Raw genomic sequence first — 102,268 nt, forward strand, 5'->3', positions numbered from 1 at the left:
CCTGTCAGAAGTGTCACGGCCAAATAAACTTCATAACCATCACAATCACAATTTTTTACTCGTTAGTATGCGAAATTGGTTGACCACTACTGTTACAATGTTTTATGTCTCAACTTAAGTGAGACACCCTTTTGCGGCCTTATATCTTAAGATATCAGAATAATCGTCGGATTTGTAATTTTACTGATTATATTCTTTTCACTTATCGTGACACTTGTCCGAATCTGGCTGAACTGCGTATAGCGAGGGATGCATGACAAGCGAAATACGCTTTTCTTATCGACATTTTTTTTCCAATGCTACATGTTTGTATTGTTTCTGTCTATAGTTTTGTTATTTGTATGTTTTTCTTTAGTAACAATCCTATTGTTTGGATTTTAATATAATAAAATTCTTATTCTTATTCTTATTCGACACACCTCTCTCGAAGAATTTGTAATTTACTTTGTTTTTATATATTGCTTTCTATAGTGAAAATGAATCCGCGAGTTTTGAACACGTTGACACGTATATACTATGAATCCCAACACATCTCATATATGCAGCAAAATCTTACTCCCTCCAGAGTATTTAGTCGCCACGCTGTGTTCTCCGTATCCGTATAGAGTATCTAGTCGACACGCTGTGTTCTCCGTATAGTCCTCTCCTTCATATCGGCTATGAGATAGACATATACACTTAAAGTATCTAGTCGACACTCTGTGTTCTCCGTATCTAGTCGACACGCTGTATTCTCCGTATCTAGTCCATAGGCACTTGTCTCAGAAAAAAATTTCCTATATTTTTCTGAGACAAGTGCCTGTGATCTAGTCGCCACGCCGTGTTCTCCGTATAGTCCTCTCTTTCATATCGCCTATGAGATAGATATATATACTTCTCATTCAGAGATTCTCTCAATGTATTTTTTCTTAATGATGCATCTTTATCAGGACAAGCAAAAACAGTCTTTAAAAATTTTAATATCCTTTAATTTTCTTGTCTATTTGTATACATGTTACGTACCTTATAAATCAGAATAAAACATACAAAATAAACGGATAATATTCTTGCAGAGTATTTGAATTCTGAAAAATAAATAAACCAACATTATCCAAACGTTTTATCTACAATTTTGTTTTAAATGTTGTATTTTTTTTATCGCTATGTATAATAATATTTTTTTTATTAAAGATATCATTTTTATTTCACACAAAGTTGCAACAAAGTAGAAAGTTAAATGAGATGACTTTTGCAAAGATACAGATAGAAGAAAAAAAAAGAGTTTTAACATATTCTATACTCTATCTGTGATCTCAACTATCGCACCTTTTTTGTGACAATCTCTTCAGAACCAAGAGGTGATTGCAAAAATTAAATCATAAAAGCTTTATCTTTTATTCCACACAATATTTGAGAATAGAATGAAACTTACTAAATAATCTTTTAATTAGACAAATCTATTCTCTTATTGCAAATTTGAAGAGTACATAGTAGAACTGAGAATATTCAGTCATACTTTTTATTCTATGTTTATGAGATTCTTATCGTCAATTCTGAAATGTAGCATGTAATTGGTAATTAAAAAAAACAATGGTCCTCGATATTCTGACTCATATGTATTCTTTCCTTGAAACATGATTGATATATGTAAATTCAATAGACTTTCACTGATTGGATGTCATAATAAAACTCACATCTTCAAAATAACTTACCTGGATTATTTCTGTATATCCATGGCTTCAGGAGATCTTTACAGCAACTAATCAACTTACCTCTACAGCCTTCAATAACTCTAGAATAAAATTTTCTTTGTTAACTAATTATTAAATCATTTTTTTTTTCAAATTTTATTGTTTATTTTAATCAAGTTTTATTGGAATCCCTCCCTGACGTTAACTATATATCGACTTTTGTCATCAACGAGGAATTGTTTTTCTTTTAGAGTATTTCTTTGTATGTCATACTATTGATAGTCTCTGTTATATTAATTGTTCTAGACTTAGGACGATAAGAGGTTGACATTGTATATACACTTGTTGAAGATCGAACATGTATGCTGACTACTATGTACGTTTGTAGTCGTTGGATTGCTGCCTCATTGGCGTACAATCCCATGCCTTCTTTTATTAATGCCACACTTTCAGATAGTGCATATATTTTAATAGCATAACACATTTTCTATTTTATACCATATCGGTTACGATTCTTTACCCAACGTGACTAATTAATTGTACCATTCATAGTCGCATACGTCAGTTAGATGTCAATGTAAGAAAACTTGTTTCCAAAACTCACACCGACATGTGGAATACTAAAGACACATTAGAAAGTTTTTTTTAATTACTTAAAATTGTTCTAGTTTTCATTTCAAAGCAAAAAATAACTCACTTTTCTTCTTCGACAATTTCTACAGGTGGATCTAATATTTTACGAACATGTCTGCCTTGAAATGAACAACGAATTTTCTCCAATTCATCTTTCAGAGGTCCAACTGTATTTTCTCTTGGATTTATCATTGGTATGTGTGGGAACAATTTCAAAGAAATTAAAAATCGAACGGGCATTGCGATTGCTAGATATGATATTGCAAGAAGTTTAGGCCAGTCTCTTAACACAACCAAAAACTGGTCCAACTGAAAAAAGCAAATTTCTAATTAATTCTTAAAATTAGATGATTATGAGACCGATCACTGTTGTTTCTTGTCAATGTGTAATAAGTATTAGGCCGTATGTTTTTATGTTACCGCCAACGTAATAAGTATTAGGCCGTATGTTTTTATGTTACCGCCAACGTAATAAGTATTAATTTAGGCCGTATGTTTTTATGTTACCGCCAACGTAATAAGTATTAGGCCGTATGTTTTTATGTAACCGCCAACTTCGTCTCTTGTTAGTTGCTCGACTCTAGTACTAGATGTCATGCAACTATCTTATATCATCTTATGTCTAGTCAAAGACGCTCAAATTGTTAAGTTCCACTTGTCATTTAGTCAGTTTAGTGTTGTATATCTGTGATGTATGTTTACACAGTTTTGGCTGCTGGATCCCAATTATTGTTCATTAACCTATTATGGCTGTTTTGTTTGCTCACCCAATTTTGTCAATATAAGGGAATTATAAACTGTCATACAAGTGGGAGGTTTAGCTATCAAACCAGGTTTAACCCACCATTTCATTTTATCATTAAACATAACAATTACAATTCTTTTCGTTTGATTTGAACGATATCAATTCTTACTTACACTGTTAATTTCGGAAGCACAACCAAATGTATCATCATAAGCTTTATAAGTAAAGACCCAAACATGTAATGATCCTATGGCGTATCCAACGGGTGATTTCAAGGTCAAGGCGGCAAATATTGGGAAATAGATGAACCCATAGCACACTACTGAGAATAATATCACAAAAACTAAAAATACATAATAAAATTATATGTTATGCATTAATATACTTTATGAAATAATTGCTTGACAGTATTTATAAATATTAATACAAGAATGCTAAAAAAACATACAAAAAAAAATATATAAAATGCACATGCAGAGATTTAAGTTATACTATATGAGGAAGTTTCCAACGACAAACACGCACACATACTAAAACACACAAAATCTGGAGTTCCAAATGTCGACATGCGGTCTTCGATAACTGGCATGTTCAACGCATTTATACCACAGGATACAACCGATACAGTTAAGTCTGCCTCATATCGTAACTTGCATCTATACATTGACAAGAAGGGTCAGTTGAGAACCAAACAGAATTAAAGGCATACAAAACGCTCGTCAACAGTTACAGTAGTTACAAAGAATTATAGGCATGAAACATAACGCTCGTCAACAGTTACAGTAAAAAGAATTAAAGACATACATAGCGCTCGTCAACAGTTACAGTAGAATTAAAGGCATACATCTGTCTTCAACACCACATTCCCTTAAGGACAAAGACAGTATCAAAGATAACCACTTTCAATGTTTCTTATTTGGAACATGAACATGGAGCCTGATTGTAGGGCATTTTAAAGAAGCAGGTTGGATCATTTTACGGCACCACATAGGTTATGAATTTGCAAGGGCATATTCGACTGGAGAGGGGCAGTAATCGCTCCGTACACTACCTGTTTGATATTCTTATACCAGACGAGATTTTTTGAAAATAATTTAATCTCAAGGATTGAGATGGGTTCTTTATCTGTCATGAAAAGCTTTAGAAGTCTACAACACTTGTACATAACAATGATATACAATTTTTAATTTTACAATGTTTTAATATAAAGAGACACAAGGCATACGTCCATTGGACAGCAGGACAACAGCATACTAGAATCAGAAGTAACATCTACAGATGAATAAAATTCGACGGATTATTAGACAGCAACCCAAACGTCAAAAATCAGTTTTATTTCCGAAATGTACATGAACGTTGTGTATTTATTTTTTTTTACAAAATAACATTAGACAAGATAAGCATTGCTTGTTTAATAAAAAAAAAGAAAGATAATAACTATAATTATATGTCAGGAACCACATTACCGATTAAAGGGGAGTTAACAGGGGCGGATCCAGGATTTTGGAAAGGGGGGGGGGGGGCGTAGTATTAAAGTTCTCCGAGTTGAGCAAGGCGAACATTTTTTTGAACCATTTTTTGGCTAAAAACATAAAATAAGTGTAAAATGCATTTTATAGTTAAAGTGTAGGGGTTGGACAATTTTGGTGCCGTATTCTCTCCATCAATTGTCTATTATGAAATGATTGGATGGATCCAAAGCTATGTACTAATTAATATATTTGATGTGGGATTTGTCAGTAAAGAATGCACATGGAAAATTCTCTTTTGTTGTATGGTTAGTTAGCATAACCTCACAGATTTCTTGTTGTAAACAAGATATACGGCTATTCAATGAAATTTACAATACGACCGACACGAAGAAAGACAAACAAGCAATTTTCATCCAAATGTTTGGTTGAAATGTTTTACCCAACAAGGGAAGTGAGGGGTTCTAAATCAACCAAAGGCTACGAATTAGTCGGAAATGACAATGAAGTTGTGAATGACGGTCGACACATGGAGACATATAGGCCACACCCAGCAGGCAGGTTGCCGTCGGGCCTTGAAAAAAGTATTCAGTATATCAGTTCGGCGAAACAGACATTCCGGTCAGATATGGGATTCACATGCAACCCCCCAATTGACTGGGGATCACTATTCAGCAATGTTATTAATGGGCTGGGGCGTGTGGGGTTAAACATGTTTTCGTAGGTAAATAATATTGCTGTGGAACTTTTTTTTTCATGAGAGTGTAATAGAGTATTACTTTCTGTTGGGTGGAATTGTGAAATAGAAGTCAATACGTTCTTGCTCAATACTTTGTCGCTTTGAAGGCGTCATGCTTGTCATCCTCTAAGCAATGTGTTACTGTAATTTGAATTTCAAAATGACTGAGTGATGTTTTTTTCGACGAACTGGTCAACTCCACCGTAGAGAATCACATGACTTTGACATAATCAATAACATATTACAGTAAATACGAGCGAAAATATCTTTATAAGTAAAGAATTGTCGCATAAAAATTAAATACACGGGAAATGTCAAAGTTCACGAAGTCTAGTCTGATCAATCATTTTACAAAACAAACAAAAAAACAAGAAAAAGTGCAAGCAAAGGGGGGTCGTACGCCCTCTACGCCCCCCTTCTGGATCCGCCACTGGTTAAGGGGTCTTTAGGAAGATTGCATTTTAAGTGATAACGTCTTCGGATCATTGAATTCGATGGGTTTTTAAAATTAATTTCCAATAAACAAATAAACAATTTGTATTCTGTTGGAACCAATTAATCACCTTATTTCTTGACTTTGATTAGCACAAAAATGTATCATATGCCCTTAAAATACCAGTATAACACGGTAACAGTAAATACATTTTCAATAAGTTTGTTTTTAGTAAAATTATTATGGTAATATAAATGGTTCTTGTACTTAAGGGGATTTAGTGTTGATGGCAGACATTTTGATAGTATTTTTAAGTGAACAACATTTTTTGTTCAGAAATTATCTAATAAGAGCTGGACGTAATGTGTATGCATTTGCTTATAGTTAAAGACAGTATGTTGACCTCTTTTGAATGTTATGTAGTTCAGTTGCAGTCTCATTGCTGTGTACCCCATATCTCCTTTAATTTTATGTTTATCGTTATGATTTGGGTCTCAATAAAGTGATTATGTTATATACTGTTAGGTAACATATTCACCACCACGTTTGGCATATACATTTTTGATCTAGGTAGGAGAGAATCACTCTGGACAGATTTCGATATGAAAATTAAAAATGTTGGCAAAAAATGGGATCAATGAAAATGTGTAGTTTATAATTGTCGTAACTACTATCCCGTCCCCTTTTCCCCGAATATGACCTATCGGATTAGACTTATTACCGGGTTTGTACTTACATGAGATACACGACCGATGCCGCATGTGGAGCAAGATCTGCATACTCTTCTGGAGCACCTGAGATCATCCCCAGGGTTCGTGTTGTTCAGTCTTTAGTTTCTATGTTTTGTTTTGTGTACTGTTGTTGGCTGTAGGACTTTTTCTTTTTTGGCCATGGGAATGTCATATCGTTTTTTCGACTTAAGAGTTTGAATGCCCCTTTGGTATATTTTTAAATCATGCAGTGATAACCACAGTAGCTGTATGTGTTGTTTCATTCGGGATGTATACATACGCAGCCTCGTCTTTAATGATAAGCAGCATAGATTAATAAGACATTTTACATCATACTGATGAAGGATATCTGCTATCCGAAATACTTATTGAAAACAGATATTTGTATTTATTTACTCTTACCGTTTTTGTTTTATTTTTGTGTTGTAGTAAACATAAATGAACATACGTTGCTTTATGAAACTTACATCGGACACCCAAATGTCCAGTAAAAGGGAATATATATCTACTGTTCAATATAACTTCATAGAACAGAAAGGAAATAGCACCAAATGCAGCGATAAAAGATATTCTATTCTTCATTTCGTATATATCCATTGGGCTGAAATGGAAAGGAAATAAAAGTTCACAGAACATTAAATACAACAAGATGTGACAGGACAGATTATCGCAACATTTTACTGAAGAAAAAGCATGAAATGTTATAAATATTGAGTAAGATTTTCTTCTTCAAAATAATGCAAACTCATTTTGACCGCAAAAGCCATTTTAATTTATATTCCATTGGATTTGCAGTGCAATATTGTCATACATGTATGAACGTACTTCTAAGATTTTTGATTTTCTGAAGTTGTTATATAAAAAGATGTAGAAATTCATCTCCATATCATTTTTACTTAATTGAAAATTCTGTAATTTCTTTGTACCCCAGACTATCTTCCTGATTCTAAGCGAAAACAAAAAGACCATCTGAGTTTGGTGTATATAACCTGTAACGTGGATATATTAAATAAGTTTCCAAAAGAAATTCCTGGTTGTATTATGAATACTGCAACTTACTAGAGTATACCCTGATTTGACCAACATTTGTCTAACCATATAACTTACTAGAGTACCTTGACTAAATTCTTCCATAGATATAAAGATTTGGTTTGGAAGTTTGGCTGTACCTGTAGAAAAGCTATTTCAATCGGGGTAGCACATCCTAATTTTTACGGAGATGTTGTTTAGCGTTCCCGGAAATTTAGATACGATCCGGGTAAACTAATCGATCCTTTAAATAAACTTATTCTAAAAGGTTACCAATTCAACATTGTAATTAGATCTTACACATTATTTAGTTTTGGTATAGATATTGATTTTGTTATCAGGAAATTAAAACCAAACTAATATTATTGTAATTTCTTATAATTTAATTCTAAATTCCATTTTAAACCGGAGTAAACCATGAAAAAACGTTGAAGACGTCACGGTCACATGACAAAATTATGTCTATGAGCTGATAAACAAAACAACGTCAGCCAATTAGAAGACGCGTTACATCCAAAATTAAATTATATACATATACATATGCACATTCACTGTTCTACTATCTGTCGATACCTGTATTTTGGCATTGCACATGTTCATGTTTTTTTCTGACTGTTAATGACACCTTTACACTAAATCCATTGGATGTTGGATATGTGTTGATTGATACTTTAGTCTTAGTAACATGGTTTTTTATAAGTTGCTATTAACTTTGAACTAGCTGTCAGTAACCGAGTATTTTCAGATCCGTACTTAGTGTCTTTAGTTGTAGGGATGTATAAATACCCTGTCACGTCCTGTCTGTGTTTTTTGTGATCTAATGAGTTAAGCCCTTATCAACTGGTTTTTATAGTTTGTTCATATGTTGTACTGTTTTACCGCTGTCCCAGGTTACGGGGAGGGTTGGGCGCTCGCTAACATGTTTAACCCCGACACATTCTGTATGTGCCTGTCCCAAGTCAGAAGCCTGTAATTCAGTGATTGTCGTTTGTTGCTGTATATCATATTTCGTTCATTGTTTTTTACATAAGTCAGGCCGTTAGTTTTCTCGTTTGAATTGTGTTACATTTGTCTTTCGGGGCCTTTTGTAGCTGACTATGCGGTATGGGATTTTGCCCATTGTTGAAGGCAGTTCGGTGAACTATAATTGATAATTTCTATGTCATTTGTTTCGGAGAGTTGTCTCATTGGCAATAATACCACATCTTTTTATTTTTATATATACCATTGTCTAATCATATAACTAATTATAACTTACTATAGTATACCTGGTCTTGAACAACATTTATCTAACCATATAACTTACTAGAGTATACCTGGTCTTTACCAACATTTGTCTAACCATATACTTACTACAGTATACCTGGTCTCGACCAACATTTGTCTAACCATATACTTACTACAGTATACCTGGTCTGGACCAACATCTGTCTAACTATATACCTACTACAGTATACCTAGTCTTGACCAACATCTGTCTAACCATATACTTACTACAGTATATCTGGTCTTTACCAACATTTGTCTAACTATATACTTACTACAGTATACCTGGTCTTGACCAACATTTGTCTAACCATTTCGTTCGTCTTGTTATCAGGAAGGACAGGAGAATGAACTCTAGAACCTGAAGATATATATCAACATCAGTCATTTATAAAAATATGGGATGTCAAGTAAATGCAATGGAATCTATATGAAATAAAAATACGATGGACAAAAATTCTTATTATTCGAAGAATAGATAGCGACTACTGCTTCACACGATTAAAGTCAATGCAATGTCGTCAAAGATTTGAGTTAATAAAGGCCAAATCGCAGTCAAAGTTCAAAATGGAGCCTGCAATCAACAGGTACAGATTGTTTGATAAATGTCCCTGATGTCATTGTATTTGCAGTATATGATTCTATGGATTTGAGATTTTAAAAACTAAATACACATCATGCAACTGAATAATTTTTAGACTTATAGTGGCTAAGAATTGGAAACCTTGGACACGGGTGGTTTATGTTTAGCAGAAGATGTTGTCATTTTTGATTCATCTGGTTTTACTCCGTTCGGATTATCCTAGCCCCAATGTATGTCTGTTCATAGACGGACTTATTGTATGTCATTACATAAGTCGAGAATTCCGTGTTTTATTTAACATCTTTGCCTGTTGAATAATTCTCAGAAATGTTTTTAAAAAAAGTAGTTTTTCACACACATTAAGAACCTTTCATGTATAGGAGAACAATACCAAATCAACTCAAAAAGGTAGAAACGTACCGACGGTATTACCATTAACTGATAAAATAAATACTCAGTATCAGAACTGAGATCACCATAAGCTGCACTTACCGATGGTATTACCATTAACTGATAAAATAAATACTCAGTATCAGAACTGAGATCACCATAAGCTATACTTACCGATGGTATTACCATTAACTGATAAAATAAATACTTAGAATCAGAACTGAGATCATCATACGCTGTACTTACCGATGGTATTACCATTAACTGATAAAATAAATACTCAGAATCAGAACTGAGATCATCATAAGCTGCACAACCCACACTGTAAATGAAATAAAAATGTGTACAGATACTCAAGGTATAATCAGCGAATTGTCGTAATATGTTTATACGAGGTCAAAATATTCTCACCAATGGTTATATTATGTTTCGTCAACAATTAAATACAGATAGAGGTCAACATATACAGTCGTCAACAATAAAACACAGATAGAGGTCAACATATATAGTCGTCAACAATAAAACACAGATAGAGGTCAACATACGGTCGTCAACAATAAAATACAGATAGAGGTCAACATATACAGTCATCAACAATAAACCACAGATGGAGGTTAATATATACAGTCGTCAACAATAAAATACAGATAGAGGTCAACATATACAGTCGTGAACAATAAAATACAGATAGAGGTCAATATATCCAGTCGTCAACAATAAAATACAGATAGCGGTCAATATATACAGTCGTCAACAATGAAATACAGATAGAGGTCAACATATACAGTCGTCAACAATAAAATACAGATAGAGGTCAACATATACAGTCGTCAACAATAAAACACAGATAGAGGTCAATATATACAGTCGTCAACAATAAAACACAGATAGAGGTCAATATATACAGTCGTCAACAATAAAACACAGATAGAGGTCAACATATACAGTCGTCAACAATAAAACACAGATAGAGCTCAATATATACAGTCGTCAACAATAAAATACAGATAGAGGTCAATATATACAGTCGTCAACAATAAAACACAGATAGAGGTCAATATATACAGTCGTCAACAATAAAACACAGATAGAGGTCAATATATACAGTCGTCAACAATAAAATACAGATAGAGGTCAACATATACAGTCGTCAACAATAAAACACAGATAGAGGTCAACATATATAGTCGTCAACAATAAAATACAGATAGAGGTCAATATATACAGTCGTCAACAATAAAACACAGATAGAGGTCAATATATACAGTCGTGAACAATGAAATATAGATAGAAGTCTACATACTGTCTTCAACAATAAACCAGTACGATATGTCAAGCTCTAATTTTTCATAGACAAGTTGTTTACAAAAATAAAGGTTACCGAAGATCTGGCAACAACAGTAAAAATGTTTAATTGACAAAAACATTTATAAGATTTGATAACTAAGAACAAAAACTGTCAGGGACTTGACTTTTTTCAGGCATGTTTAATTGTTTAAAGTTTTTAGTAATCTATCACCAATTCGGTTTCTCGATCAATGTAATAGTAAAAATTTATAACACAATACTCCAAGGTAAATTCAAAAAGGGGGAAGTCCACGAAAATTGACAAAATCAAACGTTATCAACCAACAAAACAAGTGGAAAACAAATGTCATGTTCCTGACTTAGAACAAGCATTTTCCGAAGAAAATGATGGGTTAAACACGGTTTTATAGCTAGCTAGACCTCCCACTTCTATGACAGTTGTGTATAGTTCCGCTTGATTGACAAAATTGGGAGAACAAACTTAACATACATAGTCGGTTAATGTGACAATAATTGGGATCCAGCAGCCCAAAACTGTGTAAACATACATCACAACAACGCAATTGACATTTAATATGTATCTATTAGGTCTTGGTACTTTCCGATGAGCTTTTTGAAAAAAAAGGAAGATACGTTCTTTGACAAACCCTGGCTCATTAATTGTTTGCTCAGACACCAATGACGTTTTACAAAGCTGCAGTTAAGGCATTTAACTGTGACGTACGTTTTGTTTGAAGATTAGGGTGAGAAATTCTTTAATTAACAACAGGTACATTTTAAATTTGATTTATTTAGAAAGAGTTAAATGTGCTGCCCAAATTTATTTGGTATATTTAGATAAACATTAAATCATTCACGTGTAGTTTTAATTTCTATTCTAATATGAAAATAAGGAGATGTGGTATGATTGCCTATGAGAAAACCATCCACAAAAGTTCAAATGAAGCGGATGTAAGCAATTATAGGCAACCGTACGGCCTTCAACAATGAAAAAACCTATATTGTATAGTCGGCTATAAAAGGCCCCGACATTAAAAATGTGAAATGATTCAATTGAGAAAGCTAACGGCCTAATTTATAACAAAACAATTTACGAAAAACAAATATGACAGACATGAAACAACGACAACCATTGAACTGCAGGCTCCTGACTTGGGACAGGGACATATTAAAGGAATGTGGCTGGGTTAAACATGTTTGTGAGCGCTCAACCCTCCCCTAACCTGGGACAGTGGTGTTACAGCACAACATAGGAACAAACTATAAAAATCAGTTGAAAAGATCAGTTCGATACAAAGCAGAAAAAACATCTAACAAAAACACAGACCGGACGTGGCAGGGTATTAATACATCCCTATCAACAAAAAACGACACTAAGTACAGGTTTGAGAGTACTCGCAACTACTGACAGCTAGCTCAAAGCCAATAACAACTAATAAAAAATATAATGTATCTAAGATCAAATATCAATCAGTACACATCCAACAGCCAATGGATTTAGTGTAAAAACGTCATTAACAGTCAAAGAAAAACATGACCTTGTACAATGCCAAAATATAGGTATCAACAGATTGTATTACCGTGAAAACGCATAGGTGTATAACAATAGTATCTAGTATGGTTTTGATTTACTGATAACAAAATCAATATTTGTAGCAATTAAAACAATATTCAAAGATCTTATTACAGTTTTGAATTGGTAACCTTTTATAATAAGTTTATTTATAGGATTGATAAGTTTACCCGGATCGTATCTAAATTTCCTGGCTCGGTAAACAACATCAACGTAAAATTTAGGATGTGCTTTTCCGTTTGAAAGGTTCAGCCAAACTTGCAAACCAAATCTTCGTATCTATGGACGATTTTAGTAAAGGTTTTAAATAATTTGTATTAACGATATCCCTGACTTAATAATTTTCCAGTAATACATAGATCAAAACCATTGAAATCCAAAACGTCACTACAGACACAGGCATAGCGAACGAGTTGGGATATATAAACACCGTAAGACGGTGTCACAGGAACAGCCGTCATTAAAGGAAAATTAACAATAGGGAAAGAAAAATCATTCCTTTTGTCGTAAATTTTTGTGTAGAGTTTTCAGTGTAAAACTGAAATATCTGAATATAAGAAAGGACAGTTATTGGGGTTAATATTTGATTTATTTAAAGTAAGTTCCTTTGCGTAAATTTCGGCAGTATATTTAGAGAATTCTTGATTATTTACGAAAACATATCATCAAGATAACGGTAAGTGTTGTTGAATTTATCAATTAAATGGAATTAAGACGGGTCTTTACTGAGTTTGGCCATAAACTGTGATTCATAACAGTAAAGAAACAAGTCTGATATTAAAGGAGCACAATTGGTGCCCATAGGAATACCTACAACCTGTCGATAAACTATATTGCCAAAATGTACATAAAAGTTGTCAAGAAGACATAAGCATACGTTGTAACTAAACAGTTAAATATGTCTAAAAGAGTTATCAAACCTTTTGCAATCAGTACTACAGTTATATGTAACTCTATATATGTAAATATGAGTTTAACACTGCTTACATCGAGTCCGTATACGTAGCATCATAAGATGAGTTTTGAGCAGAATTTAGAAGGACCTCAATTATTGAAAGAGACATCTGAAACAGAGATAAAACAATTATATATAAGCAATAGAAATATTTTACATGTAAAATGATGATTTATTTTGGGCGAAATAAATGTGGGGAGGGGGACCTGAATGGTAATAAACTAGCAACACCAGTGTAGACATAATTTATGGAGTTTGAAGCAACACAAAAAAGTAAACTAAAAAAACTTAAAAAAAAAAGAACGTATTAATCTCTAGATCTTTGTGCATTCGTTGACTTCCATTTATTGTATTACAATAACAATATAATTATTAAATTAAGGTTTAGGCGGTTAAAATTTTCCTGCTGTGATCATTTCTAATTAGCAGGACTTCAAGAATTCAGAACGAAAATATGTTGTTTCGTTTTTCTAACCATGCTTTATGAGGTTCGAGATTTCATACGGGCATTTTAACGTTCTTATCGCAACCGTGAATTGATACTCTGATTTGTTATCTGATTTATAATTTCTTGATAATTGTTTATGTATTTACAGTTTAATATCTGCACAAGTGTTCTCTCTCATTGTATACATGTATATCTAGTGCCAGTGTTTTGGGTAATTCATCCGAAATCTCTACCGAAGTTCTATGATTTTAGGACACAGAAGTGTTGCTGTTAATGATAGTTACAGTAGTTTATCTGTCTAAGTTTGAGCAGGAGATATAAAGACAACAGAGGGAAGGTTTGGTTTGCTGTTAATGATAGTTACAGTAGTTTATCTGTCTAAGTTTGAGCAGGAGATATAAAGACAACAGAGGGAAGGTTTGGTTTGCTGTTAATGATAGTAACAGTAGTTTATCTATCTAAGTTTGAGCAGGAGATATAAAGACAACAGAGGATAGGTTTGGTTTGCTGTTAATGATAGTTACAGTAATTCATCTGTCTAAGTTTGATCAGGAGATATAAAGACAACAGAGGGAAGGTTTGGTTTGCTGTTAATGACAGTTACAGTAGTTTATCTATCTAAGTTTGAGCAGGAGATATAAAGACAACAGAGGGAAGGTTTGGTTGGCTGTTAATGATAGTTACAGTAATCCATCTGTCTAAGTTTGATCAGGAGATATGAAGACAACAGAGGGAAGGTTTGGTTTGCTGTCAATGATAGTTACAGGAGTTTATCTGTCTAAGTTTGATCAGGAGATATAAAGACAACAAAGGGAAGGTTTGGTTTGCTGTTAATGATAGTTACAGCAGTTTATATGTCTAAGTTTGAGCAGGAGATATAAAGACAACAGAAGGAAGGTTTGGTTTGCTATTAATGACAGTTACAGTAGTTTATCTGTCTAAGTAAGAGCAGGAGATATAAAGATAACAGAGGGAAGGTTTAGTTTGCTGTTAATGACAGTTACAGTAGTTCATCTGTCTAAGTTTGATCAGGAGATATAAAGACAACAGAGGGAAGGTTTGGTTTGCTGTCAATGATAGTTACAGGAGTTTATCTGTCTAAGTTTGATCAGGAGATATAAAGACAACAAAGGGAAGGTTTGGTTTGCTGTTAATGATAGTTACAGCAGTTTATATGTCTAAGTTTGAGCAGGAGATATAAAGACAACAGAAGGAAGGTTTGGTTTGCTATTAATGACAGTTACAGTAGTTTATCTGTCTAAGTAAGAGCAGGAGATATAAAGATAACAGAGGGAAGGTTTAGTTTGCTGTTAATGACAGTTACAGTAGTTCATCTGTCTAAGTTTGATCAGGAGATATAAAGACAACAGAGGGAAGGTTTGGTTTGCTGTTAATGATAGTTACAGTAGTTTATCTGTCTAAGTTTGAGCAGGAGATATAAAGACAACAGAGGATAGGTTTGGTTTGCTGTTTATGATAGTTACAGTAGTTTATCTGTCTAAGTTTGAGCAGGAGATATAAAGACAACTGAGGGAAGGGTTGGTATGCTGTTAATGGTAGTTACAGTAGTTCATCTGTCTAAGTTTGAGCAGGCGATATAAAGACAACAGAGGGAAGGTTTGGTTTGCTGTTAATTGCAATACGATCGAAATTCAGACATTGATGAAGTGTCTGTTCTGATTTACCCGCATTTGCACTGTAGGAGATTCAAAGTTTGTGTGGTTTTGCAGGTTAGTTTGCATAGCATGACGTATATTGTCCATCTGGAGTAACTTCTATAATGTCTTGGTCTACAGTATTGTTATCAGGTACATGTGAGACGTCGTTTTTGTCTTGCCTATGCGAGACATAGGTATTACTATCCGGCGGCGGCAGCGGCGTAAACTATTTGTATAAAGCTTTATATTTCAGAAGGTTGACCTGGATGCTTCATATCTTGTATGCAGATACCTTATGTTTCGAAGTTTCCGTCTGTCATATGTCCAATGTCCTTGGCCTCATTTTCATGGTTCAACAACTGCTTGAAAAATAATTTGAGTTTTTTTTGTCATGTGATTTTCTCACTTATTATGAGTAATAGGATAACCATATTTGGTATATGGGTTCCTTGCAACGCCTACATTTCCATCAGGCAGGGTTCACCTGACCTCGACCTCATTTCATGGACCAGTGATCAAGGTCAAAGTTACGCGATAAGGTCTGTTTCTCAAATACTATAAGCAGCAGGTCAACTATATGTGGTGTATGGAATGACTGTAATAGGCACATGTAAGTCTGGCAGGTTTCATTTGACCTTGACCTCATTTTCATGGTTCATTGGTCAATGTTAAGTTTTTGTGTTTTGGTCTGTTTATATTTATATAGCGATGGGTATCAAGGTTGAAATTTTTAAAGTCCCCAGAAATAATACAAAGCTGATTTTCAAAGAGATCTAAAATTTCTGTTAATTTGTCATAGAAGCAGGGAGTATCAACATTTGGCCCATAAACATTTATCAGAGTAAATCTCTTGTCTTCAATATTAAGATCCAATCCCACCAGATTGCAATCCCCATCTTTTTTTAACTTTATGTATTTTATAGTCAAAATTATTTTTAAACAGAATAGCAACTCCTCGTTTATTTGAAGCAAATTAATGAAAAACACAATGGCCTTTCCATTGTTTTTTTTATATCAAAACTCAATCTTGTTCTGCAAAGTGTGTATCCTGGAGACAATATATGTTTAAATCTTTCGAATGGAGATAATCAAAAATATCTCCCTGTTTTCCTTCATGTGAAGTCCTTGACAATTATAGGACATGTTTTTTCACTCCATCATGATATTTGTTCTTCAACTCTGAAGTATGATATTTGTAAAAACAAAGAAAAAAATAGTGCATGCGAGACATCAGGACTGCTTTCATAATATTTTACTTCCTAAAAAAATATATCATATATGTGCCAAATACCAGAAAACCATGTTTTATGATAAATATATACATAAAATATACAAAAACAAAAGAAAATGAAACACATTTAAAACATATAATATGAAACTAAGAAATGCAGATTTACATTTGTGTTCTAGGGGAGATAACTCTTCTTTTTAAGATAAAATTTAGGCCAGACTAAGTTTTGTACTGATCTGAATAATAATCTGTACTTCATCTCAATATTTAAACACCATTTCTTACAGACGTATAGTTAATGAATTAGATTTATACATAAAATAATGAAAACAATGATTTAGACAAAAGAGAAGAGATCACACAAGAAGCACCTTACCACAAAATGTCCATTGTTTTGTGATTCCTTATCTGATCTGGTCAAGTTTGTCTTATGTTTATATAACATCACTACAACATATGAGGTGTCACTTTGCATCTCTAGATTTAAGTAGGCATACGCAATTTGCTTATTAACTATAAATGAGATCAAAAACTAAATATTCATTGATAATTTTATAGTTTATCTATAGGACTCTGATTCAGAACATTTCCAAAATCGAACAATTTTTATTGCTTTAGCACAGTTTAACATTACAATTAAAATGGAAAACAGAAATAATCAAATGTATTGGATACAAGTCTACAACAATCACTTACACCCGACTCTTCGAATTAAAAAAAAAAAAAAAAAAAAACGAACGACACAACATCTACCAAGTATCAGGTTTTCTGAATATTGATTCTGTAAAATATTATTTGCAAGCCACAATTCAACAGTTTTTGAGGAATGGGCGCAATGAAAATGAGGCGAAATATACCAAAGAGATAGTCGAAAACAAACTGACAATGCAATGAAGAGTTTTTATAGGATGTCGAGTGGCAAACATTTTAATTTTCATATAATCTGAGAATCGATTTATCTGATTCTTTTTGTGTGTTTTTCGTGATACAATGAATAGCTTTTTATGTTTAACCAGCGAATCCGAAGAGAACCTGCTAACCTCGGATCAGATTTATCAACGTCGGGTCAACCTTTATGACGTCCCTTTTAAGCCATCTTAGTTCTGGTCACGCATATTTGATGTCACAAAGCCGTTATATGCAATAGTGAGAAGTGCTTAGTAGAACGATATAGGCACTGGAAGACCGATTAAAAAAGGCTCTTTATGCTTGGCATATTCGTAGTGGTACATACGTGTATATAAAAATCAGAAGATAGATGAGGTATGATTGTCAATGAGACAACTATCCCCCAAAGTTCAAATAAAGTGGATGTAAGCAATTATAGCCAACCGTACGTTGGGACAGGCACATAAAAAATGTGGCGGGGTTAAACTTGCATGTTTGTGAGCACTCAACCCTCCCCCTAACCTGGGACAGTGGTGTAACAGTACAACATAGTCTTATTTGTAGCAACTTTATATCCTTTCTTATCATATTATAAAACATAACGAAACGGTAGTAACATATCTCAACATCATAGTTAATTTGTTTCTATTCACAAACGGCAGTAAAATATTTCAACCTCATTGTTGATTTATTTCAATTCACACACGGCAGTAAAATATTTCAACCTCATAGTTGATTTGTTTCAATTCACAAACGGCAGTAAAAATATTTCAACATCATAGTTGAATTGTTTCAAAACGGCAGTCAAATATCTCAACAACATAGTTACTGATTTGTTTCAAAACGTCAATCACATATCTCAACATCGATTTGTTACAATTCACATTCAAGTAGTAAGAAATGATATTTTCTATTCTGGGGGATGATAGGGCCTCTCGGGTCCAGGCTCCATTTCAATTTTATTGTTAGTCTCCAGGCTGAAAAAGATGGGCTCCGGGCTCCAACGTAAGTGCTCATGGTTCAGGGATCATTATTGAGTAGGATACATACATAGGCACTGGGATCACAAGGAACTGTGCTATTATACCCTAGTACAATTTACTAGTTTTCCTTGTTGGTTGTGTGTAACGATGACAACGGTTCTCATATTGTCTATTTTTTGCTATGAAATGATCCATGTTATCTGCTGAGTTTTTGTGTCTCATAGAGGTATAATACTCCGAGTTGTTATCCCGTGATTTTTGTGTCTCATAGAGATACTCCGCTTATCTTTGTATTCTTATTCGAAAAGATTTTGGAATTGATAAGAACTAAAAGATAATAATTGTATATTCATATATATACCAAAGATATTTTAAAAGATCAAATGAGAAAAAAAGCCATTATATAGATATAAAAAGTTAAAACAAATAGCGACCTACCTTTTATCAAATGTTACTTACACTTTTATCTCAGGTATTTAAATTTTTAAATTTTTAATGTTTGTTAATCATACTAACCATGCAAACAAAACTTTATAATGATTATTTGCTATTTAAAGAGTTTAAACACATAGTTTTACAATGTACACAATAATGACAATGTCCATACAAGATAAAAATCAATAACAAAAAGCACAAATATTAATTTTATCAACCAACATATTTTCAGATGATAAGTGAACGATAAAATAAACAAAAATACACTCTCACATTTTAAAACATAATTACTAAATACTTATATGGCAACTGTTATATTTTTTGTACACAAGACTATTCAATATCAAGCACGAAGGTTGAAACTGGGGATGAATTCCTACTTTAGCTATTGACCCTTTTGAGTTAACATTTTAGCAACAATACTTCAAATGCATATATCTGAAACAGATTTCGTTTTTCCTTCTACATAAAAGATATATTAGGAGACATTGATGCAGCAAACAGCACTCACATTAAAGACCAAAGAAAATTATAATTATGTATTTTTTTGTTATTATCTTAAATGTGGAGGGTTAATTAGTCCTGAGCGCTCGCAAACGTGTTTAACACCAGTCTCAATCCAGGCGCCTGTTAACCAGGTATAGTTGTTTGTTGCTGTCTTATTTGTTTTGTGTTTATTGTTTTATTATAAAAAGTAAAATAACAAAAATACCGAACTTAGCTATATGGTATGGATTTTGCTCATTGTTGAAGCACTGTACGGTGACCTATAAATTCTCACTTTCACTTCTTTGTTCTCTGGTGGATAGTTGTCTCGTTGGTTATCAAACCACGTATCCTTATTTTTTATGTAATGCGTTTGACTTTATTTTCTTCTGATTGATGCGGGTAGCTTTGGAATATCATACTTGCTTAATTGCATAATTTTGTATTATAAAAGTAGCCAATACGAAAAGAAATTCGCACGATACAATAAAGTATTTAACATTTACTACAATATACTAGTTTCTGCATTATTATAATACAATATCTTTCAAATATATCTTTAATCGTTGGTCGATTGTATTAATCTGGCTTTTGAAGCTGGTCTAATTCTTTGCGGTGAAAAAAAGGGGGACGTTGCACTGTCTTCCATTATGATCAATGTATCTATATCTATCGCACCTCGGGTAAATAGTGACGTTGTGATTGGTTTAACGCCGTCACGTGGTGACCCCCTATGGATCCGTATGGGGTCAGTAAATTTCATATGGGGTTCATGACGTCACGTTTACTATTAATGGTGACGTCATCTATATATTAATGTTGTTGTGTTTCATTGTTTTTTTTTCTACAAAACTCGTCAGTAAAAGTCCTGTGTGCGATAAATTCACTACTGATTCCCTACGGATCCATAGAGGGTTAGTAAAATCCATAGAAGATTCGGCCTTCTGCCTCACCCCTATGGATTTTATTAACCCTCTGTGGATCAGTAGGGGATCAGTAGCAAACCATATAACTTGATATAATATCCGTTTCCAAAACCTTGAAATCACAAAATAATAGATAGTTTCTTCTTCAAACTATCTTTACCAAGGTGTCGCAATGTATTTAACAATTTAGTTTGTACTAACATGAGCAACCCGACGGGTGCCACATGTAGAGCAGGATCTGCTTACCCTTCCGGAGCACCTGAGATCACCCCCGGTTTTTGGTGGGGTTCGTGTTGCTTAGTCTTTGCTTTTCTATGTTGTGTTTTGTGTACTATTGTGTGTCTGTTTGTCTTTTTCTTTTTTAGCCATAATGATGGCGTTGTCAGTTTGTTTTAGATTTATGAGTTTGAATGTCCGTCTGGTATCTTTCGCCCCTCTTTTATAAGAATTTGAGGAGGAATTTGTTCTTAATTCTTCAATTACAGTCTTTGTGAGAAAACATACCTGTCCCCATGTTAGCATACAAATAAACGCAAGTTTCATGCCTTGCGAGTTCACGTCTACGAAGAGTATGTGCTTGTTCTTCCTAGCGACAGACCATCTACTTTCCAGCAGACCAAAATATCGTTAAAGTTAACAACTAACGTCACGGTTCCCAAATTGCACCGAGTACCCAAATTGCACCTATTCAACATAAACAGCCGAGAAATTCTTAAAAGTTTTCTTTGGGACTAAACAATTTGTATTTTAGTTATTTGACATTATAAACGTCTTACAAAATAGGTGACTATATTCAAGTATACACTAAACGTTCACAGTTTATATCAACAGATGAAGCTTTCACTATGTCATCTGCCAGGTAAAACATTTCGATGAAGACCGTAAGTTAAGCATACCAAATACCAAATATTTTTACTGACGTAGTCAGTAATAATTTTGGTTTGTGACCTATTTATAAAGGACGCTTCACTATGGTAACGGCATGATCTTAACTCTGAAATAACGCACGAAATGACGGAATTGAACAAACACCAACAAAAAAAAAAAGGTATATGCTACAATAAAAGGATAACATTACGAACATAAAATCAAACTTAAAAAATGAAATTATCCAGATAAATAAAAATTAATACACGAGTAAGTAAATATCACTACCAGGTCAATTAAGCTCGTGTGCTATAAATATATCTTATCGACTGAAACTTTCTACAGTTCAAGGCGCGATAATAATTTCAAAAAGACAAAATATTACACTTAGAATAAAGAATGTCAAAATACATATATCACAAATGTAATTACGTGTCAATAGCTGTATTATATAGAAAAAAGTTAAAATAACAAAAATACCGAACTCCAAGGAAAATTCGTCCTACCATCACCAATATACACACCGAAATATGTTGTATCTCTAATGGTTTCTTGACATATAGTTATAATTGACATTTCTTCATGGATCTAAACTGTTTCAAGTTTGTTATTCATTACAGATTGTAACCTACTAATATCTAATGACTATGTCTATTTCACAGCTATATGTACTTATATTTAATATTTAGAGAAAAGCGCATATACTCAACTTTTAGAATTGTTAGCCTTTTTGCCGTCAAAATGTGTGCAATTTGTTTTTTTTTTAACTATGATGAACAAACCTGATAAAGATTCATGGTTTGTTTTAAGTTCTATGCTCACATCTGTTGACTTTAAATCGTATGATTTTGTAAAGCTTCAATTTTTCAACAAACGGGATTTCTCGTTTTTCATATAGATTAGACCGTTGGTTTTCCTGTTTGAATGGTTTTACACTAGTCATTTTGGGGCCCTTTATAGCTTGCTGTTCGGTGTGAGCCAAGGCTCCGTGTTGAAGACCGTACTTTGGCCTGTAATGGTTTACTTTTACAAAGTGGGACTTGGATGGAGAGTTGTCTCATTGGCACTCATACCAAATCTTCTTATATCTATGAACGGTATAGAATCCATTTCCTTGTTTTGTAAACGAAGATATGTCTTTTTCAGCCAAAATTTTGTTCAAAACGATTTTGTTTTTACTATTACCAATAAGTCTAAATATATGAAACATACATGATGCTGTATGAAATGAGTATGTAATTTATAAAAAGTGAAATAACAAAAATACCGAACTCCAAGAAAAATTCAAAACAGATAGTCCTTTATCAAATGGCAAAACCAAAAGCTAAAACAAATGGAAAACAACTATCATATTCCTGACTTGGTGCAAACATTATGTTTGTGGACATGTTTGTGACTATAATGTACACTGTAAATGTCTTTAAAAAGTTTAATATATTGTACTGTAAACTATTTTATATTTAAGTAAAGCGATAATTTTCGAAAGTTTATAAATATTTAAAAAAAATCTAATTAAATGTTTCGTGGAAGGGCAGATTAAAAATTTTCAGATGTTGAGGACTATATGTAGCTACTTACCCTAGATAACACACACAAAAAATGAAGTTTTTTTGAAGTTATGCATTTTTAAGATCCACTTGTAAAGTCTGCCGTCAAATACTTTTAGTAAAAAATTGTTAATCGAACACACCTACTTTGTTGTTATGACTCATTAGAAAGGTATTTCATTTGACTCATATATTTCATTTTTTAGTACTGTAAATTTTTAGTGTTATCATATCAACCTATATCTTAAATATATAAAAATAATAGAGTATGAAGCGAGATGATGTATCAAATAATTTTCTTTATACGTTTTCAAGACAGAATAGTCAACTCAAATACGCCTGAACATGAAAGGTGTACTCGACTTTCCTTTTCCGATGAAATTATTACCCATTTTTGGGATTTTTTCCAAAAAACTCTCGCCGGGACAAGATGCAAATCGTGAATTTTCAGATTAAAGATAACGTTAGCCTCAGAAGTGGTCACAATTTTGCTGTTGTCTTAACTGTAAATTTGGTGTTTATTTCAGAAATTTTAAACATATTGATAAGTCGGAGAACAATATTTGATTCAGCATTTATGAAGCTTGTAGGAGATATCAAATTTAAAAAAAGAATAACGTTTTTATACGTTAAGATAGACGTTTTTATTAGTTAAGAAATTTTGTTTATTTATGACTCCATTTTGTTTCTATACAAGAAAAGCCTTGAATTTTGATTATACAAATTTACATAAAAATGAAGATTTTAATCGACTTGTCAGTATTTAAAACTTAAACGGGAAGTAAATGAGGGGTAAAACTAAATTAACCCCCTTTTTTTGACGATCAATGCATTTGAATGGGGACATATAGTTGGACCCCCCCCTCCTCCCCCCTTTATCCTCGGTTAGGAACCCCCTTTTATAAATGGCTGGATCCGCCCCTGAAATGTGTTCGTATAATCTTTTTGAAAATATATAAGTATCCTGTCAACGTTTCCTGGCGTTATTCGACGTTCGGAATGTGCCAATATTACCATGTCGTATAGGACGGAAATGTTTGTGTGCTAACTTACATAAATGTATTAATAACAGACAAATAGACAATAACTGATTGTAAAGTACCTTTTTAAAGTCGATCGAATGTTTAAGATGTGCATAGCTCAGATAATTAAGCATCATCATCATCATCATTATCGACATCTGTCATGTGTGTATTGATAGAATGACACTGGTCTGATGCTTGACATTGACAAAGTTCAGTACAAGTTATCTCCAAAACGTACAACCCTTACTGCACACTGATTTTCCTTTGCATATGCACATCAAACCTTGAAGGAAGTCAGATGATATTTGACCTTCAAAGAAGACCGGTTCAAGACCAAACTTTCCTTCTTTACAACCAAATTTAGTTTAATTGAGGTTTGGAGCTGGTATGTAAGTATCTGCTAGTAGTCCTTTGTTAATTTATGTTGATTATTGTCATTTTACTTAGTTTCTTCTGTTACCTTTCTAACATCGGACTTGGACTTCTTTTGAACTGAATTTTACTCTGCGTATTTATGTGTGTTTGTTTATTATACATTGGCTAGAGGTATAGGGGGAGGGATGAGATCTCACAAAACATGTTTATCCCCACCGCATTTTTGCGCCTGTCCCAAGTCAGGAGCCTCTGGCCTTTGTTAGTCTTGTATGTATTTTTAGTTCATTTATATGTTTTGTAGTTTAGTGTGACGTCCATTTTGCTGAACTAGTACATATTTTTGTTTAAGGGCCAGATGAAGCCCGCCTCGCGATGCAGGATTTTTCTCGCTGTGTTGAAGACCCATTGGTGGCCTTGGGCTGTTTTCTGCTCTTTGGTCGGGTTGTTGTCTCTTTGACGCATTCCCCGTTTCCATTTTCAATTTCAAATAGTATTGTAGAAGCGACCCAATAACCGGCTTGGCTTTATGCGCATTCACCAGACTTTTCAAAAGAGATCTCAACAACCCTTGTTTAAATGATTCTTCTCAAGGCGGAAATTGGACTTAGTTGGAACCTTTACAGGTGGCAAATTTCACACCGAGCCTGTTAAGATTTTTATGGCAACGTTTAGACTTTTTCTTCGCATCATACCGCCTGGGGTGTTGATACCCTCGGGAGTAACAGTCCACCAGCAGAAGTATCGACCCAGTGGTAATAATAACATTAAGGGTACTAACTTTACTGCACCAGATGCGTTAGATACGGAACTGCTAAATACTAAGTTACTAATACCTGGCTTTGTTGTAGTTGTATTATAATTGAATCGCCGTAATAATTCTGCATGCTATTTTGCAATGTATCCGTTGTGTATTTGTCAGCATGCTCCTTGTGAGGCAAGGCACGCAAAATTTTAAAGTAATGTCGACATGAAGGCCTTGTGCTTTTAAAACCTAATTAGATAAGAATTTATTTCTGATATCAAATTCACAAATTCAGTATTCTGGTTTAAAGATTTGCTTTCTGATTTCATTTTTTGGGTGTTTTCAGTGGATACTTAATAAGTTAAACAGGGCGAATGATAACGTGCATTTTTATAAAACAAAAATATGTAAAACCGTTTAATCAATTTCGTGATTTATTTCTGGCTGCCTCTGGGATATTTTTGTGTCTTGTGTCGTTTCTGTTGGTCTTACAAAATATGCAGGTATACCAGTCAGATCGGGTTGTTGTTTTAGATATGCTTACAACCGTTTCCATTTATTCTTGTTTATAACGAGTAAGACTGTGTTTCCTAGTGTATAATTTATGGTATTTACCTTTTCCTCCCGAAATAATATGATTGACAGAAAAAAAATCTGTATCAATCTTAAATATCTCATACTGATGTACTTCAGTAGCTTCAATAATACTCACTTTGCCATTGTCAGTGAAAATGTAGAATTTTGCCGGACTTTGACAAACAATACACTTCTGTCAATTTAATAAAAGATGTTTTGATTCACTTGGCGCTAGTTGGAGCAAGTTTCAAAGGACAAATGAACTGTGGCACTTTCCGGAAATTTTTGACAAAAGATCCGGAATATTTTTTAAACGCAAACAACACAATGTAAACAATGTAAACAATGCTAGAAAACAATGATAACCTCTCTTGTTGTTTTAAATAGCAAAAGCAATGAAATTAACAAAAGACCTATTTAGGCAATGTGTAAAGACCACTAAAAGTAATTTATAATAAACAATTTTAATGCGAAAGGCAAATAGGATTTTGGCCTCAGAGTGATAGAACTAATCGGGTTGAGAATTAAATGAAAATAAAAGTTTCGGACCACAATTCCGAATTTAAATGCATCCTGTGACAGATTGGTGTGTCTTATTCAAGTTATAAATTTCTCCCAAAATAGAATTAAATATGATTCAAACGGAAGTGTTATTGTATCAACTGTGTTTCAAATTGTATTTATATGCAAAATGAATACAAATTAAAAACCAATTGTTCAGAGAAAAATTGAAGGTCTTTCCACATCAATTATCTAAATAATTGATAAGAAGATACTTCCGGTTTACTCAAAGTTACTTTTGGCGTCCAATCATAGGTTTCTTCATACTGATTCAATAAATATATGGTTTCTACATACTTATGTTTGAAATAAGGGAGGTAATTGCCAACTTCCAGTTTAGAAATTTCACTTCTGGTCTCAAATGATAGCTGTATTTACACTGATTCGAAAAAATATATGGTTTATATATACTTTTGCCTGTAAAAAGGGAGAAAATTGGCTACTTCTGGTTTAGAAAATGTCACTTCCGGTCTCATATGATAGCTTTACTTACACTGATTCCAAAAATATATAGTTTGCATATACTTATGTCTGTTATAAGGGAGATAATTTGATACTTCCGGTTATAGAATGTCACTTCCGGTCTCAAATGATAGGTTTATGTATGCTCATTTAAAAATATATGGTTTCTAGGTACTTTTCCATGAAATTAGCGCAAAAATGACTACTTCCGGTTCACTTCCGCTTGACATTATTTAAGGTCATATGTCACTTAAAACGGAGTTCAGTATTTTTGTGATTTAACTTTTTAACATTTGGCAAATACCTTAGGGCTTTATCATGTACCAATCTGATGTAATAATCATATTACCTTAAAATTAAACATTTCAGGGGCAATAACTCCTATAAGATGTCATGGGATTGTTTCAGACCAAATATATCATATCTTCATCACAATAAAGCAAACATTTTGCAATAGTTCTTTTATATATAACTTTAAAAGTGTCAGAGAAAATGCAAAAACAAGCAAAAGTCGAAATTGAGAACATGACCTTGGCCTTTGACCTTTTCTAAGTTAAGACCCAAGGACCTCAAATAAAAAAAGACTCTAGGTGTATACGGCTTATGGTTTATGAGTTACAAAATCATAACGACAAATTTATTTGGTAAAGGTAGATAACTCCTACAAAATTTCACCGGATCGCTATGATCCAAATCAGCCAAAAAATTTCTGAGGATGTAACAAACAAATATGAAGAAGAATTTTGTCGTTATCTTTTTGGTTACAGAGGAGATACACTCACAAGAAAAACTGTGTTTGGGGAGATAACTCTTACATTGAAAAGAATTCGGCTAAAATGGGTGAGTTTCAAAAGCGCAATAACTGCTAAGCGACATCTTGCGAAACAAACTTATATCGCAAGAAAAGGGTTTGGCGGAAGAAAAAAAAAATTTATAATAATAATTAAAAACAAATTGTTCAGAGAACAATTGTAGTTCTTTCTACATCAATTTTCTAAATAATTGATAAGAAACTACTTCCGGTTTACTCAAAGTGACTTTTGGCGTCCAATCATAGGTTTCTTCATACTGATTCAATAAATATATAGTTTCTATATACTTTTGCCTAAAATAAGGGAGATAATTGCCAACTTCCGGGTTAGAAAATTTCACTTCCGATCTCATATGATAGCTGTATTTACACTGATTCCAAAAATATATGGTTTACATATACTTTTGCCTGTTAAAAGGGAAAACATGAACACTTCTGGTTTAGAAAATGTCACTTCCGGTCTCATATGATAGCTTTATTCACACTGATTCTAAAAATATATAGTTTGATTATACTTATAAAAAAGAAGATGTGGTATGATTGCCAATGAGACAACTCTTTACAAGAGACCAAATTACACAGAAATTAACAACTATAGGTCACCGTACGGCCTTCAACAATGAGCAAAGCCCACAACCGCATAGTCAGCTATAAAAGGCCCCGAAATGACAAATGTAAAAAATTTCAAACGAGAAAAATAATGGCCTAATTAATGTACAAAAAAATGAACGAAAAACAAATATGTAACACAGCAACAAACGACAACCACTGAATTACAGGCTCCTGACTTGGGACAGGCACATACATACAGAATGTGGCGGGGTTAAACATGTTAGCGGGACCCCAACCCTCCCCTAACCTGGGACAGAGGTGTAACAGTACAACATAAGAACGAACTATAAAAATCTGTTGAAAAAGGCTTAACTCATCAGATGGATACAAATAGAAATACATCTAACAAACACACAGACTGGACGTGGCCGGGTACTTGTACATCCCAACAATAAAAAGACACTAAGTACAGATCTGAGAGTACTCGCAGTTACTGACAGCTAGTTCAAAGCCAATAACATCTAATAAAAAAAATCATGCATCTAAGACTTATGCCTGTAATAAAGGAGATAATTTGCTACTTTCGGTTATAGAATGTCACTTCTGGTCTCAAATGATAGGTTTATGTATGCCCATTTAAAAAATATATGGTTTCTAGGTATTTTCCATGAAATTAGTACACAAATGACTACTTCCGGTTCATTCAAGGTCACTTCTGGTTAACATTTTTCAAGGTCATATGTCACCCGACATTTTGCAAAAGACCTTATGGCTTTAGGTTTGGCATGCCACAAAACCAGGTTCAACCCACCATTTTTTTCTTGAAATGTCCTGCACCAAGTCAGGAATGGCCATTGTTATATTATAGTTCGTTTCTGTGTGTGTTACATTTTAATGTTGTGTTTTTGTTGTGTCGTTGTTCTCCTCTTATATTTGATGCGTTTCCCTCAGTTTTAGTTTGTAACCCGGATTTGTTTTTATGTCTATCGATTTATGAGTTTCGAACAGCGGTATACTACTCTTGCCTTTATTCATCATGTACCAATCTGAAGAAATAATCAATTTTACCTTAAAATAAAACATTTCAGGGGCAATAACTCCAATAAGATGTCACTGGATTGTCTCAAACCAAATGTATCATATCTTCATCACAATATAACAAACATTTTGCACTTGTTCTTTTATATATAATGTTAAAAATATCGGAGAAAATGCAAAAACAAGCAAAAGACAAAATTCAGAACATGACCTTCACCTTTGACCTTGACCTCATTTTCTAAGTTAGGATCCAAGGACCTCAAATAAAAAGACTATAGGTTCATACGGCTTACGGTTTACGACAAATTTATTGAATAAAGGAAGATAACTCCTTTAAAATTTCACCGGATTGCTTCGATCCAAATCAGCTCAAAATTCCTTAGGATGTAACGAACAAATATAAAAAAGAATTTTGTCGTTATCTTTTTTGGTTACGGAGGAGATACACTAACAAGAAAAAAACAGTGTTTGGGGAGATAACTCTTACAATAACAAGTCTTCGCCTGAACAAGATGAGTTTTAAAAACACAATAACTGTTCGATATAATATCCAAAATATCTAAGCGACATCTTGCGAAACAACTTTATACTGCAAGAAAAGGGTTTGGCGGAAGAAAAAAAAAAATAATAATCAGAACAAATACAATAGGTCTTTCCACATAAAAGTGGAAAGACTTAATAATAATCAGAACAAATACAATAGGTCTTTCCACAGAAAAGTGGAAAGACCTAATAATCAGAACAAATACAATAGGTCTTTCACAGAAAAGTGGAAAGACCTAATAATCAGAACAAATACAATAGGTCTTTCCACAGAAAAGTGGAAAGACCTAATGAAGCGAATGATTATTGCCTTATCATAAATGGAAACAGGTAGATGTGGTGTTAACAACAACTTCTGAAATATAAACGTTCACAAAATTTTATTGGTAAACATATGAAAACAAAATTATTGTCGCTTTTTATCATTAATGTTTTATTCTTACATTTGCATGTTCAAATATAGCCTGTATGTGGTGATTCGTAGTAAAAATAATCATTTTAGTAAATCAGCGATTTAGTTTTATAAACTGCATAACGCTAAAAAAGGCAATTTTTACGGATATTAGACCCTACGATTTCATACGGCATGTTTAAGAAATAAGTTTATTATGCATTCTTTCATTTAAAAACATTTCCAGGTGTGTGTTCTTTGGGTGCATTAAACTCCTTAACTAAGCGTCTTTATAGATTTCGCCACTTCACTATAAAGAGTTTCATTTCTTTTGTTCAATTTCAACTGGGTTCCCGCCTGTTAAAAAACTTTTATCACGTCTGTTAAGAATTATACAGTTAGACATTTATCAGTGAATATAAATGTGTGGATCCTAAAATATCATTTTCACTCTATATGCCATACATTTCTAATGTAAAATGATAAAGAAACAGACGAAAAAATTATGATTTTGGAATAAAAAAATTAATAATATATCAAATGGATTGTTTTAATAAACTTGTGATATAGGTAAGAGATGCAGACGGATTTATATCGCACATACAGTGATCAAGGTGTGAAGTAAATATTAAGAATATTTCACGAACATAGCGTGCATGAGATATAAAAGCAGCAGTAAAGTTTTGTTTTTAGAAAAATATACCCTTTAACATAACCATTAATGTTGTATAACTTTAAATAATCAGGAATCTGATGTTCAGTAGTTGTCGTTTGTTGATGTGGTTCATAAGTGTTTCTCGTTTCTCGTTTTTATATAGATTAGGCCGTTGTTTTTCCCGTTTTAATGGTTTTACACTAGTAATTTTTGGGGCCCTTTATAGCTTGCTGTTTGGTGTGAGCCAAGACTCCGTGTTGAAGACCGTACTTTGACCTATAATGGTTTACTTTTATAAATTTTGACTTGGATGGAGAGTTGTCTCATTGGCACTCATACCACATCTTCTTATATCTATTTGTTATTTAGTTTGCTGATATTATGTTAAATTCCACTATGCTGCCTTCGTTATGTGATTCATGTTTACTCTCGAATAATGATACAATACTTTCATTTTCACTGTAGGGGCGATTCATTTCTATTGTATATGGAGTGCATTTTTACAGTAGGAATCTTTATCATTTTCATCAAATAGAGTGTTAGTTCAGCCGAATCTCTGACAAAGTAAATACAGTCAGAAGGATTTGATAATGCTTACTTTGTGAGTGAAAGTCTAACGAATTACAAAAATGAATTCTGTAAAAATAAGAGCATTTTTTGCTAAAAATATTCAATTCTATTTTTTCAATTATTCATCAGGACATACATGAAGGGTTAAATTTATCCATTCCATTGACATTTCATCATTGAATACATATACCTTGCATAGTAAAGCACATTAACGGCCATCGAAAACTATGCTGAAATTTTGGGTTTCGTTCTATATCTAGTGTACTATACATCACATTCTAATGAAACGTCATTAATGAATGAATCTTGGATAACGAAGAGCGTTCACACAACGACCTACATATCACGCTTGAGTGACTGGTTACGTTTTCACTTCAGTTTATGTTTAAATCTCAGGAGCTATACATCACGTATCGATGCAACTTCATCAGCGCGTATTTCATGGACAAAAAAAGAATACGCAATTTTAAATGTACAATGACATATTGAGAACAGTTTATTGTTACAAGTTTTAATGGTTCTATATCACTGGTATCTCCATCGTACAGTTGATTTTGGACGTTGCTGTGTCGCGAAGTGAAGTTGGTAGATAGAACGTTCAAATATTTTTCTTCAAAGTCTTATGACCGTAACAGTAGGTATAACATGCTTAGGAAAACAAAGTTTACTGCTTCCTGACAGCATTGTTTATTATTTTTATTAAACATGAACACCCATTATTAATTTAAACAACAACAAAAATCACTAAAAACACGGTCACATTTAGTTTCCGAGTCAATATACCATGCTTTCATTGTTAGTTAATTCAAGTTTGTGTTACACAGAATCTTTGTTTCGCGATGTTTTCAAGTAATTTATACACAATAAAATTGAGAATGGAAATGGGGAATGTGTCAAAGAGACAACAACCCGACCATAGAGCAGACAACAGCCGAAGGCCACCAATGGGTCTTCAATGCAGCGAGGAACTCTCGCACCCGAAGGCGTCCTTCAGCTGGCCCCTAAACAAATATGTATACTATTTCAGTGATAATGGACGTATACTAAACTCCAAATTATACACAGGAAACTAAAATTAAAAATGATACAAGACTAACAAAGGCCAGAGGCTCCTGACTTGGGACAGGCGCAAAAATGCGGCGGGGTTAAACATGTTTTTTGAGATCTCAACCCTCCCCCTATACCTCTAGCCAATGTAGAAAAAACAAACGCCGAGTCTATTTAAAATAGTCACAACGAATGAGAAACCCGCTGTTATATTTCATTTATACATGTTTAAAGACCAATCTCCGAATTTCGTCATGTTTCGTTGTCTTTATAGTGTTTTTGCTTAGTACTGTTCATTTCTGTTTATTTTGCATTTTGACAACTCAAAGCCGATCAATATGGTAAAAATATGTATATAACATAATAATACTTTTTGACAACTTTTAAAAGCTTATTTATTCAAGTACTACAATTTTTTCAGGAAAAATCGCCGTAAAAATACGTTGCACTCATGGAATTTCTACTCCCGAATATTTTCGAATCCCTGACACACTAATAGCAAACTTTGACTATGTGTCGCATATCATCATTACCTTCGTGTGACCTTTACTTCAAGATCAAAGTACTAGATTTTAAGAGTTATTTTTGCGAAATTTGTCAAAAACTGGATTGCAACCAGGTGCTCCCGATGAGTGGGCTTCACTTGGTCACACATTAAAGTTTAAAAAATTCAGATGCTTTAATTTTCAATATGAAATGTTAGAAATGTCAAATAGTTAAGTCGCTACAAAAAATATAAGATGGACATTTCAAAGGAGACAACATATTTTTTCTAGATATTTTTAGCAACGAAGGGTAAAGTACTGCAACGAACGGTACAGAATAAACAATTTCATAAACTGATGATTTTTTTAGAAGATCAAAATAATTACAATGAATTAGGTATGTTTGGTATATTCTGGAGGAAGATACGCTAAGTAATCTGAACATATATCAGTTGTTATTTAAAGTTATTTAATGTTTGCATTTTTGAGGCATTTTTAAAATAGTTGTTGTGACAAAGGTTTGTAAACAAACGTGCGTTTATCATTCAATAAGTTCAGTTCGTGTTAAAATTGGAATTCTCTAATTAATATTGATGACTTAACATGCATTCAACATGAATATATTTTTGTATGCAAACTATGTATATCAGAATATTTTTGATGTCATATATCGGCTTCTCTCAGCTTGTTCTTAATCGCTTAAAAACGCACAACGTCCGCTATTAACTGTACGGTGGTTAAACATGTACGATAAGTTTAGATTTTTAAGTTGTAAATATCATCAATATTTAATTCGTCAAATGAATATTGTCAGTTTCTGCATGTCAAATTATCACATAAAACCACAATGAAAATCCATCGCACCTAAAAAAAAAAGGAAAATCAGAAATATCGCACTTACAGTGATAATGCATCGCACCAAATGTCAAATTGAATCGCTTTCAATAACTTTATTCTAGATTATGTTGCTTTAATAATATATTTTAGGACTATAATTATATTACTGTATATTGTAAAGTCATATTCTAATGAATTTGTGTTAAAAAATTCATTCAAATCAATTATTTTGTATTTACAAAACGTAAACAAACACAATTTTCCCCATCATCCTTTATTATACAATAGTAATACTCGCATATGACAGCGAAAATGAACTGGATTTGCACTTTATATACACTGTTTGTGAACAAAAATTCTCTTCGTGAATCATAATGCATTCGTTTTCTGGTAAATCTATTTAAATCAAGTCATAGCTTTTTTTAATAAAGCTGTATTATTACCATAATACAAAAAACATGTCTGAATGACATTGTTATCTAAGGGTTATATAGCTTGTGAATACAAGCACAAAGAGATTAGTTATACAGCAATGCACCACAGAAATGCATTCTTACCATAAATACTGTTACAACTTAATCGCATTACAGGATACACTTTAGTCACGTATACAATGATGTATTTCCGGCATTGCTTATTTTACGGGACTTTTTTGCGTTTAATAAATGATTATTTTTGTCCAGGACGAACACGTTTTTTCCATATGATATATAAAACATGTTACCAAATACATTATAATAACTGAATATAAAATTAGGTAAAAAGATATATAAAATACAATATGTTGCTAATATGATAATTCTTTAGATTGTTTATTAAAATATATTTACTAACGATTAAGAAGAACTTTCATTGAAGTTAAAGCTTAACATATGCAACCAGTGTCAAAGGTCTTTAAATATAATGTATGTATAGATATTTTTTCCACGCAGTACTTTGATTAAATAAAACTGTTTCTCCTCTACATCAGACGGCATTTTGACAAAAAAAGAAAAAAAAAGTAAAGCTTTATTGGACATTTAAACAATATACCCCAAAAGTTTAAAAGGTAAGCTTTATTAGATACAAAATGATATTCTGGTTCAGGACTTTCCGTTGTTAAATTTGTCATTATCTCTTCTATCTGTCTATTTTCAATCAAAAAAAAAAAAAAAAAAAAAAATCGCCAAGGTTCGCTGTCATAAGTCTGTATTAGTCCTTATGATAACTGTAACATTGGCAAGACTTTCCGAAACTGTTTAAAATTTTAGCGCACATAAACCTATTATTTATAAAAAAAAAATAACAATGTGCTGTATTTTTTCTGTTATAGTTCCTAGATACACAAGGAGTAACCATGAGACTAGTGTTAAGTCTGCTATTGGCTTTAGTTGGACTCGTATTAGCCAAAAAGTAAGTTACAACACATTTTTTCTGAAATACCCTGACCAGTAACTGTAACTTTACGATAACTTAAAAATAAGATAGAATTGTGCTGTTTGGTGTCCTTGTACCCAATAAAGGATACTTTATACATAAACTAACACCATTACAAACTTAATCCCAATTTTATATTCTATTTTTAGAAATTTATCTGTGATTTCACTTTTTTTGGCGTTGATACATTCGTGTGACGCACAGTTCATAATTTTATTGTGGTGTACATTGGAGGTGTCCGTTGTTATTCTGTGGTCTACACGTTGTAATGTACTATTATATTATTTATTTATGTATTTCCCTGTCCTGAGTGTTCTTGTGTTTATTTGTGTTGTATTCCTATCACGTAATGTTGTCATTTTAGCGGTATTTTAACATTGCCATATAAGCGGGAGGTTTGGCTAGCCATAAAACCAGGTTCAAACCACAATTGTTTCTTAAAATGTTCTGTACCAAGTCAGGAATATGGCAGTTGTTATCAAATAGTGCGTTTCTATGTATGTTGGCGTTTGTTTTTGTATCAGTTCAGTGTTTCTGTTGTTCCGTTGTTTTCCTCTTATAGTTGATGTGTTTCCCTCGGTGTTGGTTTGGGACCCGGATTTGTTTCAGTAAAACTGATTTATGACTATTGAACAGCGGTGTACTTCTGTTGCCTTTGTTTACAATATAAGACACTATAGGGCCAAGTATATGGGAATGGAAGTATTTAAGTGAGTTATAAAACCAGGTTTTACGCACCATTTTCTTTATTAAATGCCAATACCAAGTCAGGATAATGAGAGTTGTTTTCTATTCGTTCCGTTGGTTGGTTTGTCGGGTTTTATGAACTTCCCCTTTTTTGAATTTACCTTGTAGTTCGTTATTTTTGTTGATAATTTTCCATAATATTAAACATACTGTTAGTTTTTTATTTATATTTATAAAAAAGTAAATATGAAACTATTATTATAACAAAACGTAAGTGAACGCGGGGTATGCATTTTCTGCATCGCTTATGGAACCAGCCGTGTTGTTTATCATACAAATACAATCGGTTGGAATTACATTTATGTGATAAACGTGATAAAGTATGATGGTTTTGTGATAACTAATGACAAATGAAACATATCCCTCGTCATCTGTGATACAGATATTCCAGATATTACATTGATGGTAATGTGGTAACGACAAATGAAATATATCCCTCGTCATCTGGGATACAGATAATCCAGATATTACATTATGGTAATGTGGTAACGACAAATGAAACATATCACGATCTGTGATACAGATAAGACAGATATAACATAACGACCAACCGAACTATGAGGGCATCCGTAAACCTTTTGAAGGGATGTCTTTAACTTTACTATTTAGAACCCTTGGTTCAATAGCTTCTTTGTACGCAGGAACCATCTCTCACGGACATCCTGATAGAGATCACAGCTGTTAAATATCATAAAAACTTGGAGATAACATATGCAACGGCTGATACATAAAAAGAGAAGGTTTACAATTTAAAAATTGAAGTCGTGCCTTTTGTTGTAAAGTTTTCAACCAACACTCATTAAAAATTTCTAGCCTAATTTGTGGTCAGCATATGAAACAGACCAAACTGAACCTGTGGTACACATAATGGATTCTTTATATCAAGTCCTATGGATATATGCGACATAACCTTTCTTGAAGTAAAAAAAAATGATCATTTATTATGACGTTTGCTATAACTGGGTGTATGAATAATTGATTTTGGAATTATTTTTGTTATTATTTATAAAATAACGTTACAAACAACGAGGATATTATATTCTCTTACCCACTGTCAATCATCACCAAAGTTTCTGTTCTTCTTACATTTTTAATCTTAAATTTCTGAGAGAAATGAGAGATGAATGCAATCCACTCCACTCAAAACATTTTTGAATATATATTGGTATATTGATTTCACTACTTCAACCGGAATGTTGTTCGTATATCCTATTTGAGCCGATCAGCATTAAGTACATTGTACCAGCTTAAAACTATTATAACTGATATATCAGACCAATTAACCTTACAAAAAATGTCAAATAACAAAAATACCGAACTCCAATAAAAATTCAAAACGGAAAGTCTTTCATCAAATGACAAAATAAAAGCACAAACACATCAAGTGCATGTACTGAATGGCGTTGGAAATAATATTATTTGGACCTCAACATTTATGGAATTTGCATTTAGTTGTGTGAAAAATGAATAAGGATTTAGAAAATCATAAAATCTAAATTACAGAAATTTGTTATCAATAATGTAATTTGTAATTATTGCCTTGTAATTTTGTTCCAGTACATACATTGCAACTGTACCAAAACAGGTTAGAGCTGGATCATCGGCTAGAATTTGTTTATCAGCTTTAAAAAGAGGCGATAGACAAGTAACAATCTTCGTAACAATACTAGACAAACAAAACGGAACAATAGCTACAGCCCAGGCACAACGCAATTTACGTCGTGAGTTAAAAAATATATAACATTGTTGTTCATAAAATATATAATGATCAAAATGATAGAATCGACCAAGCAAGGAAAATTTTAAATAAGTTATGACTTTAATTTAATAAGCAGAATCTCAAAATTATCTTTAACACAAGGAACTGTTGGTTACACGTCATGATAGAATGACGAAATTATAATTTACACAAAGAACTGTTGGATATAAGTCATGGCAGAAGTTTTTCAAATTGAATACAAAGAGAATCGGAGCCGATGACTTAGCACTCTGACAAAAAAAAAAAAAAAAAAAAAAAAAGAAAAAAGAAAAAAAAAAAGGAAAAAAAGGAAACGACAAATATAGCGCAGCATGTGGTCTCTAGCAAAATATTACAGCAATGGCAGTTTACTGATTTTCAAATTACGTAAATAAATAACACAGAGACATATCAAGACAACGAACAAAAACTGGATGAATCGCATGAACCTCAAAAGTATAAAAGTGATCATGCATTATGTCAAAATCACTTGGAAATCTTTGATATTTTCATTGATGACCAATCATACTTTACATTTAAATATTGTAACTGTACAGGATAATTCTAGTTTACCACTCATATATTTCATACATTAATGTACTTGTCGCTCTGCAATTGAATGTATTATTTCTTTTTCTTAAAGGAGGATATGGAGTTGTTAATATAAGAGTAAGTATAATACACTTGAATTGAAGGAATTGTAGGAGAAAATTGGTAAAAGTTTGAACTTTTTAAAAAGCTGTAGACTGTGTCGCTCTATCCTAATTTAAGGTAATATGTGTGCATGTGGTTGTTGATTTAGTATTGGAAACGTGGTATTTTTAAATATTGATTGATATAAAATGGATTTACTTTAAAAGTTTGCGTTATACAACCATGCTTTTAAAATTTTGTTCACTTTACTTGTTGAAAATTAAAACATTTACAAATAGACACGACTCTGGAGATCTGCCTCTCTGGAGGTGTGCCTAGATTGGCAGAAGTTATAAAATACAGATAATGCATTTTTGTAAACATTGTATAGGAACATTGTTTAGCATAACAAATCGTGCATATTGCAGATTAACAAAGCAAATAAACACGTATTAATAATTGATATTTCAATACTGAATTTCAGTGTGGATATATGCATAATAAAACGAACATGAATTAATGACAGTTGATCGGAACTGAAATACATATAGTTAATTTTCCGGCTTTTGATGTCTTATCCTGAGACGAGAAAAGTCTGTAATTCTTTATCTCATTTAAGCCAATAGCTGTTGCTGTATCTCAGCCGCATCATAAAGCAACCAATCAGAATCTATATGTGATAAGTAATTGTTTCAAGATGGCGTGTATGTCCACTGAAACTAATAGGTCCGCACCGTGATGCGAAGCAAAAACATACAAGTATACCAAAACAATGTAGACATACAGAGGTAATGAAATAAAATTAGTTACAAATGCAAGTGTATCAAAATAATATAGACACACAGAGGTGATGAACTAAACTAGGGCGACAGTAGTTTACCTAGGTTTAAATCTCCTAAATCGATTAGAAGATACAAACCAAGGTAACAAACAGAATGGCATTAACTCCAAGGAGAGGGGATAGACAGGGGGAGGGGGCGGGAACCCGGGAGTAAGGGGGACGATTAGAAGATACAAACCAAGGTAACAAACAGAATGGCATTAATTCCAAGGAGAGGGGATGGACTGGGGGTGGGAAACCGGGAGTAAGGGGGAAGATTAGAAGATACAAACCAAGGTAACAAACAGAATGGCATTAACTCCATGGAGAGGGGATGGACCAGGGGGAGGGGGGGGGGGAAACCAGGAGTAAAAAGGACGATTAGAAGATACAAACCAAGGTAACAAACAGAATGGCATTAACTGCAAAGAGAGGGGATGGACAGGGGGCGGGAACCCGGGAGTAAGGCGGACGATTAGAAGATACAAACCAAGGTAACAAACAGAATGGCATCAACTCAAAGGAGAGGGGATGGACAGGGGGGGAATCCGGGAGTAAGGGGGACGATTAGAAGATACAAACCAAGGTAACAAACAGAATGGCATAAACTCAAAGGAGAGGGGATGGATAAGGGCAGGAATCCGGGAGTAAGGGGGACAATTAGAAGATACAAACCTAGGCAACAAACAGAATTGCATTAACTCCAAGGAGAGGGGATAGACAGGGAGGAGGGGGGGGGGGGGGCGTGAAACCGGGATTAAAAGGGACGACTAGAAGATACAAACCAAGGTAACAAACAGAATGACATAAACTCCAAGGGGAGGGGATAGACAGGGGGGCGGGAACCCGGGAGTGAGGGGGACGATTAGAAGATGCAAACGAAGGTAACAAACATAATGACATAAACTCCAAGGAGAGGGGATGAACAGGGGGCGGGAACCCGGGAGTAAGGGGGAAGATAAGAAGATAAAAACCAAGGTAACAAACAGAATGGCATTATTTCCAAGGAGAGTGGATGAATTGGGGGGGGGGGGGGGGGGGGGGGAGGGGCGGTTACCCGGAGTAAGGGGGACGATTAGAAGATACAAACCAAGGTAAAAAACTGAATGGCATTAAATACAAATAGAGGGGATGGTCGAGGGGGGGGGGGGCGGGAACCCGGGAGTTAGGGGGACGATTCGAAGATACGAACCAAGGTAACAAACAGAATGACATTGACTCCAAGGAGAGGGGATGGACAGGGGGGGGGAGGGAACCCGGAATTAAGAGGGACGATTAAAAGATACAAACCAAGGTAACAAACAGAATGACATAAACTCCAAGGAGAGGGGATGGACAGGGGGCGGGAACCCGGGAGTGAGGGGGAAGATAAGAAAATAAAAACCAAGGTAACAAACAGAATGGCATTATTTCCAAGGAGAGTGGATGGACAGGGGGGGGGGGGGGAGGGAACCCGGGATTAAGAGGAACGATTAAAAGATACAAACCAAGGTAACAAACTGAATGACATAAACTCCAAGGAGAGGGGATGGGCAGGGGTGGGGGGCGGGAACCCGGAGTAAGGGGGACGATTAGAAGATACAAACCAAGGTAACAAACAGAATGACATAAACTCCAAGGAGAGAGGATGGTCAGGGGGGGGACCCGGTAGTAAGGGGGACGATTAGAAGATACAAACCAAGGTAACAAACAGAATGGCATTATCTCAAAGGAGAGGGGATGGACAGGGGGGACCCGGGATTAAGAGGGACGACTAGAAGATACAAACCAAGGTAAAAAAAAAATGGCATTAACTCCAAGGAGACGGGATTGACATGGGGCGGGAACCCGTGAGTAAGGGGGACGATTAGAAAATACAAACCAAGGTAACAAACAGAATGGCATGAACTCCAGGAAGAGGGGATGGACAGGGGTGCGGGAACCCGGGAGTAAAGGGAACGATTAGAAGATTTAAACCAAAGTAACAAAAAGAATGGCATGAACCCCAAGGAGAGGGGATGGGCAGGGACCCGGAGTAAGAGGGACGATAAGAAAATACAAACCAAGGTAAAAACAGAATGGCATTAACTACAAATAGAGGGGATGGTCAGGAAAGGGGGGGGGGGAACCCGGGAGTAAGATAGACGATTAGTAGATACAAACCAAGGTAACAAAAAGAATTGCATTTACTTAAAGGAGAGGGGATTGACAGGGGGCGGGAACCCGGGAGTAAGGGGCACGATTAGAATATACAAACCAAGGTTACAAACAAAATGGCATTAACTCCAAGGAGAGGGGATGGACAGGGGGTGGGAACCCGGGAGTAAGGGGGACGATCAGAAGATACAAACCAAGGTAACAAACAGAATGGCATCAACTACAAGGAGAGGGGATGGACAGGGGGGTGGGGGAACCTGGGAATAAGAGGGACGATTAGAAGATACAAACCAAGGTAACAAACAGAACGGCATTAACTCCAAGGAGAGGGGATGGTATTGGGGGGCAGGAACCCGTGAGTAAGGGGGACGATAAGAAGATACAAACCAAGGTAACGAACAGAATGGCATTTACTCCAGGCAGAGGGGATGGACAGGGGGGCGTGACCCGGGAGTAAGGGGGGACGATTAGAAGATAGAAAGTTAACAAACAGAACGGCATTAACTCCAAGAATTGGGGATATACAATTGGTTGGGGGGGGAGGGGGGGGGGGGGTCGGGAACCCGGGAGTAAGAGGGACGATTAGAAGATACAAACGAAGGTAACAAACAGAATGACATTAACATATTAAATAATATAGGGTGCAATTGTAAAACCTAGTCACACATTCAATAAACTCATCACAGATACAAGTGTAACAAAACAATGTAGACAAACAGCGGTGATAAGATAAAACCTCGTAACACATTCAAGTCTACCAAAATAATGTAGACTTACATTGGTGATGATGAAATAAAACCTAGTAACACATGCTAATGAACCAAACAATGTAATCATACAAAGGAGATTAAATAAAGCCTAGTAACACACGCAAGTGACCGAAAACGGTGTATACATCCCCCTGTCCATCCCCTCTCCTTGGAGTTAATGCCAAATAAAACCTAGTAACATATGCAAGTGTACCAAAAACAATAAATATATAGGTCATATAAAGAATAATAACCACTGACATAATTTTTTTTCAGTTACAATAACAGCTTCTCGAACGTACCCGATCAAAATGATTCTAGAAATATTTTACCATAGTGTTCACTTAATTGGTACGATGCTACTCGTCTGGTCAGTGATATTAAAGAAATATGGCTAATATAACTTTAAATGATTGAACAAAACTTATGATAAACTCATAATAGATACAGCAAAGTGCGTTTATATGATGGAAGTTAATTTGATAAAAAACACACATTTGATATTCTTTGTATTCAATATGTTTGTAAAATGTTGAATTAAGTAACAGTGTGATTTTTCTTTTAGGTACCAGGAAAGACCCCCGCAGGATATGATTATAAGATAAGAGTGAGCGTTATCGGAGATATTACATTTGACAAAACTGCTGTAAGAATCCAAGTTACAAGCAAAGCGTCATCCATTTTTATCCAGACTGACAAAGCCGTTTACAAACCAGGAGATATAGGTAATTATGACGTCATACTTCAATTAGTTACAACAGTCATAAGTAACAAGGGAACGGACAGCTCATAAGTATAAAGTAAAAGCATGGTATAAAATTATATTGTTTTTTTTTCTTTGTCATAAGTGTTCATAAGAATTTTAAAACTATAATATAGCTTGGACTTTTGGATCAAAGAATATTTCAAAACAATCAAAATAAATGCCAGAATTTCGTTCGATATAAAACATGAATTAGTCCAGTAATAACAGAAAGTTTGGTCAACTTATAGAAAATAAAATGGGTACAAACTATCCGTTGCAGATCTCGCAGTGAAATAGAATTGACACCTGTATCGGAAAATATTGAATTAGTATGGTCACAAATTGACAGATTGTTTCTACTTAAATGTCACGTTAGGAATCATCTTTAAAAATCAGTTGCTTTAAAGGAAATAGACAAACAATTTGCATTTTGATATCCATTTTGACAGCAAATATATGAAATCTTTCTAGTTGTCTTTGAGAAGCATTGATTGCTAGACTAGTTTATCGTAACATGTTTAAATTGACAAATGAAATATTTAAATGAATGGAGAACCTTTTTTCATGTATATATCTTAAGAATTGGTAACAATAGAGCTACGTTGATTTGCATTCTTAAGCAACTTCTAATGTTTTTCATAACTAATTTTGGGAACGTAGATCGGTTCTAAAGTTACAGCTTCTAAGTGAGAATATTACAATCATTCTAATTATGATAACTATTTGGTTTTGCTAGAGAAATATAAACATATGAAGCTTTCTGTTTAATGCTTCAACTGTATTTATTCTTCAACAGTTCAGTTTAGAGTGGTTGGTACTAATTCAAGATTGAAAGTTCTCAGAGATCCTTTGACAATTTATATACAGGTCAGTTCATTCATGTATTTTTCGTTAAGATAACTTTTTGTATAGGATGTATTCAACTTGATAAGCAAAATAGGACTCCGATGATAACACAGCTGAAAGTAGTAATAAAAAGAGTCGCTTATTTGAAACCGAAAAAAATAGATAAGAACCAGAATGTGTCCATAGTACACGGATGCCCCACTCGCACTATCATTTTCTATGTTCAGTGGACCGTGAAATTGGTGTCAAAACTCTAATTTGGCATTTAAATTATATCATAGGGAACATGTGTACTAAGTTTCAAGTTGATTGGACTTCAACTTCATCAAAAACTACCTTGACCAAAAACTTTAACCTGAAGCGGGACAGACGGACAAACGGACGCACAGACCGAAACACATAATGGAACTAGGTGGGGCATAAAAACAATATTAATAATGGGAGATATATAGACACGACTAGCTAGAGATAAGAACATTACTTACAACGTACAAAAAAGGCAGACATTATCAAGAAAAAAAGTTTTTTAGTTATGTCGATATAACTGGTAATGTTCAAGTTTGAGTGAAATTTTGAATAAATGAAAAAAAAAAAAAAAAAACCATTTTATTAATTTCGTGCGACCGAAGTGTTTTTTCTGGATTTAAATTGATCACGACAGTAAAGGATGATATTATGGGAAACTATATAACAAATGTGGACCTGATAAGAATAACCTAATATTTTAAATAATTTCAAAATTTTTTAATGGTGAGTTTTAGAAAATCATATTATAAATTATGTTGTCAGTACCGAAGCACTTACTGTTAAGCATATGACATCATCGTGTACTCATAGTATAAAAACCGCCACGGTGGTCTCGTGGTAGCGTTTTTGCATCGAGTGGGAGGTCGTGGGTTCTGTGTTCGAACCCCGGCCGGGGCAAACCAAAGACTTTACAATTGGTATTTGCTGCTTTTCCGCTAAGCACGAGGCATTAAGGAGTAAGCACAAAGAATGGTCGGCTCGGAGTCAGAATAATGTGTCCAGGTAAGTTGACATGTCTCCTTGCGGACTGTTAATTGTGAACTAGTACGTTAAAAATCCTGCTCAGCGTGTCGGTCAAGTACAAAGCAGGATTAATATTTATACTATATTAACATGTTCTCGTCCTGAATATGCATATTAATTTGCCGCTGGACGCTAAGCAGCCATCCGTTATCATCATCATAGTCTAAAAGTAGTTTTATGGACAGAGTGCTAGAAAATGTAATGAAATTTATAAATTTCGTGCGTGCTTATCGTTTTTGCTGGATTTGCCTTCTCCAGGAACACTCAAACCCCAAAATATAAAATTTAAGCATCTGTAAATACATAAAACCCCATTGAACATTTTGACTTAAAAGGACCTACAAAGAAAAGTTAAGTTCAGCTACGGTCAATTTTACCTTAAGGAATTGGGACCTTAAAAAAAATCTAACTCATAAAAGTAGGTGATGAATTTAATACCGAAGTACTAACTACGGAGCAGTGGATACCCTCGTTGATTAAGAGTCTTCCAGCAGTGGTTTTAATCCTGTGCTAGACAATTAAAATATCACTTTATAAATTTGATGTCTCCGAGACAAGTGGATTCCATTGTTAGGTTAGAACTAAGTAGAGATATACAGTGAATACTGTTCCGTCTACTTACATTCAATATAAAAGTATTATCGCCATTTTTTGTATTTTCCTTTGATAATTATTTGTGATAATTTTTCATATCACGCTTCTCGCTTGAGATAGAAAATTATTGTCCGAAACTAAGGGCGCTCGTGACGTTGTCAATGTAAACATCAACGGGCGTCACAGGCAAAATAGCGATCAACAGAATATCAATGGTCTTTCAAACTTGAGGATGTTTCTCGGCTACAACTCATCTCATCTGTCGCCCTTGATGAGATTGTAGTCGAGAAACACCCTCTCGTTTGAAAAACCACTGATGATCTATAGGTCTCACATAACACGTTTTCATAAATAAAACACTTGTGATTCTTATTCAAAACATGATCCAAAGACCATACTCAGTTCAGGTCAATTTTTTACCAATCATTTTAGAATTATTTGAAAAAGAAAAAAAAATGAAAAAAAAATGAAAATAACACGTTATAAAGTTAATGCGTCAGAATTTACCTTCTGAATTTACCTTCATTAGGAACGCTCAAAGCCGAATATTTGAAAACCAGAATGTATAAGGACCGAAACAATTGAAGACCTATCTGACTAAAATGAAATTAACAAATAACGAAATTCATCTAAGATCAACTTTGCCTGAGGGAGTTGAAACCTTAGTTTCTTTATAATTTCAAAATTTATTAATGGACAATTTAAGAAAGGTTTGTTATGAATCATATCAGTACCAAAGTACTGACTACTGAGCTTATGATACCCCCGGGGACTGATAGTCCACCAGCAGAGGAATTGACCCAGTGCTCTTAAAATGAAAACAACACGTTGAAATATGTTTTAATCTGATTGAATTTACTACTGGGAATCAATTGTTTCTTCATTCAATGGATAGTCAAAAAACAAACATTTTTTACCTTCAGTATCTTATAATCAAGACCATTAAGCGTAATATCAATTCACATGTTTATTTCAGGATCCCAAAAATAATAGATTAAAACAATTTCTGAATGTTCGCCCAGTGTTTGGTGTATTTGCCGGGACATTCCAGTTATCTACCTTGACAAATCTGGGACGCTGGACAATCAGAGTGGAGCAAAAGGTCAGTTTCTTTTATAAGATCTGGCGATTATCAAGTCTCAAAAATAAATCAGACTTGAGTATATAGGACTTTAGCTACAGGCATCAATCATGGGAATCTATACAAGAAAAAAGCCTATACTAATATTATATCAATATTGGTTTTTTGTTCGGAATTTCAACTCCAAAAATTGATATTTTGAGTAGCGTTGATGAATGACAGGGGAGGTTATAAACAAATATTTTGATAAGCTAAAGTTAGAAAATGCATTGTTCGCTGGCAGGGATCTAAACAGTTTTAGATCTAATCAAATTATTGATTACAGGGGGTAAGTAGTGAATAACTGCAAAAATAGGTATGTTTCTGACATAAGGTAGGCAAATATGTATGTTTAAGAGTGAGTATTTAAACACATTTTACAAAAGTTAAAAGGAATGGCAAGTACTAAAAGCGAGGCGGAAGATACCAAAGGTATATTCAAGTGGATCATAAACTGACAACGCCATGGCTTACAAAGCGAAAAACGACTAAAAGACAGACAATAGTATACATCCCCTCTCAACAAAAAAAAACCAATCTCATGTCACCCCAAAAAAAACCTGACGATAACTGTCAATCCAAAATTATCTGAACTACAAATCGAATCTCCAAAATCATATCTAGTGAACAATCGTTTCTTAAAACTTGTATTCATAAGTAACACATTTCTAGAAGAAGCACTACTCCAAATTTATATCATAAAGTATTTGTAACTCCAAACTAATTGACAGGTTTGATCGTAGTTCCAAACTCCTGCATATGTCCAATTGTAATAATCACTCTAAGCTCATATCCAGTAGAAATCGTCCTTCAAAATTCATGTTCAGTATTGATCGTAACTACTACAAAAACAAAAACAATACTTTATTATAAGAGGGTTACACAGTTATCTATATACCTAATCTTTCTTGAGGCCCTCATCATAGAAAAAAACATAAACAAAATATCGTTGAAAAACGTCTATGAAAACATATACATGACATACTAATAAAAGTCAAGTATAATGATCAATGTTCCATACAACTCCATAAAATGTTATGAAAAAAATAAACCTAATAAGATAATTAATATTTTATATTTTTACAATGGGTTGATTTCAATAAACGATCTATTAATTTGTATTTGAAAGAATCAATATTTGTAATATTTCGAAATGATCAATTAGTAGTAAGATATCATAATTAAAATAATTTCCTGCAGTCCAAGTGATTGAATGGCCAATTTTCATGCTGAAGAGACTTTCACATATTGAAGGTTGTATCACTTGATTCTTAATAGTTAAACAACTTTCACTGTAATGTTACATTGATTATAGTTTTGTTTCAGTAATCATATATTTTTTATTTATTTTTTATTTATAAACATATTGTTATCATTTTCCCATTTCACAATGCAATGTAAATCTTCTTGTACCTTTGACTACAGAGTTTACCAGAAAGATGTAAAGTTGAATCATCAGCATATAAGTCAGTGCAACAATTTTTCATATAGGAAGGTCATTTATGTATAAGATAAACAGAAGGGGCCTTTATATGGAGCCTTGGGGACACCATACTTCGTATAAAGTTTTTCAGAATGAGTGAGGATTACCAATGTGTACTTGTTGAGTTCTTTCATTCAAGTAAGATTTGAAAAAAGAAACAGCAGCATTATCAAATCCATAAACTTTTAAAGAAGAACAGAAATTAATCTATAATTTGTTGCCATGAAATTTCCCCAGCTTTAAAAACAGGGGTTACTCTTGCATTCTTTAGAAGAATGAGGAAAGTACTTGTTCTGTTAAAAATGTGAGTTAAAGAGGAAGCTAAGTTAAAGGAGAACTTGATATAAAAAGGTTTGGTCCTATGTATCAGATCCAGTGGATTTATTAAGGTCAAGTTTGATGATTTCATTTATTAATTTATTTATTGTGACTGGCGGAATTGAAAATTTAACTTGTTTTAAATTAGTAAAATTGTTCAGTTGAGTTAATTTTGCATAATCATGATTGTTGCTCACATACCTATCAGTTATTAGGTTTTAATATTTATCAAAACATTACAAATTTCATTGACATTTTTAGTTGTTACACCATCTTCATTATAAGCACATATGGTGTTTCTTGTTAGTATGGGTTAAGACTGTGAATACATTTCCACAAATCTTTTGATGCTTTTGAATTTTGACCATCTTTAAATAAAATTTTCTCTTAGATTCATCAATTATGTGTTTGGTCCTGTTTTGCCAAAACTTGAACTCGGACCACATTTCTAGTTAATCGTTTTTCTCTCTCATATACACTTTCATTTGTGAACCATTTAGGTTGTCTGTCTCTTTTAACTCTTTTAGTAGCAATAGGTGCATGTTTATTTAGAACTCCATTAAATATGTCAAACCACATCTGAATAAATGCATTTGGATGACTTTCATGTTCAATTTTATCAAAAGATACAATAGGTAAATTACTGAAAAAAATTGAAATTAGCACAGCAAACAGATGTCCAGTAAATTTAGCACTGCAAACATATGTCTAGTAGAAATTAACACTGCAAACATATGTCCAGTAGAAATTAGCACTGCAAACATATGTCCAGTAGAAACTAGTACTGCAAACAGGTGTTCAGTAGAAATTAGCTCTGCAAACACATGTCCAGTCGAAATTAGTACTGCAAACTAATGCCCAGTAAAAATTAGCACTGACTGCAAACATTTGTCCAGTAGAAATTAGCACTGGAAACATTTGTCCAGTAGAAGTTAGCACTGCAAACATATCACTGGGTTTGTACTAACACGAGCAACAATACGGGAGCCACACTTGGCAAATGATCTGCTTACCCTTTGGAAGCACCTGAGATCATCACCGGTTTTTGGTAGGGTTCGTGGTACTCAGTCTTTAGTTTACTATTTTGTGTTTTGTATACTGTTGTTTGTCTTTTGGTTTTTTGGTCTTTGCCATAGCATTGCCAGTTCGTTTTCGACTGTTGAGTTGGAATATCCCTTGGCATCTTTTATGTCCAAAGAATAAATGAGTTATTAAAATTATGTCAAGTAGTAATTGGGACCCCAAAACATGACTGGTAGTTATTCTAAACTGTGTGTAGTATCAGATCTGTAGAAGTGTCTTTTTTGGGGGGATGTATAAGTATCCTGCTACGTCCGGTCTGTGCCTATGTATTTTGTTAGATGTAGTTCTGCTTTGTATCGATCTGATGAATTAAGCCCGTTTCAACTGATATTTATAGTTTGTTCTTATGTTGTACTGTTACACCATTCCCCTTGGAAAGGAGGAGGGTTGGCGCCTTCAAACTAGTTTAAACCCGCCACATGCTTAAGTGCCTGTCCAAAGTCAGAAGTCTGTAATCAAGTGGTTGTCGTTTGTTGCTGTATATTATATTTGTTTTTCGTTCATTACTTTGAACATAAATCAGGCCGTTCGTTTTCTCGTTTGAATTGTTTAACATTTGTCTTTTCGGGGCCTTTTATAGTTCACTATGCGATATGGGTTTGCTCTTTGTTGAAGACCGTACGGTGACTTAAGGCTGTTAACTTCATTTGGTCTCTGGTGGAGAGTTGTCTCATTGGCAATGATATCATATCTTTTCATTTTTATAGAAGTAATTCTAAACCCAGACTTATAACTACTTTGAACTGTCATTTCAAACTCATGTCTAGTAGTAATTCTGAACCCAGACTAATAACTACTAAGTGTCATTCCAAACTCATGTCTAGTAGAAGTTTTAAACCCAGACTAATAACGTGTAGATACACTCATTCCAAAATCATGTCTAGTATTAAATCTAAATCCAGACTGATAACGTCTAGAAACTGTTATTCCAAACTCGTGTCAAATAGTAATTCTGAACCCAGACAAACTGTCATTAACCCAGACTTATAACTACTAGAAACTTTCATTCCAAACCCATGTCTAGCAGTAATTCTAAACCCAGACAAATAACTACTAGAACCTGTCATTCCAAACTCAGGTGTAGTAGTAATTCTAAACTTTTCTACACTTTACACAAGTATTCCCCATTCCAAACTAAAAGACAAATTGAAAGAGTTGGTATTACTTTGTTTCAATAAAAAGAATGGCGAACGTAGATACAAGTATCTTGTCTTGGGGAGGGATAAATCCTACTTTGTAAAGAATCACTCTGATTCAAACAAAAAATTCTCTGAAACTGAAATTATCAAGATGCTTGATTTCTTGATTGACAACATATTTGTTACGTTTGGAGGACGTGTTTTTCAACAGACTATCGGAATTCCAATGAGCACCAATTGTGCCCCTCTTCTTGCCGACTTGTTTCTTTATTATTATGAGGCTGACTTCATACAGGAACTTCTTAGGAAGAAAGATAAGAAGTAAGCAATATCCTTTAACTTTACGTTCCGCTATATAGATGATGTTCTCTCACTAAATAATACAAAATTTGGTGACTATGTTGAACGAATCTATCCCATCGAACTGGAGATAAAGGACATAACAGATACAGTTAAGTAGGCCTCATATCTTGACTTACATCTAAAAATTGACATTGAGGGTCGGTTGAAAACAAAACTTTACGACAAAATAGATGATTTCAGCTTCCCAATTGTGAACTTTCCATTTCTATGTAGCAACATTCCAGCAGCGCCTGCATACGGAGTATATATCTCCCAATTGATACGATATTCCCGGGCTTGTATTTCCTATCATGATTTCCTTGAAAAGGATTGTTGCTTACAAGGAAGCTATTAAACAATGAGTTCCAAATGGTGAAGTTGAAATCATCCCTTCGTAAATTTTACGGACGCCATCACGAGTTGGTTGACCGTTATGGAATAACCGTTACACAGATGATATCGGATATGTTCCTTATGTCGTAACTAAAATACCCTTCCCTTTTCACGAATGTGACCTACCAAATTAGACTATTTACCGGATTTGTAATAACATAAGCAACACGACGGGTGCCACATGTGGAGCAAGATCTGCTTACCCTTCCGGAGCACCTGAGATCACCCCCAAATTTTTGGTGGGGTTCGTGTTGCTTAGTCTTTAGTTTTCTATGTTGTGTCATCTGTACTATTATTTGTCTGTTTGTCTTTTTATTTTTGGCCATGGCGTTGTCAGTTTGTTTTCGATCTATGAGTTTGACTGTCCCTCTGGTATCTTTCGTCCCTCTTTATTCTCTCTTCTAGAAACTGTCATTCCAAACTCATGTCTAGTAGTAATTCTAAACCCAGGCTAATAACTACTAGAAATTGTCATTCAAAACTCATGAAAAATCCGCACGGAAGGAAGTTGGCAATTGAAAAAAAAATACCAGGCTTTAACTGTAAATACACCACATGCGGATTTGAATGATAAATCAAAGACAAAGTTAATGTTGAAAAAAAATCACTCAAACAACAACTCTCTGAAACTGACATTTTCAAGAAGCTTGATATCTTGATTGACAACATATTTGTCACGTTTGGAGGACGTGTATTTCAACAAACCATCGGTATTTCCATGGGACCCAACTGTGCTCCTCTTCTTGCAGACTTGTTTCTTTATTCATATGAGGTTGAATTCATACAGGAACATTTTAGGAAGAAAAAAAAAGTCGTTAGCAGTATCTTTAAACCTCACTTTCCGCTATATAGATGATGTTCTCTCACAAAATAATTCATAATTTTGTGACTATGTTGAACGCATCTATCCCATCGAACTGGAGATAAAGGACATAACAGATATAGTTAAGTAGGCCTCATACCTTGACTAACATCTAGAAATTGACAATGTTGGTCGGTTAAAAACAAAACTTTTCGACAAAACAGATGATTTCCGCTTCCCAATTGTAAACTTTCCATTTTTATGTAGAAACATTCCAACAGGACATGCATACGGAATAACCCACTTGATACAAGATTCAAGGCTTGTATTTCCTATCATGATTTTTTTTGATAGATGTTTGGTGCTTACAAAGGAGCTATTAAACCAAGAGTTCCAAGTGGTGAAGTTGAAATCGTCCCTTTGTAAATAACGCCATGACGAGTTGGATGACCGTTATGGAATATCCGTTTCACAAATGACAACGGATATGTTCCAATTGTCGAAACTTCAATCACGCCCCCTTATCTCCGAATGTGACCTACCGAATTAGACTTATCACCGGATTTGTACTTACATGAGCAACACGACGGGTGCTACATGTTGAGCAGGATCTGCTTACCCTTTCGGAGAACCTGAGATCACCCCAGGTTTATTTGAGGTTCGTGCTGCTCAGTCTTTAGTTTTGGCGATGTCAGTTTATTTTCGACTTGTGTGTTTGAATGTCCCTTTGGTATCCTTCGCTTCTCTTTTGAAAAGATCAAAAGTTAAGGATTATTAAGCGGAGGCCATCAATGTATTTGTATAAAAAAACTGTTTTGTCAGAATATTTTTTTATCCGAACAATTAGTTATAAAAACCCGAATAAGTGGTGTATCATATCAGCACGGGAATATAAAACATTTTTACGTATTCCAGTCATCTCCGACAAGGCTTGCTATAGTTCATATAATGGTTGAAATATTTATACAAGTTCATTGTTAAAAATGAAAACATAACGTTATTAATTGTATGCCCCTGAAGCGCTTTTCTAAATTTAACTTTATCAGAAACGATCAAAGCCGAATATATTTATTATTAATAATTTATAAATTTATAAACGAAAAATTAAGAAAAGTTAGTTATAGATGATGTCAGTACTGACTACTAAACTGATGATACTGTTGGGAACTGATAGTCAAGCAGCAGAGGTATCAACCAAGTGCTGCAAAAAATATCACGTTATAAATTGGATTCATCCGAAGTGCTTTTCTTTATTTACCTTCATCAGAAAGGCTCAAAGTCAAATATTTGAAAGTGAAGAATGCATAATTCTGTATGTATGTGCCTGTCCCAAGTCAGGAGCCTGTAGTTCAGTGGTTATTGTTTGTTTATGTGTTACATATTTGTTTTTCGTTCATTTTTTGTACATAAATTAGGCCGTTAGTTTTCTCGTTTGAATTGTTTTACATTGTCATTTCGGGGCCTTTTATAGCTGACTGTGCGGTATGGGCTTTGCTCATTGTTGAAGGCCGTACGGTGACCTATAGTTGTTAATTTCTGTGTCATTTGGTCTCTTATGGAGAATTGTCTCATTGGCAATCATACCACATCTTCTTTTTTATATATAAGAACCGAAAAAGTTAAAAAGCTATATGATTAAAAAGAACCTAAAAAATAGCCCAATCCATCTAAGTAGACATAAGAAGATGTGGTATGAGTGCCAATGAGACAACTCTCCATCCAAGTCAAAATTTATAAAAGTAAACCATTAAAGGTCACAGTACGGTCTTCAACACGGAGCCTTGGCTCACACCGAACAGTAAGTTATAAAGGGCCCCAAAAAAATACTAGTGTAAAACCATTCAAACGGGAAAACCAACGGTCTAATCTATATAAAAAACGAGAAACGAGAAACACTTATGAACCACATCAACAAACGACAACTAATGAACATCAGATTCCTGACTTAGGACAGGTGCAAACAAATGCAGCGGATTTAAACGTTTTAATGGTACCAAACCTTCACCCTTTTTCTGAAACAATAGTGCAACATCACAACATAGAAAGACACACTATAAAATATCAACTGAAATAGCTTAACTCAATCAAAGGACATATTAACACCATTGAAAATACACTGAACAAATAAATTTGACCTATGACACTATGTAAATACAAAATAAATAAACTAAGGGAAGAATAATAAAAGTAACATGTTATATCGGAAAGAAATGTTAAACAATTAAAGAAAAACATTATGCTCGAACAAAAATACCATCCATTTGCAATAACTTTAAACACAGGTAAATGAAAATAATTTTGTTGTTAGGTATACCTGTACAGTACCAATAGAGAAAGGAAATATTTTTACAAAATAAATAATTTTGAATACAAAATAAATAAACTAAGGGAAGAATAATAAAAGTAACATGTTATATCGGTAAGAAATGTTAAACAATTAAAGAAAAACAATATGCTCGAACAAAATACCATCCATTTGCAATAACTTTAAACACAGGTAAATGAAAATAATTTTGTTGTTAGGTATACGTGTACAGTACCAATAGAGAAAGGAAATATTATTACAAAATAAATAATTTTGATGTTCATAGTACGAAGTGAAAATTTATAGTTATACCAAACACTTATCAAAGCTGGTATATAGACCAGATATAACCCTGAATAACATTAAATAACAAAAAAGCAATACAATTAGTATCAACAGGTCAAATAAACAAGAAAGTACGATTTGAGAGTACTCGCAGTTACTGACAGCTAGTTAAAAGCCAAAACAATTAATAATAAAAAATCATGCATCAGAGACTAAAATCAACTAAAACACATCCCAGGGATTTAGTATTTTAACGTCATGGACAGTCAAAGAAGACATGACTAGTGCAATGCCAAAAATAAATGTATCGACAGACAGTAGGATAGTTAGGAGTTTAACCTCTTTATAGATCTAAACGAACGTGGGTGTGTCTTTATACATCCCACTTGAAAAAAATACAAATTTAGTTATGTTTTAATTTGCTGATGATAAAATCGATATTAGTGCCAATGTAAACTATATTCAAAGATCTAATTACAACATTGGTAAGATAACCTTTACTAATAAGCCTGTTTAAAGGTTCGATGAGTTTACACGGATCACATAGTGATTTCCGCGCTTTAAGTACAATATTACCGTAAAATTTAGGATGTGAAATACCGTTTTTAATCAGTTTTCTACAAGTACAGCCAAATTTACTAATCAAATCTTTGTATCTATGAAAGAACTTAGCAAAAGTTTTACGTAATTTATGGTAACGAAATCCTTGATTTAATAATTTACCAGTGATGCATTGATTACGTTCGTTAAAATCTATGACATCACTACACACACGGGCATAACGAACGAGTTGGGATATATATACACCGTATGATGGAGCCAAAGAAACATCGCCACCTGAAAAAGGAAATTTAACCATAGGGAATGAAAAATCGTCTCTTTTGTCGTAAATTTTCATATGGAGTTTTCCTTTAGAGATTGAAATGTCCAAATCCAGAAAAGGACAACTACTGCTGTTTATGTTAGATTTAGTTAGAGTAAGTTCTATTGGGTAAATTTCGGTAGTATATTTAGAGAACTCTGGATTATTTAACGAAAAAATATCATCTAGATAACGGAAGGTATTGTTGAATGTATCAACCAAATGTAACAATGACGTGTCTTTACTGAGTTTGGTCATAAACTGAGATTCATAGCAATACAGGAATAAATCTGCTATTAAAGGGGCGCAGTTAGTGCCCATAGGAATACCTACTACCTGTCGATACATTCTATCGCCGAAACGTACATATATGTTGTCCAGGAGAAAATTTAAAGCTTCAATCATATCTTCACATTTCCAGTAAGTGTATCTAGCATACTTTCCTTTTTCGTTACAGAAAAAGGCTTTAAACGAGTTACAGCAAATAAATTTGTAATGAGATTTTTCAAAAGACCATTTAATTAAATATGAAAACTTTTTCTTGATAAGATTGTGTGGAAGTGTAGTATAGAGAGTAGAAAAATCATAACTGTCAACAGAATTAAAAGGACCATCAAAAGCATGTATTTTATCTAAAACCTCTAAAGAATTTTTAACACTCCAAAAATAATTAATACCATTATTTTCATAAGCTTTATTACAAAAGTTAATAACAAGTTCTTTGATAGTAGTAAGGGAGGTAGTTAGAAGCACTGATAGATTAGTAGTAGAACACTTTGTCTGAGGGAGCTAAAACCTTAGTTTGTTTGTTATTTCAAAAATCATGTCAGTACAGGAGAAATGACTACCGAGCTGTTTCAAGCAAGTAACAGATCCATTACTTATAAATGTTGCATGGAAACTCAACAATAGTGTAAATACGGAGCTGTGTACATGTCTTTTATACGATATATTTGGTTTACAGTTTGATTCAGAAGAAACACCGACATAGCTAGATAATACAATTAATTATCTAATTACTACCACAATTTGATATTAATAAGTATTGTAATTTTCATTGTTATTAATAAATGTAATGTCAGTATTACAAATCTAATCTTGAATAAATCCTAATCCTATCTTATTTTTGGGAAATATGTTTATAAATTCAAATGTGACATCACTTTGTGTGTTTTTTTTAGAATTTCAAATGTGACGTCACTTTGTGCGTTGAGGCTTTGGCTAACTCGGCTGTGTATTTTTATGTGTTGAATTAAGTTGTTTTATGTAATGTATCCGTTTTTATTCTGTAGTTAGTCCCCACTTCGGTTTTATCATGTATATCTATTATATAGTCATTTTATAAAATTTACTGTTTGCAAAATTATAAATTATTCTAAATAATAAGGATGTTCTTGTCCCAGACAGAAAACCCTGGCCGTGTTAGGCGCAACTTTTTGGAAGTTTTGGTCCTCGGTGCTCTTCAGCTTTGTACTTGTTTTGACTTTCAAACTTTTTTCATCTGAGCGTAACTGGTTGGTCTTGTGTGGACGAGACGCACGTCTGGCGTATTGAATTTTAAGCCTAGTACCTTTTGTTAGCTATTATTCGTGTGTTTCTTTGTCTTATATGTTCTCCCATTTATTTGTATTGTGGTCCTGTCATGTGATGTTGTCGTTTTGGTGTTGTGTTTGACGTTGCCTTAAAAGCGGGAGGTTTGGCATGCCACAAAACCAGGTTCAACCCACCATTTTTTTCTTAAAATGTCCTGTACCAAGTCAGGAAAATGGCCATTGTTATATTATAGTTCGTTTCTGTGTGTGTTACATTTTAATGTTGTGTTTTTGTTGTGTCGTTGTTCTCCTCTTATATTTGATGCGTTTCCCTCAGTTTTAGTTTGTAACCCGGATTTGTTTTTATCTCTATCGATTTATGAGTTTCGAACAGCGGTATACTACTGTTGCCTTTATTTTAGACACAAGTAAATATCAAGTAGTATAAACATTGCGCCTAGTGTCATAACCTAAATATTTTGTATAAATGAATAATGTCAATATATATATATATGATGAAAGTTTCACTTAATTTGGTCAGTGTTGTAATGCCCCTTACTTTATTTGTTTTAGAGAGAAAACAACCTTAAAGGGTTTGATGTTGAACGGGTTGGTAAGTATTTGTTTAGTGTTTGTTAGACCGCAATCCCACTGATAAAACTTAAACAAACAAAAATATACACCAGGTCAAGCCTATATGGGATTTTCGTCATTGATATAATAAAAACACAATCCATCGTACATTTGATAATTATTTGTATTGATTTATAATCTGATGTGTTTTAAGAACTTATGTATCTAATTAACATGATCTCTCTCTCTCTCTCTCTCTCTCTCTCTCTCTCTCTCTCTCTCAGCAATGTCCTTAATGTCCCCTGAATAATGCCTTTATGACAATACATTATTATATTCAATTAATACTTATTGCTGTGTCCGTACATCCGATAGACATCAGTTAGTAATATTGTCCCTATGCATTGGTAGATGGATAAATAGTTAAATAACTAATAGGTCATTTTTAAGACATTCGACGACGAAAACGGAATATCCAAATAAATGTCGATTCGTAAGGCTGTCTATCGACAGTTATATCCAAACGTCTTTTTAACATGCATTTCTGTTTTAAATGATACAAATGTAGATAGTACTGATTGCTTATGTTTTTATATGTAGTTCTACCTAAATTTGAAGTGAACGTTGTATTGCCTCCATTTGAACTGAAAACAGACAGATTTTTCACAGTAACTATCAATGCACTGTAAGTATATAGCACGTGCTGAGTATTAAATATTATGTACTCTTGTGATATGCAATCATTCCAAATATGTAAAACCTGTCAAAGATAAAAAAAAATATGGACGATTTTACACTCTATACTCGAAATTCAATATCCCAAGTGAAATACCTGATTCAAACTTTCATATCTGAAATGGCCTATTTAGGAGAAATATTTAAAGTGCAATGTATGTTTTTTAATATATTTTTATGCCCCCGCCGTAGGTAACGGGGGCATTAAGTGTCACCCTTGACTGTCCTTATGTTCTGTTTTTCCGTCCGTCCTTCCGTCCGTCCCTAATTTGTTTCCGCACTCTAACATAAGTTTGACTTATGCTAATTTTATGAACCTCATACACAATGCTAAAAACCAAAACTTGCAGTTGGAGTTCGAATGTGGGCAGTGAGTCACTTGCCGTTCTAGAGCTATGTTCCTTTATAACTTGGAAAAATTGCAAATTGTTTCGTTTCCGCAATCTAACGTAAGTTTTCCCCATTCAAATTGTATGAAACTCATACACAATACTCAAAACCACAACACGCAAACAAAGTGCGAATTTAATTTAAAAGTCACTTACTGTTCATAGTTATAGCCCTTTTTAACTTGGAAAAATTGCAAAGCTTAAGCGGGGACATTCGTGTCCTCAGACATATTCTTCTTCTATAACAGAAAGAAATGTTCTAATAAATCATCAGATGATAGATGACAAAGACACACCATGCCGCTGTTCCTTTGATTTTTGTGTGTTTTTTTTGCTGTGCATGTACTGATTTTGTGTCATGGATGGATACCCCATATCCTTTGTTTTTCTATTATTGTAGATCTCAGTTGTTTTTCACTTGTTCCGTTGATTGATAGCACTTGGTTTTGTCAGTTTTAATGGACTTCCCATTTTTTAATTTGCCTTGTTATTTGTTTTCTAATCGTTATTTAAGGTTTCACTTCCCTCAAGCAAAGTTTACTTTAAATGGATTTGGGTTTTTAGGTCCTTTTTGGTCATACAACTCTTCAACTGTTTCGGTTCTTATACATTCTTGGCTTTCAAATATTCGGCTTTGAGCGTTCCTGATGAAGGCCAATCCAGAAAAGCGCTTCTGACGCATAAAATATATAACATGTTGTTTTCATTTTTTATAGTGATATAAATGAAAAGAACGAGATTTGGTTTATACGTTAAAGAAATAGCAACAAAAAATCACACATTTGAAAAATAATGATAATAAAAACCAATTGGCTAACGTGTATTCACCAATAAACAATCATAAACAAGTTTTGGTACCATACGTATTACAAAAAAAAAAAAAATTATAGTTATTGCATGAGAAATTCAACAAATCTCCAACAAATAAAGTCTTTTAATCTAAAAAAAAAAAAAAAAAAACCCATTCCAATGCAATTAGAATTTTTTTGGCATTAAAAACATCAGAATATTTCACTTTTATGATTCCTAAATACACCATTTTTATTTTAACATATTTCTGAGGTGTTCTACTTCGAACTAAAAAAAAAACAACAAAAAAAAAAAACAAAAAAAAACAACAGTGGTCGTCGACTAGTAGGAAAATATATATTATCTTTTTTTCTCAATAATTATATTTGCTTCTAGTTTATTTTTTGATAATTGTAGGTTAAATAACGAAAGAGTATTGGATATCGCTTGAAATCGCTTGATTTCAACTCTTTAAATTTCACAATAAGAATAAACGAACCTTAGGCAAGATTATAATTATCATTTTAGATATAAAAAGATAATATCTATCGATGTCCAATATTCACGAGTTGTTAAGCGCTTTTTTCTCTTACGGTAAAACATATTTTTGTCTTGGTGAAATATTTTTGTTTTTGCAAATTTTTCTTCCAATAACTCCTCTTATGGTATTGTGATTATTATGTCAGGAACCCAGACTCCTGCTAACATCAGACGTTGTCAAGGTATTTGCACGCTTCGGAATGAAATAAAATTTCACCAAAAAAATATAGAAAAAAGTCCATAGAAACCGACAAAATCAAATGTTAGACTTTAAACCAACGGAACGAATGGAAAAATAACAGACATTTTCCGAAGAAATATGAGTGTTTAGTATAACATTGAAAAACTCACAAATCTCAGTTCCCTTTAGTGAAATGTGACTTTGTAAAGTCATTATTGACCTAACAAATGCCAATGGAAATGTCGTAATTGTATGTCTCTTCATGCTGAAAAAATATAACAGGCCACACAATAATCCAATTAATCATTGACGGTAATTATATGATAAAGAAATCGCGTGTTCATTAACATATTTGAATTTCTAAAGACGTCAAGGATGTTCTGATTATACAATTTAAAATGTTTCAGCACCATATAATAAGTTTAATGTTTGACTTTCCAAATATATCTATATAGTCAAAATCGAACATGTTAAAGACTAATCCAGACACATGTGATGTGCCAACAGAAATAATTTCATATATGTATGATTTACATTTTAGTTTATTTGTCACATCCATTTCATCCCCAGGTCTTGTAAAAATTTTCAAATCAATTGCCAAAACTTCTCCTAAACTGTATAAAGTTACACGAAATATAGCAGTAGCTCTGATTCATATCAATAATATTAAGGTACACCTTTGGGAAGCCAGTACAAGGTGATGCAGAATTGACTATAAAACGTCGATGGACAAGAAATACTAAAGATCAGATTGTAAAGAAATTCAAGGTATATTTGATAAAATTATGATAGCATTATTTATATGTTTTACTTCCGTACATTATATTGTTATATATATGTTCCTACGTATTGTAAGGAAAGTTTATGTTGCGTCATCATTATGTTCCTTAAAGCATTTTGTGCACGATTTTCTAAGTCATATGCATTGAAGTCAAACATGAAAGCTGTTTTGGAAGTTGCAACTATAGTCTATACAAAACGATACAAAAGTTTATAGCAAACATTTTTTCAAAAGGTTTATCAAAGGAACTAATACCATTGCCTACTGAATAGTAAATACAATTAAATCACTTGAGAGGTGGTATGATTCTTGATATAAAGATGGCATATAACTTATGTCAAAATATTGCCAGTTATATATGCAAAGTTTGTAGATTACATATATTTAACAGATTAAACATATGATTTTTTGAAGCCAGAACTGGCATGAGTGTAAATAGAAACATTAATTAAGATTCTCATTTTCATCAACGAAGTGGCTTTGCCCATTTGAAAATTGTGCTTAAGATAATTTTTTAGCGTTTTCTCTATTCAATGACATAATCCTCGACTGTATCCTTTAAAATAAAAACAAGGAGATGTGGTATGATTGCCAATGAAACAACTATCCACCAGAGTTAGAATAAGGAGATGTGGTATGAATGCCAATGAAACAACTATCCACCAGAGTAAGAATAAGGAGATGTGGTATGATTGTCATTAAGACAACTATCCACCAGAGTTAGAATAAGGAGATGTGGTATGATAGCCAATGAAACAACTATCCACCAGAGTTAGAATAAGGAGATGTGGTATGATTGTCGATGAGACAACTATCCACCAGAGTTTGTATGAATCGTAATAAAAACTTTTAGTTGACAGCTCTCTCACAAGCAAAAAAACCATAACTGTAAAATATAAGGGTATACACTACAATCACGGGGACACATCCTACAGTATCCACACAGCACGAGCAACAAACCCTGCAATCAATATAAAAATTATTAGTATTTTTAAATGGTTAAGTTTCAAAATTATCATTAGTTTGAACGTTGCACTTAACACACTTACACTGATGCTGTTACTTATACCACAAAGTATGATTTCTACTACAGTAATATTGCAACAATAAAAAAGAATATAGTTCCAAGCAAAATATCGTAAATCACCTGTTGCAATTACCGTTTGTCATACAAGTGAGAGGTTTAGCTAGCTATAAAACCAGGTTTAATCCACAATTTTCTACATAAGGAAATACCTGTACCAAGGCAGAAATATGACAGTTGTTTTCAATTCGTTTGATGTGTTTGAGTTTATGATTTTGCCATTTGATAAGGGACTTACCGTTTTGAATTTTCCTTGGAGTTCGGTATTTTTGTTGTTGTAATTTTTAAAATAAAGTACCAAATATTTGATACGATATTAAACATTATAATTTGATTCAATAACAAGCATGGCTGATTTGCATAATTTTCATACTGCTTTGCATAAACAGCGATTTTAGAATTACTTTTACCATATCATGTCTAACAATCTTTAGGATACCCATTCTATATTGATGCCAATGGACAACATTTCTTTTTTTTAGAAGATGATCCATCGTAGACATTTTCATGTTGACTTTACTTATGTATTATACAATATAGATAAATGGAAAAGCTACAATTCGAGTTTTGATGAGTGAAATTGTACCAAAACTAGGAACTTACATAGAGGTTATTGCTAAAGTAACAGAAGCAATTACAGGCATCTCAGCAAATGATACGGGAAATGTTAGAATTTATGACACACCAGAAAAACTTGCATTTTCCTCTAGTATGTCAAGCGTATTCAAACCTGGATTGGACTATACAATAATAGTGAGTACATGATTATTGGTCACCTTCAAAAATTGATTGACCGATACGATGTGTCGGTGTCTCAACTCACTAGTGGCATGTTTTCGCGGTCTAAGATCATAAGATACCAGTAAGTTGACTGGTATGTTACTTTATCAAAGGTCTCCTTTTCGTGATTGTGACATTTTATCTCAGTGTGGTTTTGCCTTGCGCGTGATGCATGCATATCAGATAACACTTACCATGTCGCAGCACCCTGTCGCGCTCCGTGTAGAGTTGAAGCGATTCCAGATGTTTTGTTTTCGACCTTGATTTGTCTCTTCCTAATCCAGTTGCGAGATATAAACTACTGTCGTCAAAATTTAGATAAATTTAGTAACAGTATTAACATGCTTCACCACATGTCGCTATTAACGGTTCACATAATGTTCATCTAACATACAATACTGACCAGGTGACATATAGAATTATAGTACATAACATTTGATCAGAATCGATTAAAGAAAGGTCGGAAAACAAAATGTTTACTTTAAAAAATACCGTTGTCTTAGGGAATTTGAATATTTTAAAATTTAATCTAGCAAACGTATTAAGTGGAGAGAACTATAAAAAGTAATAAATCATGCTCAGAAGAACTAATAAGCACATACAATAACAAGTGCATTCCAGAACAGATGGATTAGTAAAAAGTAGTTCGACCTATTGATAATATACGCATTCGACAACCGTTGACCTCAATATCTCGATTATTTTTTTCCCGATTTGCCGACGCATTGACGTATAACTGCATGTGCTGCCCTGCCTATGAATTTTTTTTTTATTAAAAAGCAAAGTTTCTTAACGCAAAACATATGAAGGAAACGATAAAAACAAAAGAAAATATGTAAGGAATAACATATACCTCAAATGTTAACTAAGGATGTGTACTTACACGAGCAAAAAGATAGATGACACATGTTCAGCAGGATCTGGTATCCCGTCCGAGGCACCTGAGATTACCCCTTGATTTTGGTGGGGTGCGTGTTGAGTTTTCTATATTTTGTTTTGTATACTGTTGTTTGACTTTGGGTTTGTCTTTTCTTCTTATATCCATTCGTTTTCGACTTTTTTGGTATCGTCAGTATCACTTTTTTCAACTGCACGAAAAAGAATAAGTGATGCAAATGTGTTTCAGCTTTTTTGTTACCAATATACATTTGCACAGAAGTCTTCTTATTTAAAAGTTGATAGTGTTCTTAAAGGATTGCCATGAAGGCTTGATGATACAAGGAATACATTTTGAAAACATTATTCACTCAATATGTTAATATTTAATAATATAAATGGACTTGTAACTGGCCTATAGATATTTACATCAACACAATTTGGTCACTGGTGGACAGTTGTTCAATTGACAATCATTCCGCATGTCATTACTTGTCATTGTTATTTGAGGGATTAGTCAATTCCAATTCAGGGTAATTTAAGGTTAAAGTATAATTATTTTACCTTTAAATATTTTAGCATTCATATATACATATTTGTCTATCAATGGTACATTTTAGTTGAGAGCTACACAGCGAGATGATAGTCCCTTGAACCCACCATTGGGCTTTGTAAACATTACGGTAACGTATACAGTGCCTGGTGAAAAGAAACCACAAATTGGGCCACCAAGCTTACCTCCACCTGGCGGTAATCAGATTATGCCTTTTCGGCCATTTCCACAACCAGTCAACAGAGACACAAAAGTACTCTTGTCACGTTTGAAACAGATCCCTGAATCAGGAATAATCAATCTCTCAGCTAGATTCCCTAAAGCAGCACAGTCTGGTAGAATAGAGGTATCTAAAAATATATAAATGAACGGATATAATTAGATTAAATAATCACCAACATACTTAGTCTAGTTATAGAAAAAATCGTAAGGGGTTACGCAAAACCCTATGTCTAACATGTTTTTACTGCTGTCAGTGTAAAATTGTAATGTTGACTGTAAAAAGTGAATCTTTTTATCAGTAAAATACAGAATTTAAAAAAAAAAATCGAAAATGTTTTCTTTGGATGCTATCTATTGATTTTTTAAGATTAGCTTCGGTCCAAGAAATAAAAAACTATAACTGAAATAAATATATTTTCAAAAGTGTGTAACTGTGAAAAAAACTATGTCTATTTATCAATAAAATACGGAATTCCCCCCTCAAAAAACATATTTTAAAATTTTTACTTCCAGAAAGTATTTCTTTATAATAAACAAGCTTCTGCCAAATTTGATAAAATGCTATGAAAGTTTGGCAAAGTAATTGATGTGAAAACATTAACCCTAGACTGTATCTACTTTTTAACTGTTAAAACAAATTCAGCCCAAATACCAGTAAAACACAAGAAAATTAAAATAAATATTTTCAAATCTATGTTCTTGATACTGTCTTTTGGTCATAAGCAATCATTGACCTTAAGTATGAAGAATATTTTTTTTCATAATTTAAGTAGGATATTTGGTGTCCATGAACCACTATACATGTAATACTATTTTCAATTTTAACTACAGGCTTTTTATCGCAAATCGAGAGCATCCAAATTTTTGTCCCGAGCAGAATCCCCAAGCAGAAACTACATACAAGTGGAAGTTAAAAATAACAGAAAAGCTCAGGTACAGTTCAAAAAGAGCAAACATTATCTGTAGCCAAGTCAGCCCTGAATATTCAAATAAACCTTAAAACACAATTCAGAACAAAAAGTCTTATATATTTAATAAACACTTACACTAACGGTTTTTTTATTTAGATTTCAAAATGAAATATTTCTTTGTGTCTAAAACTAAGACATCATATCAGGCTTCAAAATTGTCAAAGGATACAAAACTGAATACACATTAGAGTATAATATACATAGATAAAAGGAAGAAACAAATAAACATACGAGCACAAAAGGTGTATTTCTAGCATTCCAAACTACACTCTAGGAAATAACTTTCGCTGTTATATTGATATTGTAGAAAACCTGATTATCAGAAAAAGATCATTACCATTATTTGAAATCGGGAGAATCTGAATACTGCACGGATATGTATGGCATAGAATATTAACTTAAATGTAGCACAATGACCTTCTTTATCGTATGCAAATTATAACTTTTAGTGATATTTTATTAAAATCCTTTTCGAAAATTAAGGCAATGTTGTTCGAATGAAGGACCGTCCTATTTAAAGAGGGTACATATTACAACTGGAAATAAGTCCATTTATCTTGAAACAAACAGATAATTGCAAAATAGGCAATGGAGAAAATGTTCTCTTAGTATCAATCGCATTGTATTCATTTGTTATAAAAATATTTGTTTTTTATTTATGTTTAGCCTGGTCAAAGATTAGCATTAGTTATAAAAGTTACAGAAATGATCCGCTTCTGCAATTACAAAGTATGTTATTGTTCTTGTCACTTTGCGAACGCTTAAAAATAATTATCGGGAATAATATAATAGAGAGATGGGCATGCGTCAACTATTCAAATTGTGTCAAACCATAATTAATTTTTAGATGATTAAGAAAGGGCATATTCGTTTTTATCCTTACATTTGGAACAATACAACAGTGTTAAAACATATATAATTTATGTTGGACCAAACGAAATACTGATAAACTTCAGAGTGATACACAATACGCATACGCATATAATAACAGGTAATATCTACACTTCCGTAAAATCTGCAAAACTAGGACATAGAAGTGGCTTTTTAAATGACTACTAAAAGGCAACATTATGTCGTTATAGCTATTTAAATTTGAAAATTAGGAGATTTCAGTTGAACACCAGGGGATTCTCTAAGAAAATGGAACTATACAATATTATCATTTTCCGAAGAAGAGAGACAAACATATTCGTGCGCGCCCTTACAGAAATAGCACTTTCGGGGTTATTGTTGCAAGTTTAATTCCAGAGGACATTCTCCAGGTTACCAGACATCAATTGTCAACTTTCGTTTGTGCGTGCAGTTTTTTTTTACCACAAATATTGTTTACCAGATATGCTATTCATTATGATACAAAAAAGGGAGATCACATAAAATGTTAATATTCGTTTATTTTTCGTGACATCTTATATCGAAATCTTTTATGCAAATTAAAAAATCCCCATGTCACTCACAGGTTTTTTCAAAAGGATCACTTATAACACAAGGACGATTTAGAATGAGAAATAGAAAACAGCAAGACCAGAATCTAAGAATCACATATGCAATGATTCCCCAAGCAAAGTTACTGATTTACTATGTAAGACGACAAAACGGTGAAATTGTAGCTGATGCCATTACATTTCCTATTGAGGACATATTTAATAATAAAGTAAGCATTTATTATAGTCGGTTATAATCATTTATTGCATACAGTGCTTTCATAAAAAATTACAATGAAGTAAAAAAAAGCAGAATTCAAATTCACTGCAGAATCTTATATATTATAAAATAGATTAATTCCTACGGTTGTTGTCGTGATTTATAAGGCTGAATTAAAATGTGTCCTGTCAAAACTCAGTTGTATTGATTTTGGCAAGTATTTTTAATTCTCCCAGAAGGAAGTTGTTGCGGTACAAAATGTCAAAATGATATATTCCCGCGTCGTTTCAGTGAGTGTTAACATGAATGTACACAAAGTTTGTCGACGAAATTGAAATTCAAATAGATATTTAATCGAAACACAGATATCATTATCATATAAAACAAAAGAAAGGTACTTTATAATAGAAGCTTAACATTATCGATTACACCCACTTATAGTCATAATCAAGTTAGACAGTCATATTAATACTGACTAATAATTGTTTTTGTTTATATTGTTGCTGACTCTAAACAATTGAGGGACTAAATTTGAATCAAATAGAATAAAACGCTACATCGTTTTGAAACTTTTGAAATGCATTCTGTATCACTTTGGAAAGAATCATCCGTATTCTCACGGATAATGTAAAAGGTTGCATACTAAAGTTTACACCTAATAAAAATATAACTGTTCAGTTGCCTTACAAACATTGGCCAAATATTTCTTTTATACATTCTTGTTTTGTTAAAAGCACCTTAGTTTAAAACATAGAAAAAATCTGTACGTGGAATCTTAATCATACTTTTAAAGTTTAATTAACATTACGTGATGAAAATAAAAAGAAAACAAAGAAAAAGCTACCAGAACCAAGCTGACTTAGATACTAATTACTCCTACGTCGTTTAAAAGGGAAATCACAGTTGTCTCTATATTACTGACTGACCAATTACTGTATAAAAACGTTGAGGAGACACATTAGTGTCAAAATTTGGGCCTCAACAGCCAGATCTCAGACACAGGTCGAGACACAACTAAATGGTTTCGTATGCAGATGCATCTGATATATTGTGAGACCATCTATACTATTGAAACTATGAAGTCTGTTCTTTCGCAACAACGTATAAATGATTTAAAAAGTCTTCTCTTATATACCGTTGTGTAGTTTGCAAATTGCATATTTTCAGGTTCGTGTATTTAAAAATTTTACATATAAATCAAGATTATAATCAAATTAACTGATGCTGAATTGTCGCAATGTTAAAGAATGTATTCGTCTTCTTAACAAATTGTGTCACTGTCTTCCATATCATTCGTTTGTTTTAAGTTTGAAACATATCAATTCAATATATTTTAATCTTTGCTAATGCATTGTTCATCTGAACATGTTACCGTACTGGCAAACGTGAACTAAAGAAAAAAGTATGACAATATTTGGAATTCATTGATATTTCATTGGTTAGAATAAGTGGCAATATGTTATGTAGTAAAGTCAGATTTGGGTAGGTGTATGTTCAAACAGATTGGGTGGTTGGGGGTAAAAAGATTGCTTGTTTCTATAACCAACTCCAATACCGTTTAGTAACCTATAAAAACACTGTATGGCTAAAGAAATACTCAAAAGAGAAAAATTTCATCAATTGAATAAAAACGATCATTATCACCACTGATTTGCAGGCTTATGGCTTGGGACAGGAACAATAAAAGTATGCCGGGATTAAATATGTTGGAAAAAACATCTCTATTTTAGTATAGTATAGTAAACAGGGATTTTTTTGTTATAATTTAAAAAGTGATATCTTCTATAATGCTAATGTGATGTGAAATTGCATACATTAATGATTTTGTTACCTGTAGGTGTCTATTAACTTCAACTCAAGACGAGCTAAGCCAGGTGATGAAGTTCAAGTTGAATTGACTGCTGATCCAAACTCATTAGTCAATGTTCTCGCAGTCGATAAAAGTGTCCTTTTACTGAAATCAGGAAATGATATAACTACACAAAATGTAAGTTCTCTCACTTTCTTTCTATCTTACTCTTAATTCTCTACAGACACAACCATGAAGGTACAAAAAAATTGACAACCTTTTATGATAAAGAGTTTGAGTCTGACGTTGATAGGCACACATAGGACCAAATAAATACAGGTATTCCAACTGGATTTTTTTCTCTTCGTTACAATTGTTAATATGTAAGCATCTGATTTGTTACAGTTTATCTGTAAATGTTGATCGAGTGTAAAAATTCAGGACCATAACATGAGCGTCTCAGTTAAAAAAATCTACTCTTTTTGTTTATAGAAAAACAAAGGCTATGGGGTATCCATCCAAAACACAATATGAACGCACAGCAAAATACACATTAAAAACAAAGAAACAGCTCTTTTATTGTTGTTCTTCGTCCAATAGTCACAATGAGGCCTTCAACACCAGACAAAAATAAAACCCAAAAATCAAATTATCACCTCACTGCAACTTTAAGACGGCCCCATAGCACCGGCTTTAGCGGAATTCTTTGCAAAAATAATTTGGATAGACTTTGTAAGATGTGACACCACCAAAGCTGGCCCGGTCAAAAAACTTTATATATTAAAAAAATTGTACTGCAGTAATTATAGCCACATTAAAGACATAATCAAATTCAACATCTTAACTTAACGTATGAAATATCAAAACAGAAAATATTTTAATGATAAATGATTTGATGCAGCTCAGGAAACACGATGCATCAAATTCATTTACGGCTGATGTTTGTACGAAAGAATGGTAGGGACAGTATATTTTTGTTTTAATTTCTCATTTCCATTTTGACATTTCTTATTTCCAACTTGACATTTGTCACTTCCAAGTTAACATTTCTGTGTACTAATATAAAAATAAAAAAAATATATAGATGTTCTTTGATTTTCAAGAGACAACACAGCACCAGAGAGCAAATGACGTAGAAGTTAGCAACTTTTGATCACCGTACGACCCTCAACAATGAGCAAAACCAATACCGATTAGCAAGTTATTAAAGGCTCCGAAATGACAAATTTAAACATGACATTTATCAGTTGAAAGATAAATTTCTCAGTTTAATCTGACATTTCCTTCTTCCAAATTATATTTCACACTTCCAAATTTTCATTTCCAATTTCCAAGTTTATACTTCCTACTTCCAAGTTTGAACTGAAAAATATCAACATGGAAGTGAAAAATATCAAAATTAAACAGAAAATAGTTATATTTTGGAACAGAAAAATGTAACTTTGAACTGAGCAATGTCAAGTTTGAAACAAGAAATTTTAACTAAAGAATGTCACTAAATGTCTTTCGTATGTTTTCTCGGTTTATATGATATAAGTTCCCCCTTTACCAATAACTATTTATCAATATTTAAAGGTATTGAATGCACTTCAAGGATATGATAACTCGGGATTCCTTCCAAGATTTGGTGGATGGGATTTTTGGTTGCCAAGACCAGTGTATGGCAGGGATGCATTCTCGATTTTTAATGTGAGTACAAGAGTACAAATGATTAAAAACTCGATTAAAGCCCAATTTCTAAGATATTTCAAGTATCTAAAATATAAAATAAAATGGGAATAACTTATTAAACCTGGTATTTACGACGAGTTTAGTTACAACCAATAGGTCGATGCCACTGTTGGTTGAGGTTTACTCCTTAAGGGTATCACAAGCCCATTAGTCATTGACAAGAATTATCATTGATATGGTTATAATTCGTACTGTATTTGGCCTTTTTAACGTTTTTTGATTCGAGTGTCACTGATGAAGACAAAACGGGCGGCGTCTGAAAGGGATATACAAACTCATAAGTCGATAATAAACTGACAACGCCATGGCGAAAAACGAAAAACAACAAAAATTTTAATTTCCCTGTAGGACGTATTTTTGATAAAGGATTGCATCGTAAAAATAAAAATAGTTTTGGATACATGTTTTAGTTCTGTTATTTCTTCATGTTTATAAATCATTTTTGACAAAAAAAAAAATAAAAATAAAAAGACATATAACATTTATAATTCTTAAATACTTAGGAAATGTTTCTTCAAAAATACAAGTAATATACTCCTTTGAAAAAATATTCAATTAAATTTATTAAAAGTCATCCCGTTATCAAGAGTTAAAATCTATACATCAAGCATGTTTTCTTAAAATGGACAGGATTTTTGCCAGGAATAATTTCAAACTGTCGAATTGTTTTCCAATTATTTTTCACTAAAGATTCGTATATTTTGTTTACAGGGAGCTGGCGTTTATGTGTTGACAGATGCTTTGCTTTATCAGTATAATCCACCTCAAAGTCGTAGGTATTTTAACACTCTAGGGAAACATTTCAATATGACAGCCCAAAGAATAAGCTGTAAGGTGTAATGGTGTTTATTACTTAGATTTGGGTGCCTAATGCCTAAACTGTCACCAAACTACGATAGTCATTTAAAAAATAACAACAGAGATTGACGTATCAAATTCAACTCTTGATCTTTATTAGTTTGTTCTTACAAACAACTGCAATATATGTCACTGAATTCAAACAAGAAACAGTCGATCAATTAAATAGCCAGGTATATGTTAAGAGGCAGACAATAGTTGTCAAACAAGATAGGACTCAACCAAGGAAAACGAAGCCAACCCTTCGCTCAAAGTTTTCGGAAAAACCTTCGTCCTCCACTGGTGACATCCATCGTGTTACTTATAACATTTCGATAATAGGTCATAACGGTGATAACATTCATCACATATTAAATCGTTAACCCTATATTACATGACCAAAGGTTCATGCTCTAATCCTGTTGAAAACCTGCAATTCCGTTATTTGCATTGCTATATTTTTTTCTGTGTTACATCAGAACTTATGAAATATTTACTTAAAATTTGTATACTGACACAATTTAGGACAATTATGTTTAGTTTTGAAAATTACTTTCTTTAAACTTTTATTTCCAAATCAATCATTGTATATAGGCATTTCAGTGTACCAATGTTCCCCATTATATCATTAACAATATAATAAGAATCAAGATAAAGAGAAAAAGTATAAATAAACAAAACGAGAAAGCAAATAAAAATTACAAGGACAGAAAGTGGAAGACTACAGATTCAGACATATTTTTCAAGCATGTTGTTCCTAAAATTAAATGAAATTATGTATGCTATAGCACTACTCCGAAAATATATTTAAATCTAACGTTTTTTGAAATAACACTTCCACCTCCAACAAAACACCAACATACCATACTTGACAAAACAGTTTCTTTTTGTTGAATTTGTTAACAGTTGTGTAATCAGCACTTCTGTGTTTACATGACTCATTATTGATTCTATTCATTAATTAACTGTTAAAACGTTATGAATTTTCGAAATACTAAGACTTTTCTACCCCAGGTTTTTTGATTTTTAGTTCTCAATGCTCTCCATTTTGTACTTTATTTGGCCTTTTAAACGTTTTTGTTTCGATCGTCACTGATGAGTCATTTGAAGACAAAGCGGTATTTATGATGAGTTTATTTACAAGGGGTGAAAAGTAATCAGTTGTGAGATATCCTACATTTTTTTCCATAAATTTACACTGCTTAAAAATCAGCAGCAAATATTAAATAAAAAAAAACCAACATTATTTCTATTATTAAATAATTAAGAATGTTACGTCTTGTTATCATTTGAATGGTGTTAATATAACACTCATAACATTCAAAACGTTTCGAATTCGGAAAACCATGGGAATCGACATTGAAGAGTATCATTCTTCAAATAAGTGTTTATTTAAGGGTTATTTTGTCTTTATCTGCAATGCGCATACATGTCACATTTGGCTACAAGAATAAAATGATTAACTAGATGACTAGATGAGATGTTTTAATTCGTCCGTCTTTTTTAAAAGAAGGGGTCTAATCAGTCGGAAATCCAGTGAAGAATGGAAATCTTTATTATAGAATGAACATATACCAAAATGAAAAATTTCGATTGTTTCTTTGGCCTGATACAGATATAATTTAATGCAACTGTAAATTTTTAGAGTGTCGGTCATATAAGGCCACTGATGAACTTTTTCATATTCATACGCTATCAATTGTCTGGTACTTGAAAAAAAAAACCCAAAACAAGAGTATCTATTTCCAATTTATGAACATTTAACATATGCTGTCTAATATCGGACAATGCCAAGAACGCTTACACTTGTTAAAAAACCGCATATTAATTAGAACAATATTTCGTTCATAAATAAATTTTAAGCAAGGAACATATACTGATGCAGTGTGTAACGATTACAAATTTCGAGAGATGTCGATTACCAATAATAATAATAATAATAATAATAATAATATTCTTTATTTAAAGAGGGTAACTTAATTAGTTGTCACAAATCTTACCTGGGCCCTCATAAAGTAAGTACAAAATGATATAGTACATACAAATAAACAATAAAACCAACAAGCAGTATACATACATAAGATAAATATCATTCATAGTGTTCAAGTTGATTAATAATCTATCATTGTGTGGTTTTACAGAAATATTTGAGGCATTTAGATTTGAATAAACATAAAGATGTTAATGTTTTTATATTTGTTGTAAGATATTCCATAGAATTACAGAATTGTATGCAAAAGATTTTTTCATTAAATTCGTGTTTGGCCGAATTACTACCTAATTGTTTTTTTGAGACGGATCTTAAATTTCTTTCATAAATTTCAGAGTTCTGAATACACAACTTTTTCAGATAATCAGGAGTTTTGTAGTGTAAGAATTTATATACTAGAATAAGTTGATGATATGAAAGTTTTCACCAGATTCTAGTCTTTTCATGTAAGAAAACATGCACATAGGGTAAGCTGACAATAATTAAAGTCTTTGTCTTCAAATTCTTTAAAAATTGAAAACGGGGTTGGTAATAAATGTACTGTATAAGAAAAGGTAGAGTGCATGTAGTGATTTCTTTAAAGCTATGATTCTGATAAATACGAATTGTTGTGAGAAAAGGTGTTTTAAAAGATTTTCTACATGAATAAGTGTTAGTTTTTAAAGTTTACTATGCAGCATGGGTTTTGCTCATTGTTGAAGGCCGCACGGTGATATGTAGTTATTAACCTCTATATCATTTGGTTTTTGGTAGAGAGTAATCTCATTGGCAATCAACTTACGTCTTCTTATTTTTTTTATTTAAAAAATCTGAGCAAAGAAGGAAAATCAACTCGAAACAAGATGATAAATACTATTACAAGGCGAGAATGAATTTAATTTCAGCCGGAGTGTTTTTTTAGGGCTAGGAGTACCAGGAGCACCAGGGCAACCTAATTTAAGTTTTGCAGCTTTCGGAGGCGGAAGCGGCGGAGGCGGACCCCTTGCTGTTCCAACACGAACACGAAAGAACTTTCCAGAAACGTGGTTATGGGTAAACAGCACAACAGGGTGAGAATGCATCATTTGACACTAATTGCTGTCTGTATGTTGAGATTGCCTGTTTGGTTTAAAAAGTTCAGGATTTGAATCACCGCCTGTGTTGTTGGCTTCTACGACACGCAGTACATTAGGCTTTGTGTTTCCATTCCGATTAAGAAAGTTGTTCCCCAAAACATGTCTATGGGTAAATAGAACATGATGATAGTGCTTTACTATATTCTTTACTATCATCATGATGAATTTATAACATTAAGGTTGGCATTCTAGCAGAAAAGCGGCAGGGTCTGCTCAATTGACATCTGTTGGGAGAACACGAAAGAAATTTCCGGAAACATGGATATGGGTCAGTAAAACAACAAGGTAAGGAATGATATATTAAACAATATCTGTTCTGATGACTTTATAGTAAAAACAATGATATTGTCCGTTTATACTAGAGTTAAGGATGGACTGAGCAGACACAGTGTCTACATTTACATCAGAAAGTGCGAGCATATTTTTAATTCATATTTGGACTTGCGGTTTTGTTTATCATACCGTTACGTGGTTATTATACAATGGATTATGATTAGCACGTTCAAAAGATACCTTGACCAAGGAATGGCAAATGGTATCTTTTTAATGTCATCGTGTCACGTACTTAAACTATTATTGTGACAACTTTTCCAAATAACAATTCTTTTCTTAATTAGTTTCTATAATTGATTAGTTCAAATACAATTATCTACACTATTTTCATTAGATCTATAAGACAAGTTGTCGATTTTTACTACTAGACACAAAACAAATATATATTAGCATTACTAATTAGAATAAATGAATGAAGTAGTTTACATAATGTGTTAAAAAACAAAAACATTCTTACCTCATTGGTTTGTGAACTGAAGTCAGTTTCATGTAATAGTAGTTAGCCCATTCAAGCTTAACTAAATTAAACGGACAAATCGAAAATAAAATGTGATCTTACTTCAACTGCCTATTTAACCAAAGTTTTCTCTAGAAAAAGAAATCACGGTTGATGGACAGGCTGATGATAAGTGCGGTATTCTGATTTTTATTGTATGTTATTATATGTACCTCTTCACCTCGAAAGGAAAAAAGGAAGGATTGAGATATAAGAAAACTAGTTTCACCCTTGCAGTATAATTATATGACTTCCCCAAATCAAGACCCTCGTCAGTGGTTATATCTCTGGAAATATTTTGTCATTTAGGGAATGTTTGTGGCAGATATTTGATACTCTCATTGATTGAATACTTTCACAGTAGGTAAATATTTGTATAGAATACATATAGAATCGTCGAAAAAATTTCCAATTTCAAATCTTAAGAATTTAAAAAAAAAATGTTGATGATACATTAATTACCGTTTTAATGATGTAAAATAATCATATGTTCACCGACCAGCGCTAAATAAGTCTATTAAAGACAATGTTAAAAGTTAAATGGGCTTTGTCACAGATTTTACACAAATTCCGTTTTAATGATTTAGAATAATAATATGGTCATTGACTTCCTTCCTGTCCTGTTCCAAGTCAGGAATATGGCAGTTGTTATCGAATAGTCCGTTTCTATGTATGTTGGCGTTTGTTTTTGTAGCAGTTCAGTGTTTATGTTGTTCCGTTGTTTTCCTCTTATAGTTGATGTGATTCCCTCGGTTTTGGTTTGTGGCCCGGATTTGATTCAGTTAAATTGATTTATGACTATTGAACAGCGGTATACTACTGTTGCCTTTATTTTGGTGTATTTACCGATCAGTTACCTATTTGGTATTGAAAAAATGTTTTGAAAAAATACGTTTAACAGAATTCAACGCGATGGAATTACGCTTATTTCGACGTTCTGTGGTATTTTTTACTATCACCACTTCTTTGAATCAAGTATACTGGGAAAACGAATTTGGTGACCATGTTATGTTACATCATTAAAACGGAATTTTATGTATTAGCAACATGATAAATATTATTTTAAAAGAAAAGTCTGGATATGAAATTGAAATTGGATGATGTTTTGACAAATTTGAGAACGTATTTCGCAGATTTTATGTGCTCTCTTTACAAATGTTTAACTATTATGAAAGTATTCAATCAGTAATATCGCAATAAAAGAGATAAATGCATTCTTTTTTTGAAACGTCCATATATTTACATGTTAGACAGAATATTAAGAATGAGCATTCCAAATTTGTGCCACAATTAACCGAAATAACCTTTTACTTGTTTTTGTAAAATAGAATAATTCCCAAAATACATGTAACTTATGGTCATAATCAAGAGAAACTTTAGATACCGCAAATTGTCCCAATCCAAAAACCTTTAGGTTTTCAATAATCTTTCAACGTTAAAGACCTTTTTTGCATCTAGTATTTCAATCTTATAAATAGAGGAATGAATTGTGTGTAAACCCTTTGATGAATATCAAACAGAATATTGTCCAGTCAAATCTAATTGGAACAACAAGCGATTACTTTCTAATGAATTAAATGTTTCACAAACTGTAGTATCCCTTTCTAATCATGGTAAATAATGACCTTACACAGATCATTATTGTATGTCTTTAAGCACATTTCATTGAAACTTGGATGTTTATTCAAAATAAATACATATCGTTCAGAAAGGAAATAGCTTCATATAGGTACTGTAAATCGACTAATTTTCGCGAGCGATTTTTTTTGCGACTTTCGCGAGTAGAAAAATAACGCAAGTATGTAAAACTTGGATTTTTCCTTATTTAGCTACGTCAAGTAAATTTGAAAATCGCGAAATTAAATAACCGCGATATGGCTAGAAAGAGCTAAACGCGAAATAAAGTATCCTCGAAAATAAGTTGGTTTACGGAATATAAATATATACTAAGCTAGACACTAGAACACAGTTTAGATCACATGCTATTGTTCTGTCATGAATATATACGTCCAAGTATGCTACAACATTAAGACTTTCTCCATCTGATAACCACACTCAATATAAACTTCGGCTGGAATTTAGCCCAACCACGTTAGACCTGCTCTCTAAGCGATGTTCAAACACCTACTTCTTTGACATCGTTGCAACATCGCCTGTAGTGTGTTCAGAGTCACAGACCACTCGACCAAATCGGCTATATATAATATAGCTTTCGTTAGTCAAGGAATGACCTTACTACTCATCTTAATCTAGGGTTGTAACAATGTACATGATGAAGGCAAAGGGATTGTTTACTACAGATCAGCTATTTTTGTCTGTCGTGAAGGACGCTAATTTTATAAGGACTTTCTCCATTGCATAACCCCATGTTACACAGGGCTTACACCACAATAAATATATACTTTGTATTAAATTTAAGCCAATAATGTAGACCTGCAAAATTCCGTTAGCCAATTTTGCCTTCAGCGAGATTCGAACACCTGTTTCTGTTGCATAGTTGCAACATCGCCTGCACTATGGCTAGCGACCTAGACCACTCGACTTGATAAGCTATGTAAAAATATAGCATTCGATACTCAAGTAATGCCTTTTCTTTTCGGCTTCATCGAAGGTTGTTTTTGAATAGAAAAAGTTAAAAAGAAATATATAGACAAATATCCAATTTCTGTGGCACAAGTATACGTGCTTTCGTTACCACAAATTACTTAAAATCTTTACTAAATTCTTCCATAGATACAAATATTTGGATTGAAAGTTTAGTCCTTCCTTTAGAAAAATTATTTCAATCGGGATTGCTCATCCTTATTTTTAAGGATAAGTTGTTAACCGAGCCCGGAAATTTAGATACGATCCGGGTAAACTTATCAATCCCTTCAATAAACTTATTCTAAAAGGTTACCAATTCAACACTGTAATCATATATTTTGTTATCAGTAAATTAAAATCAAACTAAATATTATTTTTATATCCATTTGAACACCCATGGCTATACGATCTGTCGATAAATGTATCTTGACATTGGAGAAGATCATGTTTTTCTCTGACTGTTAATGACGTCTTTACAATATATCCATTGGAAGTTGGATGTGTACTGATTGATATTTTAATCTTAGATTAAATCTTTGAATTGTTTTACATTTGTCTTTTTGTGGTGTTTTGTAGCTGACTATGCGGAATGTGTTTTGTACATTGTTGAAGGCCGTACGGTGACCTATAGTTGTAAACTTCTATGTCATTTGGTCTCTGGTGAAGAGTTGTTTCATTGGCAATTATACCACATCATCTTATTTCTATATTTATAATATTAATTTATATTCCCGACTTCACTGCACACATGAAATGTCGCTGTGTAGCAAAGTTGCAAAAGAATGAATCCTCCAAAAAGCTGTTTATGCACAAATTGCAACAAAATAGAATTAAATATGACTTGGTATATTTCTTGAAAAAATACACACTTCGTTGTCTGGTTTTAAAATAATGAATAATTACTTTGGAAATGATAGAGAAGACTTTAACCAACTAAGACGATTTTTCGTTCCCTATTGTAAATGTTCATGTTTTGGACTGTGATATTCCTTTGACCCCTCATGAGGTTGTGCATATTCGTTCGCTGTGTCTGAATTTTCCGTTACCTTTGAGATTTCAGTGAATGTTATAAATATGCTAAATTTCAAAGTGAGGATACATTTACAACAAATTACATAAAACTATATTCTGTCATAGGTACAAAGATTTGGTTTGAAGTTTTTTTAATCGATTCTTACATTGATTTATTTTTCATATATAAATTAAAACATATTGCTAAACTTTAATGAGAACGTATGGTCCTACATACAATTGACGATACTATGTACTTATAATTTGGTATTTTAGCTGATAGGATCATGTGTCCAACACCGCCCCTCCTTTTTTCGATCCGTCAATGTTTATACAAAAAATACTTTGAATGTGTAGTGAGGATTGGAGAACTTATATCATGAAACTAATTATGTGTTTTATGACCAGCAGAAAGAAACTTTATACACCATTTTAATCATCTACTGTCAACTTTGGCATGCTATTTACCTTTAAAATAAAAAAAAAAAAAAATAAAAAAAATCGACCGAACAGCTACTTTATTTTAGATATACATTTGCAAATAGTGCCTTTGTAAATCAAAATGTACAAAAAATACTATTCATGAATAAATTTGAAAAATTATATATCAAATTCAATCAGTTGATAAGGATTTTGGAAGTTTTTCATCAGTATCTTATGCTTGTTTAAGTTATTGAATAAAATTTGGTTCAAGATTATTGATATCGAAGTTGATCCCACACTTTTTTGAAATGCTATTCCAATCAGTCTTTCCTTAGGCAATTATAAATACTAATACAATACAATATGATAGATATGGATGATTTGGATGGAGATTTGGATGGAGAGTTGTCTTATTGGTACTCATACCACATCTTCTTATTTATATTAAACACAAGTTAAAGTTAATAAGTTTGTTAAAATGACTTATCCAAAGTTGTTATAGTTCTCGTCTCTATATAAATGTCTTACAGAAGCTTGTATGAAGAAAAACAAATTGAAAAAGAGAAAAAAAAATATTCGACTACCTGTAGCTAAAAAATGGCTTGATCACAGCACCGACGATGTTTTAATTTTGAATTCTGTCATTAGGACAAAACCGAAGGACAGAAAATCTAACAAAGCGTTGTCAGATCCTAGTAAGCGAAGTATAGTTCACTTTCCCCGTTTCCATTCTCTATTCTATTCAATCAGATTGTTGGTTTTTGTCTGTCATATTTGTTTCTTGTTTATTGTTCTCATTTGTATTGTTTCATGTTGTGCCATGTCGCAGCTTTTATAGGTCAACAACGGTATGGAGTTTGATCATTTTTGAAGGTATGACCAATAGTTGCTAACGTTAACGTCGTTCGGACTGCAGGATAGTTACTAAATTGGCAATCATACCACATCTCCTTTTTTATATTAATGTAAGTTAAGTATGACATTACCAACAACGAATTACATTTTCGAGTAACCAGAATATAATATAAACTTAGCATACGTACACAACAATATTTACCCTGTTTTATTTTAGTTACAGTGTATTGACTTCAAGATATCTTTGTTTTGTTTTAAGTCGCCGTAGTGCTGTGTGATTGATGTTATCAACACTTCTCCGTTGATTCATATGAAATTTACGTATATGTATTATTTTTAGAAAAAAAAATGCATGCCGAGCTGTTCTTTTGTTTCTGAGCGAGTACAGACATGCAATATACGTTGAGATATACGAAGAATCGTTCTTATCAAAATAATATGTTGTGCCAAAGTGTTATTCTAATCAAATTTGGAATAATAACTAAATGATTTGAGAATTATGCTATAATGAAATATAATAATCAATAATAAATATCAATTTAATTTCAGTTCTGATGGAACAGCAACAATAAGAGCGACAGCTCCTGACACTATAACAGAATGGATTGCATCAGCTTTTGCTGTTAATCCCAGATCGGGTCTTGGAGTTGCTGCAAATACTGCTAATGTAACCAATATATTTCATTGTGAAGAAGAGTTTACAATCAAAATGAATCCTGATTTTAAAGACAAATTTATGTTTATGAATCATTTTGGTCTGGTTGTCATGTAGATCTTGTATAAATTGAGCACGAACCTGGAAGACAGAACATTTGTTTTTCTAGTTAAAAAATAAAGCATACGAAAACATAATGTTTAATCAAATCGTAGAAGGAAAACGTTTTCAATGTCATTAACAAATTCTTACAGTATTTGTTTAGTATCTTATGTTATGTCATCTTTTCATTTTTAAAACCAGCATAATTAATTTACATTATGCAAACATAATTGTTGGAAGTTTCCATTCATGAGCAATACTTGTAACATGTATAACAGACATACAACTAGTAATGATAACACATTCTATTTCAGTTAACAACTTTCCAAAGGTTTTTCATGCGTTTTGAACTTCCATTTTCCGCCATACGAGGTGAAATTATCATAGTCCAAGTCACAGTTTTCAATTACTTAAACCAAGATCAACAGGTGAAAATTCATTAGCTTAGCTACAAAATATCAAATGTATAAGTTATGTTAAAGTACATTTAACCATTGATTTTAAAGGCTCCCAATAATTTAGATGCAATTTATATTTTAATATCCTAAATGCACTTGTTCCATTGATTTAATTGATATGAATTAAGTTGTATATTTTGTTATACTCACACACACACACACACACACACACACACACACACACATATATATATATATATATATATATACGTATTATATGTTTGACCTTGGTCAAGTAAACACAACGGACGTAAAGCAATCAGTAATCAATTAACTAACCAATCAATTCATAAATCAATCAAACAAACATTCAAGCTATACATATAGATAAATATCAATATATATAGCTGCTGTAATCTAGGGTGAAAAAATAAAAGAATGCATGGAGATAATGCACTGGTACAGAAACCTAGCTACAAAAAGCCAGCTAGACGGAAGATGTCATCAAACGTTATTCATCATTTAACTTTGGAACTTTACCTGATTGTCAGATATAAATCACATAAATTGAGAGGTGATCATACCCTTCTTGAGTGCAAATATACCGTATTTCAATTTCGATAATATCTATCTTTTTAATTACTGATGATCTAGGTAACCTTTTCTTTACAAATTACCCTTTTTTTTCTGTTATCAATATACTCGAAAAGGTACAACTAGGCAGAAAAATTTACCTTTGTGGTTATAACCAGGCGTCTTCAAAATATGTTGTTGCATTATTCCGGAATGGGACAATACAAATCATCTACCTCTTCAAAGTCTTGACAAGTCCAAAATGATAACAATTGCGTATTTTGAAAATTTATCATTTGGAGATTGTTACACTACATTGAATTCAAGGTTATTTCTATATTTTTGGAAATTTAATATGAAATATACTTCCAGGTTTCTGTGAAACTTGCTAACAATGTAAACTTTACCTTTGTTGATGCAAACGGAAACGACTTCAATCCAGGCTCAGACGGTTGGACAAAGGTAACTGTGTTATGATTGTAACCCGATGCTGTTGCACAAAATATTTGATAGTATAAAAACCATTTATACTGGATAGCGTATAGTATCAATGAATATGTATACTATGCATCATCATTTATAAAACATCAAAATACTCAAGTAAGAATGATCTTTTACAGCTTACTGCACGTATACGGTATCTATTTTGCTCATTGTTGTGTACAGTAAGAGACATGTAATTATTGACATCTTTGTCATTCTATCTGTGGCGGATAGTTGTCTCATCAGAAATTATCCTTATTTTTGTATTTATTTTGTTTGTTTGTTGTTGTTTTATTCATATTTCCATACCATGAAATCTTTTTTATTATCGTTTTAAATATACATTCCTTGTATATAAGATATAAAGAGAGAAAGATGTGGTATGATTGCCAATGGGACCACTATTCACTAGATACCAACCAACCATCCTCCTTACAGTTGTGTTACAGCACAACATAAGAACAATTTGTAGAAATCAGTTGTTAATGGTTGAACTCGAAAGATCAGTTCGAAAAACAAAATAAAAACAATTAACATAAGAACAATAGACATAGCTGGTTCAAATTCGTTTACAACTTATCAAAAAAAATTCCTCCCAGAGAAACTGTATCAATCAGTGAACATCATATGGAGTTAATGTTAAGACGTCCTAAACACCACGAGAAACTCATGACTTTGTATAATGACGTTATATATAATTATGTTTTATTTTGCAGTAAAAACATACGTTCCAAAAAAAACCCCTGACTTAATAATTTACAAGTTATAATAGATAACGTTAATTGAAATCTTAAACGTCCCTTCAGACACGGGCATAGCGAACATGTTTCATCCTATTTATCCAACATAATTGATTATCGTTTTTTAAATGATTGCAGTCTGTATTTGTGAAGAAAAACAGTGTGGATTCTGTGTATTTTCCTCTTAAACCAACAGCTCTTGGTAAAATACTTTTGGACGGAACTGCAAGATCTACTATTGGTGCCGATGCTGTTCAGCGTGAATTCCTGATAGAGGTAATTTTATGATTTATATAAGCAGATCGATTATTAAAATTTACCACTATTTGTTGCTTTATGTGTAACACCACAAATTCGGGTCCGGTCAGAAAGAATAAACCAAAAAAATACTTTCAAAAACAAAATAATTCTTAGGCGTAGGCTTAATTTCAAAAGTATGCAAAATATTTTGGCTATTTTGGGTTCACATGAAAGCCGATGAATGACCGGTAAACATTGTAGAATATATTTTAACGGGTAAATTTGCATAATAAAAACATTGCATGAAATTTAAAAAGAAGGGTTTATTTTGACCGGTTTTTGGATCTGAAGTACCAATTTTGGTACATATCCTATGTTGCAATTTTCAGCACACTGCATTGCCATAAAATGGCTTTCTCGTTATTTGAACTAAAGACAAAAGAGCTATGAATGCTTGAAATCAAAGAATGGTGTGCCACCTATTAAATTGTTTTACATCTCTATTCTCGATTTTTTTTACTTTACGTCTGGTACGAAGTCTTAAATTATGAAAACATGTTGGAACGTTATAAGAATTTATTTGATTTGTGAAATGAATACATTTTGTGTCTTGTTTTCGTGTTTAATAAAAAGTTTCCTTCAAATCTGATAGAGATCGTCTTTCCATGTAGCTAAACATATTCGGTTACAACCACAGTAAATTGAGTAAGTGTAAAATGATGCCATGAATTAGATATAGGTAATTAATATTGTAGGCAGAAGGTATAAAACAAAACTACAACGTTCCATTACTTATTGACCTCCGACAAGGAGGAGGGTTTACAGAGACCATTCCTTTGTCTTTCCCGGCAAATCTTGTTGAAGATTCAGAATTTATCAAAATTCAAGTGATTGGTGAGTATGAAATATAATTATATTAAACTATAAGTATTCATTTTAACAACACATTTTTCTTATATTAACAGTTTCAATTATAGATTTAACGTCGGGTATCTTTACAAGTCATGTTATAATACAATAAGAAAGTAACAAGAAAATTGGCATACTGGTATACGTTTAAATGAGGCAATCTAACAAAATTAAAAGATTGTTCCATTGCTGTTTTTACAAAACACCAAATACATGGTAAAACGTTAAAAAAAACATTAAAATGAAAAAAGTCAGAAAAGAAATAGAGAAAAATATAGTAGAACTATTGTGTTACTTGTGAATTACTAGAATACATTACACGCAATGCTTTGTCACAGAGAATGAACCAATTCAGAAATTAACCTTTCTATTCCATAAGGTACGTTGTACATCCGTAAGTGACGCCTAAACCCATTGTAAAGTCGAAAACATTGCCGTTCACTTGAAACAACACAGTTTCGGAATGTTTCATTATGTTCATTTCTTGTATTATCATCTGTAAATCAGTATAACATTAATCTAAGAGAACAAAATTAACCATAACTGTAACAAATTTTTCACAGGCGACCTGTTAGGAGCAACACTAGCGGGACTGGAGGATCTTCTTCAGATTTCATACGGTTGTGGAGAACAGAATATGATTAGATTTGCTCCAAACGTTTACGTCAGCACCTACCTGAGAACAACAAACAGACTTACAAATGATGTACTCAATAGAGTGAAAAACATTTTAGAGGGAGGTAAAGCAAATATATTTATAGAAGATCAAACGTACAAGGATAGGAGGGCGTTATTAGCCTAGATGGAGAAAAAATTACTGCAATTTCATTTTACGACTTATGCCAAAAACAGATACTTCCATCTCCATCTTTAAAAAAGGGTGAGTGGAGGTACGCCCTCTACGCCTGTTGAATCCGCAATTTGTATATAAAATAGAGGATGGAAATGGGAAATATGTCAAAGAGACAACAACCCGACCAACATTCAATTAAAACTTATGCCAAATTAGGGCTAAAAAGTAGAACGTTAACCTAGCATGCTTGTTTTCATTTAACATTGAACGGTTTGCGATATCATTATCGTATCAAAAGTATTGTTTATGAATAAAAATTGAACGCGAGATAACCAGGAACGAATGTTAAAGACATATATGCTTCAACAAAAATCAATGTTTTAATGTTCGATTGGTCAAAACGTTTTAGCAACCAAAATTTACGTCCGATTTTCGGCTTGTATATAACAGCAAATAAAATTAATTGTTTGACCGATATTAAAAATCTTAGCTGGCCTCTTGGAATTACTACATATTGAACAGATTTTAAGGGATGTTTCGATGTAATTAAAAATAAAGAACGTCGTATAAAGAAAAAAAAAGTATGGTATTGTCGTTCTCTCACCATTGGAAGGTTTTCTACAATGATATGAAATGCTGTAACTTTTTGAAACAGATTAAACCTCTTATTGTAAACTTCAGCAGTACATCCGTCATATTATTCATGATTATTTTGGAATTCGGCATTTTGAAATTCGGGAAATATAATCGTTTATATTCTGTACATTGTTCATGAGATAGTTGATTCTAAGAATAATTTGACAAAATTTCTACATAAGGAAATGCCTGTACCAAGTCAGGAATATGACAGTTGTTTTCCATTTGTTTGATGTGTTTGAGCTTTTAAATTTGCCATTTGATAAGGGACTTTCCGTCTTGAATTTTCTTTGGGGTCTATTTTTGTTATTTTACTTTTTGACATGTGACCCACAACAGTCATTGGCGTTTTGTGTCCACGAGTCGTCGTACAAAACATAGATTGCTAAACAAAATATTACATAACGTGATAACATGATTTATTCAGTGGTTGCCGTGTGTTGCTATATATCGTATTTGTTTTCCGTTTATTCTTTTGAACATAATCATCCGTTAGTTTTCTCGTATAACATTTTTCATTTCAGAACCATTATATAGCTTGATATGATGTATTAGTTTTGCTCATTTTCTGAAGGCCATATGATGACCTATAGTTGCTAACTTCTACGCCATTTGGTCTCTGGCGGAGAGTATTATTGCCAATCATAGCTCATCTTCTTATTTTTACATGATTAGCGCCTTTACAGATCAGTCTTCATAAAAAATGTAAATAACACGTTATAAATTTCATGCGTCCGAAGCGCTTTTCTGGATTTACCTTCATCAGGAACTCTCAAAGCCAAATATTTGAAAGCCAGGGATGTATAAGGACCGAAAACGTTGAAGAGCTAGAAACCAAAAAGGACATAAAAATATAGCCAAATCCATATAAGGCCAACTTTGCCTTTGGGAGTTGATATCTTAGCTTCTGTGTAATTTCCTAATTTATAAAGGGCAATTCTAGAAAGGTTTGTTCTAAATCACATCAGTACCGAAGTACTGACTACTGAGCTGATGATACACACGGGGAATGATAATCCACCAGCAGAGGTATCGACTCAGTGCTGTAAAAAATGTAAATAACACGTTATAAATTTTATGCGTCCGAAGCGCTTTCCTGGATTTACCTTCATCAGGAACTCTCAAAGCCAAATATTTGAAAGCCAAGGATGTTTAAGGACCGAAAACGTTGAAGAGCTATAAACCAAAAAGGACATAAAAATATAGCCATATCCATCTAAGGCTTCATGCCTGGCAGATATTAATTAGCTATAAATAAGTTGCACTTTTTATTTCTTATAATGATCTTTATTAACATTCTTTTTTAATTAGGTTACCAGAGAGAACTTTCATATGTTCATAACGATGGATCTTTCAGCGCCTTCGGAAATAATGATAAAAGTGGAGCTACGTGGTAAGATTTATTCAATATAATGCCTGAGAATCCCACCAATGTGCACATTATCTGTATGTTTGGAAATCTTTTAACACATCGTATACTAATATTAGAGGTAGTATTAATGGAGAAACACACATCGTATACTAATATTAGAGGTAGTATTAATGGAGAAACACACATCGTATACTAATATTAGAGGTAGTATTAATGCAGAAACACACATCGTATACTAATATTAGAGGTAGTATTAATGGAGAAACACACATCGTATACTAATATTAGAGGTAGTATTAATGCAGAAACACACATCGTATACTAATATTAGAACTAGTATTAATGCAGAAACACACATCGTATACTAATATTAGAACTAGTATTAATGCAGAAACACACATCGTATACTAATATTAAAACAGTATTAATACAGAAACACACATCGTATACTAATATTAGAGGTAGTATTAATGGAGAAACACACATCGTATACTAATATTAGAACTAGTATTAATGGAGAAACACACATCGTATACTAATATTAGAACTAGTATTAATACAGAAACACACATCGTATACTAATATTAGAACTAGTATTAATACAGAAACACACATCGTATACTAATATTAGAGGTAGTATTAATGCAGAAACACACATCGTATACTAATATTAGAGGTAGTATTAATGCAGAAACACACATCGTATACTAATATTAGAACTAGTATTAATGCAGAAGCATACACCAATAAAAGAAAACGATAAAGGACACAACAATCAAAGATGATGATGATGATGATGATGATGATGATGATGATGATGATGATGATGATGATGATATATATATGAATATAATGTAAACACGAACCCTGTTTTAGACTAGATTGACACGCTGAGGGGATTAGTAAACGTGCGAGTTCACGACAGTAATAGTCTATATCCCACTTTACATATGGGGTGTATTGCAAATACCATGTACGTCCTGTCGTACGTCGATCCGTTCGTTCCTCCGTTCGTAACAAAATAATTTTGTCACACTTTGTTTCAGAACTTCTATCAGAATGACTTTATATTTGTGCTTTTCGGATATGTCAGAAATAAACTTTCTGTTTTCCGACACTTTGAAATACGAATAGGGTATGTTACGTACAGTAACGCGTGCATTTTTGTTCAGATCCTGAGCTGTTAAGTTTTTTTTGTGTTACTCTTAATGTTGAGTGCTTGGCAGGGAGCAGCCAATATCAGTTTTCAAGTCGTTGGATCGACACGACCGGGAATTAAAACATTAACTTCTCTCACTCCGGGACGTTATTTCGTCGACAATCATACCAAATCTTCTTATTTTTACATTGTTATTTTTTAATGTTTGAAAAGAAAACTTTCGATTTCATAGGTTGACTGCTTTTGTGATCAAATCATTTTCACAAGCTGTAAGTTTTACCTATATTGACATCAATGTCATATCAAAGGCTGTTCAATGGATTATAAAGCAACAAGAAACATCCGGGGCTTTTAATGAACCAGGAATTGTTCTCCATAAGGAAATGCAGGTACAATCAGATTTGTTGGTTAAATTATTTATGATAGATATAAATCTATATTTATTATTTTCAGTACTGCACTTTCATTCTCATGGTAAATGAGTAGTTATTGCAACTCTATAGGTATCTTTATTTACCCTTTATGCATTACTTGCAGGTGTAATTGAAATAATGTAATACCACATTATTTACTATTTTATTTGCGCAAAAAACATGATATATTTAAAAAGCTATTACTATTATTGTTTTGTTTTTAAACGTATTGATTGTCATCGTGTGCCTTTTGAAAAACATATTAACACTTTTCTAATACACATGTACGATTCAATTCGCATGACAATTGTATCTAAACCGATAAGGACATTTGTGATTATCTACATGCTATTAGCCATTTGTTTTCTAGAAATAGAGCTTTTGTAATTTATACCTTTCATCTTCTTATATCGAGACTATGAGATCAGCAGTTTTGACCCGGAATAGTAAAAGTCATATTGTTAAAATGTTAAAAGAGTATCTATGTAAAATAAAAACACACATTTATATTGTTTTATACAGCTTTAAGTTTAAATGTTACCTTGACCTAATTAACACACACACAGTCATTTCAGGTATATTCCTTTGATAGATATATAGCCCAAATGTTTAGAATTATCAAACTTGGCTGGAGTATCTGTCCTAACTGATACTTATTCTGCATTTCAAATAAAATACCAACTGTCCTTTAATTTATCAATTCTATACTAGTGTATGTATATTGGACATCTGGATTCATCATTCATATCTTCAACAAAAAAATTGGGAACGTCATTATTTGTTTATGTCTTAACTGAAAGGATAGTCATACAAAGTATAGAATAACTATGATTTACTCCTTATCAACATGAACAACGTTTGTTCGGTCTTGACAAATTGGACCAGGTTAGGTTTGAATACATTTTGTTGATTACAATTAATCAAATAAGTACAACTCATGTAGTCCTTGAATATGCATTTTGTTCTTTAAATAATTTAAGGAAGAGGACATTTTAGTTGAAACCTTGTCATCAGTCTTTGTTTTCCGCCTTTTTTCACTTTTGCTGAAAGGTCACTTGTGATGTCACAATGATGAAATATACATGTTGAAATTGACAAGTCTTAGCAAAAATGACCCGTTTGCATATAGGGTTTGGACAAAAAATAGAAATGAACAATTGGCTTAATCGAAAAGAAATTTACACACATTAACATATTGATGAAGGATATTATTTTGTAGATTTATGATACTTTTTGATGTTCGAAATCAAGGGGTCCAAAGTAGCCTTGTCATACCTTCTTACAATCTTGATTATACAATAAATTGTGATTGATTTACATGTAGTTATAGTTAGGGCATTACAGTTTAACTATAATACACAGTTTATACTGATTTAAATTTTCCGTTTTGAAGGGAGGATCTGTGTCTAGTAAAAGGAGTCTGACAGCATTTGTACTCATTGCACTTCTTGAAGCACGAGATAATAAACAAGTGTCCACAGAGGTATGTAATCGTAAGGATAATTGTTGTGTTTCAAGCTAATCAATCTCTCTCCTCAAACTAAGTTTGCAATTGGTGCATCGATCGGTTGTACTCTGATTTTTAAATATCCAAAAAAAAAAAAAACTTTTTTTATTTTTGATACCGTGCAATAAACTATATTTACTGTCAATTGCTGAATGATATAATTGATTTATTCATCATTCACCGATTATTAGAATTTCATTTCTATTGTAATAACCAACCATCCAAATGATCAAACAGAAAACAAAAACAGTAAAACCAAATCACAATGAAAACCACACAGAACTTTAATAATACAAAACATGGAGCTGGTATGATTGCCAATGAGACAACTATCCACCAGGGTGCAAGTGACGTAGACGTAAGTAACTATAGGTAATCGTATATTTAAACCTTAGAGCAAAGAAATGTATAGAATATTTAACCTTGCTATTATTAATGAAGTCTTAGAGCAAAGAAATGTATAGAATGTTTAACCTTGCTATTATTAATGAAGTATGCATACTATCTATACAATTTAGATTACGAAGAATATATTACCAACAAATAATTAATATCTATCTTTCAGGTGCAGGTGATTCTAACCAAAGCTATAAAGAATGCAGTAGAGTTTGTAGCAAATGGTGCACCTGCGTCAATTGCTAATGTATATGAACTTGCTATATCATTCTATGCATTGTCGTTGGCAAAACATCCGTTGGCAGGTGCAATTTTGACTGAACTTGAGAAAAAGGCAAAAGTCAATGGTATTTATCGCAATTTTTAAATATTTTTTTCTGTTGAAAGAAATTAACTTTCTTTATAAAAATACAGCATATCAGCAAGAATTAGGTACTTTATCCAGGAAGGATTTTAATGTATCAGAACACCAAATTTTCAACAGTCTGTGTTGATCATTACATTGCCGAACACATTTGTTTTTATCAGTTTATCAAGAATTAGGTACTTTATCAAGGAAGGATTTTAATGTATCAGAACACCAAATTTTTAACAGTCTGTGTTGATCATTACATTGCCGAACACATTTGTTTTTATCAGTTTATCAAGAATTAGGTACTTTATCAAGGAAAGATTTTAATGTATCAGAACACCAAATTTTCAACAGTCTGTGTTGATCATTACATTGCCGAACACATTTGTTTTTATCAGTTTATCAAGAATTAGGTACTTTATCAAGGAAGGATTTTAATGTATCAGAACACCAAATTTTCAACAGTCTGTGTTGATCATTACATTGCCGAACACATTTGTTTTTATCAGTTTATCAAGAATTAGGTACTTTATCAAGGAAGGATTTTAATGTATCAGAACACCAAATTTTCAACAGTCTGTGTTGATCATTACATTGCCGAACACATTTGTTTTTATCAGTTTATCAAGAATTAGGTACTTTATCAAGGAAGGATTTAAATGTATCAGAACACCAAATTTTCAACAGTCTGTGTTGATCATTACATTGCCGAACACATTTTGTTTTTATCAGTTTATCAAGAATTAGGTACCCTATCAAGGAAGGATTTTAATGTATCAGAACACCAAATTTTCAACAGTCTGTGTTGATCATTACATTGCCGAACACATTTTGTGTTTATCAGTTTCATATTTGCACTTTTGAATGACAGTATCTTGTCTCTCTGTTGGTAGTTATTTGATATTAAAGTAGACTTATCTAGTGTCATGTAGAAACGAACACATTTAGATTGTTCTTTCCAAATTATGTGGTGTCTTCCATTTCCTTGTTCAAGTTAGAGTTCAGTATGTTGGCCATTAGTCTGTGGACGTTTTTTCCTGTTTTTTTATTTTTGCATAAATGACATATAATGAATATAAGCAAATAAAAATTCTCTTGGAATTTTTGGCTTTTATGATATTTGCTCTTTAACTTCGTATTTAAATTGGTTGTCCAAGATCTTTGATTGTAGTGTCTTTGATTAGTATTAGTTAGACGAAACGCATTGCTGATCTACCATATTATAAGCCTGTGATGTTTGATTAATTTACCCAACTGCTTGGTCAATACAACTCAGCAATTGTTTAAAGATTTTATGATTTTAGTATGTTTACATGTCTGCTATTGTTGTATACTACTTTTGTAATGTTGTATGTTGATATCACCATCCTAATAGTGCGCACATGAAATATCATTCATACGATCAATTTCTTAAAATGACTTTTTATTGAATATTAAATTATTAGAATTGCTATTATTTTTCTTACTTAAGATATGGAGGCTAAGTCGTATTTGGCCCAATTATTTGTTAATTTTGAGTTTTCAATTAAATTTATGCTGTATGATTCCGTATTGGATGAATTTGTGCAGGTGTCTTTAATTTCCTTTAACTTAGATAAAAAGATGAAAAGTATTTTATGTTCAAATCAATTTTTCAAATAATGCTAGTATTTAAAGGATGAAAACAACTTTTATTTGAGGGGTGAAAATACAACTTACTATGTATACTAAGAAAAATGATATGATAAAATTTTATTTAGAAAAAAAAAAACGTTCTTTTAACTTTAAAGGCGGTGAAAAATACTGGACATTACCTGAAACTGAAGCAGACAAATTACAACCTTGGAAATCCTGGAGACCACCACAAACTAAAGTCAGAGCTATAGATGTCGAAATGACCTCTTATATCCTGTTAGGATACAATCTCAAAGACGATACAGACAATGGCATTCGGATAATGAAATGGTTAGGTAAACAGAGAAATCCACGAGGAGGATTCATTTCTACACAGGTATAATACCCTTACTACGGACTTAAACTTATACACTAATTTTAAAAACTATAACCTTTCTATAGAATATTTAGATTTCTTTCAAAAGAGGGACGAAAGATACCAGAGGGACAGTCAAACTCATAGATTATTTTATTTTGTATCATTATTGGTAAATATATAATTCGGAATTGGGCATAGCATTCAATGTTAAAAAAAATAGACCATGGTTTATTACATACATTTTAGATTGATTGACTCGTGTTTTATGCCACTTTCAGCACTTTGGTGCTATTTCCTGGCGATCAGTTTTTATTTCTGGAGGAAGCCGGAGTGCCCGGAGTGAACCATTGAACTACGGTTGGAAAACTGGCAATCCTTGTCATTTAAGAATAGAGTCAAGCGCGCTTGCCACGTGTGGAATTCGAACATACAACCTCAGTGTTGACAGGCTAATGTTACAGTAGTTCGACTACTTACACCACTCGACCACTGAGGCCCCTCAATTATTATACAACAATCTCGACTGATTAAAAACTGAATAACACTTACTCTGAACCTCCTGTTGGCAATGTTGATTACACATCAAAATTAAATTACTTTTGCATTTCTCAATTTTTCAACTTTAACCCTTTGCAATCCTTATGCATCGTTACTTTATTGATCAAACATAACTGCATGACGACTGTTATGTTGAATTATTTTTTTCCATTGCATTACCTTCTAAAAGTACTATCAATGCAATTCTTTCTAGCCGTTCTGAAAAATCAACATGAGTAAAGCAGCATAATGTATTTCAAATGCATAATATTTCGGTCAATTAATAAGACATAAACATGATTTATTTAGGACACAGTGATAGCAATTCAAGCTCTGTCAGGGTTGGGAGAAAAGATTTACGTATCAAATTTTCAAATGACTGTGAAAACTGTTGGTGACACATGGCCTCAAGGAAAAACGTTCGACGTGAACAACAGGAATGCTCTTGTATTGCAAATAGAAGATGTAAGTTAAAACAAATATCAATAACAAAGATGAAAGAGAAAAGAATGATCCAGTACTTATTTATGATCCGAAAAAAGTCTGTCCTTTTCTCTTTTTTCTATAACTTCGGTGAAACATTTATTGCTTTTGTGCGACGAGAACTGTTTGCGTACGGTTCTTTTGCTCATTTTGTTTTCTGGTTGGTGCACATACATGAGATATATAGAAAATTTTGTCGAAGATACAATGCATCTTTAATTTATAACATCTATGGAATATTGTATACTTCATTTTACACACGCAAAATGATATAAAAGGATCAAAATATGACAATCCCCATCCTTAATTTCCGTTAAACATGTACAGGATATATAAATAAGTTAGTGTTTAATTACATAATTTTTTCAAATTAAAGTATGATGATTTGTTTTGCAATAATAGCACAAAATATAAAAACTAGAATACCAATATTCACTTAATTTCTTCAGAGCCACTTCTTAAAAAATAAATTGGAAAGTTGTCAGGGTGGTTATATCCTGCTGTGGATGCCTCGATTGTCACACGATTTCAACATCATATTCCTTTGAAAATGTAAAAGCGTTGAACATGATGAAATGGGTAATACATTTGATTAGAATAAGTGTACATCTTTGTCTATGGCATAGGTAGAATGTTACTAAGACCTTTAGATTTACCCCTAAGGAATATTGATAACAACAAAAAATCTTGTGTAAGTTTCAGTTGTATATCATTGTTTCATTGCTTCATTAAAAGAAACAAAATTAAATAACCACATTTCAAAAAAAATTTATTTCTTTGTTGTTCATCATCATCATTTTTAAAAATGTTATTTCATAACAAATGGATCTTCATGTCTCTAAAGTATCCTAGATTTCTAGTTCATTGTAATATATGAGATGTTAGTACTCTCTTTGAAATAGTTGAGTGGGAAAAGAAAGAAAATATCATTAGGTCAATTTATAATTAAACATCGTCCATAGATTCATAGTAATCGCTGCAACACGGATGATAGGCGATTACAAAACCAATCGACTAAAAAATAATATCTTAGCAACAGAACCTGACCAAAAGCCTGTGTGGCTTTAGGGGTCCAATAAGTGTCAGTAATTTCCGTTCAATCCCTTTGTATTATCCCCCTTATGAAACGTAACTAAAGACCACTGATGAGTGGGAACTGACACATCCCTATCAGGTCAGTTGTGACCATTTTAGATTTGAAAAAATAAGAGATTTATAGAATTTGATGGTGCTTACAGATCTTTGTAAAATGTCTGTCATATTCATTTACAACTCATCTAGACGTAATACGATTCAGTGATTGACATATCTTATAGACACTTGTTAACACGTATCAATCGTTTGGCAATTGTTGAAAAAAAAACCACATGTTGATGATTTACATTCGGCATTTGGAGAAATTTGTATTGTTCCATTGTTGAAACGTGCGTCTAGCGCAAATACAAAATTTCAATCCTGGTATCTATGATGAGTTTATCTATTGTATTGGTGGAACGTCTTAGTTCGTTTTCTCTTAGCCAATGGTGTTTATTTGTTTTACTGGAGTTCTGTCTTTTTATAATAATAATAATAATAATAATAATAATAATAATATAATGACTTTATCTAAAGAGGGTGACTCAGTTAGCATTCTCTAATCTACCTTGAGGCCTTAACAAAAACATACAGAACAAATATTACAGATATTACAATTTTTGAACATATAATTTATCTTTCATGCTAGATGATTGTCTTTAGAACAAGAAAAACACAATAATACAGTATACACAAATATTTAAAATACATGATAGAGTTAGAGAGTGGTTACATATCATTTAAGGAATGACTGTAATATTTTTTCTGTCTATGAAGAAATAACATCAAAAATTTGTTGCACACTGCATAACCCGCGTAGCCTGTTATTTTAAAGTGTGCACCACATTATTATGTTATTTCGAATAGACAGAAAAAATCTTACAGTCATTTCTTAAAATTTAATCCTTAATTCCATTTTAAACCGGAGTAAGTCATGAAAAAACCTTGATGACGTCAAGGTCACATGACAAAATAATGTCTATGAGCTGATAAACAGAACAACGTCAGCCAATCGGAAGACGCGTTACATCCAAAATTAAATTATTTATAGTTTAAAAATCTACACATTTTCTTTTTAAAGTACCAAGATTTTCACATAATTTTATTTCATTTGGTAGTTTATTCCAAAGTATTGAGGAGTTATATGTGAATGATTTTTTTTATCAAATTATTATAAGGCCTTACTACAGCTAGATTTTAATTTGCAGAAGATCTTAAATTTCTGCTGAGTAGGTTTATGATCGGACAACATAGTTCTTTAAGGTAATTAGGTGCTTTATTATTAAGAATTTTATGAATAGGAATCAATTTATGATAAGATTTCCTAGATTTGAAATTTAACCTTTTTAGTTCTTTAAATAAACTAACAGAAGGTGTTAGTATTTGTGCATCCAGTATAATTCTTGCGGCTCTTTTCTGCATCTTACCAATTCGTTGAATTCCATGTGCATTAATATTTCCCCATATTGAGGACAAAAATCAAATATGGGCAGAATATAAGCATTATAAAATGATTTTCTACTACTAATATCTAGATATTTCTTAATTCTGAATAATATACATACATGATCAATTTGAAATTTCTAGTCTAAATTTTTGTCCAAATATATATCTAGAGGCTTTTGTGTTTCAACAGATGTTATTGGGCTATATCTTGTATTGATGTATTAAGTTTATGACCTATCAAAGCTCGTTTTTGATTCGTTCCAACCAGCATACAAGTTGTTTTTAAAGAAGTTGTCAGTAACTGCTAGTAGTCCTTTGTTCATTTATGTATCATTGTCATTTTGCTTAGTTTCTTTTGTTACCTATTCTGACATCGGACTAGGACTTCTTTTAAACTGAGTTTTACTGTGCGTATTGCTATGTGTTTCTTTATTCTACATTGACTAGAGGTATTGTAAGTCTAGTATGTTTTTTTAATTTTAGTTCATTTATATGTTTTGGAGTTTAGTGTGACTTCCATTTTCACTGAACTAGCACACAACTTTATTTCTATCCAGCTGAGGAGCACCTCCGGGTGCGGGATTTTCTCGCTGCATTGAAGACCCATTGGTGGCCTTTGGCTGTTGTCTGCTCTTTGGTCGGATTGTTGTCTCTTTGACATATTCCCCATTTCCATTCTCAATTTTATTTAAAGGATTTGTTACCATCTTGTTGTTTAAACACCATTTATCTATAGTGTTGGCAACATGGTTTAATTTCCTCACCATCTCTTCCTTATATATACCATGGGCATGAAGTGTTGTATCATCATCATACATGTCAGTGACTGAATTTGATGCCTTCTTGATAGGTTCTTTTGAGTCTAATTGTGTGTTTTGTTTTCACTCTTGTTTTTTGGAATTACACGCTCATTTACTCTTATATTCTATTTTGTATTCGACATATGATTCTTTATCCTTTTCACCAAATATCATTTCTGTTTTTCTCTTGGTTGCATAACAACATATAGATTTAATCGTTGGTCAAAATATGAATTATTCTTTTGCAACAGATATACCGACAGCAACTAGTTAATTTTGAATCAGGGAAATCTTGAATATTCCAGTATTGGAAAAGCCTCAATATAAATTTATAACGTAATAAATATATATATATATATATTATATATTAATGTTTGTGTTGGTGTCATTAAGATTCCAAATACAGTACGAAGTGTATCGGTGAATGCTAATGGAAGAGGACTTTGCTTGATGGAGGTAACAAAACATTTTCGTATAATAAAAAAACACATAATAATGTTTAAATGATCTGACTAAACATTGCCTCTATTGAAATTGAAATTTCATATTTTATTTATATTTAGATTCATGATAATCTTCATAGATTTGAGATAATTACACATTGCATGTAAACATAAAAACAAATTCAAATAAAGGTCAACAGGAAAGAAATGTTACTATATGAATTGGTTTTTAATTTATTAAGTTCAAGCGTATATTTGTTTCTTCTTCGTATATCACTGAGTAACAGTTAGTACATTAACACATAAATATCATGTTCAGAATGCAGTTAATTTCTTTTTTCTTCATATCTCACTGAGGAATAGTAATTATATTAACACATATATATAACTGAGGAATAGTTATTAGATTAACACATAGGTATCATATTCAGGTAGCAGTTTATTTTAATGTCAATGAAGACTTACGAGAGCCAGCATTCGATCTGACAACAACAGTACTCAATGATTCAACTAAAGGATTCAGATTAAGAGTTTGCTTCAGGTAAATAAAAACACGCTGATTTAGGTAATAAATGCAAGCTGATTTAGGTAAATAAATACAACATGCTCCAGGTAAATAAAAATACGCTGATTGAGATAATAAATGCAAGCTCATTTAGGTAAATAAATACAAGCTTCTTCGGCAAAATAACTTCAAGCCGCTGCAGGTAAATAAATACAAGCTGCTCCAGGTAAATAAATACAAGCTGCTTCAGGTAAATAGATACAAGCTGCTTCGTATAAATAAATACAAGATGCTTCGTATAAATACTTATAAGCTGCTTCGTATAAATACTTACAAACTCGGACTTGATTGACTTTTGTATATCTCGGTAAGCTGTATATATAGCTTGGGTAATCGCCAATAAATACCAGGGTCAATGCAGAAACATATAGAGCAAAAAAGAAATTAACCATTATCAACGTACAGCAATGACTTATGCATTTTGTCATTATCAACGGAATGGAAAAATATGTTAAGATCAAGTAACAGTATATTGCTTTCAGGTAGTTAATTTAGTGTAATATTTATGTCCCGGTAAACACAACATGCAATTTAGCGACCAATGATATTTTGTCAGAAAAACGACACATTGTGTAGGCAGGGATTTGCTTCAAGGATCACTTAGATTAACACTAACTTTTTTCTATATCATTATGCAGATGAGACTCAAAATAAAAGTCCTGTATAGGATGTAGGAGAGTAAAATTTGCCTCTCGTCAATCAGTAGGATAATTATTCAGTAAAATGAATGACAAATCATTAGCTTCCCCATGTTGTTTGCATAAATGTGAAGATGAAAAGCTATACGGTTTTGGTAGCATTATATATATATATATATATATATATACCGTTTGGTTGAAATAAGTTATATGTACAGCAACATTATCAAAGAAAGTAATCTTATAATTGTGGACGCCAGAAGAGCAATTCGTCTTCATTAGACTCATCAGTTACTCACAAATCAAAACAGTTGGAGCAATCATATAATTGTGGACGCCAGAAGAGCGATTCGTCTTCATAAGACTAATCAGTGACTCACAAATCAAAACAGTTGGAGTAATCTTATAATTCTGGACGCCAGAAGAGCGATTCGTCTTCATTAAACTCATAAGTGACTCACAAATCAACACAGTTGAAGCAATCTTATAATTGTGGACACTAGAAGAGCGGATCGTCTTCATTAAACTCATCAGTGACTCACAAATCAAAACAGTTAGAGCAATCTTATAATTCTGGACGCCATAAGAGCGATTCGTCTTCATTAGACTCATCGGTGACTCACAAATCAAAACAGTTGGAGCAATCTTATAATCGTGGACGCCAGAAGAGCGATTCGTCTTCATAAGACTCATCAGTGATTCACGAATCAAAATAGTTGGAAGACTAAGAAGTTCAAGAGCCGACAATAAGGCTTAGGCAATCATATTAGGGGGAAGAAAAACATTAGAATTTCGAAAAATTCAACAATATATATATAACAGAAAAGCAAATATCATCGGAGTTCGGTATTTTTGTTACTTTATGTTTTCATACAATAGGCGGATTTCGATGTCTCATGCAACCCTCGTTAGCTTTATTGATTTTTTATAGGTTCAATAAGGTTTTGACGTCCACTAATAATTGTTGTACATATGAACATAATGATTTAATGCGCCTTTCAAAAATTTAAGTAAACTGGTGCGCAATACTTTGTATATGTTATTTATATGTTATACGATACTATTCCTTATACAGTTGGTTAAGGGGAGGACAAAGTACAATGGGAATGCTTGAAATATCTTTACCATCTGGGATGGAAGCTGACTTAGAGTCAATCGATACTACCAATACTGGAGGACAATACAAAAAAGTGGAGAAGGCTTTCCGTCAAATTAATTTATATTTTGATGCGGTAACGATTTAGTCATTATATGTTTCTTTAATTTGTCTCCAGATACAATAGAGTACCAGAACTAAACAGTCAATACATACAAAATGTTGACAATATATAAAAAAAAAAGATGTGGTATGATTGCCAATGAGACAACTCTCCACAAGTGACCAAATGACACAGAAATTAACAACTATAGGTCACCGTACGGCCTTCAACAATGAGCAAAGCCCATACCGCACAGTCAGCTATAAAACGCCCCGAAATGACAATGTAAAACAATTCAAACGAGAAAACTAACGGCCGAATTTATGTACAAAAAATGAACGAATAACAAATATGTAACACATAAACAAACGACAACCACTGAATTACAGGCTCCTGACTTGGGACTGGGACTGGCACATAAATACAGAATGTGGCGGGGTTAAACATGCTAGCGGGATCCTAACCCTCCCCTAACCTGGGACAGTGGTGTAACAGTACAATATAAGAACGAACTATAAAAAGTCGTCTGAATACCACTCAATTGCATCACAATTATATTTTTCAGTTATATATATATATATGTAGTTTCTAATTTGTGTTTGTTTTATAACTAAATCATTCGATTATTGTTAACTTTATATGCAGTCAACAAAATAATAATGCACCGGACAAGAATATATCTGTTACTTAACTACCTTTTTGCTTATTAATTTGAAAAAAGATATACAAAACCTCTATTCAAAGGAGGATGTTCACTATAATAAATCTTCATCTTCTGACCTTCGCTCCGTCACACATATTTTTTGCAACACATATATAGTACAGAGGTAGTTTATACCTATTTTCAAATTGATAGGCGTTACCGTGTGACACAAATCATTGGCATTGTATAGATCACCATATTGAATTTAATTATAATACCTTACGATCATTGAGAGTCGACGATCGATAGTTGTGTAAACCATTTTCAGTCGGTAGTATGTTAGTCTTACTACATTGTTTGGTAAAAGAAATCATTTTTTTTCTATTTTCTGTAGATTCTGTCAGAGCAAATGTGTATTGAAGTAGACATAAAAAGAGTTGCCCTGGTTGCTCGACATAAACCGGTATGGGTCAAATTGAGGGAGTACTATGAGCCAAGTAAGTTATATTACCATAGAACATAACAAAACTTTCGATAAACAAACTCCAGGCGGGTTACACATTAAGCAATGTCAGATTAAAAAAAAAAATATTTATGAACCTCTTTAACATTCAATTTAAATTTAAAGACGTATTATCTTGCGGTATAGAAAAAAAATATAGCTAGATATATCAATATTTTGGACTAAGAAAAAGATAAATTTATTTCCAGATGTCCTTTAGTAAAATTAAAGTGCATACACCACGAGAAAACAAATTATATGCACACTAGGTTAGTTGTGAAACAAAAAAAGTAATTGGTGTATATTTCTTGTTAGGTAATGAAGTAGTTAAGTTTTACCAATCCAAAGCTCTTGCCAATGCTACCATCATAGAAGTATGTGGTCCCAACAATTGTGAAGAAGTCAAGGTAAGTAAGGTGTCATTTTGTCTTCGTTGACGTTTTTGTGTGATTTTTAGTTGTTTTTTTTGTCTGACATATCTGTGTTTTTAATCATAAACTGGAAAAAGCAAAAAAAAAAAAAAAGTTTTCTGACAAAAGATTGAAACGGACAAGTTTGATATTCGTATTCAGATGTATTGAACAAGTTTTACTGTCTCTTCTGAGAATAAATTATTTCTAAACAAGGAGTCAAATATGTCTTGTACTTAAATATATTTAATTCAATGATAAAGATCTGCAACTGAAATAAAACAATAAGCTTTATGCAAATAAGAATTATTTATATGTACATATATATCATATTTGAATAAAAGTTGAATAAATGCAGAAACAATTTTATAAAATATGTCATTTTTCTTATGATATATATCCCATTTTTTTTCAGAGACGGTAATGCTGAAAGGCGAGAAAAAGGAAATGGTTACCAAACGATCTATAGATAAATAACTATTTTTATCATATACAAATAAAGACTTGGTTTAAGCAGATTTCTGATGACACGCATTATTTTCATACATACAAGTTTACAGGTTGTCCTTCCGGTCTTGTAAGCGTTCTTACACATGCAATTCCTGCCAGATTTTGTATGAAATATATTTGAAAGATTTATATCAGTAAGTTCTCCAACAAGGTAAAAGAGGGACGAAAGATACCAGAGGGACAATATACGATACCAAAGGGTAAAATATCAGTGCCAACAATTAAATATTTGAAAG

At 32.8% G+C, this 102,268-nt stretch overlaps 1 protein-coding gene across 1 annotated transcript; it reads left to right on the plus strand.

Moving 5' to 3' along the window:
- The first annotated feature begins 34,625 nt into the window (after positions 1-34,625).
- On the plus strand, positions 34,626-102,035 carry LOC127737262 (CD109 antigen-like). The gene is made up of 37 exons (XM_052247818.1): positions 34,626-34,711; positions 34,976-35,055; positions 37,384-37,547; positions 38,208-38,233; positions 42,468-42,627; positions 43,444-43,514; positions 46,114-46,239; positions 57,375-57,414; positions 57,975-58,059; positions 60,680-60,776; positions 62,414-62,626; positions 64,150-64,428; positions 65,136-65,237; positions 65,942-66,004; positions 66,732-66,926; positions 68,754-68,903; positions 70,281-70,394; positions 71,148-71,208; positions 74,165-74,312; positions 80,632-80,749; positions 81,154-81,267; positions 82,183-82,272; positions 83,172-83,309; positions 84,029-84,167; positions 84,746-84,922; positions 86,923-87,004; positions 88,375-88,531; positions 89,949-90,038; positions 90,628-90,805; positions 92,580-92,800; positions 93,629-93,784; positions 97,516-97,578; positions 97,997-98,106; positions 99,844-100,000; positions 101,005-101,107; positions 101,428-101,519; positions 101,938-102,035. The coding sequence occupies exons 2-37, from the start codon at positions 35,000-35,002 to the stop codon at positions 101,944-101,946; spliced, it is 4,344 nt and encodes a 1,447-aa protein (XP_052103778.1). The 5' UTR covers positions 34,626-34,711; positions 34,976-34,999; the 3' UTR covers positions 101,947-102,035.
- The last annotated feature ends 233 nt before the right edge of the window (positions 102,036-102,268 follow it).

The sequence above is a fragment of the Mytilus californianus genome, unplaced genomic scaffold, assembly GCF_021869535.1.
Source record: "Mytilus californianus isolate M0D057914Y unplaced genomic scaffold, xbMytCali1.0.p SCAF_4, whole genome shotgun sequence".
Taxonomy (NCBI): Eukaryota; Metazoa; Mollusca; class Bivalvia; order Mytilida; family Mytilidae; genus Mytilus; species Mytilus californianus.

What these genes read in the sequence shown, in the direction of transcription:
- LOC127737262 (XM_052247818.1), top strand. Translation starts at nt 35,000, where the DNA reads ATGAGACTAGTGTTAAGTCTGCTATTGGCTTTAGTTGGACTCGTATTA. An exon ending in CTTTGACAATTTATATACAG is followed by an intron (nt 43,515 to 46,113) that starts GTCAGTTCATTC and finishes TGTTTATTTCAG; the next exon opens with GATCCCAAAAATAATAGATT. An exon ending in AGGACATATTTAATAATAAA is followed by an intron (nt 66,927 to 68,753) that starts GTAAGCATTTAT and finishes TGTTACCTGTAG; the next exon opens with GTGTCTATTAACTTCAACTC.